Source organism: Lynx canadensis, chromosome B1 (assembly GCF_007474595.2).
Source record: "Lynx canadensis isolate LIC74 chromosome B1, mLynCan4.pri.v2, whole genome shotgun sequence".
Classification (NCBI taxonomy): domain Eukaryota; kingdom Metazoa; phylum Chordata; class Mammalia; order Carnivora; family Felidae; genus Lynx; species Lynx canadensis.
The window spans coordinates 133,753,861-133,871,508 of record NC_044306.2 but is presented as its reverse complement, the minus strand read 5'-3'; the positions used below and the strand labels follow the sequence as shown (position 1 = coordinate 133,871,508).

The 117,648-nt window shown below is 38.5% G+C and overlaps 2 protein-coding genes and 1 pseudogene across 6 annotated transcripts; 1 reads left to right on the top strand and 2 right to left on the bottom strand.

Annotated features, from left to right (window-relative positions):
- Window positions 1–3,703: 3,703 nt before the first annotated feature.
- Window positions 3,704–58,580, top strand: NUDT9 (nudix hydrolase 9). Of its 4 annotated transcripts, none has more exons than XM_030313474.1 (8): window positions 3,704–3,819; window positions 16,221–16,460; window positions 19,202–19,297; window positions 21,475–21,561; window positions 34,424–34,535; window positions 36,516–36,662; window positions 38,171–38,255; window positions 39,786–40,692. In XM_030313474.1, exons 2-8 carry the CDS (start codon window positions 16,264–16,266, stop codon window positions 39,962–39,964), a joined length of 903 nt encoding a protein of 300 aa, XP_030169334.1. In that variant the 5' UTR covers window positions 3,704–3,819; window positions 16,221–16,263; the 3' UTR covers window positions 39,965–40,692. The 4 variants fall into 4 exon arrangements, with proteins under 4 accessions (XP_030169334.1, XP_030169333.1, XP_030169331.1 ...); XM_030313473.1 differs by lacking the exons at window positions 3,704–3,819; window positions 39,786–40,692 and adding exons at window positions 4,048–4,438; window positions 58,254–58,580; XM_030313471.2 differs by lacking the exon at window positions 3,704–3,819 and adding an exon at window positions 4,048–4,438 and having other exon boundaries at window positions 39,786–41,743.
- On the bottom strand, window positions 43,420–43,543 carry LOC115513269 (annotated as a pseudogene).
- Window positions 53,721–104,075, bottom strand: SPARCL1 (SPARC like 1). 2 transcript variants are annotated; one of them, XM_030313469.1, is made up of 12 exons: window positions 103,661–103,852; window positions 88,324–88,378; window positions 73,294–73,358; window positions 69,092–69,268; window positions 67,704–68,708; window positions 66,330–66,402; window positions 65,283–65,401; window positions 64,455–64,575; window positions 62,654–62,790; window positions 60,588–60,736; window positions 59,822–59,970; window positions 53,721–54,163 (listed from the first exon to the last, which is right to left on the bottom strand). In XM_030313469.1, the coding sequence occupies exons 2-12, from the start codon at window positions 88,355–88,357 to the stop codon at window positions 54,135–54,137; spliced, it is 2,058 nt and encodes a 685-aa protein (XP_030169329.1). In that variant the 5' UTR covers window positions 88,358–88,378; window positions 103,661–103,852; the 3' UTR covers window positions 53,721–54,134. The 2 variants fall into 2 exon arrangements, with proteins under 2 accessions (XP_030169329.1, XP_030169328.1); XM_030313468.2 differs by lacking the exon at window positions 88,324–88,378 and having other exon boundaries at window positions 103,661–104,075.
- Window positions 104,076–117,648: the final 13,573 nt, after the last annotated feature.

The window sequence follows — 117,648 nt, the reverse complement described above, 5'->3', positions numbered from 1 at the left end:
ATTCCTTACCACAGACCATTAAGCCTTATATGATATGGCTCTTGTGTCAGGATTTTTACATAAAATAAACCCGACCATTGTAGCTTAGTCAATAGGGGCTTATTTTCCTTATTAACCCAGAACCACGCTATGCAGGACTGGTGCAACTACTTAAGGAAGTCATAAAAAACTCAGTCTCCTTCTTATACCCAATTCTGCCATCTATATGTGTGGCTTTTATCAATAGGATCTCAAGATGGCTGCTCCTTCTCTAGGAAATGTGCCCTCCCTTCAAGCAGGAATAAAGGAGGGAGGGGAAATTGTGAAGGGTTACTAGTTCCTGCTAAATCAGCCAGTCTCTTTTGCCCAGGAAAATAATGGCCTTCCTAGAAAACCCACACAGTAGGCTACCACATTCTTCTCATTGGCCAGGAAGGGTCCTGTGGCCCCTTTAGCTGCAGGGAGCACAGGGAGGTAAGTTTTTAACCGGACACATTTCTACATAGGACATGGAAGAAGGGAGAATGAATAAATGGGTACTGGGAAGCAGAGAGCTATGTCCAGCATACTGGCCCACCTCTCTGGCTTCACTGCAGATCACACTTTCCCCAGTTTACTACGATGCTTTAGCACATTGACCTTTCTGTTCCTTGATTATGGCCAAGCCCTTTCCTGCCTTAGAGATGTTGCACTTGCAGTCCTCTCTGCCTGGAATGCTCTCTACCCAGCTTTTCAGCGGCTGGCAGCTTCATGTCCTTAGGTGTCTCTCAAATGTGACCTCCTCAGAAAAGTCTTTGCTGACACACTTCTCCTGTAATATAGTTACTCCAGCCTCAATTATTATTTTACACAGTAAGTTATCTACTTCCTTCATAATATGCAATTCCTAGTTGGCTTAGTTATTTATAGTTGATTTATCTTCCCTAGAAAGTAAGTTTCATGAGAGCAGGACCTTGTTCATCTTGTTCCCAACTTTATTCCTGCCACCCAGGGCAGTGCTTGGTAAACAGTAATTAATCCATAAATATTTGTTATATAAAGAAATGGATAGAAAAGGGGGGAAACAGTTGGGATTTTTTTTTTTTTTTGAAGTTTTAAGCTTATTTGAGACAGAGAGAGAGAGAGAGAGAGAGAGAGAGAGAGAGGGAATGTGAGTGAGGGGCAGAGAGAGAGGGAGAGAGAATCCTAAGCAGATTCCACACTGTCAGCATGGAACCCAAAGAGGGGCTCGAACTGTAAGATTATCACCTGAGCCAAGATCAAGAGTCAGACACTTAACTGACTGAGCCCCCCAGGCGCCCCAACAGTTGGAATTAATAATCACTCTTATTTTTAGCATATGTAAAATTGATATCAGTAATTACATACACTGTTTTCCTATTTCAAAACATTCATTAGGTAGCTTAATTGGTAAAGCTTCTGACTCTTGATTTTGGCTCAGGTAGTGATCTCACAGTTGTGAGATCAAGCCCTGTGTTGGGCTCCACGCTGAGTGTGGAGTCTGCTTGGGATTCTCTCTCTCCCTCTCTCTCTCTCTCAAAATAAATATTTTAAAACATTCTTTATTGAGGATCTTTTGCCTGTCTAACTATTGTAAGAAGCCCTTAGAGTTGGTATGTGGTTACTACATTAAAAAAAAAAACAACAAAACCTTCACTTCTCTCTACTTAAGTTCTAATGATACCCATTTAATTTGGGATGTGGATAAATGGATGGTAATATAAAACAGTAAATATTCGAGATGGCATTTGGGTTCTACCCAAGAGTGGACTACAGGGCATGCTCACTACTCTAGCAGACTCTAGTACATGTCCCTGCAGGAAGGAACCCTAGAGACCCACTATCTGAGCTAATTATGGTACAGTCCTAGTACCAAGAAGTTGGTTTTGCTTGCATAGTTGTATAGTTCTTTAAGCTAAGTCTGCTCCAATCTCTCCTTAAGGAATGTAGAGGTAGAGGGGTGCCTGGGGGGCTCAGTCAAACAACTGACTCTTGATTTCAGCTGAGGTCATGATCTCAAGTTTTGTGAGATCAAGCCCTGCATCGGGCTCTGTGCTGGTAGTGTGGAGCCTGCTTGGGATTCTCTCTCTCCTGTCTCCCTGCCTCTCCCTAAAAAATAAATTAAAAAAAAAAAAAAAAAGTAATGTGGAGTTAGAAAACCAGAGCTTGAAGAACTTTCTATGAGAATTCCTTCCTGTCTCTTGTTCCTGGTCAGAGGTTTTGCAGCGCACTGCCTTCTCTTCTTCTTAATGACATTTCAGAGGGGCTGAATCTTTTATTTTTTTATTTATTTATTTTTTTAATTTTTTTTTTCTTTCAACGTTTATTTATTTTTGGGACAGAGAGAGACAGAGCATGAACGGGGGAGGGGCAGAGAGAGAGGGAGACACAGAATCGGAAACAGGCTCCAGCCTCTGAGCCATCAGCCCAGAGCCCGACGCGGGGCTCGAACTCACGGACCGCGAGATCGTGACCTGGCTGAAGTCGGACGTTTAACCGACTGCGCGCCACCCAGGCGCCCCGGGGCTGAATCTTTTAAACAGAGCCTGACTAATTACATTTCCAGTTTAAGCAGAGTTTAATGGCTGTCAATGACAAGAAGGGCAAAATTTATCCGACCAGAGGAAGGCATGTCCAGATATTTATTTTTAAAAAAGCAAACACACTTTAATAATAGTACTAGAACTGCCAAAAAATAAACAAACCTAGATACTAGTTAAAGCAATAAGGACACATTTTATTCAGTAATACTATTGCATGAATGAACTCAACTTCCCTGAAATAGAAGGCTGGAGGGTGCTAAGGGAAAGACACTGAGGGGTGTTAAGGGGCTGAGTTGATGATTCATGTGAGTAGGTCACCTGAGATGAAAGAAACTTCTATCTTTACCATAAAAGGCAGCAGTGCAAGTTGAAGAAAGATGCCCACTAAAGTTAGGCCCTTACCCTTTCACAGGCACTGGGAACTAACACAGAGTTATCTCCCTGAATGACTGCATTTGAATGACTGCAAAGTGAAGATTTCTCAGGTCCTTGAGGAAACAGTTCTGGCTGGTAGATTTATACATCACAAAGGTCAGGAAAAATATTCCTAACTCCAAGTCTAAAGAAACTGCTCTAAGAGAGGGGTGTAGGTTACTATTTGCCTATTGCAAGGTTTTTTCCTGGAACAGTCAATTCTCCTTAGCTTTTCCATGCAGGCATCTTAAGGGGGTCTCGGATTATCCTGCGGACAAAGCCTTAAACTGCTAGAAGCCATACTGGTTTCGCTGAGTCTCTTAGTGTAGAGGTTGTGATGGAGCTGTTACATGCCAAGAGTTATGCATTCTGTAGTCATCAGAATACTTGTAAAAGTTTGATTAATCTGGTTTTTCAGACAAAACTTTACAATGTGTGTCTATACCACACCATTGAGATTGTATGTTATGTACTTAAAAGTTGACTATTTGCCACATTAATAAAATAGTGAATATAAAAGATGAAAGCCAGATTACAAACTGTTTTAGACAATCTGAATTACCAATTTTCAGCCTGGCAGTTTAATTGTTGCCCCTTGTTTGTGCGGGGTGTTGCCTTGTATTCCTGCTCCAAGCTGCGTTCTTGGCTCACAGCTGGTTTACTCTTCCACAGGTTTGCTAAGGTCACATCCGGCAAAGCCTTGTCAAACTTAGCATTTGCAGTCAACAACTTGGTGAAAAAGGAAGAGAAAGCCTTAGGTGGAGTGCGAATCTCTTAACTACCTCCTTTTCGGGCAACCACTTATTCAGATACTAGGTCCCCGATGGTTCACTACAAGAGCTGCTTGTAACTCCTTCCAGCCGATTAAAAAAAACAAAAACAGGTAAACAACGTTCAATCCCTTTTTTTACTTTCTGCATTCCTCTCCCGCCCCCGTTCCAGCTCCCCATCTTCTTTTGTTTTCTCCTTTTTCTTGAGTTTTCCGGGTACATTTTCCCTCCGCCCAGCCCCAAGTACGCCTGCGCACACTGAGACGTCAAAGATCGCGAGCGCTGCGAGGTCGGCACTGTAGTTGCTTTACGGCGGGGTCGTAAAGTGCTGTTACGCACTTGGGACGCCACTGGGGTCCGCGTCGCTGCTACGCAGCGGCAGGCGCTGGGAGTGACCAAGTGCTCTGCTGGTTTGGTTGCCTGCGTCTCACTGTTGGAAGTGGGGGATTATTTGGGAAGGGCTCCTGGTTTTGTGTATTTTTGAGAAGAACGTAGATAGTCCTTTCCTGGAACGGGAGAGCGGCCCGGTCCTAGTGCCCGCTAATACTAGGGGCTGTGGAGCGGACGGAGGTTGTGGCCCTACCTAAGCGTGACCTCGCTCCGCGAAGCCGCCCGCGGGGCGCTGATGGCCGAACGCATTCTGGGAAAGACTTTAGCCACGGTGTCTCTCTCTGTGGCCTTGGCCTCTGTGACTGTCAAGTCCTCGGGCTGTTGCAGCATTCCGGCGTGCAGGTATTCCCCCTCCTAGTGCTGCTGGCTTCTCCTGAGCCCTTGCGTATGGGTGGGAACCAGCGTCCAGTGCTGCGGATTCCATAGGCTTTACTTGCGTCCAGGGTTTTTATAGTTGTATTTACGTTTTCAAAAAGGCTCCAAAATGTTTTATCTGCCTTTTGAGGAAAACTAGTGGTAGTGATATTTCTTGGTGTCTGATATTGAAACTTGCCATCCTGCCTAAGCCACCAACGTTATTGTTCTCCGAGAGTTTGGATGTGGTGGTGTCCCGTGTCACTTTTTTTTTCGGATTAGTACTTAAAATATTATTAAAATTAATACATGCATAAAGCTTAAAGAAGTGAACAGTAGAAATGGTGTAAAATGAAAAGTATAAGTTGTCATTCCTCCCTTCCACCTCTTATTTCAAATGTAGATATCTTTATCTACCTCTTTTTCTTGTTTTGCCAACTCGATAAATTTAGGGTTTTTTGTATCTCACACTGCCTCCTACGTTTTTTCTGTTTTTTTTTTCTTCTCTTAATTCATTCTTCAGTAAACACGGTGTCCTAGGTATTATATTAGGCACATAGTAATGAACGAGTTTTATGAGGCTGTCCCTCATTAAAAAAAGGAGTGGTTTTAAAAAAAAAAATTCCTGTTTGGCATGTCATGTTTCCTTTTGGCACAAAGAAATTCTCTTATATTCCCTCCCCGCCCCATTTTTGTCTTGTCCCTTTTTCTCTGGAACTCCTGTGATAGTTGTTGGACCTTCTGGATTGAATCTCTTCTCTTTTTCTCTCATTTTACATTCATCTTTTTGTACGATGTTCTTAGCGATTTTACTCAAATTTATCTTCCAGATTACTAATTCAGATTTAAGTCCTGTGCATTGTTAGTCATTTCTTCTATTGAATTGTAAATTTTGACAACCTTTTTTTTCCTGTAATTGCTCTTTTTAATAGCAGCCTTTTCTTATTTTATGGATATAAAAGTTCTTGAATCTATAAAAACAGTCATCAAAATAAAAAAAAAAGTATCTTCTGTTTCTTGAATTACCTGTTATAGGTCATGGTTCTGTTAATTTTCAGTACTTTTGCCTTCTGTTTTTTCTCAAATATCTGGTGGACACCGGTTTTTCACTTATATTTTGATTCATGTAGGTAATAGATATTATTTTCTCTAAACGGGATGATTGATAGAATATTGGTGTCATGTGCCAGGGCACGTAGACTGGAAGGTTTCAGTTGAAGGTGTGTGAGCAGGTAACAGGTGGACAGGCTGGGAATCCTCCTCTTTCCGATTTCTTCCAGACTAGCAAATTCTCTGCTGAGCATAGCTGCCTTAACTTTATTTCCTAGTGTGAACTGTAGTCCTATTAAGCCTAAATTGGTGCTATATTCTCTAACACCAATATTCACAGTAGAGGTCCTAATCTTTCATTTTAACTTTTGGCTTTATCCCAGGGGCAAACGTGACTGTTGCTAACTTGTTATTTGGGGAAGGAGGACTGATTTCCATGTTACTGTCCCGCTGCCCATGACATTTGGGCCCACTTATTTCAAGCCTAAAACCTCTCAGCCCTCCTTTTATAGGAATGGCATCTCTCATTCACCCTCTTGTTCATATTTTCAAATATAATTTGTTTTACTTTGGTTTTTGGTCAGTATGAGTCCATTTACTATCTATCTTCCTGAACAATTTCTTATTCACTGGTGGTATCCTATTCTCTCTCCTACCGTGGGTTTTGTTGCCTTTTATACATCTTTATCACTTTTCAGTAAGTTTTGGGGAGGGAAGGAATAAACATCTATGCTTTTTATAATGTAACATGGGTCAACCAAACTCCTATTAAAAAACATAAAATTAAAAAAAAATTACAAAATATTCTAGTTAAAGACAAAAAATCAAACTGTAAATTTTTTATAAGACTATTATTTACTTTTGAGAGACAGATAGAGGGGGGGAGTCCCAGGCATGCTCCATTCTATCATCATCAAGCCCCATGTGGGGCTCAATCCCATGAACTGTGAGAGCATGACCTGAGCTGAAATCAAGAGTCAGACACTCCACTCACCAAGCCACCCAAGTGCCCCCAAACTATATTCTTTGGAAGTGATGAATACTGTTTTTGATAGATGCTGCTAGAACAATGTAAAATTGTTTGGCAATTATTTTGCATTTTTATAATGCTGGGAACCCTAGGTGAACTGGGCTATATCTAAAACTAGTGACTAATTACTGACTTTCAAGAAAAAGCCAAAAGTGAAGCCAACAAGTACGTGTTCAGTGTTGGTATCTTATATTGCAAGGCATTCTGGAAGAGATGTAAGACATTTATCATTGAGAATTTTACCACTCTTAATTTGGGCAAATCCAGAAAGTCAGAATTTTGCAGTTGATTTTTGTGATTTGCCTCAACGGTTACAAATGTCTATTTTCTAGAAAAAAGTGATAGAACATAAAGATGTAGGGAGTGCTTTCAAATTTTCCAACAGCAGCTATCAGTGACATGTGGAGAACAGTGTGTATTTTATTCCTGTGAAGACTTACAAATGTGTAAGCTAAAAATGAAGTCAGGATACTGTAGCCTAATCTTAGGAGCCTGGAATTCAAAACCAACTTGTTTGGGATTGCATCCTGATTCTGCTATCAGTTGTGTGAGCTTGGTAAATTTATGTGGTCTTTCTGGGCCTTGGGGGTCTTATTTCTAGAATAAGGTTAATAGTATCTAACCTTAGAGTTGTGAGGACAAATGAGTATATATTATAGCACAAGAACAGTAACTTACACATAGCATGCACTATATACATTTAGTTACTATCATGGCTATTAGTATTATTGTAAATTTGCTTTATTTTAAAGCACCATATTGATGTTGTATTTCTTCAAGTTTGACCATTTTGGGAACTTTTTTTTGCTTTGTGAAATGAACTTTATAAGCTACTGAATTCTCACGTGCTTAGTCAGGTGTATTTCTTGCACCAATTCATTTGTATAATAAAAGAACCTAGGCTGTATATGTATATATTACATTTATTCTTGTTCTGTTTCCTTTTGGTGTATCATGTTTAAACTGTGGATATAGTAGCAGCTTAGCACTTCTCAATGTGGTAAGATAGAGTCTGAATTTTTACTGTTTTTTACAAGTTTTTAAAATTAAATTTGTTTTGGAAAAGTAAACAATTAGGCATGTAAGTTTCTCTTGTCAGAGTGGGTAGCAGATTTGTGCTTGCTGAACAGAGTCTCATACTTGGGAAAGAAATTTGGTACTTGGTTGGCATAGACTGGAACAAAATCAGTGTTTCCTGTTCAGCATCTCATCAGTACTCTTACTTTACCCCTGAACCATGAAAAGTAACTAATTTTATAACAATTCATTAGATACTAGGGCTCCATATGTAAAATTTTGCCTTTTTTTTTTTAAGTTTATTTATTTTGGGACTGAGAGAGAGAAAGAGCATGTGTGTGCACAGGGGAGGAGCAGAGAGAGAGGGAGAGAGAATCCTAAGCAGGCTACCCTCAGCATAGATCCCTGAGATCATGACCTGAGGCAAAATCAAGAGTCTGAAGCTCAACTGACTGTGCCACCCAAGCACCCCATATAAAATTTTGCTTTTTAAAACACACATACCTGAAATCTGTTTGCCACTTTTGGTAAATACATGTGTTCCGTATCTGTTCCCTTTTATTGAGTATGAGTTTAGGGTGGGTGAGGAAGATCTTATTTTGAGAGTTCATTGTTTGGATTTCCAACGCTGTGGCAACTTAGGCATGTACAGGTCATCATAATCTGAAAATAATGATTCTACCAATTTTGTTTTTTTAATTTTCTTTTTAAATGTTTTATTTATTTTTGAGACAGAAAGAGACAGAGCATGAGCAGGGGAGGGGCAGAGAGAGAGGGAGACACAGAATCCGAAGCAGGCTCCAGGCTCTGAGCTGTCAGCACAGAGCCCAACGCGGGGCTTGAACTCATGGACTGTGAGATCAGGACCTGAGCTGAAGTCGGATGCCTAACCAACTGAGCCACCCAGGGGCCCCATGATTCTACCACTTTTAATAAAATTAGTCACATGTCAAGTATTCTCCCCCCTCACACTCATGAATAGACTTTTACTGTTTAAGTTTTCCCTGATTGTTGGCTGTTTGACAGTACTTCACAGATGCAAGGTGAGCGTAAGATGAAATAGCAATTGTTTCAAAGTTTTTAAGTGGGATAAACGGAACAGTTGAATTACATATAAAGCTGTAGACAAACAATATGAAAGAAACCGTTTAGGAAGAAGAAAAGCTTGATAGTTTCTTAAAAAAACTAAATATACTCTTAGCATATGATCCAGCAGTTGCCCTCTTTGGATTTATTCAAATGTGTTGAAAAATTTAGATCCACACAAAAACTTGCATACTTACGTTTACAGCTGCTTCATAATTGCTGAAACTTGGAAACAACCAAGATGTTTTTCAGTAGGTGTGTGGATAAATAAACTGGTATACACAGACAATAGGATATTAGCTCTGAAAAGAAATGAGCTCTTAAGCCATGAAAAGATGTGGAGAAACCTTAGATGTACATTGCTAAGTGGAAGAAACCAATGTGAAAGGGCTACATACTGTGTGATTACAACTACATAAGGTCTTGGAAAAGGCAAACCACTGGAGACAGTAAAAATACCCTTGGCTCCCAGGGGTTGGACAGGTAGGGGTGAACTGGCAGAGCTCAGGATTTTTAGCACAGTGAAACTATTACACTATAATGGTGGATTCATGTCATTATACATTGTTCAAACTAGTAAATGTACTGAGAGAATGAAACCTAGTGTAAACTGTGGACTTTGGGTGATAATGTGTCATTGTAGGTGAATTGATTGAAACAAATCTACTCTTCAGTGGGGAATGTTGGTAGTGGGGGAGGCTGTGTGTGGGTGGGGGGTAGGTATAGGGGGTGGGGCTGAGGATATTTAGGTGTACTTTGGGCTCAATTTTGCTGTGAACCTAAAACTATTCTAAAAAAGTCTATTTAAAAAAGGGCAAGTAGGACCCCCTTGGCTACTTCTTCAATTTACACAGAGACAGGTAAATGGAAAATAAAACACCGCTCTTGTTAAAAAAGGTTGGCAGAGTCTGGGCGCCTGGGTGACTCAGTCCTTTAAACATCTGACTCTTGGTTTCGGCTTAGGTCATGATATCACGGTTTATGAATTTGAGCCCCACATTGGGCTCTGTGCTGCCTGTGCGGAGCCTGCTTGAGATTCTCTTTCTCTCTGTTCCGTCTTCTCTCTCTCTCTCTCTCTCAACAAATAAACTTAAAAAAAGTTGACAAAGTCAGTGAAAGGATAGTGTTTCCAACAAGAATGGTGTATCAAAAGATTGATTAAAGGAGGTCTTGGGGAAATTTTGATGAAGGCTTTTAATATTTTTGCCAGAATTATCCCTTATGATTTGACTGTGAAGGTAAAAGCAAAGGTTGCTATATTATGCAGTTACATAAGTTTCTTAATTTTTTTTTTGATTTTTTTGTTCTAAGGCTTAGTGTATAGATTTGGTTATAACTTATTGAACTATAATGTTGACATTTATTTTCATAATTTAAAATTTCATTTTAAAAGGTGAAGCTACATATTCAAACTCTTTTTCACTACAGTGAAAATTTGTTTGGTCTCTACTTAAGTGGCCCTCTGTTACTTTCATGTGAGGAAGGACTTCTTGCATCTATGGTTGGCGGGGCATTATGCCAAACAAGGGATATAATGTTTAGCTAAAACAGGTGTGCTCCTTGTTCTCCATTTGTTTACAGTCATGTGGCACCCTAACAAGTGTAAAATCACAATCGTAATTCAATGAAGAAAAAGAAAATAGAGCTCTGATAGCATGTAGCAGGGAGAACTTATTTCTCCTAGTAGTTAACGAGGAAGACTTGCTTGAGGAAGTGAACTTAGAAGTTCACTGAAGGAAGAATGTAGGTTAGTAAGGTAGAGGAGGAAGCTGTTGCTGGTCAGTGTTATGCCCAGAATTTGTGATCCCCAAAGACCACCAGGGAGCCGAGTCCGATGCAAAAGCAAAGAGCCTTTATTCGAGCTAGCTCGAGCTCAATCCCCTACCTGCACCGACGAGTCGGTGAGATACCAGGGAGAGAGAGCGAGTTTCAAAAGAACAAAGGTTTTATTGGGGCCTGGGGGCAGTTGGTGAGGTAATGGCTATGGCCTCAGCTGATTGGCTGGGGAAGGGTCCGAGTCCTGTTAGGCAGGTGAGGGGGGGTTACTCAAGGGGAGAAAGTGTGGTCAAGGTGAAGGACACAGAACAAGATGGAGTCGGCCGGCGTAGGCCCACCCTTTCAGTCAGGCCATATGGAGAGGGAATGTGGGCATTTTTAGGCACTGACAGGTCATTTGGCAAAAGCACAAAGGAGCGAGGTGGAGGGTGATAGGCAGTCCTTGTAGGTCAAGTTAAGAATTTAATTTTTGGGGGGGCACCTGGGTGGCTCAGTCAGTTAAGTATTCGACTTCGGCTCAGGTCATGATCTCACAGTTTGTGAGTTCAAGCCCCGCATCAGGCTCTGTGCTGTCAGTTTAGAACCTGCAGCTTGCTTCGGATTCTCCCTCTGTCTCTTCCCCTCCCCCACTCTCTCTCTGTCAAAAAATGAATAAATGTTAAAAAATTTTAAAAAAAGAATTTAATTTTTTAAATAATTTTTTTCTATGCAAATATAAATACATAAATTGACCTAAATGCATAAATGTGATCACTCGTACTTCCTTTTACTGGTATGTTTGGGTAGTTTTCTTTTTCTTTCTTTCTTTTGCTCACTTCCTTTTCTCCTCTCTTTTTCCTGTTGTTAAAAAGCAGAATTCAGCCAAGTAAATTGAGAGATCTAATAGACTTAATGATTTGTGAATTGCGCAGCATGGGGTCTAGCAAGTAGAGGGGAGTGGGGAGGTGTTAAAATGGAAGGTTTTTATAGAAAGGAAGTGGGGGCAAGAAGGTTATTAGCACAAGAAAAGGATTGTTCCAGCCTAGGTTGCTTTTCCTTAGGGGGTAGAGGAGGGGGTGTTACTTTGAGGATTACCTCGTCTACCTTTGGGAGACAGAGAGGGCCCAGGTGTCAGATTACCTCATTAGCTGATTAGACTGGTAAAGACTACATTTTTGGTGGAGGTTGAAGCTTTGATTAGATTAGGTATTAAGACTCAGTTTGAGGACTTGGCCTAAGTGACACCATTTTGGGCCAGTAGTTTTCTTTTTAACACTTTCTTATCCCTTCTTCCAAACCTCTTCCCTTTCAGAAAAAGGGTGAAGGGGAGAGCCACCCCCCTGTTTTCTTCCCTCCACCTTTTCCCTCCTTCCCTTCTTCCTCCCTCCCCTTTACTTGTCTTTCCTTCTTCTACCCACATTCACACCACATTCTCTAACCCATATTAAGAACTTGATGATATGGATCCTTTTATATTATTCCCATGCTCGTGAAACAAATAGTATAGACATTTGCAGTAGGCAAAATAATGGCTCCTAAAGATGTCCACATCGTAACCCCTGAGACCTGTGAATACTTTGCCTTATATAGCAGAGAAGACTTGACACATGATTAAAGTTAAGGACTTTGAGATGGAAAGGGTATCTTGGCTTTTCCATGTGGGCACAATCTGATCATGAGTTAAAAAAAAAATGGAAAAATGTTTCCAGCTGTGGTCAGGGAGGACTATACTGAAAAAGGATCAAAGAAAGATTTGTTGTGTGTTTTGAAGGAGGAGGGAGGGAACTGTGAGCCACAGAATAGGGGTGGTTTCTGGAAGCTGGGAAGGGCAAGCAAATGGATTTTTCTCTAGAGCCTCCAGAAAGGAATCCAGCCTTGACAACTTGTTGATTTAACATTGGGTGCCAAAATGATGCCGTTTTAAGTGTTGGGGTTCTGAGCGTATGGCCAAGAAAGAATTCTTGAGACTTCTTTGGTGCAAAAAGGTGATTTTATTAAAGCACAGGGACAGGATCTATGGGTGGGAAAAGCTGCCCCAGCATTGTGAGGAGAGACTGATTATACACTTGGGAGTTGGGGGAGGTAAAGTCAAGGGAAGTTCCCAAAGGGATTTTCAAATGCTCAAAAAGACTCAAAGGATACTGGAGGCCTAGATTGTCCTGCTGAGGTTATTTTTCCCTCTAGCAAAGCCTTAACATTAAGATGTAGGGAGTTCCTGGAGAAATGTTATACTCTGCCTGCCTGAAGTAGTTGTTGATAGGCTGCAGGTTATCAGGAAATTTAATTTTATCTGCCATTTCTTTCTGCCTTTGTTTCCCACATCATTGTGAGACCTGTGTCTGACTTATAACCTGTAGAACTGTAAGATAATAATTTTGCATTGTTTTCAGCTGCTGAGTTTGTGGGAGTCTGTTATGCAGCAATAGAAAACTAATAACATTATGTACATACTCTTAAATATGTACTTATTTTTTGTTACTGCTTTTTAAAAATGGGATCATATTATACATACTATTCTCCATCTTGCTTTTTCTTTTCAACAATACCTTGTGAAAATACTGACAAATTACTTTATGTCATTATTTTTAATAGCTACTTAATGTTTAATCCATGGTGTGGCTCTTCTAAACCATCCCCATATTATTACGCATTTCTTTTACTTCCCATTGAACACTGCTGAAATAAGCATCTTTTATATATATAACTGTTTCGTTGTTGTTGTTGTTTGTGGGATAGATTACCAGGAATGAAATTACTGGGTTGAAAGATATAAATATATTAATCGTTGCCAGATTGCTTCTGAGAAAGTCAGTAACAGTTCACATCTCTACCAGCAATATTTGGGAGGTGGTGTTAACCTTTTTGAAGGTTTGTCAGTCTAGTTGGTAAAAAGAATTTAATGTTACTTTAATTTTCATTTTTTTATTGCTAGTAATTATAAATCATCTTTTTAAAAAATAATCTTTTCATGTTTCTTGGCTCTTGGATCTGCTTTTCTGTAACTGTTTAGTCCTGTAATTTGCCCAATTTTCTATTCCAATTTAGCCTTTTCTTGCAATTTGTAACAATGCTGTATATTATAGATATTAATCCTTTGAATGTCATCTACATTACAGTCTATAGTTTGCCTTTCCCCTCTGTTGATTGAGTCATTAGGGCACAGCAGTTCTTAATTTTGATGTAGTCCAATTTATCTTTTTCTTTGTTGCCTGTGCTTTTGGTTATATCCAAGAAATTATTGCCAATATTAATGTCATGAAAGTTTCCCTGTATGTTTTCTTCTAAGAGTTTTATAGTTTTAGGTTTTATGTTTGGGTCTTTGAACATTTTGAATTAGTGTTTGCATGTGCTATAAAGTAAGGGACAATCTTCATTTGCAGGTGCATGTCTCATTTTCCCAGCACCATTTGTTGAAAAGACTGTCCTTTCCCGTTGAATAGTCTTGGTGCCCTTGTTGGATATCATTTGACCATATGTGTGAGGTTTTATGTGTGAGTTCTCTGTTCTATCCCACTGGTCTCTATGTCTGTCTTTATGCCTGTATGATACTGTTATCATTACTGTAGCTTTGCAGTAAGTTTTGAAATTAGGAAGTATGGCACCTCCATCTTTTTCTTTTTCAGGATTGTTTTGGCTATTTGGGGTCCCTTGTTCCTGATCTTAGAGAAAAAGCTTTCAGTCTTTCACCATCACTCCAAAAAGTTGTGGGCTTTTCATATATGGCCTTTATTATGTTGAAGTAGTTTTCTTCTAGTTTGTTAAATGTTTTTGTGAAAGGGTGTTGAATTAGGACAGACTTTCTGCATTACTTGGGATGATCATGTGTTTTTTTCCTTCATTCTGTTAATGTGTATTACATTGATTGGTTTTTGTATGTTTAAAGATGCTTGTATTCCAGGAATAAATCCCACTTAGTCATAGTGTATAATCCTTTGAATGTGCTATTGAATTCTGTTTGCTACTATTTTGTTGAAGATTTTTGCATTGATAGGCATCAAGGATATTGGTCTGTAGTTTTCTGATAGTCTCTTTGTCTAGCTTTGGTGTCACAGTAATAATGCTGGCCTCATAGAAAAAACTTGGGAAGTATTCCTTCCTCTTCACTTTTTTGGAAGAGTTTGAGTTTTAATTCTTTAAATGGTTCATAGAATTCACCAATGAAGCCATTGTCTTTCAAGCTTTTCTTTGTTGGAAATAAATAAGGTTTGGTATCACCTTTTAAAATTATTCATATAACCCTTTCAAGTTTCACCACTTGCCCACAATTTTTTTTTTTCTTTTTTGGTTCAAGAACCAATCCAAGATCACTGATTGCATTTAGTTTTTCTTTTTCATGTCTTTTTAGTCTGCATCTATCTGGAAGAGTTCCTCTGTCTTTCATGATGTTACCAGTTGAAAGAGTACAGACATTTACTCTGCAAGTTGTCCCTTGACCTGGATCTGTTCTATATTTCATGATTAGATTCTGGTCATATATTCTTGTGAGGAGTACCTCAGAAATGATCCCTGTGTACTTCTCAGTGTATGGTGTCAGGAGGCACAGGATGTTGACTTATTTTACCATCCTGTCACATTTTGTTTGTCTTAACCATTTGTCTCAAAGTATAGTGAGAGCAGGGGAAGGGAGCTGTCATCAGTTCACCATGTTCTCAGAATCCTTTTTCCACTTTAGATGTCATCACTTAGGGTCATTAGGGAATTTAGCCTTTATTTTAAGAATAATGAGAAGCCATTTAAGTTTTTAGGCAGGAGAAGACATGAAACATTTTTGTGTATGCTGTGAGGTAGAGGTTCAGTTTGTTTTTGTATATATTTTCTACTTACTTCAGCTCTGTGCCTTTTTTTCTTTTAATGTTTATTTATTTTTGAGAAAGAGAGCAAGCACAAGGAGGGGAGGGGCAGAGAGAGAGGGAGACACAGAATCTGAAGCAGGCTTCAGGCTCTGCACTGTCAGCCCAGAGCTGGACCTGGGGCTTGGACCCATGAACCATGAGATCACGACCTCAGCTGAAGTCAGAGGGTTAACCCACTGAGCCACCCAGGCACCCCTCAGTTCTGTGCCTCCTAATGTTACTTTAAATTTTATTCTGAAGTTTACAATTTGTATATTCATTATAGTCTGACTTCAAGTAATATTACATTACTTCATATACAATGTAAGAACCTGGCAACCTATATTTTCATTATCTTGTCCTTTGTGTCATCTTTGCCATATATTTTACACGTGTGTTAGACTGTAGACCATTTAAAAAAAATGTATTCCCTCACATCGACTTACAGTTTTCTTTTACATTTGTTTTTATGTAATTTTCACAACAAACTTCTCCAACTTTTGTGCTAACGAAAGTAAACCTGTTCCTTTTTCTCAGCTAAAAGAAATTCAGTGAGTAGATTCAACTAAGATCTAGCAATATTAAAAAAATTTTCATATTTGAAAATAATTTTCTCAGATGTTGGGCTTCTATACGTTGAAGTTCAAAAGTATGTTTTGGGGTCTTTGAATTAGGTTCTTTATTTTTTAATTTTAATTTTAAAAAATGTTTTAATGTTTATTTTTGAGAGAGACAGAGCATGAGTGGGGGAGGGGCAGAGAGCAAGGGAGACACAGAATAAGAAGCAGGATCCAGGCTCTGAGCTGTACGCACAAAATCCAACATGGGTGTGGACCCGTGAACCATGAGATTGTGACCTGAACCAAAGTTGGATGCTTAACTGACTGAGCCACCCAGGTGCCCCATAGGTTCTTTATTTTTTCTATTTTGGTATGTATGTAAAACATTTTTCTTTTGTTTTCTTTGTTTTTTGATTGTTTTTTTTTTTTTTTCTTTCCAGAAGCTCATTTTTATCCTGTGGGTTTCATCTTAACTCCAACATCATGTCTAGTTCTAATGGTGCCAAAGAGAATTCGCACAACAAGGCTCGAACATCTCCGTATCCTGGTTCAAAAGTCCAACGCAGCCAGGTTCCAAATGAGAAAGTAGGATGGTTTGTTGAGTGGCAAGACTATAATCCTGTGGAATACACTGCTGTCTCTGTCTTGGCAGGACCCAGGTGGGCCGATCCTCAGATCAGGTGAGCAAACTAGTCAGTGTTAGCTGGTAGCTGGGTGTAAGACGGAGAAGAGAATGATTGTATTTGTAAATTACCATTTTGATAGCTGAAAAATCATTTTCATCTAGTGCTTGACTTTGTTATAAAGCAGTTTCCAACATTTGGCTGGGATTCTTGCTAAAGCTAGACAGTCCATGTTTGCTTATTCTTTTGGGAGTTTTATGATCCTTCCAAAAAGGTAAATCTATTTTACTATGGAGATTTTTGTTTTATGAGGTGACAAGTAGTGGTATCTGTTTTCATTTGTTCTGTTTAGGTTATCAGTAGAACATCTCTTATTGTTATTTTCCACCATAGCTAGACTTGTATTTGAAGTAGTGAAAATATTTTTCAGAAATTTTTCAGATTACCAAGAACAGCATGATGATAAAATTGGAGTAATGTGATAAAATAGAAAAGGGATAAAGAAGAAAAAAACTCAAGCAAAAATCCTTTGACTGAATTCATAGAAGTACATTGATTCACATTTTCTATTTATGTTCTTTTTAATGAACACGTAGAGTGTTTAAATGTACTGAGTATGAACTAGGTACTGTACTAAACGTTTTATAAACATTATTTTATTCTTACAACTATTCTGGAAGATAGGGTTATTTGTGCTTTATAGAAAAACAAAACACACACAAATGGAAGCACACTAAGTTTGTCCTTTACATATTGTCACAGAGCTGCTAGTAGATGGTATAGTGTGGACTTGAACTCAGTCTGACTCCAGAATTCATGCTCTTAATCACTCTGCTAAGCTGCTACCCTAATTTTAGAACAGCTTTACAAATTTGATTCCATGGGAAAATTTATTATAAATGCCTCGAGGCATAATTTAGTCAAGTAAGTAAAAACTGTTGCAAGTTGGATAGATCCAGTATTAGTTCTAGGTTAAACTTTACTATGGACTTATTGCTGTGACTAGATTTTGACATACAGTTTCCCTATTTTGTTCAAAGATGTGTTTGTCATTTTGTGATACTACTTGGATTTTAATTAATCATGAAGCTAATCTGTAGAGAAATTTGTAGCTTTAATAAGTTGCATTTTCCCCATTTTGAGTATTTACATATTTGCACATACATTATACATATACATTATACACAAAATTGATGTTGGTAGGGGTGCTATATAGTGTAAATAGAGGAAGATTGCATACATTTTCTTATTTTTCATTCAGCTTAATTTTTTTTTTTAAAAAAAAAATTTTTTTTTTTCAACGTTTATTTTATTTTTGGGACAGAGAGAGACAGAGCATGAACGGGGGAGGGGCAGAGAGAGAGGGAGACACAGAATCGGAAACAGGCTCCAGGCTCTGAGCCATCAGCCCAGAGCCCGACGCGGGGCTCGAACTCATGCACCGCGAGATCGTGACCTGGCTGAAGTCGGATGCTTAACCGACTGCGCCACCCAGGCGCCCCACATTCAGCTTAATTTTTAAGAGTTGAATTTATATCACCATCTAAAATCAAGCTTTACTACCGATATTAATATTTCAATTATGATTATGTTCATGTTTTTTTTTTCCTCTGGTGAATTTCTAGAGTCCCAAGAGCATTGTAACCCTGGCTGTATAATTTCATGATTTTTACCATTTAATTATTTTTTATTTGTGTGTTAGATGGAAGATTGGTTAGAAGTTTTGAGAGAGTTTTTGGATCATTCAAATTGGAAATTATTTCCAAAATAGAGCAGAAATATTTCTATGTTCTCTTAACTGATATTAAAGCAAGGAAAAAAGTGAAACTTCTGTCAGAACCACCTATGAATTATGTAGTGCTATACAACTCTTTATTCACTATCAACACAGTTATATCAGTGATTTTGTAATGGTGAGGAAAGTAGTATATTTATGTCTACTTTGAAAATAAATATTTTTTAAAGTTTATTTTGAGAGAGAGTATGAGCAGGGGAGGGGCAGAGAGAGAGAGGGAGAGAGAGGATACTAAGCAGGCTCTGCACTGTCAGCACAGAGTCCGACATGGGGCTTGAACTCAGGAACTGTGAGATCATGACTTGAGCTGAGATCAAGAGTTGGATGCTTAACCAACTGAGCCACCCAGGTGCCCCAAAAATATTTTTATTGAGGTATGACAAATGAAATAAAATGCACACTTAAGTGTGCAGCTATAGCTCAGAACAACTTTTTATTTCTATAGCTGTAACTACCATCCAGATTAAAATTCAGAACATTTCTAACATATAACATTGATTATAATCTAGATCATAGTTATTATGAAGTTTTGGGGTAAATTCACGGTTTTGTGGATTTATTTGATGAAAATATTAACCAGTGTACATTTGAGGAAATTAAAATTACTTTGAGACCGTAAAAACATCAAGATATCACAGAGAATATTATTTCTGGAAACCACATAGGAAACATTAATTGCAATATTGTGCCCACAGACAATTCTTCCATGCTGATAAATGATGTAGACTTTTTTTGTACCGTGTGGGAGGAACTGTGGTTTCTCTGCCTAGTCCTTCCCAGAGGGATTATAATATGCATCCTTGTATTGTAAGGTGTTTTGGTTAACTTTTTTCTTTTTTTTCCAGAAACTGTTTTGAAGGACTAAATGGATTTGTAAATGAAAACTCTTAAAAATTTTAGTTTCAGGGATACTTTATTATAAATAACAGGCTGACTGGCGTTAGTAAGCTGTTGGTAGTATTGGGCCATTATTTCTTATTTTGCTTTGGTATTCTTATTACAGTGAAAGTAACTTCTTTCCCAAGTTTAATGAAAAGGATGGGCATGTTGAGAGAAAGAGCCAGAACGGTCTATATGAGATTGAAAATGGAAGACCCAGGTAGGTACTGGGGATGGATATCTTACAATAAATAGGTCTTCAAAAGGTAGAAAATGTAATTAACATTTATTGAGTGTTTGTGTGTGCCAGACAATGTACAAAAGAATTTATATATGTGATCTGATTAAATCATTACAATAACCCTGTGGGTGGATATTTTTAGTTCCATTTACAGATAAGGAGAGAGAATGTAAGCAATTTGCATATAGTAAGTGGCAGAGGCAGTATTTGAGTGCATTTTTTTGTAACTCCACTTTGAAGGTAGAAATAATTAGTTGAATAAATTAACAGAGGAAGGATTGAGAATTGTATGTTTATTAGTTCTTTATTAAATTTATTAAATTAGTGCCTTAAACTAAGAATTTACCCAAACATGTAAGAGTAAAAATAAAAATAACCCAGTAATTTAACATCAAGATTCTTTCTGTACTTTTAAAAATGATTTTTATACACAACTCCAACAATTTCCATTTTCCTTAAGACATTATAAAAGTTAGGAAAAAATGTAAAAATTAGCATGCCCCAAATAAAACAAAGAAGGATCAGATTCTGTAATCATGGTTTTTGTCTTGCAAAAATGTTGCAACTTGTATTCTTCCTTCCTCAAGGACAAGGCAATGATCTGGCTTCTCTCACCACAACCTGGTCCTTTAGTTTTGCTAACTCTTTCTTTGGTCATAATTTAACTTTTCTGTCTTTTTAAGTCAGACCTTCTTTGCATTTGACTTATTCCTTAGGTTCTTTTCTGGATAAAAAAATATATTAAAAGATATTTATCCATGAAAAAGGATAGGCAGCAAAGGCAAGACAGCATGTTGTTTTAGTCAAGAGTCTAATGGAAACAATTCTAGCTGCCTTAGTAAAAAGTGAACTTTAGGATTATGGGGTCATCTCAAGCAGTCCGAAGTGTAAATGCAGCTAACTTTAGGTAGAATTGAAAATCTGTCTCTGCTTTTCTTTCTATGTTGCCTTTATTTCTCTTTCACTGCAAACAACTTTCTCTGCTTCTCAGACTATAGGGTAGTCTGTGTGTCTTTTCCATAGTTTCTGATTTACCAGTTATAAGCTTGGTCATCTATAAAAATGAACTTTCACTCTTTAAATATTGGCTTTGATCATTTGTGTTCAGGGATGTATACTTATTTGGAATAAAACATAGTTGCTGGCCACCCTGCCCCTCCTCCTGTGAATTTGAAAAGTAAAATTATTGTCACCTGGGCAGGTGCCTTGTCTTAATTGAAAGTCTTGCTGATATATTTTTGGGTCTAGTACAGTATAAAAATTCATTCAACTTGAATAACAGTCACAAGGAAGACCAGAATAAAAACAGATGGCTGACAGGGAAAATTTTGGCTGTTTGTGTATTTACTTTCATATATTGGGAGGACAAAAGATATAATCTTAAAAAGGTAAGATTGTAGATTAGCGCATTTTACTGGGACATAATGAAAGTTGAACATTTAAGGAATATTCATTGGAAGAAAATTACTCAGGCCTGAGTGTTGCTATGTTCACCTGACAGACTTTTTAACATTGGGTTGTGCTAGTGGTTAAATAGTTGGCGTTTTTATAAAATTGTTTTCTTTAAAACTTGAATTTTGGTATATTTGAAATCTTGAAATATTGAATAATACTACCTCATTATATGCTACAAGATATATATTATTGGTAATAAACATCCAGAACCCACTGAGAAAACATTTTCTTTAAAAAGTAACAAAAATAATGGAAAGGGTTGTATGAGATGAGAGTAAGAAAAGGGGATGTTGAGAAGTGAAGAGAAACGTGGGTATCTTGAATGATAAATCATCATTGTTGTAGAGCTAGAGGATCATTAGGTGCAGACCATTCATCTGCCCTGTTGTAAGAGTCCAGTAAGGTGTTAGTTTGAATTTAGGAGTATACGTGAAAACTGAAACAAATTCTCTTATAGAACAACTTCAGAAATGAGATCTTCCTCCTGGATCAAGCCCAAAGCTTAAGACGTGCACAAAAGAAAAGTTAAATAACAGCATAAGGAAATGTGTGATTTTAGTGGCAGATATGTGATAGCGTTCCTGGATTTGGGAGGAGATACTATTTCCCTCTTACTGCACTTACTGCCTTCTTTTGGGCCATGTCAAGTTGGGTTTAAAAAGATGAACATATTCAATTGATTTTCTATATTCTTTTCCCAGAAATCCTGCAGGACGGACAGGACTGATTGGCCGGGGGCTTTTGGGGCGATGGGGCCCAAATCATGCTGCAGATCCCATCATAACCAGGTAAGAATGAAAAAAACCATTTCAATAGCAAAGAGCCAGGTGATTGGAGAAATATGGACTGTAACTATGTGTTTATACACACACACACACACACAAACGTATGTATGTATATGTACACATGTATAAATATATGCGTTTGTATACATATATGTACATGTGTATGTATATGCTCATAAGCGCAAACACTGGAAATGTATGTTAAAAAATTTTTTTTTAATGTTTTTATTTATTTTTGAGACAGAGAGAGACAGAGCATGAGCAGGGGAGGGGCAGAGAGAGAGGGAGACACAGAATCTGAAGCAGGCTCCAGGCTCTGAGCTGTCAGTACAGAGCCCGCTCTGGGGCTCGAACTCACAGACTGTGAGATCATGACCTGAGCTGAAGTCAGACGCTTAACTGACTGAGCCACCCAGGCGCCCCTTGAAATGTATATTTTAAAGGGTCTTGATGTGAAATCATACTGATGTGATATAAGTGTAAAGTTGTAGTTTTATATGAGTAGTTATCTGAACAAAGTTAATTCACATAGTGAATTTACTGAACATCTGTTTGTTCTCAAAATTGAGTAGGTGCTTTGGAGGACATAAAAAAAATAAAAGAATTCTACGTTTCAGCTCCCTATCACAGAAGAGCTATGGCTTCATTTGTAAGATGAAAAATATGAAATAAGAAAACGTGTCAAGGTACAATGGGTGAGACAGTCTGCTTTAAAAATTAGATTAGATGTGGGTTGTGATGACGGTAAACTGGAACACCGAAGAAAGGCATTATGAAGGAGGCAGACTTGAGCTGAACTTGAAGCTTGGATAGGGGGACAACAGGAGGCCTAAGAAAAAAAGCTTATAGTAGTATCTATTTGAGTTTTTTTTTTTTTAATATGAAATTTATTGTCAAATTGGTTTCCATTCAAAACCCAGTGCTCATCCCAAAAGGTGCCTTCCTCAATACCCATCCTCCCTCCCATCGCCAATCAAACCTCAGTTCTCAGTTTTTAAGAGTCTCTTATGCTTTGGCTCTCTTCCTCTCTAAACTCTTTTTTTTTTCCTTCCCCTCCCTCATGGACTTCTGTTAAGTTTCTTAGGATCCACATAAGAATGAAAACATATGGTTATCTTTCTCTGTATGACTTATTTCACTTGGCATAACACTCTCCAGTTCCATCTACGTTGCTACAAAAGGCCATATTTCATTCTTTCTCATTGTGTATATAAACCACAATTTCTTTATCCATTCATCAGTTGATGGACATTTAGGCTCTTTCCATAATTTGGCTATTGTTGAAAATGCTGCTATAAACATTGGGGTACAAGTGCCCCTATGCATCAGTACTCCTGTATCCCTTGGGTAAATTCCTAGCAGTGCTACTGCTGGGTCATAGGGTAGGTCTATTTTTAACTTTTTGAGGAACCTCCACACTGTTTTCCAGAGCAGCTGCACCAGTTTGCATTCCCACCAACAGTGCAAGAGGGTTCCCGTTTCTCCACATCCTCACCAGCATCTATAGTCTCCTGATTTGTTCATTTTGGCCACTCTGACTGGCGTGAGGTGATATCTGAGTGTGGTTTTGATTTGTATTTCCCTGATGAGGAGCGATGTTGACCATCTTTTCATGTGCCTGTTGGCCATCTGGATGTCTTCTTTAGAGAAGTGTGTATTCATGTTTTCTGCCCATTTCTTCACTGGATTATTTTTCGGGTGTGGAGTTTGGTGAGCTCTTTATAGATTTTGGATACTAGCCCTTTGTCCGATATGTCATTTACAAATACCTTTTCCCATTCCATTGGTTGCCTTTTAGTTTTATTGATTGCTTCCTTTGCTGTGCAGGAGCTTTTTATCTTGATGAGGTCCCAATAGTTCATTTTTGCTTTTAATTCCCTTGCCTTTGAGGATGTATCAAGTAAGAAATTGCTGCGGCTGAGGTCACAGAGGTTTTTTTCCTGCTTTCTCCTCCAGGGTTTTGATGGTTTCATGTCTCACATTCAGATCCTTTATCCATTTTGAGTTTGTTTTTGTGAATGGTGTAAGAAAGTGGTCTAGTTTCAGCCTTCTGCATGTTGCTGTCCAGTTCTCCCAGAACCATTTGTTAAAGAGACTTTTTTCCATTGGATATTCTTTCCTGCTTTGTCAAAGATTAGTTGGCCATACTCTTGTGGGTCTAGTTCTGGGATTTCTATTGTATTCCGTTGGTCTATGTGTCTGTTTTTGTGCCAATACCATGCTATCTTGATGATTACAACTTTGTAGTAGAGACTAAGGTCTGGGATTGTGATGCCTCCTGCTTTGGTCTTGTTCTTCAAAATTACTTTGGCTATTCGGGGCCTTTTGTGGTTCCATACAAATTTTAGGATTGCTTGTTCTAGTTTCTAGAAGAATGCTGGTGCAGTTTTGATTGGGATCGCATCAAATGTGCAGATAGCTTTGGGTAGTATTGACATTTTAACAATATTTATTCTTCCAATCCGTGAGCACAGAATGTTTTTCCATCTCTTTATATCTTCTTCAATATCCTTCATGAGCTTTCTATAGTTTTCAGCATACAGATCTTTTACATCTTTGGTTAGGTTTATTCCTAGGTATTTTATGCTTCTTGGTGCAATTGTGAATGGGATCAGTTTCTTTATTTGTCTTTCTGTTGCTTCATTATTAGTGTATAAGAATGCAACTGATTTCTGTACATTGATTTTGTATCCTGCGACGTTGCTGAATTCATGCATCAGTTCTAGCACACTTTAGGTGGAGTCTATTGGATTTTCCATGTATAATGTCATGTCATCTGCAAAAGTGAAAGCTTGACTTCATCTTTGCCAATTTTGATGCTTTTGATTTCCTTTTATTGTCTGATTGCTGATGCTAGAACTTCCAACACTATGTTAAACAACAGCGGTGAGAGCGGACATCCCTGTCGTGTTCCTTATCTCAGGGGGGAAAGCTCTCAGTTTTTCCCCATGGAGGAGGATATTAGCTGTGGTCTTTTCATAAATGGCTTTTATGATGGTTAAGTATGTTCCTTCTATCACGACTTTCTCGAGGGTTTTATTTAAGAAAGGATGCTGAATTTTGTCAAATGCTTTTTCTGCATCGATTGACAGGATCATATGGTTCTTATCTTTTCTTTTATTAATGTGATGTATCACATTGATTTGTGAATGTTGAACCAGCCCTGCAGCCCAGGAATGAATCCCACTTGATCATGGTGAATAATTCTTTTTATGTGCTGTTGAATTCGATTTGCTAGTATCTTACTGAGAATTTTTGCATCCGTATTCTTCAGGGATATTGGCCTGTAGTTCTCTTTTTTTGCTGGGTCTCTGTCTGGTTTAGGAATCAAATGAATGCTGGCTTCGTAGGATGAGTCTGGAAGTTTTCCTTCCCTTTCTATTTTTTGGAATAGCTTGAGAAGGATAGGTATTATCTCTGCTTTAAATGTCTGGTAGAATTCCTCTGGGAAGCCATCTGGTCCAGGACTCTTACTTTTGGGAGATTTTTGATAACTGATTAAATTTCTTCAGTGGTTATGGGTCTGTTCAAGCTTTCTATTTAATCCTGTTGGAATTTTGGAAGTGTGTGGGTGCTTAGGAATTTGTCCATTTCTTCCAGGTTGTCCAGTTTCTTGGCATATAATTTTTCATAATATGCCCTGATAATTGCTTGTATTTCTGAGGGATTGGTTGTCATAATTCCATTTTCATTCATGATTTTTTCTATTTGGGTCATCTCCTTTTTTGAGAAGCCTGGCTAGAGGTTCATCAATTTTGTTTATTTTTTTCAAAAAAATTCCTCTTGGTTTCATTGATCTGCTCTACAGATTTTTAGATTCTATATTGTTTATTTCTGCTCTGATCTTTATTATTTCTCTTCTTCTGCTGGGTTTGGGGTGTCTTTGCTGTTCTGCTTCTATTTCCTTTAGGTGTGCTGTTAGATTTTGTATTTTGGTTTTTTCTTATTTCTTGAGATAGGATTGCAATGTATTTTCCTCTCAGGACTGCCTTTGCTGCATCCCTTTGCGTTTGGATTGTTGTATTTTCATTTTCATTTGTTTCCATATATTTTTAAATTTCTTCTCTAATTGCCTGGTTGACCCATTCATTCTTTAGTAGGGTGTTCTTTAACCTCCATGCTTTTGGAGGTTTTACAGACTTTTTCCTGTGGTTGATTTCAAGCTTCATTGCATTGTGGTCCAAAAGTATGCATGGTATGATCTCAATTCTTGTATATTTATGAAGGGCTGTTTTGTGACCCAGTATGTGATCTATCTTGGAGAATGTTCCATGTGCACTCGAGAAGAAAGTATATTCTGTTGCTTTGGGATGCAGAGTTCTGAGTATATCTGTCAAGTCCATCTGATCCAATGTATCATTTAGGGCCCTTGTGTCTGTATTGATTCTGTGTCTAGGTGATCTATCCATCGTTGTAAGTGGAGTATTAAAGTCCCCTGCAATTACCACATTCTTGTCAATAAGGTTGCTTATGTTCGTCAGTAATTGTTTTATATACTTGGGGGCTCCTGTATTCGGTGCATAGACATTTATAATTGTTAGCTCTTCCTGATGGATAGACCCTGTAATTATTATATAATGGCCTTCTTCATCTCTTGTTACAGCCTTTAATTTAAAGTCTAGTTTGTCTGATATAAGTATGGCTACTCCAGCTTTCTTTTGACTTCAGTAGCATGATAGATAGTTCTCGATCCCCTCACTTTCAATCTGAAGGTGTCTTCAGGTCTAAAATGAGTCTCTTGTAGACAGCAAATAGATGGGTCTTGTTTTTTTTTTTATCCATTCTGATACCCTATGTCTTTTGGTTGGAGCATTTAGTCCATTGACATTCAGTGTTATTATAGAAAGATATGGGTTTATTGTCATTGTGATGTCTGTAGGTTTCATACTTGTAGTGATGTCTCTGGTACTTTGTCTCACAGGATCCCCCTTAGGATCTCTTGTAGGGCTGGTTTAGTGGTGATGAATTCCTTCAGTTTTTGTTTGTTTGGAAAACCTTTATCTCTCCTTCTATTTTGAATGACAGACTTGCTGGATAAAGGATTCTCGGCTGCATATTTTTTCTGTTCATCACATTGAAGATTTCCTGCCATTCCTTTCTGGCCTGCCAAGTTTCAGTAGATAGATCCGTCACTAGTCTTATTTGTCTCCCTTTATATGTTAAAGCATGTTTATCCCTAGCTGCTTTCAGAATTTTTTCTTTATCCTTGTATTTTGCCAGTTTGACTATGATATGTCGTGCAGAAGATCAATTCAAGTTACGTCTGAAGAGAGTTCTCTGTGCCTCTTGGATTTCAATGACTTTTTCCTTCCCCAGATCAGGGAAGTTCTCAGCTATGATTTCTTCAAGTACACCTTCAGCACCTTTCTCTCTTCCTCCTCTGGAATCCCAAATATCGTATATTATTGCGTTTCATAGCATCACTTAATTCTCTAATTCTACCCTCATACTCCTGTATTTTTTTATCTCTTTTTCTCAGCTTCCTCTTTTTCCATAATTTTATCTTCTAATTCATCTGTTCTCTCCTCTGCCTCTTCAGTCCACGCTGTGGTCGCCTCCATTTTATTTTGCAGCTCATTTATAGCATTTTTTAGCTCCTCCTGACTGTTCCTTAGTCCCTTGATCTCTGTGGCAATATTCTATGCTGTCCTCTATACTTTTTTCAAGCCCAGCGATTAATTTTATGACTATTATTCTAAATTCATGGTCCATTATATTGGTTAAATCATTTTTGATCAGTTCGTTAGTTGTTGCTACTTATTGGAGTTTGTTTTGATGAGAATTCTTCCGTTTCATCGTTTTGGATAGTCCCTGGGGTGGCGTGGAACTGCAGCACACTTCCCCTGTGCTGTCTGGAGTAACTTGTGTTGGTGGGCTCGGCCGCAGTCAGACCTGATGTCTGCCCCCAGGCCACTGCTGGGGCCACAGTCAGAGTGGTGTGTACCTTATCTTCTCCTCTCCCAGGGGCAGGACTCACTGTGGAGTGGTGTGGTCCTTGTCTGGGCTACTCACACACTGCCAGGCTTGTGGTGCTGCTTCGATGGGATCTGGTGTATTAGCCGGGGTGGATCCGCAAGGTGCACGGGGGCGGGAGGGGCAGACTCAGCTCGCTTTGCCTTCGGTGGTCCGCTTTGGGAGGGGCCCTGTGGCACCAGGAGGGAGGCAGACCCGTCAGAGGGATGGATCCACAGAAGCACAGCCTTGGGTGTTTGTGCGGTGCAAGCAAGTTCCGTTACGGGAACTGGTTCCCTTTGGGATTTTGGCTGCGGGATGAGAGAGGGAGATGGTGCTTTCCAGCGCCTTTGTTCCTTGGCAAGCTGAGCTCTGTCCTGCAGGGCTCAACAACCTTCCCTCCTGTAGTCCTCTAGCTCTCCTGCTGTCCGAGCAGTGCTGTTGACTTATGACATTCCAGATGTTAAGTCCCGCTGACTGTCAGAACACACTCCGTCCGGCCCATCTGCTTTTGCAAGCCAGACTCGGGGATTCTACCTTGCCACGCAGGCTGCCCCTCCGCCACCCCGCCTCCCTCCCGCCAGTCCAGGTTGTGCGCACCGCCTCTTCACCCTTCCTACCCTCTCCGTAGGCCTCTTGTCTATGCTTGGCTCCAGAGAATCCATTCTGCTAGTCTTCTGGCAGTTTTCTGGGTTATTTAGGCCGATGTGGGTGGAATCTAAGGGATCAGCAGGACGTGGTGAGCCTAGTGTCCTCCTATGCTGCCATCTTCCCCCTCAAAATCCTCCATTTGAGTATTGAGGGACAATGAAAGGATCAGGTGGTCAAAGCAGAAAATTTTGTAGAATAGTGGGTAATCAAACATGTAATTTTTATGCAGTTTTATTGTGGAGAATATTACAATAACAAAGTTTAGGAGTGTTAAGGGGAGCCCTTGAAGATTTCGGAATAGGGGACAGGCATTCTCTTCCTGAGGTAAATCTATCTGGTAAGCCACATCATATTCAGAAGGCCCCTTGGTAAGCATGAATCAGAATAAGGAAGGCAGGTGAATCTTAGGTTTAGATGGACTTGACCATCTCCATAGGAATCATCTTTTCAGCACGTCTGGAATATTCTGTCATCTCTGTCATCCTTTTATTTTTTGTATTTTTAGGATTTCTTCACTGACCAACTCCATCTTCACAAATAATTGTCACTTTGCTTTAAATAATGCAAATACCCTCAATATTTTTATTTTTTAATTTTCATATTTTGAGGGTCTTCCTTTCTTTCAGGAAACTTTTTCTCTGGTCTGAGATCCAGTAATGATTTCATAGGTTAACCCTAAGAAAACAGCTTAATTCCCTTATTTTCAAGTTACTGGAAGAGGCACCAGTATTTGTCCCATCTTATTCTCCTTGGCCTTTCAATTTCCCTGACAAAAGAGGTCTTTACCCCACAGCTCACTCCAATTTTCTCCTTCCTTCCTTTCTTGCTTCCTTCTGCCCAGCCATCTACCTATCTTATGTATAGATGCTTATGTATCTACCTACTAACCCACGTATCCATTTAAAATTCCTTTAGAGGGGCACCTCAGTGGTTCAGTTGGTTAAGTGTCCAGCTCGATTTCGGCTCAGGTCATGATCTCATGGTTTGTGAGAGACCCTGCTTGGGATTCTCTTTGTGTCTCTCTCTCTCTCTCTCTCTCTCTCTCTCTCTCTGCCCCTTCCCCCTGTGCATGCATGCTATTTCAAAATAAATAAATAAAATTACTTTAGAAACTTTATGGTTTAAATGAAATGGGAAGAGTTAATATACTTTTAATGAATGTAAGTAAAAAATATTAATGACAGTATCAGTTTTGTTTCCAACTTTGGTAAGGCTGGCTAAAATCAGGAAGGTGTGAAGCATTTGAAGTAGAAATGCCTTAGTAAGGGGACGAGAAGCAGAAAAGGGAAGCTAGACACTTGGAAGTTAGCCTTTCATTGGCTTATCTTTATCTCTGGTGGGCCAAATACATGGGAGTGTATGTGGTGATTGGGTTGCATTGTTTTGAAATAATAGACTTTTTGAGCTTAATGCGGCCATTATACAACAGCTTCAGCAATAGCTGAAGACTTTGAGAGGGTCCAAGGCTATGGAAAAGCCCACAGATGGCAGAGTCTAGCTTTCACCTGTACTGTTAGGTTGATGTTCTTTATTACCTCAGTAACGCATATATTGACCTATGAGTTGGTCTAAATGAGTGAGTGGCAGTGGAAATGGAAGGAAGAGAAGAATGTAAGATGTTAAAAAGGAAGCATCAATGAGGCTAAAGCACATTGTTAAAAAGTATTGCTCTCCTCTGCTAGGTGCTGTCATCAGTTTTTCCATTTGTTTCTCACACAACTCCTCAAAGTAGATATTAACATCTCTGTTTTATAGATCTGAAAATGAAGACTCACTGGGGTTAAGTGACTTGCCTAAATGTTTATGTCGATCTGAAATTTGAGTCCGTGGTATTTGGCTCCAGATATTATACTTTTTCTCTTTTATACCAGTTTTCCACTAATGAGTAATCATAAGAATCATCTAGGCACTTTAAAGATTCCATTCCCTTTTCTTTCATGTACTTCATGATTCAGAACAGCTGTGTATAGTGTAGTTTAACAAATGCTCCAGGGAAAGTGTTAAATGTTTCTGTTCTCAGGGACCTCTCCTAGAGATTCGGTGGGTACAACTATCTGATGTTCCTTTAGATCCTTTAAAGTGAAAATGAGGTGGGAAGTGTTGATACATTACTGTGAGTAAAGTCAGATCCATAGTTAGTGGTATTCTCATTTTCTTTCCAGTTTTGGTGAGACAGGAAGGTGTGGGCCATCAGAAGTGGGGAGGGAATATCAATAGTATTTAGAAATAATCTTTGGCATTTAACAAATGTTAATGAGGTTCATTAATTAAAATATACATTATTTCCATTATATCAAGGATTTTGTTTAAATTTGGTAATAATTTATTTGATGATAAGGTTTTGGAGTGATGGGGATTGGAGCTAATGGTCAAGAAAGAATTCTTGAGACTTCTTCAGTGCAAAAAGGTGATTTTATTAACACATGGGGTTAGGACCCGGGGGCAGAAATTGCTGCCTTGGGACCTCTGAGAAGAGACTGGTTATATACTTGGAAGTTTGGGGAGTAAAGTGGGGGGGGGGGGAGTTTCCAAAGGGATTTTCATATGCTGAAGAAGACTCACAGGATCCAGGAGGCCTAGCTGTTGTCAGCTAGGTCGTTTTCCCCTCTAGCAAAGAATTCACATTAAGACAGCAGGGAGTTCCTGGAGAAATGTTATACCCTACCTGCCTGAAGTATTTGTCAGTGGGCTGCAGGTTGTAAGGAAATTTAACTTTATCTGCCATTTCCTTCTGCCTTTGTTTCCCTCATCATTTGGTATTTACAATAAGGAACAAAAGAAGAAACTACTCTGCTTGGTAGTTCTTTTTTTTTTTTTTTTTTTTTTAAATTTTTTTTCAACGTTTTTTATTTATTTTTGGGACAGAGAGAGACAGAGCATGAACGGGGGAGGGGCAGAGAGAGAGGGAGACACAGAATCGGAAACAGGCTCCAGGCTCCGAGCCATCAGCCCAGAGCCTGACGCGGGGCTCGAACTCACGGACCGCGAGATCGTGACCTGGCTGAAGTCGGACGCTTAACCGACTGCGCCACCCAGGCGCCCTCTGCTTGGTAGTTCTTAAATGAGTGCAAAATGAGTGTAAAATCTGAGAAGGTAAACAGGTTATGTGACTGTTCATCATCAGTCTGGCCCTCTCTAGCCTGGCAGCGCCTCTCCCCCAGTCCTGCTTCTCCCTGTGCTGCAGCCTCAACTGGCGGCATGTCTGTCTTGGTTTTCCCAGCTTCTCTAATGTGATGTATATATAGTAGGTGCTGGTAAGTGTGTGAGTGTACAGAGCATCTTTCACCTTCTCACACCCTCCTCTTACCCAATTAGTGTAAACATTCTGTTTGTTTGATTTAAGTAGACAGTATGGTGATTAAGAGTGCAGATTCTGGAAGCAGATTGTCTGGGTTCATATTTTGGTTTATACCACTTAGCTCTGCAGTCTTGGACAAGTTTAATCTACTCTGTGCTTCATTTTCCACATTTGTAAAATAAAGATAATAATGCAACTACTTTATAGGGTTGTTTTGAGACTTAAATGGATAAATACATGAAAGACTTAACAGTATCAGGTACGTAATAAGTGCTATAGAAATGGGCCTTAAGAAGTAAAAGTACCACGTCTACCTTCATTCCTGTTCTCAATCTTGTACCTGGATCATGGTGATGAGGTTTTGGGGTGATGGTGGGGTTCAGAACTCATGGCCAAGAAAGAATTCTTGAAGACATCTTTGGTGCAAAAAGATGATTTTATTAAAGCACAGGGACAGGAACCGTGGGCAGAAAGAGCTGCACTGGGGTTGTGAGGAGTGACTGGTTACATACTGTGGAGTTGGGGGAGGTAAAGACAAAAGGGAGGCCTCCAGAGGGACTTCAGTGTGCTAAAGAGGACTCCTAAGATACCTGAGGCCTTGCTGTTGTCAAGCTAAGCTTGTTTTCCCTCTAGTAAGGCATCAACATTATGACTGCAGGGGATTCCTGGAGAAATGTTATACTCTGCATTTGCTTCACGTATTTGTCAGTGGGCTGCAGGTTATAAGGAAATTTAATTTTACCTGCCATTTCCTTCTTGCCTTTGTTCCCCACATCACTGTGGAGGGGAGGGTGATATTAGGGGCTCCAGGAAACTGAGTCTAGGTTTCAGAAGATTAGGATATTGATAAGATTGCCTTTTTCTTGTAATTTACTAAGGTATTTGTAAACTGATAGAGACTCCTGTCCTGCATGACGGTGATCTCTAACCATTTGTTTTCTTTCCTTTCTTTTGTTCTTGGGCATCTAGGAGTGCCTGAGGAATACCACACATATCCCACTTGGGGGGGGGGGCGGGGTATGCTAGCTTGTACTTTGCTCTCAGCTTGCCTTATGCTTCCTCATCAATGGTAACAGTCTTCTAGCCTCCAGTCTTGCTTTCTTCCCAACCAGCCTCCACACTTTTGTCAAAGTGAGTGAGCTTTCTAAATACAAATTGCTTATGGTTTTACCCTGCTTAAAAATATTCTTTGGCTCTCTAAGCAGATGAATTTGATGAATTCTTTGCCTACTCATCTGGCCTCATCATCCTTCTTTCCCTCTGTGGTGCCCATGGTGCCAGACCCCACCTATAGATTCAGTTTCTTGAACATATTATTTTATACCTTTGTTTCTTGCTCATGTCATACCTATGTCTGGCATCCTTAAAAACAGATGCTGTCTTCTTGTACTAATTATTCTTTCATTTCTATTAACTGTCCTCATCAAATTGTCACTCTCATAATTTATTCACTTACATGTCTAGCTCCACCCCTAGACTATGAGCTCTTTCAGGGCAGGAATTATGGGTTAGATATGGTAGTCAACCACTATATAAAGAAATTTGGAAACTTATTTATTTATTTATTTATTTATTTGCAGGAGGGGGGAGAACTATTTAAACTCATTTAATTTCATTGATTCTAATTCAAAGCAATGATTAGATCATAGGCTTTCTTTTTTGGTTTAGTACTAGAGGTTCAAAATCTTTTTCTTTGCCTAAGATAGTTTTAGAACAATTCTTAAAATTGGGTGTGGTGGGGGTAGAGAAGGGAAAGGGAGATGTATCAGCATCTCTGGGCAAGAGGCTATGGTTAGAAAAAGTGCATTCTTGGGGCGCCTGCCTGGCTCAGTTGGTAGAGCATGTGACTCTTGATCTCAGGGTTGTAAATTTGAGCCCCATGTTGGGTGTAGAGATTACTTAAAAATAAAACCTAAAAAAAATCTTTAAAAAAAAAAAGTTCGTTCTAAAATTAACATAACCATGATACTTTTTTTTTTTTTTTAAGAGAGCTTTAGTGGGGGAGAGGGACAGAGTGGGGGGGGGGGGGGGGAGAGAAAATGAATGAATGAATCCTAAGCAGGCTCCACACTGAGTGTGGAGCCTGATGCAGGGCTTGATCCCATGCCCTGGGATCACGACTTGAGCTGAAATCAAGAGTCAGATGCTCAAACAACTAAGTCCACCCATGTGCCCCACTTTGATACTTTTTTAAAAACTAAAGGATAGAGTGAGGTTTTTGTGTTTTTTTTGTTTTTGTTGTTTTTTAAGAAAGGGCATAAAGATTGAGAAGCACTACTGTTGAGACCAGCTGAACTTGTATTGTGTAATCTGCATTGTGTAATCTTTGTTTTGATAAGAGTGACCCATTAAAAGGAAATATTACCAGATCTCTTATATTAAAGTGATTCTTAAAAAGGATCCTTCGACTATGTTTTTAAGTTTTATGACCCATCCTCTAAATTCTGTTCTGCTTTTAAACTTTTTTTGACAATTCTTTAATAAAAACTACTTATATTCTGAATTTTTATTACAGAGAATATCTTTTTTGGAAAGTAGACATCTGACTTGGTTTGTAACAGTGCTCAATACAGAATATTTCTTTTTTTTTTTAATGTTTATTTTTCAGAGAGAGACACACACACACACACACACAGCGTGAGCGAGGGAGGGGCAGAGAGAGGGAGACACAGATCCAAAGCAGGCTTCAGGCTCTGAGCTGTCAGCACAGAGCCCAACGCGGGGCTCAAACTCACAAACTGTGAGATCATGACTTGAGCCGAAATCGGACGCTTAACCAACTGAGCCACCCAGGCACCCCAGGATATTTCTAATACAAAATAATTTTTTTGGTAAAACTAGCTGAGAGGTGAATTTATATATACTCTTGTTATAAAGAAAAATACATCGTTATAACTTTGTCTCAAGTTTGAGATAGATCCTTATTCTTCAAAATCCATTATGATTTTATATTACTATTTACAGGTGGAAAAGGGATAGAAGTGGAAATAAAATTACCCACCCTGTTTCTGGGAAAAACATCTTACAGTTTGTGGCAATAAAAAGGAAAGACTGTGGAGAATGGGCAATCCCAGGGGTAAGAATTAAAATTAAAGTTCTTTTTAGCTTCATTTACTGCAAGGTTATTGTATGTAGATCTTTATCCTCCATTTATTTTCCATTCCTTCACACTTCACTTAGTAATTCTTTTGTCATTTATCACTGCAGTGAAGTCTGTCAATAGCAAGTGTAGGATAATACATCAAGGCTGTTAGAATTTGAGTCTAATTATAAAGCCATTGGAAAAGAACATGGACTTTGGAGTTAGACCTAGGCTTGTACGTTGGCCTTCCCACTTTGAGCTGAGAATACAGAATTCAGACACTTACCTTAAATTTTTAAAATGTTTATTTTTTAAGTAGTCTCTCCACCCAGTTTGGGGCTCTAAATCACACCACTGAGATTAAGAGTTGCTCTACTGACTGAGACAGCCAGGTGCCCCAGAACTTTCTCTTTAAAATTTACATAATTATATCTACTTAATAGGATTAGTAGCGGTAGCATATAAAACACCTGGCATAAAGTAGATATTCATACATGTTGGGTCCCATCTCAGAACTCAACCCCTACTTCCAAGTCCAAGGTAAGACTGTTAGCATTGGTTTATTGAATTCGCATTAACTTTAGACATAAAAAAGATAATTCTTGTTACTTTTCCTTGTAGTTAAAAAAAAATTTTTTTAATGTGTATTTACTTTTGAGAGAGAGAGAGAGAGAGAGCGCAAGCTGGGGAGGGGCAGAGAGAGGGTGGGGACAGAGGATCTGAAGTGGAGGTAGAACTCACAAACTGTGAGATCATGATCTGAGCCAAAAGTCAGATGCTTAACCAACTGAGCCACCCAGGCACCCCTCCTTGTAGTTTTTAAAATTTCTGTAGTATCATCAGGAACAGTTGTACCTTTGTTGAGTTCATTTCAGTGGTAAATTTGAAGTGGCTTTTTGAAATGTGTATGTGTGCAACAGAGGGTTTTATATTTTATGCCATATTGTGAAATGAAGATAATTTGAAAAGAGGATGATTCTTATACTGCTATCTGCAAGAATGGTTGTTTTTTTCTTTGTAGGATAAAAATGGATTGGAAATAAAAATCCCAGGTGACTGTAATAAAAGCTTAGGTTAATTATTGTGAGCCAAATTGTCAAACTTCACCCATGCTTAGTGTAAAACACGGTAATGATTTCATCGTAGGATTTTATATTTTTGTCATCTGAAATTCTGATCAGTAAGGAAGTGGTTGTCCCTGATGTCATATTGAAAACCATTCATCTAATCAGTATATCTTGAGATCTGTTTTTTTGTCAGCTGATATATTAGACATTGAGAATATAACAGAGCAACATAAACATCCCTGTTTTCTTGGAGCTCACATTCCAGTGGGGGAAACAGATAATATAAAATATGTTATTGTATGTTTAAAGGTATAAATATTAAGGAAAAAACTAAAGCAAAGAAGGAGACTAGGAAATGTTTGAGAGTTTGCAATTTGAGATTAGAGTGGTTATAAAAGGTCTGAGAAGGTAACATTTAAGCAAAGATTTGAAGAAGGTGAATGAGCGATGCATGTGGGTATCTAGGGAAAAAAGCATGTTGGACACAAGCAATAGCAGGTACAAAGGCCTTAGGTGGGATTTGTTTGGCATGTCCTAGACACTGATTCAGGAGGTCAGTGTGGCTGGAATGGGATGAACAATGGGGAAATTTCGGCTTGCTATATTCCATCTTGCCTCCAGGCCTTCCTTCCTTAGCTTGAGTTTAGAAGATACCAGGAAAGGAGTCTTATTGTCTCAGTTTACTATTGGCTAACCTTGGACAAATTACTGCAAATACATGAGATACCCTGATTGGCTACTTCTACTAGAATCAAATGGTTTAGAGAAGAACATATCACAGGAGAATGGGAATCATGATTATGGCCAGGTAGAACAATGTGTCTACTGCATCACCCAGGAAATATTTGTTGAATGAATTAAAGCTTATTACTTTTTTTTTTTTTTTTTTAAATAATGTGGCTATTAGGGGATGGTGGACCCAGGAGAGAAGATTAGTGCTACACTGAAAAGAGAATTTGGTGAGGAAGCTCTCAACTCCTTACAGAAATCCAGTGCAGAAAAGAGAGAATTAGAGGAACAGTTGCACAAACTCTTCAGCCAGGAACATCTAGTGGTAAGAAATGGTGGTTCCCATGAAGGATTTTAGCCTCACGGGTTAGTGAAAATTCCTTAAAAGTTCACCTGGAAATCTGATAGGTAAAACCTGTATATTTGAAATACATATTCATAGAAACAAATTATAGATCTTCACTGTGAATAGATTTCTGCTTAAACTTTTATAGCCCAACTTTAGGTCAGTTACATTTATTAGAATACACTTTTTTCCTCTTAGTTTTTCTTTAGACTAGATGTGAGCCAACGTGACACTGAACACACCCATCCATCTGGAAACCTTTTAAAAAAACTTACATAAATTTAGCTCTTTTGAGAGTACGTTTACATTTTAAATTATGTTATTCAGAGTTTTCCTGGTTGATAACCATTTAAGTCTTATGTTTTGTCTACATACCCTTTGTGATTAAAAAAAAATCACCTTATAAAGTATATGTGTGCTGGTAATAAGGAAAAAGAGTTTCTTTTTTGCTGGCTTTTGTTTGAATTGCTTTGTTTTCTTTCTAGAATTAGGATTTCTTATTTATTTACGTTCAGTCTTTTGGGGTCATGTTTGTGTTAGATGGCTAGATCCAAATCTGTCCCTATATTAATAGCTTAAGTATTAGTCTTTACTAAATTTATTTATAGATCTTCTTTTTTAAACTAAAAAAATCTATCTTTGTATGTCTGAAACTATAATCACAGAAATTATATATATAAAATATACTTATATATAATTGCAGAAAAATACTTATAGAGCCTTTAAAAAAGTCATATGGCCCAAATAAGACTATTCTCAAATTATGAAATTAGAGTCTGAAGAGTTGAGGGTTTTGTGAATTTTAAAGCTGACCTTGAGAATACTTATCCTAGGAAATTTAAAACAAGCATGTGGAATGTTACATGAAAGTTTCTATGATACTTACATTTCACTTGTGAAAGGTGAAATAAGGAGTCACTTATTATCAAGGGGTTTTAAAATGGAGCTGAGAGGCCTTTAAGAAGGTGGGACTTCCTCACCAGGTGGAGCCCTGATCTTTTTAACTGGGCTAAACCGCAAATACTCCAAAGACTCTACACAAACACCTGCAACTTGCTACAAAAGGGACTTGCTTAGTGATAGCCTTAGCAACCAATTATATTCACTCAAGATTAGTTTTCTGCAGCAACGCCAGTCAAAATTCTTTGAAAACAACTTATACAAGCATTCTCTTTCCATCTTAAAAACCTCTCACTTTGCTCCCTAGTGGGACACTGGGTTGCTACCCACATCTCTGTACCCAGAATTGCAGTTCTCTGATCATAAATAAATGCTTAATTATTGCCTCCTGACAATTTTAGGTTGGCACTTTTTTCTTATCGTAGTAAAAAAAAACATGACATATAATTTACCATCTTAACTTTATAATGTACAGTTAATTATATGCACACTGCTTTGTAATAGGATATTTACATTTCCGATGTAGCAGGCATCTGCTCCACCCATTCGTTTGTACACTTTTTTTGTCTGCTTCCTTTTAAAAATAGATATATAAAGGATATGTCGATGATCCTCGAAACACTGATAATGCATGGATGGAGACAGAAGCTGTGAACTACCATGATGAAACAGGTAAACTTGTGTTTATTAAACTGACTTGATAAGAGGCACTCTGGTATTTGCGGAATGAATTCTCATCAAAGGGCAATTTCCTTTTCTTTCTTTCTTTTTTTTTTTAAGTTTATTTATTCTGAGAGAGAGCATGAACAAGCAGGAGAGGGACAGAGAGAGAGGGGGAGAGAGAATCCCAAGCAGGCTCTGTGCTGTCAGCAAACCATGAGATCATGACCAGAGCCAACACCAAGAGTCGGCTGCTTAACTGACTGAGCCACCCAGGTGCCTTTCTTCATTTATTTATTTATTTATTTATTTATTTATTTATTTTCAACGTTTATTTTTGGGACAGAGAGAGACAGAGCATGAACGGGCGAGGGGCAGAGAGAGAGGGAGACACAGAATCGGAAACAGGCTCCAGGCTCTGAGCCATCAGCCCAGAGCCTGACGCGGGGCTCGAACTCACGGACCGCGAGATCGTGACCTGGCTGAAGTCGGACGCTTAACCGACTGCGCCACCCAGGCGCCCCGCCTTTCTTCTTTTAGAAAGAGAGTGCAAGCAGGGGGAGAGACAGAGAGAGAGAGAGAGAGGGAGGGAGGGAGGGAGGGAGGGAGGGAGGGGGAGGGAGGGGATCTCAAGCAGGCTTCATGCTCAGCATGGAGCCCAATGACGGGCTCAGTCCTTTGACTCTGGGATCATGACCAGAACTGAAATCAAGAGTTGGCTCCTCGACTGAGCCTTCCAGGTGCCGCAGCATTTGCTTTTTTAAAAGCTCTTGATAAGCATTGCCAAATTGTCCTACAGAAATAATCACTGTTGGGAATGTAAATAGACTAAGAGCTTTATTTTTAATTTTTTTGATAATTATAAAGATTTTAATAAATATATTTATTTGTAAATATAAATATTTTCATTTATGATTTCTGGTTTGGTGTCATGGTTATTTATTTGGAGGGGGCGCGGGGGGAAGGGGCAGAGGGAGAGGGAGAAAGAGACTCCCAAGCAGGCTCCAAGTTATATGCCCAGAGCCTGATGCAGAGCTGGATCCCATGTTGTCTGTGCTATCAGTGAACCATGAGATCATGACCTGAGCTGAAACCAAGAGTCAGACACTTACCTGACTGAGCTGCTCAGGCACCCCCATGCTTATTTTAGAAAGGTCCACTTAAGAGTGTAAAATGAATTGCCAATAATTGTTTTTCTTTTTTTTACATTTAAATCTCCAATCCCTCTAGAACTTCTTTTGATGTAAGTTTCATACTCATTTAATATGAACTCTTTTTTTTTTTTTTTTTTAAAGCTAAAGCCAATATTCTTACTTTTTAAAGAGAAAAGCTTCCTTACTGGTGCCTCTACTTAAAATTTAGCAATGTGGTTAAAATTTGGGCATTTGGAAAATTTGGAAGCTTCTAGTTTTTAATTCCCTGGGGCACCTAATAATGATTTAAATTGTTTTCAGTAAGAATACTTGAAGCTACAGAGTTATGTTGAAAAGGACATAAATAAATGAATTACTTTCTCTTGGTGATGTTGTGCTTTGGCAATAGGTGAGATAATGGATAACCTTACCCTAGAAGCTGGAGATGATGCTGGAAAAGTGAAATGGGTGGACATCAGTGATCAACTCCAGCTTTATGCCAGTCACTCTCAATTCATCAAACTCGTGGCAGAGAAACGAGATGCACACTGGAGTGAGAACTCTGATGCTGAGTGTCGCGGGTTGTAGCCTCATCTCTGTGTCAGCCAAGTGCAGAAGAGCACGTGCTGAAAAGAAGGCGGTACCACAGAGCTCATAGGATAGATAAGGGGGGCAGGCACGGTCACTTGGAAATTATTTCATTCACTTTCAAAACTGCTTGCATTTAGAAGGTTTTAATCAGAATAAAATTAGTAAATATGATGAAATGCAACACATAATTTTCTGCTTTCCAGTCAGAAGAAATATAAACAACATATTTTTTATGTATTCTATTTAAGCATGGTTTAAACCAAATCGAAACAGCTGATGCTCTTTGAAGAACCATAACCTGAATAAAGATAAATTTAGGGTCAGCCATTACTTCTGCCTTCCATGTTAGTTCTTTCTTTTTTTCCTGTTGATCTAGGGTCTGAAGGATGTTTCTGGCATAAATATCAGGCTCCTTTAGGAGAACACTGCCAGTGTCTAACCTGTCTTTAAATTATTTGCTTTATGTGATCTTGTTGAAGCTGATTTAAAAAATGAAAACCTTGTTTTGACTTCAGAATTACCAGTTTATTGAGGAAATTTCAGTTTATTGAGGAAATTGATCTTGTTAATAAAGATCAGTATCAATGAACAGCTCGTGTTCTCATTTTTTAAAAACTCTGAATTTAAAAATATGTCCTGGAAATTAGTAATTTAAATTGATGTATTTATTTCACTCTACTGTAACTGTATGTATCATAAATAAAGCAAAAATACATGTTCAGGGGCACCTGGGTGGCTCAGTTGGTTGTGTCCAACTCTTAATTTTGGCTCAGGTCATGATCCCAGGGTTGTGAGATCGAGCCCCATGTTGGGCTCCACACTCACCATGGAGCCTGCTTGGGATATTCATATTCTCTCTCTCTCTCTCTCTCTTCCTCTGCCTCTCTCCTCCACCCATGCTTTCTCTAAGAAGTAAAATAAAAATAGATGTTCAGAAAGGATTGAAATGAGAGAGGGAAGCCTTTGAGAGTTAAACATATTATTTGTTAGGAAGGGAATAAGGATTGGAATAGGTTTTTGAGAGGCCCACCATTAACATTATAATTCCCAGATAAAGGAAAGAGTTGTTGATGTTCTAGATACTTAGGGAAGAAGAATGAAAATAATACTTGTCTTAGTGGGCATGTGTATCACATCCTGGCTAAGATATTTATTGAGAAAATCCCATGCTATTTACTCCTGTCAACCTTGAGTAGGGACCATCATAATTCCGTCTTCATTCTAGTTGGGTTACAGATGGGGCATCTGAAGAAAAGGAGGTGTAAGGGATAGAGACATGGTGGTTTCCTTTTCTTCACATATTTGAAAAAGGTATTAGGCTTATTCTGTAGCTTGAGAACAGAACTTGGGCTAATGTAAATCAAAAGTCCCCTCAACCCCTGCTAAATTTAGTGTCAAAGCTACTTTTACTTTGGTGGTAAACCTGAACTAAACTGACAGGAAGCTTTTTCCTCATTAGTGCGACTTAAGGTTTGCTGAGAAACATTAGAATGTTTGATTTCCAGATGCTGTTTCAGACCCCTCTGGAAGAGTTACAAGGTTTAAGCATGGTATTAATTTTCTAAAATCCATAAAATCCTGGTCCCTGGTATGTAATAAGGGACTTGTGCTTGACCAGGATGACCCGCTCACTAGCTGAGGGGTAGGATGGCCTTCTCCCAGAATCAGAGTTGGATTCTACTTTTACTGTTTGGCAGGAAGAGACTGCTTTTTCCTGGCACTGAATAGAATTTTTAAAGCTGCTTACAAAAGCTCTTGAGAAAGTTTGAGCAATTCCCTGAAGGTCAACATTTACTTACATCTAATAGTGTTGAAACATTTAAATTGACATTAGAAAAGATAGTAGGTAATATTTTATTTAAAGAATGATTAAAGCACATGGTCTATTGATAATGAATTCTTCATGGCATTTTAGAGTTTTCTCTGGAACATTTCTAAAGTATGCAAAATTATAAAATAGAAGTAATCTTCTGATAAGTGTTATAAATATCCAGCATCATCTATAATAAGAAAAACCATATTAAAATTTTAGTTGAAGACCTTTCTGGAGGAATATTTGCTCCTATATCACTAGGTGATATTGATGCCATATTTGCTTTTCTTATATTTTAGGTATAAGGAAGAATACTCTGAATACTTTTTATCTAAAAATATTTTACTATTTAGTAAAATAGTAATAACAGATACCATTTACTGAGTATCTACATTATATCATGCAATCCTCACAACAATCCTATGAAGTTAGGTGGTATTAGTTCCATTTCACAGGTGAAAATGATCCTTCTAAAGATTTTCCCAAGGTTATTCAGTAAGGGACGGAGCTGGGATTTGAATCCTGGTCTGCCAGGTTCCGAAACTTACTCTGTATTGTCTACTAAGGTCATGAAGCTTTGATGATTTGTTGTGTTAAGTCTGCAGTTTGGAAGATTATATATTATTTAAGCAGTATTCACGTTAACAGTAACACACTTAATGGTTTATGACTTGACTTTAAGGTCACAGCTGATTTAACTAGCATCACTGTAACTGTTTGCATAATTTGAACCCAAAGAGAATTTACTTGATAATATCTGAACCTAAGGATATGTGGTGGCAATTTGGTGTTTGTCTTGCCAGCATTTCAGACTCAAATGGAAGCATATGCTAAACTTGTATAGTAAGAACATAACAATCTAAAACCTGAATATTTGGCACTTGAAAATTCCAACCACTTTTAGAAGCTAAATGCTATATTTTCTTACAGTATAAGAAACGGTGGTTGGTATTATTTTCTAACATATTTGTGAGGTTTTAATAAACTGATTTAAAAATACATCATTTGAAGGAAGCATTTATAATTTAAGTAGGCTAATTACTGCTTTCATCAGTATACCTTTCATCATGCTATTAATTTATCAATATGGATGTGACCTGAGACTATTAAACTCCTAAGATAAAAAAAAAATTAAATATATAGTAGTACTTGGAAGATATTTCGAGATTTTACTAACCTTAGTATATAACTTCTGACATAGGAGGGAGAGAATTATCTCTGCCAAAATAAACAATACAGATTACAGTTATTATATGAAGGTATTCTTGCCATAATTTCTTCTTTGCTTCCACTCACATCTCCCATCTTATGGTCATTTTATTGCTGATGGGTTAGTATTCATACAATCATGTGTATTGGCAGATAGAAAATAACATGATCCTGTTACATCTTAAATGGTGATAAATTGAATCCTCAACTGGGTTTTTCTGCAACAAAGCACTTCGCTTCTCCCACTTGGCCTTTGATGGCCTGATAAGAGCATTTGATGTGGTAAGAAATACTAAGTAAGCATTTGGGGGCAATGAAATGTATAAGGAGGAAAACGGGTGAAATCCAATTTCTTTCTCAAAATTGGGACTCAGAATATTTTGACTCATTAGCTTCTCTCAAGGTAGATTAACATTAATTTATATACAATAATTTTGATTGACATTAATTCAGATATTTAAAAAAGGAATATATCTTTTGTATGTATTTTCAATTAGCAATAATCGTGCCTTGGATAAACTTCATTGGCTATGATATACCCACTGCACAAAGCTTATCTTTTGTATATATTTTAAAGTGAGAACAAACTTGGATGAGAATCAAAGAAGTCTCAAGATTTGTAGCCTCTCCATCCAGCAAGCTGATGCTTTGGTGTTAAGGAGATGTTTTGCCTTTGCCTTGAAATGAGGCCATTTCTAGATTTGGTAGTTTCACAGCAGACTTTTCTCACTGCTTACTATGAATTGTCCATAAAACAAAAACAAGCTTGAGGAAAAATTTACTGTTTGAAATTTCTTAACATTGCATATACTTCGTAGGCTGAAATTTTGTCAAATACCATGGCATTATGAAAATACCTTTTTAGACCTGCAGAAATTCTGATCTAAATTGTTTAGAGTTTATAACTCAGGAGCTCTAATTTGGGTAAGTCAGTTGGGTTTGATTCTGCCATATATTTTTATAGTTGAGGAGAGTTATTCTTACCTTTCCTGATATTAAATGTCACTTGTTTTTATCAATATAATCATAGAAATAAAGTCTTACCCCAAAGAAGCCCTAAAAGATAAAAAAAAAAAAAGACATTACCCTCAGTCCATTAAATAGGTTTATACTTTATAATAACTTAAAAATTAATATGAGGGGCGCCTGGGTGGCTCAGTTGGTTAAGCATCACTTCTGCTCAGATCATGATCTCGTGGTTTGTGAGTCTGAGCCCCGCATCCGGCTCTGTGCTGACAGCTCAGAGCCTGGAACCTGCTTCAGATTCTGTGTCTCCCCTCTCTCTGCCCCTCCAGTGCTCATGCTTTGTCTCTCTGTGTCTCTCAATAATAAATAAACATTAAAATTAATATGAACTTACCTCAAGTTCGTTCAGAATAGAAGTGATTAACTGAAAGAAGAAAAATCGATCAATGCTAGTGCTGTTAATGGGTTTATTTTTTAACATATTTGTAACTTAGCACACATATAAGCTAGAAGATTTTCTATATGAAAATTTGTTTTTATTGAAAAATGAATTCCATTTTATTTAGAGGTTTATTTACATGATATAAGATTTTAAAATGAATGTGCAATATCTAGATTTAAATTCCCTTAATTCACAGAAATATCTTATTGTAATTGTATTTACTGTATCTAAAGAATAAAAACTTGAACAGTTAAGAAACTCACCGTGTACATATCCATGCAAGTGCTAGGTTTCTTGAAGTATGAAAATTCCCTATGTGAATGATACTTGACCCAAAATTTTAGGACAACTATAAATACTTGGCTTCAAGAGTTTGTTTACACAAGCGGTGTCACTTGTCACTGGAAAAGTATTGCTTTGTAGCTTCCACGGGTCCTTCTGTCGTAACAGACTGGCAGCTTGCTCAAGGAATTGACCAGTGAAAGAAAGTGAATCCCTTCGTATTTGTAGAGCTGTCCATCCCGGTGTGTATGCAAGAATATGTAAGTCAAACACTGTCCCAATGTTTGCTTAGGCAAGAACAATACCTGAGGTGGTGTTTGTTTCTTTTTTTTTTTTTTTTTTTTTTTTTTTTTTTTTTTTTTTTTTTCAACGTTTATTTATTTTTGGGACAGAGAGAGACAGAGCATGAACGGGCGAGGGGCAGAGAGAGAGGGAGACACAGAATCGGAAACAGGCTCCAGGCTCTGAGCCATCAGCCCAGAGCCCGATGCGGGGCTCGAACTCACGGACCGCGAGATCGTGACCTGGCTGAAGTCGGACGCTTAACCGACTGCGCCACCCAGGCGCCCCGGTGTTTGTTTCTTAAGGGTGACTCTTCCTGCTTTCTGACTTAACTAGGATTCCTGGGAGAATCCTGGGCTATGAAGGTATGGCAGTTCTAGAAGTTATTCTGTCAGAATTCTTTCCAGGATATAGGTTGTGGCCAAGAGTACTTCTAAAAATTTTCCAAAAAAGAAAGTATAAATAGGTATTAAGTGTCCAGATCTGGTAATGTGAATGAGTATCTGAGGAGTATATTTGCACTGGAAGAGACCTGGGAGGTAAACCGATACCTTTACCCAGGGTCACACAGCTAATTTAATTGTAAAAGAGATTTAAATCAAGAGAGAAATTAGAATCTAAGAGAGGTTTGAATCTAGGCTTTCCAACCACAGGCCAGTGCTCTTTCTGCAGGTTTTGATATAAAGGTGAACTTGCCAATTTTGTAATCGTTAATGATTAATCATTGAAGGCAGTTTCCTAAAACATTTTTCGTTAGAAATATGCTAGAATTTTTATTGTCTCCATTTGGAAATGGACTATAACATTGCTTAAACAGAGTGGATTATGGGAAGAGCACTAGCACTTGAACTCAAGAGACTTAGGTTCTTATTGATTAGACTCAGAAGCTTGTTTGGTCTCAAGTTTCTGGGACACTTAAATATTCCTCAAGATGGTTGGCTTTAAATAGTCTCAAATCCTGAAAAATTTTATCTCCGGCACACAAATGATTTAGGCCTGAGTTTCTGACATTTTTACAAAATACTGCCATGTCCCTGATTCTAAGATACCACCAATTGTAAAATGTACCATTTTAAGTGATAGTATTTTAAAGAAAAAAGAAATCTTAGAATAAATGTATCTGTTGTGAGATGTGTCTTGATTTCAGAAAATGTTTAAGTATGAAAAGTATGTTTTTAGATAAGGAAATGGAATTTTTCAGTGTTATCTTTTGTAACTCCACTCAAGTATTTCTCCTCTGTTTTCATGAACTAATATTCTGAATAACTTACTGTATCAATAAAGGGCCTTATTAAAAAATTGAATTGTGTGCCTTTCATCCAAAAAAAAAAAAAAAAGCAGCATTATCTATTGGAACTTAGCTTTGATAATCTTTAATGTATAATGTGTTTATGCTAATGCTTCATTAGTGAAGAAATAAGTCTTTTTCATTTCTCCAAAAGGAATTTATTCTGTAAGTCCTAAGTCTTTTGACTCTTCACTTTCACCCTCATCAGTGATGGAAAAGGTTGTTTTGTCAATTTATAGTTTGTATGAATTGAATAATGAATGTAGAACTGTTTGTTTGTAGAATGTAGAAATGAACTGAGATTGTTTTTTGACTTTGAATTTAACAGCTGTGATTTATTTTGTTTCGAAATGAATTAGACTAATAAAGACAGAAATTTTTATGATGAGCTGGCCTATCTTATAAAGGGAGTTGAATGTAATATGTTTATGAACTTTATAGATTAACAGGACAGATATATTTACCGTTATAAGATCATTAAGTGTTAGGACCTAGAATAAAGGAAACGTAGTTAAATAATCAGGGAGTTGTAATTCAGCATTTTAACTATCTTTTCTATGTTATACATTTAATATTACCTTGATTAATGAACACATGCTTTTTAGAATTCTTAGATTTCTAAAATTATGGCATTAAGATTCATATTCACTAATATAGTACCCATCCTCCCTTCAAACCTATATTTCTGGAAGCATATAGTGCACATTTTCTTTTGTGGTCTCCAAACATAGCAGGGACTTCTCGGAAAGATCATTAAACTTAGGCTCACTGGGTTGGAGCAAAGACTATATTTTAGGATCACTTCCTTATGAAAGAAATACTTTAATAATGTCATTCCCTATCATTGTAATAGTATCATTTAAAAATTTAGTAACAGTATGCTATAATATATACAACATAATTTTTGGTTTGTGACTAAGTCAATCTCGTCATGTAATTGTCCCTCCATTCAGCAAAATCCTGTAAAAAATGAAATCCTTTTATAACACGACCATAACCTTAAATCTAGTTCAAAGGATTCTAGGACAGATTCCATTTCAATAAGAATGTATTTTTCTCTCATTAATGGCAGATGTAAGCATAAGGTTTTAGAGGTAAAATGGGCTTTATAAATAATTCACTGTTTTATACTTTCTTAAAGGAAACTTTAAGTATAATTACCTGATTTGGATAATAAGGAAAAGGAAGAGGAATCGGAATCTACAAAAAAAAAAAAAAAAAAAAAAAAAAAAAAAAAAAAAAAGGAAAACAAGTGAAGTGTGAATAAAACAATTTTGTTTTAGCTTTTTTCCTAATTTACTTACCCTTCCATCCATCCATCCAGTATTTATTGCCAGCATATATATATATATGCTCTCAACGAGCCCACCTTCTACTTGGTGAAGCTTAGATTCTAATGGATTTTAAATCTTTTTCTTTTCTCTCTCAAGAGATATGCTTCTTTTGCTTCATTAGTCAAATCTAAAGCCAAAAGGAATCTGTTTGATGTGTTTGATAATTCTTGCAAATTCACCACCAGTTTGTCTACAGTAGTTGATTCTTTGCTTGCTTTTTAATACTACTCTGCCATCTGGTGGAAGGAAGAGTTTCCACTTCAAATGCTAGGGATTCTTTACTGCCACACAGATTTACATAAGATGTTAACAGAGACTCTTATATTCTAATTATAAACCAAAACTTCAGAATTTTTCATTAATTAAAAAAAATATTTCTGGATTTCAGTCAAAACAACAACAACAGCAGCAACACCACCACTACCACAAAAGGGAAACAATGCCCCCGTCCCTTGACTAAAACCAAAATGACTAGCAATTAATGATAAATGCAAGTAGTCAGAAATTTAGTGGCTAGGATTCAAGTAGGATACGTGAAAACATTAAAGGGAAAGACTTCCACTGAGGACCTCAACTTTAGTGACAAATTTCCAAAAGCCTACTTAAAGTTGAGAAACAGTTTGAAATTAAATACAAGCAAAAGGAAGGTGCTTATTACATTTAGATATAACACTATGCAAAATCATGTTTATTTTAAAAATAGGTGGTAGACAAGAAGTTAAGCCAGATGCTATTTTAAAATGTGTGTGAATTTTTCACAGCATCATTGCTTAAATACTGTCCAAATTTAACATGTCTCCAATCTGTGTTGCAACCTCATTGTACTGATCATTCTTCTCCCAAACTGCCATGTCCTCAGGTCCCTCAGATACATTTGCTGTTCTCTCTGCCTGCAGTGCGCCCCCCCGCCCACCCCTCATGATCTGGCTCAGATAATGTCTCCTCTGTGAATGAAGTCTTTGACCCACAGCCTAAGCCAACTTTGTATTTGCACCTAGAAGTACTTATCAAAATACATTTTTACATTTATGAATTTTTTCTCATCAGATTGTGAACTTATCTCATAATTTTTGTATTTCTAGCACTCACTATAGACCCTATCATGCAGTAGACACTCAGTAAATATCAATTGAATGCTATCTGTCTGTACAAATGTTAAGTATTACATATAAAGTGAAGGAAATTCTATTTGTATATTTAGCACTGTTCTGGGCTTTATTAAAAGATGGCCAAGAATCCAGACATTAGGAAAGATTGGAGAGGATCCAGCAGAAAGAGCAAAATAATTATACTGTTTGACCTGTGGGAGAAAGCTGAAAAAACAAAAACTTTTTAGAAAAAAGTAAGTAGCAAGATGATTTAGAAAAAGAACAGGTATTATAGAAAGAGTTTAGTATGTCCTTCATGAAGTGCAACTAGGCTCATCACAGTCAAAGGAAATTCAGTATAAACACCTTTTTGATGGCAAGTATAGAAGGACATTGAAAGAAGTCACCAAAAATTTTGGGGAAAATTTGCTAGCTCCTTGTCACACTCCACCGCAGGCTATGCGGGGAGAGGGTGTGAACAGCTCGTGCCTGGCAACATGTGAAAGCCCCAAATTTTAAATTTAATAACTATCATTTAATGACTGGTTTTTTAATGTTTGTTTGTTTGTTTGTTTGCAGTTTGAGAGTCCCCAAACCCATGTTTACCAAGGGCAGTTGTGGAAGTGGGGGAAACAGGATCTGAGGAAAAAATGATGGTCCTTGTGGCGGGTAAAAACCAAATCTCTGAAAAAAAGAGACATGATGCCAGTCATTTCAGACAACTGTAAACTTTTAAAATGATGAACATGTCATTTGAAAAAAACAACTAGAAGTTTACCTGTCCACTGGAACTTCCTCCAGATGGTTCAAGCTTGTAAAACAGCACCGGCAACAAGGTAAAGCAACATATGGCAAGACATTATTTATTACAAAGAGATTTGATGAGAATAGGTAACAAGCCACTATTGAGCGTTACGCTGGTCAGTGGTGTACCTTCACTTCTGAAATGAAAAGCAGTTGTGTATCCAATGGGGAAAGGTTGAATTAATTTTGTCCAGTGATTTAGAAGGTGTACTTTTGGCTTTTAAACGTATTTCCAAATGATGTTTTTATTTACATTTCTTAAGAGTAATTACATGTTGCATGCCTCTTTATCTTCGAATCAACAATGATCTCAATTTCATTCTCAGCATTTAGAAGTTCTAAGTGAAGAGCATGTAGAAATGTAAATTTAAATTTGGAATCCCCAGGGGCGCCTGGGTGGCGCAGTCGGTTAAGCGTCCGACTTCAGCCAGGTCACGATCTCGCGGTCTGTGAGTTCGAGCCCCGCGTCGGGCTCTGGGCTGATGGCTCAGAGCCTGGAGCCTGTTTCCGATTCTGTGTCTCCCTCTCTCTCTGCCCCTCGCCCGTTCATGCTCTGTCTCTCTCTGTCCCAAAAATAAATAAACGTTGAAAAAAAAAAATAAATTTGGAATCCCCAAACACAAAGTTTGAAAGCTCCCTCACTTTGAAAGCTCCTTTGTCAAAAAATGTGCAGGAAAGAGGATTTCTTGTCTACTTGGTGCCCTCCGTATTCAGACTGTAATCGACACAGATCACACTCAGAGATCTCATTTGTATAGATGTGGAAGGCACGGCTATAGTCAGCATGAGATGGTTTGGGGTAAAGGCATTATAATGAAACCCAATTTAAACTACATAACTAAGACCCAGGTCACCGTGGAATTTGAGTTCTAGCTTCCTAAATTTATTTGAGAACTTCCTATTTTCCAGTTAGGACTCTTATGTGCTTTAGAAACATTTTTATTATCTTTGCACTACTCTGAGGTAGTTCTTATGACTCATTTTACAGACTGGGAAGTCATGGGTTAGTTAGTTCCTTGCTCCAGGTCACGTGGTTTACAGATGCTATGTGGAACTGAGATTTGTGCTGAGAAGACCACTGGGCTGAGGAACAGTGAAAAATTCCTGATTCTATAACTTCCTTGGACTCTACCTTTCTCTTTTGTGAAAGGAAAAGATACAGGATATGCCTCCTAGCCCAGAAATGCTATCTCTAGAATGGAAATGGAGTGGAAAATGGAGGCGATGTACTCACAGGGATGGGCAGAGCAGCGGCAGTGCTCAAAAGGCCAGCCAAGAGGAGAACTTTCATTCTGAAGGAAGAGTCTGGAATTAAAGAGTTAGAAGATTTTTAGTTTTTTCTAAGTCCCATTCCTGTTGTAAATAGGCTGCTTAGTTAGAGGTATTGCAATAGTGGTCAGGCTAAATTATGCCTCAATTCAGGTTTTGTAAGCCTAGAACAGAGCTTTAAAAAACTTTGGATGCCTTTAGACAAGACATGCATTCTCTGGCTCATAACATTGCATACACTTCATACACTTCCTTATAATCTCATAGTTCAACATACTTGTTTGGCCCCTGAAGTTATTTGAATTTGCAGTCTCTACCCACCAATCTCCACCACCACTGTTGCATCATGCTTAGTATTGGGGACATACCACCAGTGGCTCAAATGAGATTTTTTTTTTATAATATACACATAAATCCACCTTAAGCTTCTACCCCCATGAGACTTACTAGACCTTTACATAGCCTGGATGCTGTTACTGACAATTATAATTTCTCAAGGAGAAAATGATACGGAAAAAATCTTGTAAGGCAAATGGGTTGGTAGAGAATAGCACAATATGAGTGGATTCAATAAAACAAGTAAATCAGTGTGGTCTTTACTGGCCAGTAGATTCTGAAAGCAAACATTTTTATGGTCTTAAATCACATTTAATTCAAATTAACTTACCGTATGAATTTCAAACCCAACCACTGTACTCTGGAATTAAATTTTGAAAGAAAAATCAAACCCATCATATTCTCATTAAGATTTGTCCCCAGCATCGGAAACAAGGTATATCTCTTTATAAAAGTCACTAATATAAAAGTCAACTAATTTAGATGTATTTTAAACTCAACTATGACTTACCTTCATGCTATTTTACTTTGCCTGAATTTGGGCAACTTACCTCCCTTTTCCTTCTTTTTCACGTTTCTCCTTTATGTTTTTCTTCCTTTTGGATCCAAACCCTTGAATTTTTTTGTGTGATAAGTGGGCCTATTAGAAATCATTAAATTACCCAACACAAGAATATTTTAACAGTCTTCTACTTAGTGCAATAGAATCAGTCCAAATTATATTGTATGTCTTTGTAATTACCTTTGCTTCAAATGGCCCTCGGAGCAATGAATTCAAGGAACAGTGTGATCTTCTAGAACTGTATGCCCATCTAGTATTTAAGCCATATTACTAATACCTTTATGGTCATGGGCAATATGAGTCACAAGGTTTAAGGTAAACTGAATAACTGGTTGCAGACTAAGAACTCCAACTCCTCAGGTGTCTCACACAGAGAGAGGCTTAAAGACTGATTACTGAGAAAATAACTTCATCTCCTCAGTTGGGATCAGAGCAACATCTTTATCACAAATAATCCACAATTAAAATTTGTGGCTACCAAGAATATTACAGTGTTTCTACAATATATCATCTAGGGCAGCTATACACAAGGGAGACTTAATGGACAGAAAAATTAAAGGTTCTAGAACTTTCTATTTTAAATACCATTTATTATTTCAAAATGAACTTTCAAAGAAAACATTTTAAATAAACAGGTAGTGTCTTTAGAATTAAAATCATTTTGGGGCACCTGGATGGCTTAGTCAGTTAAATGTCTAACTTTAGTTCAGGTCATGATCTCACAGTTCCTGAGTTTGAGCCTTGCCATTGGGCTCTGCACTGATAGTGTGGAGCCTGCTTTAGATTCTTCGTCTCCCTCTTTCTCGGCTCTTCCCCTGCTTGTTTGCTCTCTCTCAAAAATAAATATTAAAAAAATAATTAAAATCACTTTTCACTATTCTAAAATGTTTAAAAATGGCAACTTAGGTCTAATCACCTCCAAATATAATTTCACCATTCCTGACAAATTCACAAATTTACAATTGTTATTGGTTAAGACCTCATGACATTTCTTTGCAGCTACACATAAGAACGTTTTGAATTTTGGAATAAGTTCTAAAAGTATTTCCCTAGTTGGAAAAATTATAAATACTTATATTTTGATTAATCAAACTGAACTTAATTATTTTGAAATGACATGGTGTGATATGGTCTAAGAACAAGTGACTCAGAGCTAAGAAAAGACATAAATAAAATTTTGAGGTTAATCAGAGAAAATTTTTCTGATAAAAAGCATACTCTTCCATAAGTTCCTTCAGATGAAATTCCTTGAGGTACCTTGTCTCAGTGACTATCAAGGCTCTTAACAACAACAACAGCAACACATTTTTGATTATTTGAAAAAATAACAAAAGGCAATTGCATTGATACCTTTCATTTCAGATAGGAAAATATGTTAAAAAATTTAAAAAATAAAACATAAATAAATAAAAAATAATTTATTTCCTTATAGATATTGTAAGTAGAATATAGAAGTTGACAGTTTCTTTTACTGCCTTGTTTCAGACCTTAGGAAAAACTCTATTATGGTATCTTTTAGTATTTTTGTAATCTAGCCCGTACTGTATTAATAGTTACCAAAAAAGAGCCCTAATGAAAACACAAAGTTTCTCTTATGACACAATTTCTTGCTATAAAATTGCAGTAGTAATATTTATCTCTGACTACACTGAACATTAAGACACTTCAGAGCTTTCTGTCTGTGTTGTCTTTACCCTTATTTTGAGTATATGAGACACGCAAAAAATTTGCAGGACCTCCACTTCCCCTAACACACACGGACAGCTGCACAAGAGCTAGAACCAGATGTACCAAGCAGTGCATAATCATCCACATTTTAAACTGAATTTGGTAAAGAGCACTTGGATTTATTTTTTTCTGTTTGAAGTTACATTATGACAAAGGACATTAATAAGCATCCACCATTTAATAACTGAATATTTGTTTCCCACAGGAAACATCTCTCCCAACCATACTCCTGCCTTTTTTTTTTTTTTTTTTAAGTAGTAGGGTCTAGGGAAGCACAATTATAATTTGAAGTGTGAGCCTTGAGTTGGTCTTTCACATATAGCTGTTTAAATAAATGACTGGAAATAAACTTGAGTAAGCATTTGGATTTTTATTAGGATATTAAGATACTGAAAGTAATGCACATTAATGACAAAAGAGCATTATTCCACTTTCTTGAAGTGTACATGATATTATGAACAAAACGAATGTAGTATTTTCTTCAAGTTTCATAATTAGGAAGTATCTCACAAACAGATGTAGAGAGTGTTCACAAACAGCATACAGGATTTTGCATATGTAGACTTTATTTTAAAGTTTAATTCCAAAGTTAATGTTAAATGCTTAGTGCATACACTGTCAGCAAGCCATTACTCTTATTGTCATCTCACACATGCAAAAGTTTTGCTAAATATAAATCTACAAGTATCATGGATGCATATATTTTCAGGAGTGGTCAGGACAGAGAAGGATGCTGGAATGTTAGAATTCTTTCAAATCTTAATTCAAAACAGGAGATTTTCATCTATGTCTTCTGTAAAAAACAAAAACAAAACAAAACACATTTTTAGAAAACAGCCAGAGTTGTAATATAAACAAACAATGATAGAACTGGGGGATTAGAGAAACTATCTAATAAGACTTATAGGATAGTTCTCAAACCTGATAGGGCATCAGTGCCACCTGTGAAGCTTTTATTTATTTATTTATTTTAAAGTTTACTTATTTATTTTGAGAGAGAGAGAGAGAAAGGGAGGGAGGGAGGGAGGGAGGGACATAGGGAGGGGCAGAGAGAGAGGGAGAGAGAGAGAGAGAGAGAGAGAATCCCAAGCAGGTTTTGCACTGTCAGCACGGAGCCCAACATGGGGCTAGAACCCATGAACTGCGAGATCAGGACCTGAGCCAAAACCAAGAGTCAGACGCTTAACCAAATGAGCCACCCAGGCACCCCATCTGTGAAACTTTTAAAAAGATACCATATGGCTTCACTTATATGTGGAATCTAAAAAACAAAAAGAACAAACAAAAAGCAGAAACTGATGGCTGCCAGAGGGGAGGGCATGGGGAGATGGGCAAAATGGGTGCAGTGGGAGGTACAGGCCTCCAGTTATGGAATAAGACACAAGCATAAAAGGCAGAGCATAGAGAACATAGTCAGTGGTATTATAATAGCATTTTATGGTGACAGACAGTAGCTATACTTGTGGTGATTACAACGTAACGTATAGACTTGTTGAATCACTATACTGTACACCTAAAATTAATGTAACATTGTGGGTCAACTATACTTCAAGTAAAAAAAGATATACTCTCAGGCCTTACCCCTGGCCTCCTGAATCAGAATCTCCAGGGGTGGGCCAATGGCATGTATACATCTAGAAACTCCACTGGTAGTTCTAAATGTAGGGTTGAGAAGCACCAATAGAGACCTAGCCAAGAAATGCCAAGTATACTAACCTATAAAGGTTGCTAAGATATAACAGAAATAAATAGAAGTATAGGGTCAGTTAAATCGAGTTTCCAACCAAGTAATTGTAAAAGAACTTGTTGCCACACCTATGGACAAGAGAACATCCTTTAGGGGACATGAGATCACTCTTACCGGTATGGCCCACCCTCACTCAAGCATTGTTGAACAAATAGTTAAACAGATTAACTTGAAGCATACGAATAACTACACTGTCTGGGACACCAGGTAATTTTCCTGCTCAGTGTAAGTCTTACACAAGAGTAGGAAAGATTATGAACTTTGGTATATTTCCTTTGAACACTGGCTTCATTTGTAAAATGAATATTTTAGTCTCATTATTTATAAATTTACTTACTGTTGTGCTCACACTTTTTGCCTTCTTTTCATTGTTTGGATAAGAGATGTCCTTCCTTGACTTTAGGCTAATCCTCTGCCTATGCCCAGGATCTCTTCTGGCCTCAGAAATTCTCCCCCTAATTTTACTCTTTTGTTTTTCTTTCTTCTTCTTTTTTTAATTAAAAAATTTTTAAAAATTAGGCTCTGCAACATAGGGCTTGAACTCACAACTCTGAGATAAAGAGTGGCGTGCTCTACTAAGCCAACCAGACAGCCATGTTTTTCTCATATCCTCTATCTTTCCTTTTTTACTGGACCCTTCCCATGAACATGCAAATATGCTGCATAGCCAGCCTTGAGTGCATGGCACTATGGGGACCATCAGTAAACACTTGTTGAATGAATGAATGAATGAATGAGTGCTCAAGCTTATTTTATTCCCAGAAATGCTTCCCTCAACTTTAAACCCCTTTTTAGTTCTTTCCTGTCTTCAAGCAGCCACTCTTTACCCTTTCTCATCTATTGTTTCTCAACCTATGGAATCTGGCCTCCATCTCTACTGTTCCATCAAAGTTGCTCTTACTAAGGCCACCCAGGATGCCCTTATTTCTATGTAAAAGGAGCGTTCTTAGTTTTTTATCTTACTTGACGTCTCAGCAGTATTTGGCACTGTGATCTCTTCTTCCTCTTCAAATACCTCTTTTGAAATGGCACAATCCTGTTTTCTTCCTTCCTTTCAGGAGACTTCTCATTCTCCTTCATGAACTCCTTCTTTCTCCTCTATCCATTATTCTTGGTTCCTTGGTGTTCACCCCTAGACCTTTTCCCACATGGCTCAACACATTTTTGTGGGGGAATTAATTCCCTTCCATAGCGTTAATTACTTTCCGTATGCTTGTAATCCTCAACTATGTACTTACATTCCAAAATGTTGCCTTGAAAAGCTGACCCATCTGTTCATGTATCTACTGTTCATTGTCTCCCAAGTACTTAAAAGTTCACATCATAAATGGAAGTTATCATCTTCCCAAAATCGGCTTCTGTGCTTGTGTTTTCTGTCTCCGTTCCTCTGTCTCTTTGCCTGGCCTGAGCCCAGAACCTGGGTGTCATATTTCCCTTTGTCTCTATCTCTCAACTGTCTGTTCCCTACCCCCACATATTTCCTAGCAAATACTTATTATTTCTATATTATATACACCTTGAATATGCTTATATTCTTGAATATATCATGTTTATATTTTTAAATATTATCTTGAGTGTGTTTCTTTTTCTTTTTCCCCACTGTAACTGCTCTAGTTCAAGTTCTAATCAACTATGCCTGGATTTACCACAGGCAAATCAGCCAGTTCTCTGGCTTCTCCACCATGTAACCAAAAGAATCTTTCTTAAGTACAAATCCAGTGAAACCACTCCCTTGTTTAAAACACTTTGGTGATCCTCCAGTACTTTTAGGATAATGTCTTTAACTGGCTCAGTAGGACCTGCATGATCTGACTCGTTTGCCTATGAGTCTCAGTTGGAGGGTTTTTCTCAAGATTAATGTGGAATGGTATGTCATGAATACCAAATAAATATTACTCCTCTACCTTTCAATTAAACACCACTTTTACACAGAAGGAAAATGAGACTTGCTGAGGTTAAGTGGTATGCCCTGACTCACATAGCTAACTCATGACAGAGCTGGATATTCGAGCACACCTAGCCCAGATAAAAGGCAGTTAAAATTCAGAATGGCCGTGGCTAAAATTTATCTTGTCCTTTCATGGATTTCCCAGCCACGAGGGAAGGAAGGGCACGCTTACAAATAGAGATTTTGTTGTGTTTTGTTTTCCCTAGCTACAGCCCAAAGCAGTAACTTGTTTGCTTGTTCTGACTGAATATTAAATATCTGCTTTCTTGGTTTACTATGTGATAATTCTTTCCCTCCTTCAAAATAATGTAATCATGGCCAAACCACAGTGAACAAACAAGATCATTAGGAGCTTTTGGAGTCGCTGAACTTCAAGCCCTTCCTGCTCCTCCCAGACAACCACCCAGCACAGAGCCTGAGTGAGCCTACATGCTGAAGAGCTGCCAGAAGTTTCAGAGGAACAGTGAAGCACAACTGGTTTCCTTAAATAAATGGACTCTGTTCAAACTTGATCACTCTGTTAAAATCAAGTGCCATATAAAAGGGCACACACTGGGGCGCCTGGGTGGCTCAGTCGGTTAAGCGTCTGACTTGGGCTCACGTCATGATCTCACGGTTTGTGAGTTCGAGCCCCAGATCGGGCTGTGTGCTGACAGCTCAGCGCCTGAAGCCTGCTTCGGATTCCGTGTCTCCCTCTCTCTTTACCCCTTGCCTGCTCACACTCTGTCTCTGTCTCTCTCTCTCAAAAATAAACATTAAAAAAAATTTATAAAGGGCACAATATATCCTGTCCCAGCTACGTTTCCCCCTTTTGATAATGGTGGGGTGGAGGGAGTGGGGCAGCTGTACTTGGGTACACTTTGTATTTTTAACATGGGAATTAGGAAAGTAGTTTTAGCCATTTTGGGGAATATATTTGAATTTATAAGTACTGTACTTATGGAATAGACGTTAGAAGGGAAATTGGTATTATTTATATGGGTCGGGGTCTTAACAGCTTATTAATTTCCTATTAATGCTAATAGGGTATAAATAATATGTCACAGCTTCTAAGACCTCTTCTCACACTATAGCAGGAGTTGGTCTGTGTGACCAAATGAATATGGCAGAAGTATGTCACTTCTGAGATTAGGTTACAAAAGACATTATAACTTCAGTCTTGGGTTCTCGCTCTCTTTTCTCTCACAGATGCCAAGCTGTGAGCAGTCCTATGGAGAGGACCACATGGTGAGGAAATGGAGTCTTCCAACAGTAGCCATGTGGGCGAGTTCAGAGGAGATCCTAAGATAGAACTGTCCAGATAAACAACTCCTAGATTCCTGATCCTTGGAAACTGTGAACTTGTAAGCTTCTAAGCTTTAGGGTAATTTGTTATGCAGTGATAGGCGACCAATATACAGTACTTGGTGGTTACAAAAATATACATTCTTTACTCCTTACAGTTGTGCTTATTTCACAGAATAATATTGTAGAGGCAAAGAGCTAACCCTTTCTGCTTACCTATTTATCAATAAGTACTCAATACTCTCAGCTTTCTTTATAATTTCAAGGCATTCTACATATCATGAAGAATATATATATATATATACACACACACATATAATATATATAAGAATATATATTACATATATAAGAATATATATAATAAATATATTCATTTTTAAATGTTTGTTTAATTTTGAAAGAGAGAGAGTGTGAGTGGGGTAGGGGCAGAGAGAGAGAGGGGGACACAGAATCCAAAGGAGGTTCCAGGCTTTGAGCTGTCAGCAGAGTCAGATGCAGGGCTCAAACCCATGAACCATGAGATCATGACCTGAGCTAAAGTCGGACACGTAACCCACTGAGACACCCAGATGCCCCATGAAGAATATTTTTAAAGTGAATGTCCTACAAGTTGACTCCTTTTAAGACATTCTGGCCTTTGATGAACTTACTTTTCATGATTGGTTGGCTGTACATTCATCCTACTTGTATGTTGTGAACATAACATATAAAACCTCTGCTTTAGAGGTTGTTTACTGTTGATTTACATTGTGCAAGCAGTTTTGAGTGCTCATTTTTTGAGAATCTTTCAAATCTTGATTATTAAAAACATGCTTGCTAATAAAAATCAGCTTTAACTTAGGAAAACAAAAGGAAGTATGTTAAGACATAGACTGGCAAAACAAATATCTAAATTTAAGTTCCTCCATCACAGGGAGAAAGAAAGAACCCTCTGATTATTATTATTCTTGCCACTGAAGATGCAGTAATAGATTGAAGGCATAATATCTGGACACAACTTGTGATATGAGGCCCAATCTTTAGTGAGTTGGTAACGAATTCTAAGATTTTTCTGACATCTCCCACTGGCAGAATCAGACTTATTGTTTTACTCTTCACATATGATTTTTTAAAGTTTGGACCAATAGTCAGGTTAAGAAATGACATAAAATCCCTCCTTCTTCAGAAGGGTAGCACAGCTCTCTGGATTGACATCATTTTCTCAGGCTTAGCCAACTGCTAAGAACTCAATGTTGCGATCCCCTAAGTATTCCCACTTTTACTCTCTGAAAAAAAGAGTATCATCAAGGGAAGTATGAAGTAACCTTGCAATGACAGCATGTGCCCTGAGGAAGTCCCACCTGGGATGCTGCCACCTTGCTGTCCCTAGGTGTCAATCTGAGCACACAGCAGGACCTCTCCAGGAGGGCTGCAGGCCTTGGTGCTCTCCTGGAGAAGAGGATACCCCTTTCCCTGACTGATGATGAGTTTACCTTCTTTAATTCCAAAGCAGTGGCCCCACTCCTTCAGGGTGATGTGCTTATCTTTGTTGGGATCACACTCCTCAAAGAAGCGAGTTATGCAGTGTTCCATGGGCACCAGAGATGCTCGCAAAGGAGCAAGCTCAGAATGTGTTAAGACTCTGCAATAAAATAAATGGTGGTATATTAATTGCCAGTTTGTATATGAAAGTTAACTCTTAGGATAACCAAGGCATTTTTCTTCCACAAGATTGCTAGGAATGCCAAATAAATAGTACACTCATGAAAAGGCGCAAAATTATGGGTAAGATACACAGCACTTGAGATGTCACAAAGTTTCTTTCCTCACTGGGAAGTACTCTCCTGCCAACTTAAATTTATAGGGATGTGCCTCACCCCCCACCAACAATCATGTTTGTACAGCCTGACTCTTACCCACTGACCATTACCCAATTGTACATATCCAGATGTAAGCACTTGACCTAAGCTGGGCCAATCAGAACATCTTGGGAATTCAGGATTAAGAATGAGAAGGAATTTAAGGAGTCTCTGCTACAGGCTGGGTCCTAATATCTAAACTTGGGAAACATGGTGTGGCCATATTGTGCTATCTTCAAAGCAGTTTTGTGTTTAGACACCTAACCACATTTGTTTGGCATGTCAGTGTTCTAAAACAGAGGTGGAAACTTCCTAGATTTGTTTAGAAGTATCTTTGTATAGATAATTAGACATTCTATCAGGGAGATGACCTAGTAATGTGAAGGTTAAGAGTTTTTACCTGTCCATAGGATGTTGGTCAAGTTCACCAAACTGCCAGTGCACAGGATACACATACATGTGGTAGTTTTTCTTAAAGTCCCGTAAGAGAAGGTCAATGGAATGGTCCCCAGCCAACAGCCTCTTTTCATCCAGGTAAATCTTCTTGACCTGGGATTAGGAAGGGAGAAGATCATCAGAGAATCAGACAAATGTAATGTAATTATCACTGGTAAACTTTACTTGAAGAGTAACAGTGACATGACAGAGGAAAACAAGCCCAGGCCATCATGAGACCGAATGAAATCCTTTCTAGTCAACACTATACAGACTTTCTTATTTCTACATAGAATAAGAGCCAACGTTAAAAAATACAACCTGTGGTTTTTAGAAGATATTTAAGTATTTTTGATCTTTCTTTTAACCGAGTACTGTTCATCACATTCCTTAAAATTATGAGAAGGTTTTAATGAAAAGGCCTGAAATGACCTAGGCAAAATTGTTGGTTAGTGAAAAGTCCCAATCACCACATTGGCATACTCTTAATTCTCTAAGTATTTCTGTCCAGTGTCTGATCAGAATCAGCTGTGGTGTGACACCATTTGGTCAGCCCCATTAAAATTTCCCTGTTTTGCATCTAATGCTCTCAAGACTTTCACTATGATGTATTAAAAAGAGAGGATAGAAATTATTTCTGGGCAATGCATATAAAACTCTCAGCTTATGATGTTACTCATGAACTAATTGGAAGCATTTAGAACAGAACTACCCATGGTCACATCCACCAACTTCTCTCCTTGTTATCATGAATGAACTTCCTGTGCTCTGAATATAAGCCCAACCCTTCACTGGTGCTCAGAAGCCTACCCCTTTCCATCTCCTCAAAACCACCCTATGGCAGTTGGGTACCTCTTCTATTCCTTATTAGTTTTTACCATCTTTACTGGGGTCCTACCAGAAGCACACAAACATCCTCTACTATCTCCCACTGGTAGATGGGATTCTTGAACTCACATTCCTGTCTGGCTGCCACCCATTTCACTTTTCCTCTTTCTAGCAAAATGCCTTGAATATATTGTCTATACTTGGTGCTTCCACATCCTTCCTCCTATTCTCTTTTGAACCCTGTCACTCAAGCTTTTCTTCTCTCCAATCTGCAGAAACAGCTTCTGTCAATGTTAACTCTGTGACCACCACATGCCAAATCAGTGCTCAACTCATTCCTCATTTTACAACCTGTAAGCAGCATTTGACACAGTTAATGCACACCTTCCTTCTTGTTTAATTTTTTCTTCATAGCATGTTTCATTCCACCTGACATACCTTATATATTTGCATATTTATTTACATGTTTATATATTTGCACGTATGCTCATATTTGCAATATGTCTATAAACACACATGTGCGTGCGCGCGCGCACACACACACACACACACACACACACACTTATTTGTTCAGAGTCTGTCTCTTTTCCTAGGATGTTAGCTCATGAAGGCAGAGATTTTTCTTTGGTTCATTGCTGTATCCCCATCATGTAAATCAATTCCAGATACACAGGATGCACTCAATAGCTATTTGATGAGTGCATTTTCCCTGAGAACTTCTGGAATGAATATTCTGCACTTTTAAATCTTAATATATTACTGACATTGCAAATAAGGGATTTCTCTTATATCATAAATCTGTCTGGTCTATGAGGGCAAAAAGATGTATTAAAAATCTTTTAAATTTATTTAAATTTATTATTAGATTTAAATAATATGTTTGGGCCTGAATATATAAATGCTGAATGGAGGTTCCCTTTGCTCAACCAGGATTTGCTCTGGGGTATGAGGTGAAGAGTCCTTGCTCAGGCCACTGCCCTTTGGACAGGAATGGGGTGGTTTGGCCATGTCTCAAGCCTTGTGGCATGAATGGTGACCACTACTGTTCTGTTACTGCATGTGAACTTAGCAGGTGTGGCGAACCAAGTGGGCTCTTGCTGATATGCAGGGGGAGGTAGGCCCCCTTCTCCCCTCCACACACATACCCTTTTTCCTTAGGCTCTGTACATAGACACTTGGGTAGTTGACCTGTGGATAACTTACTTTATTTCTCTGCTTCTCATTTAGATATCCACCGTGTTCAGGGTTTGGCTCATAAAGCTGCATGAGAATATTCTTGAGCCAGTCTCTCATCCTTAGGGGAAACTGAGTCACTTCAAAGTCTGTACAAATAGGAATAGCTGTTCCAAGCAGAAAGAAAATAGATTTTAATCTTTGGATCTTACTCCTATCTTATGGCACGTCCTCATAACAGAAAGCTTAATAACATCTGGTGACTGACGGTACGCTCACTGTCCCATTGTCACAGCAATGGGTCCTTACACCTGGCGGCAAAACAGAACTGCCTGTGGTGTTTTCAAAACATACCAGATGCCAGCTTCCATTCAAAGACATTCTGATTTGATTGGTCTGGGGTAGAATGTGGGCATCAGGATGATTTAAAAGTTCCAAAAATAATTTTTTATTATTATTATTATTTTTTCTTTAAAAAAATTTTTTTTAATGTTTATTTATTTTTGAGAGAGAGAGAGAGACAGAGCATGAACAGGGGAGGGGCAGAGAGAGAGGGAGACACAGAATCTGAAACAGGCTCCAGGCTCTGAGCAGTCAGCACAGAGCCCGACGCGGGGCTCGAACTCACGGACCGTGAGATCATGACCTGAGCCAAGGTCGGACGCTTAACCGACCAAGCCACCCAGGCGCCCCCCAAAAATAATTTTGATATGCAGGTGGGTCTGAGAACCACTGCTCTAGAATCAGAAAGTTGAAATTTATAGGTGGAGGGTAGAGGCTGCAAGAACTATTTATCAGGAGAAAAGAGAAAAAAGTGGAAATTAGATTATCCTGTGGTAACAATGTTAAATCTCAGTGACTTAAAAGAACAAAAACTTTTAATTTTTTTTTAGTTTTACTGAAATGTAATATACATACAACACTGTTTAAGATGTACAGCATAATAACTTGACATCCATATGTTGTGCAATGACCACCTCACTATCACCTCACTAGCTACAAAATTTTTTTCCTTGTGATGAGAACTTTTAGGATCTACTCTTTTAGCGACTTTCAGATATACTATACAGCAGTGTTAATTACAGTCACTGTGTTGTACATTCAAGGCCAATACAAGTTGACAGGAGGGCTCTGTATACAGGACCACACATATGCTAGCTCTTAAATGCAGCTGCCCAGAACTCACATGGATGATTTTTGTTGAAATTTCACTGGACAAATCAACTCATATGGCCACATCTAACATCAAGAGGGCTGAGAAATTTAATACTCTTGTGTGTCAGGAAAGACAGGAGAACTGGAAATATTAGTAAGCACTGCTAATGTGGAGAATCACTTAGTGATAAGGAGATCCAAACACAATTGAGAGTATCTGGGGGGAAGAAGAGCATTAAAAAAAAAAAAACTTCTAGAAGAATATATTGTCATAAAACTTCTTGGCGGAGACTTAACGTACATTGGAAAAAGGACAAGTAATTTAGCAAAATTCCAATGATTCATTTCAATTATTAAGTGGTAACATTATCATAGTAATTCTGAACCCTGGCTGCACCTTAGAATTGTCTAGGTTACTTTAAAAACAAATGAAAAAGCAATGTTAAAGCCCCAACCCCGTCCAATTAAATCAGTCTCTTTTAGTTAAGGCTGGGGAATTATTCTTTTTATTTTTTTTAAGTCTCTCTAGAAGATTTTAATGAGTATCCTAGGTTCAGAACTACATTAGCCTTTTTCCATTTGCATGTGGGAGTATGTACATAGATTATTCAGATATGCATAGATTCACCCCAAATCCTCTCAGCAATGGTGGTTGGCAAGAGTGGCAGAATCTTACATTTGCAGGCTCCAAAATAATCCAGTTGTAGCTGGTGCCCTTTTTTGGTTCCCTCCAGTTTACATTTAGTAGCAAACAGATGACAGGAGCTGGCATAGGTCTGATTGTCAGTGCCACAAACCTAGGAAAGACAAGCATGAGAAAAAGCTCATGTTTCTTTAAAACTTTTTTTTGAAAAAAAATTTTAATGTTTATTTTTGAGAGAGAGAGAGAGACAGAGCATGAGCAGGGGAGGGGCAGAGAGAGAGGGAGACACAGAATTTGAAGCAGGCTCCAGGCTCTGAGCTGTCAGCATAGAGCCTGACACGGGGCTCGAACCCACGAGCCTTGAGATCATGACCTGAGCCGAAGTAGGATGCTTAACTGACTGAGCCACCCAGGTGCCCCTTGAGCTCATGTTTCTGAATGTACACTAGGAAAATACTCTGCTTCTTAAAGCTCATAGGCAGACTGATCAGTTGTGCTGAGCCAGGTAAGTGAAGTTATTAAAATCATAACTGCCTATTTGCTTAAAAAAATCAACTAAATTATACCAATGGTGATGACAATCTAGCTCTTGATAAGTTCAGTAGAATGCAAACTGCAGACTTTTCAAGGATACAGTGAGTTTTAAAATGAGTTCTGAAGATATCAATGCCATTATTACCTTTTCAAGGTACAGTTGAAATTCCTTATTTTTGCTGGCATTTGTTCCTATTCAGTATTATTTCAAGTATTAGATGATAACTTGGACATTTTTTTTTTGACAAACATTTCAATTGCAAGCCACTTTCATCCAAATCACTAACTACTTGGGGCCCCTTAGAGACTATTTTGTAGAATACTTACTTGGTCAAGGAGTTTTGTAGGAGGACAAGTCACTGAATCTTGGCAAACACAGTGGGGTTTTCCCTGTTGGTCAGCTTTACAGATGTGTCCTCTTTTACACTGGAAGTTCATGCAAGAATCTGACAGGAAAGATTGAACAGGAAGCATGAGCAAAGCTAAAATGAGTATGTAACCTCAAATTTATCTAGACATGAGCTCCATTTTCACTAATTAAAGAAAATTTGGGAAAATATTAGAAACCATTCTAATGGACATCTTAATGTTCAGATGGGACCCTCTGACATCAAACTGTGTTACACAATAGTCTAGATTTTCTGGGCAGTTTGAATTGGGAATATAAAAAGAACAAACAGCTCTTCTTGGCCTGCCTACAATGGTCACAGTCTGAAGTCTATAATTTAAGTTTGTGCGGGTAGGTCAGAAGTTAATAAGTCATGAAAATTTTGTGTTGAAATTTAAAATCTTTGTGATTGGGGTATGCCATTGGGAATTAGGTCTCAATTAAATACAGGATCTAAATTCACTAGTAAGTTATGGATTTGAGAAAAAATAAAGTAGGAGCACCTGGGTGGCTCAGTCGATTGGGTGTCCGACTTTGACTCAGGTCATGATCTCGCAGTTTGTGAGTTCAAGCCCCACAATGGGCTTGCTGCTGTCAGCACAGAGCCCACTTTAGATCCTCTGTCCCTCTCTCTCCCTGCCCACCACCCCCCCATCTCATGCTTTCTCTCTCAAAAATAAATATGACGTCAAAGAGAAAAAATAAAGTAGAATGAATTCTTCTCAGAAGCATAGGATTTAGGAAAGAAGAATTCTAGCTTTCATACTATTACAAGACTTCCAGTTTGTAAACACATTTGCCCATAGTTGTGTATAAAATGTATGCTAGAGAATGTCAACAGTTTATGAGAACATTTCTGTGGGGAGGATGTAAGAGAGGAAAAATTCTGAGAAGCAGTGACAAATAAATGATGGAATGGGGATAGCCTAATGCGGCCATTTCATTTCTTCCTTGATACAGTCATGAGCAGCTTAGCCTGGACTCACCAGTACCATGTACCATTCTGTTGTCTTCATATGAACTTTCACCTTCATTTGGTAGGCTCTCTGTTTTCTTGGCCTTTATAACAACAAGAGCAGAAGCTGAAGTTTATTTACAGGAAAGCCATTACATAATTTATATTTCCAGTGTGTGTACCTTCACAAAGCTTTTCATACCCAAATCATTTCAGATCTCAAAATGATACCAGCCATAACTGTGGAAATAGACAGTAACCCTTTGAGAATAGGAGCCATTTGTTTCGTCCTCAACTGGATTCAGTGCTGTATCTCTGGGGATTATTCAATAAAAGTTGGAACTAACATCAGGAGCAAAGCTGGGACCTCCCCTTTGGATTTTGGAATGGTAGAAATGTAGTATTATCATGTGATTCTATAGTTAAGACACAATTACATCAGTAACCTCTATGGAGCTGTTAATAAAGGTTTCTTACCAGGTTTCTAAAGTGTAATAAAACTCCTACCTTAAAATGGCAGGAGAGTTCTCAGTAATCAAGGTCACTATTGACCTTGGCCACCAAAAGCTGTGTCAAGTCCTCCTAGTGAGTGGCTGCTGGCGTTTTGCCTGAAAGCTCCAAATGATTAAGCAACCAATGACAATATGCTTCTTCCCTACTCCCACTCTGTTGCAGTTTCCTGATTATCATTTTGGTGTGTATTTACTTAAAATTGGAGCTGAAGTCTTTATTCTTTATCTTTATAGCTAAATCAACAAACATTCCTGGATTTCTTATTACATTAGAGACATTTTGCTAGACCTTGGTGATCTAACCTGAATATTACATGGCATCTACTCTTAAGACATTAGAGCAGTAGTTGTTAGTGTTTCCCATCCCTCATATCTGTCAGAATTTGCCATTTTAGTTAGCTCCAGGCACTTTCAACTGCCTGTATCTGCATCTCTGTGCCTGGAAAACCATGACATCTATTTGGCCTGCTCAAAGGACAGACTGAAAGTGCTGGGGAATTAACACCTCTCTTAGCAATTCTCAGTCTGTACAAATGCCCCAGCTCCCTCATTCTCCAAATGGGGTAATTCAGAGGAATGTGCTTTACATGGCTTTAATGATATACCTTTGATTAGCTTCCTTTCCTTCCTGATATCATGTCCCATTCCTCTTTGTTCCCTGAACTTCTCAAATAAACTACTTAAATCCAGGCTCTGCTTCTAGGGGAACCCAAATAAAATAGGCACTTTCAGCCTGGTGATGGAGAGCAGAGGAAAATAAATAATTTTAATACATTTTAGTAATGTACTGGTAGAGATAGGCACGGGAGACTGAGAGCACAGAGAAAGGTCATGGCTATTTCTTTATAAAGCTAAGTGCTCTATCAGACAAGCATCAATGTAAAGAATCTCACCCCTTGGTATTCTCCAGGTTCACTGGCATCTACATTCCCATTTTCACGTGCTCTTTCTTTTTCTCTTTCTCTTTCCTCTTCATATTTGAGGTGATAGAAAATGGACTGAGATCTTTCAGCCTCCATGAAGGCCTCACTTGGGATGAATTCGTAGTCATCAGTTGCATCGTGTCTGGGATCATCATCACCATCATCATTAGCCCCATGATTTCTGGGCATGGTGTTACCATCACCAGTAGGCTCCACGAGCAAAGCCTCAGAAACAGTCTTTTTATCCATCTCCTCATGGTTGCTGGTAACTTCAGGTTTTTCTTCTTGGCTCTGCCATTCAGCATCTTGGCTGTGCTTAGTAATTTTTGATGCACTTTCTTCTTCCATTTCTGCATTGGAACTGTCCTCTTCTTGTTCTTGGTTACCCTGCTCAAATTCAGCTTTCTGCATTTTGCTTACTTCAGTTGGTTCACTGGACTTTCCCAAAACATCATCAGATTTGGTACTATTTTCATCCTCCTTGCTATTAGAATGCTCCTTGGGAAATTCTCTCTCCCTTTCTTCATTATTGTTGTGGGTACTGACTTCACCTGGCTCTTCTTCCCCTTCCTCTTCTCCATTGGGGATATTTGGATCCTGCTCTTGGTTTCCTTGATCATTTACATCTTGGCTATGTTTGTTGCTCCTGTTCAACTGAGAATGTAATTCATTCATTGGTTGTTCTTGTTTTTTTTCTGTTTTTGTGATGCTTTCTTGTTGGTTAATATCTACAATGGAACTAATATTAGGAGCAAGGAAATCAATGTTCTCTGGGCGTTTTTTCTTTTGAGGCTCATTCGTATCTTCTTTTAGGTCCAATGTACCTTCAGATGGTATGTACTCCACATTCTCACTTAAGTCACTTTCACTCTCCTCTTCATCCTGTAACCCGAGCTCTTGGCTATAACTCTGGTCCTGATCTGCTGACTGGTCCTGGCTTTCCTCCTTTGGCTTTAGTACTGAAGATTTTTCAGCCTTACAAGAAAAAAAGTTTACTCTTGAAACAATTGGTAATGGAATATCTACATCATATTTTAATTCATAAGCTAACCTTTAGTGTTCATTATTTTTTTCACATAATATCAGGTAAACTCATATACAATGTTCCTCACACTTTATAGTTGCAAGTTTATAACCTGAATTTGAATTCTGTGGTATGAAATTATATAGCACCTTGGCCAAAGGCATAAAACTCACTAATTTTCACAGTCCTTTTGATAATTGGAGATCACTGATACGATAATCATCTTTTAAAAATTAAGCTGAGGTGAGAATGAGGTAATATCCTTAACTATGCTTTGAAATTGAGACCTTTGGAAAAATTTTAAATTATAATCGCATAACCATGTTACTTTTACCTTATGGTCGGGATGGTCTTCTACAGGCACTGCAATTTCCTTTTCATTTTCTGCATCTTCAACCCTTAACATGGGGATTGCAGTGTTGTTAGGTGTTACTAACACTTCAGCCTGTTGGATGGAACTCAAGGAATCAGCAGTTGGTTTTGGATGATTAGACAGGAACCTTGCATTTGTCTGAAAAAAAGTAGAAATTGGCTCATGTTATTCACGTCTAGATGCTGATGTCTAAAATTTCTAGCTACTCCTTTATCGTCATCATTCTTAGTAGCACTATGGTTCATACATCACATCAATTAAAAAATACTCTCTAGAATTTTTAAGAATACAAGCAAATGGCTAGATTATAATCTTAGGTGAAAACAGACTCCCAAACATATTTAAGAAAAAGTTATGTATGCAGAGACTGGGTGAAAATAGAGCAAAGATTATTTCAATAATTGTCACCTTTGAGGTTTGGAATTATTTTCTGTGCTTTTCAAACTTAAAAAACATTCATACTCTATAATTTTAAGAACTGTTGTTAGCAGAAAGTCAAAGTCAAATTAAATTTACCAAAGATATAACTCTGTACATTTTCTTTTTAAATTTTTATTTAAATTCTAGTTAGTTAACATACAGTGCAACATTCATTTCAGGAGAATCTGGTGATTCATCACTTATGTACAACACCCATTGCTCATCATAAGTGCCCTCCTTAATACCCATCACCCATCTAGCCCATCCCACACCCACCTGCCTCTAGCAATTCTCAGTTTTTTCTCTATAGTTAGGAGTCTCTTATGGTTTTTCTTTCTTTTTTTTTCTCTTCCCATACGTTCATCTGTTTTGTTTCTTAAATTCCACATGAGTGAAATCATAGGGTATTTGTCTTTCTCTGACTGATTTATTTCACTTAGCATAATACACCGTAGCTCCATGCATGTTGTTGCAAATGCCAAGATTTTATTTTTTTTTGATGGCCGAGTAATATTCCATTGTATATATAAACCACATCTTCTTTATCCATTTATCAGTCTATGGACATTTGAGCTCTTTCCATAGTTTGGCTATTGTTGATAATGTTGCTATAAACATTGGGGTGCATGTGTCCCTTCGAATCAGTCTTTTTGTATCTTTTGGGTAAATACCTAGTAGTGCAGTTACTGGATCATAGGGTAGTTCTATTTTTAAATTTTTGAGGAACCTCCATATAATTTTCCATAGTGGTTGCATCAGTTTGCATTCCTACCAATAGTGCAAGAGGGTTCCCCTTTCTACACATCCTTGCCAATACCTGTTGTTTCTTGTGCTGTTAATTTTAGCCATTCTGACAGATGTGAGATGGTATCTTATCATAGTTTTGATTTGTATTTCCCTGTGATGAGTGATATTGAGCATATTTTCATATGTCTGTTAGTCATCTGGATGTCTTGTTTGGACAGATGTCTATTCATGTTTTCTGCCCATTTCTTAACCGGATTATTTGTTTTTTGGGTGTTGAGTTTGAGAAGTTCTTTAACATTGTACATTTTCCTAAGTTAAATTTTTAAAAAAAAATTTTTTTTTTCAACGTTTATTTATTTTTGGGACAGAGAGAGACAGAGCATGAACGGGGGAGGGGCAGAGAGAGAGGGAGACACAGAATCGGAAACAGGCTCCAGGCTCTGAGCCATCAGCCCAGAGCCTGACGCGGGGCTCGAACTCCCGGACTGCGAGATCGTGACCTGGCTGAAGTTGGACGCTTAACCGACTGCGCCACCCAGGCGCCCCTCTTAAGTTAAATTTTAAGTATTCACTGATAAATAGCAGAAAAGATTTAAACCTTATTAAATATTTATTTTCTTAACACTAGCAGCCTTATATTCATCAAGAAATCTTATGATAAATAATTTAACATAGAACTAATTCAAAAACTGTGTGAAATAGTACACTAAGTCTAGTTAGGAAGAACAGCAATGGAGTATTATTTCAACTAGAAGCATGGCTCTATTTCTAGCAAGACTGAAGGCATACATGAAGAACTGGCAGTGATACATGATGGAGAAGTTTAACAACTGACCTAGAGATTAAAGATCTTCCTTCAAGTCTTGACTCTATCAGCTATCTATCTGTCATTTGACGAATTGTGAATCCTACCCTATCATCTGTCAAGGTGAAGTGAGCAGAAATATCAAGATAAGTTTATGTATATTAGTCGTTTGTAAATTATAAAGTAACCAAGTGAAAACTGACTATTGCTAGAAGTAATATCCTACAGTGGTAATACTATGAACTGTCCAATACTGTAAGCAGGTATTCACTACAAATCTTTCTTACAGAGATGCTAAGGATACTCATGTCAGGCAGATCGAGGTATAAGTACAAAACCAGATTTTATTTGCATTGACTTGTCTTTACTCTATTAGCACATTCTGTTGTACCAACTGTATAATATAAGGAAAGACATGGAGTTCAGGGTTCATTTTAGATGTGGTTTGCTCTCTTGCTTATCACCTTTTCAACTAAAAGGAGTAATAACATTTGAAAAAGTTTCCAAAGAAGCCATTTGTAAGGGAGAAAGGATAAAGAATGGTGGCCAGTTTGGCAGGTTTCCAGCAAGGGCATTATGGAAGGCAAGGGATGGAGGAGATTTTCGGCTTATTAGTAGAGAACTGCTCCCCCCTGCACCCTTCCTCCTCTGCTCTCCCTCTCCAAGCTGAAAGAAATGCAGAAGGACAGCAGCTTATCTTCTTTCAGAAATTTTCTGCAATCAAACTCTGTTTTATTATTATTCCCACATCTATAACACCATACCCTCTGGAAATGTGTGGAATCCCTGAACCACACAGAATCCACTTACTTCTGTACAATTCAGTCAATCTGGGAAAATGACACAAGATTTGTAAGAGGTAAACCCTATGGGAAGATATTTAGCTTTTCAGTGTTTGACTGGATCTACATAACAAATTGTCCCCAAAAGAAAACCTTTAAAATGTGTCTATATGTAGATGTGTTATTCAAACATTTGGTTCAAAAGCATTTTTGATGCCTGTTTATATACTGGGCAACAGCTGCAAGGGAAAACACATTTTTAGGAGAAAACAGTGGGTCTGTGGGAGCTTCTTTCTGTGCTGAACATAATTTATCCCACTTTTGTAATTGCAGAGGACATGTATAATTTCAGCTGGAATAGCTCCAGCTACTAAAGCACAATTCCTAGGAGTGGTCATAAATTCTGTTTTCTAAGAAATGCTTGGTCTGGGTGGCATGATGCTGGTCTTTGCGGACACATCTGTCAACCAAATGTTAGCCACCAGCTATCCAAAAAACAAGGACAAAATCTTAGACATAGTAGAGACGGAGGAAGAGAAGGGATGAGAAAAATTACTTTGTCTATTTAAAGGAGATTGATTCCTCCATTTGGCAAAAAAGAAAAAAAAATGGCATAAATCCTTTAGCTTGATTATGGATGATATGGATCATTTGGGAGACATCTACATGATCATCCAAGCCATTAAAAACAACATTAAAACAACAACAATAATAACTTTCAGGTTATTTTAAGGCTGCTGACATGGTCTCAAATGATTCTGATTTGTGTGTGTCTGATTTACTGCTGTGTGAATGGTGGTGCCAGGATATCTGATCGTGAAGAAAAGAATGTTCTAGTTCTGTCTATTATCAGCATGTTTGCTTGGAAAGTACCCCCTCCCCAACCACCCCCAAGGACGAGTTAGGAGCCAATATATGATTATCATACCATTTCCTGGCCCTAACCCACTGGTTCTTGTTTTATTACAGACTCAGAATTGATCAGCCAGTATATATTTGATCTTGAAGAAAATGCTGCTAAAGAGTATGGGTGTGCATTCCCAAGACTTCTCATACTAATTTCTTAGGTTTCTCATACTAAGTGATAAACTTCCAAAGGAAAATTTATTTCTTCCCATTCTCTTTGGCATTTGGGTCCTGGAAGATCCCCTTTCTAATAAATTATAATCAACATTTTCAGATTTATATTTATTGTATCTTGTAGAATCTGGTAGTTCTGAAGGAAATATTCTTTCAGAAAGTATTTTATATCAATATTTTGAGTCATTCATTCTCTGCTTGGGAAAAAATAATATTAAAACAAAAAAGAGAATTTCAAACCACTATATAAACACATTTTCTTTTAAATGGAGGATTTCTAAATTAAATGTAGGAAGGAGAGATGTAATAACAGAAAAAAGGGTATTTACCGGTATTGCAGTTGCAGTTCCCAAAATGTATAGGAGAAAAACTACAGTCTTCATGCTTTCTAGGCCTGTGAACGAAGAAGATAATTAGCAGTGGTGGGTAAAAGTTTCCTTGTGAAAAATTAAAAGATAATCTTCTTAGCAAATAATGAGCTTGATACTGACCTTTGTATTTAAACTCGATTACTGTCTTTACAGTAATGCCTTTACAGACATGTGAACTAACATGTCTGGAAAGACGGATTTAATGACAGTTTTTATCCAGTTGTGTCTGTGAGAATGACTCCTTGATTTTTTGGCCCAGCTGTGTTTGGGCAGCACCTATCTCTGTTTTTGACTGTGTTTCCATGAATAAAGATGCTATGCAGATTTAAGTCTTAAGATTTGTGAGTGTTCACAGTAAAGATAAAATTGACAAAGTGAAGTAATATAGTTTGTCAGGTTGGGATAAAATAGCCTGCCTCTTTGGTGGTGGAGAAACCCATACATTCAATGCAGAGTTTTAGGAATGAGACATTGTACTGCCTAAAGTGGTCATCAATGTTCAGCTAATTTATAAGTCTCACATTGCAATCTGTGGGTTGGTGGTGGCCTACAGATGGGTTTGGTTTGGCAGGCACTGTGTATTTTATTTTATTTTATTTTAATTTAATTTAATTTTATTTTATTTTATTTAATTTTAATTATTATTTTAAGTTTATTTATTTTGAGAGAGAGAGCGAGTGAGTGAGTGAGCGAGCAGGAGGGGAGCGGCAGAGAGAGATGAAGACAGAGAATTCCAAGCAGGCTCCATGCTGTCAGCACAGAGCCCGACATGGGGCTCAAACTCACGAACCGTTAGATCATGACCTGAGCCAAAACCAACAGTTGGACACTTAACTGACTGAGCCACTGAAGTGTCCCAAAGCATTGTGTATTTTAAACTAGCATTTTAAAATTCAGAGGTTTCATGCAAAAACTCAGATTTGCAGTTTCTCTTGAACCAGTGGGCCTTTTAGCAACAAAAGGTCTTCATGGCAAAGCCGGCTGGTTCTGAGTAGAGACTGTCCTTTGTAAGGGATGCTGGCATTTGTACCTGGTCTGTTTCACTTGTTATTTGCCTCGAATTTGAGTTTCGTTTGTTCCAAATGAACTTTTTCAGTTTAGAGATGAGGCAAGCAAGGCTCAAAGAGGCTAAGTAAATTGGCCTCCAGGGGAATTTTCTTAAAAGGAGTGAGCTGTATACATTTCTCTGCAGAGTATCTCTAAGCCTAGTAGTCCAACTCCCACTGGTATTAGGAACAGAGTTTTTAGTCTTTAAAAGAGATTCTCTGGATCGCCTAGAAATAGATGTCTCTTTTTAAGTTATTTTTTGCAATCATAGTTTTATACATAAATGTATAAATCTATAGAGCTTTAAAAAATATTTTAAGGTTTATAAAGAAAGTGAGTTCTCCTACTGAAATAGAAATATGTGTATATTTCTAAACAAATACTTAAATGGATATTTAAAATAAATATATATTTAAAAATACATTAATGTCAAACATTCTGTGATTTAATACTGTAACAGCTATCACTTCACACACACACACACACACACACACACACACACACACAAATGGTCCCTTCCTAAAATAATTACATCACAATTGCTATTTAAATCACTATTTAACATTTATGACAATGTGCATACTCTTCATAGCTGAGTCAACTAGTAATTTCCTGTGTTGAATCATACTTACATTTATTTCTTGAACAATATTGTGTTTTGTCTGGCCCTAGAAATTGCCTCCTCTTTTAATGTACTTTTCCAGGTACATTTATTCTTCCCAAATTGTCCAACAAAATTTAAAAGTTCATTTTAATATGCTAACAACAACGACTACCACAACAGAACAACAACAACAAACCCATAGGGGATCCCCAAGCCCCATTTTCCTCACAGACATGTCCCTCCCAGGTGTTGGCTCTCTTGCTCCATTTGACAGAAGCCCCCCTCCCCCCCCTCCCCAAGCAGCTACCCTGCTTTCCTCCTGGGATCTCTAGTTACCACCACCCTGGGGATCCCCCTTGCTCTTTTCTTGTGTTTGAGTTCTTGCTTCCTGGATCCCATATATTTTTCTATCTTGGTGTTCTCCCTCATTTTTATGGAGCACATACTCTAGAAGCTTCCTGAGAAACAGTATATAGGAGACAAAAGTTTTGAGACTCTGCATAGCAAGAAAACATGAGTATTTCATCCTTCACTTGATAGTTTGACCGGATATAGAATTTTAGATTAGAAAAATTATTTTAACGTTTATTTATTTTTGAGAGAGATAGACAGAGAGTGAGAGCAGGGTAGAGGCAGAGAGAGGGGGGGGGGGGAACAGAGTTTCCAAAGCAGTCTCTGCTGCTGAGAACAGAGAGCTTCATGAGCAACTTCAACTCATAAACCATGAGACCATGACCTGAGCCAATGCTTAACTAACTGAGCCACCAAGCTGCTTCTAGATCAATTTTTTTTTTCTCAGAATTTCAAAACATGATCCATTTTCTTTAGTTTCTGGTGTTGCCAGTAAGAGCACCAGTGTTGGTTTTTCCCATTTTTTAAAAATGAGAACTGTTTTTTTTTCTTTCTGTAAGCTTTTAAGTTTTTGTCCCAAGTTTTAATATTTCTCTCTAGTATTTTAAAATATTACCAAAAAAACACACCAAAAAACCCCAAAAAATAAAATATTACAATATCTGCCTTAATTTGAATCCTTTTAAATTTACTTTAGGCACTCATTAGTCTCTTTGAATTTGGAAATTCAACTGTTCTGAGAGATTTTAATATGTAATTCTTTGATAATTTTTGTCCCTCTAGTTTTTTGTATTTTCTTTCTGGAATTCATAATAGTTAAATGTCGACTTTTGGGATTGGTTTTCTAATTTACTTACAGTTTTTGTTCTTTTTTTCCATGGTTATATTATTTTTGGAAACTTCCTTAATCTTTTTTTTTTCCTTAATCTTTTTTAAAAAAATTTAAACGTTTATTTATTTTTGAGACACAGAGAGAGAGACACAGCATGAGCAGGGGAGGGGCAGAGAGAGAGGGAGACACAGAATCTGAAGCAGGCTCCAGGCTCTGAGCTGTTAGCACAGAGCCCGATGCGGGACTGTGAGATCACGACCTGAGCTGAAGTGGGCTGCTTAATCGACTGAGCCACTCAGGCGCTCTGGAAACTTCCTTAATTTTATCTTTCATCTCTACTATTGGTTTTTTAAACATTTTTTAAACATATTAAAAACATTTCAAACATTTTTAAACTTTCAATTTCTGATTTCCTGATGTTCCCCTCTTTAATATTATCCTCTTCTGTTTTCATTAGTGTGATATATACTCTTATCTTTTTGAGGATATTAATTAAATATTTTAAAATTTTCCTTTGAGTCCTGCATTTTCTGTTTCCATATTATCCCAGTTTTTCTTGTATATTTTGGTCTTTGATTTTTATGTTAAAAGCTTTTCTCGAATGTCCAATGTCTTTGGTTGTATGGTAATATTTAGTAGCAAGTCACTACACAGCCAGTTAGACATTTCATGGGCAGGGCTTGACACCTTGGAGAGCTACCTTGGAGGGGCTGAGATAGGAACCTAACATTTTTGATGTGGTGCCCTCAATGTCATTGTCAGATTTTTGTTCTTGGAGAGATTTTTTTTTCTAGAGAAGATCTCCATACCTCCAACCCCAGGGAGTGGGTAAAAGCCTGGTTGCTACATTCTGTGAGGTGTAGGAGTGAAGGGACTGGAGGTCTCTCAGTGCAATATACTGACTCTCACTCCCCAGATTTCTGTATGGCACCATATCCTCCCCCATCCCCACCGCCTGTCCCTGTGGTGCCTATCTAGAGCCCAGGACCAGAGAATAACCTTCCCTTTTCGTTAAGGTTGAAATGGGGAGTCCTCTGGCAGTAGACACAGAAGGAAAGATCTGACATCTGTTTATCTGACAGGCTTTCCATCAGTCCTCCTGGTTTCAACCTCTCCCCTTACCTCAACTTTCAAATGACCTGGTACTTCCAATTCTTGAAACTTTTCTGGGTTTTGCAGTGTGAACTGTCTTCTTTGTCTATGGTACCCTTCTCTGAAAATCCTTAGATTTAAGCTTTCCCTATTCTTCCAACTGCTTGCTACCTTCTAAAAATTTGCTGGAATCTTTTATCTTGTCACCTCCTCTTTTTTCTTTGTTATTGTGAGTTTATATTATTATTTCTCTTTTTCTATCATTATACTGGAATTTTAGCAGGGAGTGGCAATATGTTTCATTACCCCATTTCAGTTTTTTAAATCTTTATTTTTGAGAGAGAGAGAGAGAGAGAGAGAGAGAGATAGCAAGTGGAGGAGGGGCAGAGAGAAGAGGGAGATGCAGAATCTGAAGCAAGCTCCAGGCTCTGAGCTGTCAGCACAGAACCTGACGCAGGGCTCAAATGCATGAACCACAAGATCATGACCTGAGCCGAAGTCAGATGCTTAACCAGCTGAGCCACCCAGCACCCCTTCATTACCCCATTTAACCAACAGATTATTTCCATTTCTTCATCAGATTTATATCCCCATTACTACCACTACTACTGTTATTACTGCTGCTGCTGCTGCTGCTTCGAGGACACATAGGAATTACTATGGGTCTGTGTTCTAACTTCGCTAACAAATAAAGATTTTATTGAAGAAAAGGAGCCTACAGGTAATAGCACAGACTTCCTTATCATGTTAGAAAAAATAAAAACACTCTTTCACCTATCCTCCTATTCAAACCCCCGAGGGTGGGCTGCCCAGACTAGGGAACAGTGTGTTGGAAGAACGGAGATTAAGTCTTGGGGGAAAAACTCAAATCACATATAACCTTATAACACCTTAAAAAAACTAATCAATTCCATGTTTAATGAAAGTAACATGTACTCAGCTTGGAGACTTAAATTTAATTCCTCTAATGGATCCCTCTGAAAATGACTGTACATAATGTCAGAAACTCAGAATACTGACAGTGGCATGTGTGTTCCATTTATATCTTGAAATAAACATTTAGAACTAGTAATGATGTGTAACAAATACTGGAAGTTTATATTATCAAAGTGCCTTGTGTTTATCAAACAGATTTACAAATGAGATATTATCTTATTTGACCTTTGCAACAACCCCATGAAGTGGGAGATGAAGAACAGGACTAGAAAGGCTATGACAGGATAGGCTGGAAGTTGGAAAGATGTTAAGAAGGGAATCGGGCTCAAACTGAGCTTTCCTGGCTCCAGCTCTGGTGCTTTTGTAGCAATTTTGCAAATAAAGACCTCTACTTTACCTCTTACACACAGATGTAGGGAAGGAGGAAAAACAAAAAAAACAAAAAAACTTCTGAACAGTACTGGGAAAAATTTGGAATTCACTTTGAGTTTTTAAACAAAGCATTCCAAAATGTTAAGGTTTAAGATTTTGCATACTTAGTAAATACATTTTTTTGTGTTGAGGAAAAAAAGTCTTATCATAGAAAGTTGGTTGGGTTATTTGATATCAAAAGTCCCTTTCAATGCTTTTTTAGTTGAAACAAGGCAAAAACATAGAAATTCAATTTCCTTTGAATGAAGAACATGTTTAAATAAAAATATATAGCAACTCCCTCTACCCCACATTCTAACACTTCAGGGATATTGAAAAACACCTTGGAATCAAAAAAAGCATGTAACTGTCAGGAGAGCTGAATTCTGGCTCCAACACTGTTCTTAACTGGCTAAGAGGCCTTGGATAGCTTACCCTTTCTTAGATACAATTTCCTTAAGTGATGAACAATGAAGCAGATGACCTTGATGATCCTTTAGCTTTAGTATTTTATAATTCTAAAATTGAAGATAATTCTATGAATTTCATGAACCATAAACTGCTGCTTTTTTCTGTAAACTACTAAATCCACTGAAAATATATTCATGATTTTATTGTATCAAAATTAAATATATTATATTATGGTATTTACTGCTTTGAACATATAAGTGGTATCTATTTCCTATCTTTATTACTGATGATAATTTAAAATATTTTATTCTCTCAGTGAATGCTAATGTAAAAAGTCATTGAAAAATGCAGTTTCCTTCCTCCATATTCAGAATTTAGCATTCATTCATTTTATCAGATTTATGAAACTAAATCGTTTATATTTTATTAAAAAAATTTAAAAAAATTTTTTAAGGTTTATTCATTTTTTAGAGACAGAGACAGAGCATGAGTTGGGGAGGGGTAGAGAGAGAGGGAGACACAGAATCCAAAGCAAGGCTCCAGGCTCTGAGCTGTCAGCACAGAGCCTGATGCGGGCCTCAAACCCACTTGTGAGATCATGACCTGAGCTGAAGTCGGACGCTCAAACAACTGAGCCACCCAGGTGCCCCTATTTAAAAAAATTTTTTAATGTTTATTTATTTTTGAGAGAGAGAGAGAGAGACTGGGAGAGGGTAAGAGAGAGAGGGAGACACAGAATCTGAAGCAGGCTCCAGGTTCTGAGCTGTCAGCACAGAGCACGATGTGGGGCTCGGACCCATGAAACGTGAGATCATTATCTGAGCTGGAGTCAAAAGCTTAACTGACTGAACCACCCAGGCGCCCCTATAATCATTTATATTTTAGATCAGCCTATACTGTTTAATAGAATAGTTTTGGAAAACTGTAAAAATATAAAAGAGTACAGTTTAAAAAAATAGTACATTTAGTGCAGGGATTCTTTATCTTGGCACTGTAAACATTTTGGGTGGGTAATTCTTTGTGGTATGTAGGATGTTTACAGTATCCGTAACTTCTACCCACTAGATATCATAGCAAGTCCCCTCTTCTACCCACTAGATATCATAGCAAGTCCCCTACCTGCCACCAGCTATGACAACCAAAAATGTCTCCAGATATTGCCAAGTATCTCCTGACGATAAAATTGCCCTGAGAACTACTAGTTTAGTAGAAGGGGAATGGTGCTTTGGTGCTTTGCCGACTATGTGATCTTTGGCAAATTACTTAAGCCTCTAAGCCTCAAATTCCCCATCTAGAAAGGGGATAATGTCTGTGATGGTTAATTTTATGTGACAACTTGACTGGGCTGCAGGATGTCCAGATATGCCGTTAAACATTATTCCTGGGTATGCCTGTGAGGTTGTTTCCAGGAGATATTGGCATGTCTATAGTATATCTATAGCATATCTATAGCAGATCTATAGCATAGATCTATAACATATCTATGCTAATACGGCATACGCTATCTAATTCAGTTTTGTGAAGATTAGAAGAAATAATAGTTGTAAAACTGCCTGATACCCAGGACACTCAATACATTTTTATTATTTTTTCTCTCTTCTTTCATAAAAGTCAAATTGTGATTCTTTTTATTTTTGAAGGAAATAAATTGTTTATTAAACCAAGAACCATAAAATACCCAGGAGTAGACCTAACCAAAGATGTGAAAGATCTGTATGCTGAAAACTATAGAAAGCTGATGAAGAAAATTGAAGAAGGTACAAAGAAATGGAAAAACATTCCATGCTCAAAGATTGGAAGAATAAATATTGTTAAAATGCCAATACTACCCAAAGCAATCTACACATTCAAATTGTGAATCTTGAATAAACAACTCAGAGCCTCAGAAAATAATATAAGTTTTGCTGTGAGGTCAGAATATTTTTCCAGTGGAATATTTAAAGTCTCTTTTGCCTACACATTTACCAAAGTTCCTTTTAACTTCAGTTTTTCCTACATTCATCACAAATGACAATGAAATTAGGCTAAGAGACTGTTACCACATTTTCTTATAAATAAAGAGTAAGCAAGAATCATCAAAAGTGTTGTGGGTTTCAAGACTAATTTCCTTTGATTTTAGTTTTTATAGCAATATGTATAGTTAAATTTGAGAAAACATTGCCCTTTAACTTGATCATAGGATCTCATAAATTCCCTTCACTTTCTTGAATCTAATGCAGCTGAATGAATCAAGAAGAAACACATGTCCAGTTGGCCATAATGTGCATCACTCATTCACTCTTTTATCCATTAAGTGCTTACTAGACATTGCCTAAGCACAAGGCCACATAGTTGTTGTTTTTTTTAATGTTTATTTATTTTTGAGAGAGAGAGAGAGAGAGAGAGAGAGAGAGAGAGAGCAAGCAGGGGAAGGGCAGAGAGAGAGGGAGACAGAATCCCAAGCAGGCTCCATACCATCAGCACAGTGCCTGATGCAGGGCTTGAACCCACGAACCATGAGATCATGACCTGAGCCCAAACCAAGAGTTGGATGCTTAACCGACAGAGCCAACCAGGCACCTCTGTTTTTTTTTTTTTTTTTATGTTCATTTTTGAGAGACAGAGAGAGATAGAGATTGAGCGGGAGAGGGGCAGAGAGAGAAAAAGAGAGAGAGAGAGAGAGACAGAATCTGAAGCAGAATCCAGGCTCTGAGCTGTCAGCACAGAGCCTGCCGCAGGGCTTGAACCCACAAACCATGAAATCATGACCGGAGCCGAAGTTGGATGCTCAACAGCATGAGCCACCCAGGTGCCCCTACAAGGCTACAAAGTTTCTGTTTGAAGAGTTAAAAAGGAGGAAATCAAGGAAATCAATGATTTAGTATAGTGTGATGTCTACCTAATGCAACAGAAACAGAGATAAGAAGCATTTAAAATTAGATAGTTAATATTACTAACATTTACTAAGTCTTAGGTGCTAAGTTATAGACACTGCTCTGAGGGCTTTGCACATAATACCTCTTTAATCTTCACAATGATCTTATGAAATAGCATTTTGTTTTCATCATTTTACTAGTAAGGAAAATAAGGTTAAATAACATGTTCATGGTTACACAAGTGGCAGAGCCATATTTGAGACCTGGCTGTTTAGTTTTATGTCTGTGTTCTTAACTACTATGCTAATTTGCTCTTCTATAGAAAAAGCTTTCAGAGAAAGTAATTCTTGACCTGATATTTGGAAAACCAATCAGTGGTAGTTTGCTGTCTGAAAGATGGAAAGAACCCGGAGAGTCGAAACAGTATAGATGAAGGTCCAGGGACATGATAGCAAACATTTGAGTCACTAGGGTGTTAATAGGGGAAGTAGAAGGAGATAAGGCTTAGAAACAAGGCAAATCTTTGTGCTTTAAACAAGGAATTCCAATTAAAAAGCTATGAAGTCTCAATGGATGACTGTAAGCTGGGGAGTGGTATAATCAGGTTTGTATGTTAAAGAGGGAGACAGACCAATGTGGAGACAGACCAGTACAAAGACTTACTAAAATGAAATTGCAATATCACAGTGAGAAGTGGACAGACCTTTAAATTTTGGCTGTGGTCTTGGAAATGGAGAAGGGATAGATCCAGCTTGTACTGTCTTGTGAGAGCCAACTGTTAAATTTCTAGGAGTACTGGGAACTATTAAACAAAGCCACCACTAAAAATTACATTATATACACTTAATTATATTAAAAACAAAGGAAATAAATATTCAAAACTCATCACTTCATACTCATTTTACTACATTTTGCTGTTACTTACTCTCAAGGTTATTTATGCCTGTTATATCTGTAGGTGAAAATATTTTATAATGTGTGCTACCATGCATCTCTTCCCAGTTCTGTTCAGTGATGTCATGTCTGACATCAGTAGCTTGAAAACAGCCATGGTGGGATGATTATAACATGAAAATCATCAAATGCCACCCAACAATCTCTCTATCCCCACCCCATCCTGCCCAAAGCTGGTTATTAAACATTTACCACTGGAGACTTCTGAGAACTATTTAAAGGCAGAACAGATAAGCATTAATGACCAATTGGACACTGTGGGAAGAAGAGAAGGAAAAGTCTTGGGTTATCACATTTATAATTTGGGCAGCTGGGTAAATTTATCACCAAGCTAAGGGATTATAAGAGAAGGATCTGGTTTTATTTTTGTTTTTTAACTTTTTAATGTTTATTTATTTATTTATTTATTTTTTTTTTTTTAATTTTTTTTTCAACGTTTATTTATTTTTGGACAGAGAGAGACAGAGCATGAATGGGGGAGGGGCAGAGAGAGAGGGAGACACAGAATCGGAAACAGGCTCCAGGCTCTGAGCCATCAGCCCAGAGCCCGACGCGGGGCTCGAACTCACGGACTGCGAGATCGTGACCTGGCTGAAGTCGGACGCTTAACCGACTGCGCCACCCAGGCGCCCCTAATGTTTATTTATTTTTGAGAGAGAGAGAGAGAGAGAGAGCGAGCGAGCATGAGTAGGGGAGGGGCAGAGAGAGAGGGAGACACAGAATCCAAAGAAGGCTTCAGGCTCTGAGCTGTCAGCACAGAGCCCAACATGGGACTTGAACGTACAGACTGGGAGATCATGACCTGAGCTGAAGTCAGAGGCTTAACTGACTGAGCCACCCAGGTGCCCTGGGGAGGAGAAGGATCTGGTTTTAGAAGAAAGATGATGAATTAGTTTCAGACTTATTGCATTTGAGTAGAGACATACTTGGATAAATAGGTGTGGAGGTAAGCATAGAGCTTGGGGCTAAAGTACAGTTTTGGATGCTATTACTATCAGAAACCATACAGTGAGTAGAGCAGAGGGCAGGAGCCACAACCCTGGTGAGTAAAGACCATTAGGTAACATTAGAGGATTAGAAAAGGTAAAGGTACAAAGGATGAGGGAAAGGAGAGTCCCATAAGAAAAAGAAAGTATTAAATGTCATAGAGAGGTCAAAGTAAACAAGGCCAGTGAATTATCCATTGCCTTTGCAAATACAGAAGTTATTGGAGAGTGGAGGGAGAGTAAGTTTGGTGCAATAGTGTTGGTATAGGCCAGTCTGCAGTGACTGGAGACTGTATAGACAGTGATGTGATGAAGACAATGAATGTAGATTACTTGTTTAAGATGGTTGGCTGTGAAAGGAAGGTAAGATAGTAGCTAAGGGGGGACATGTGGTCACAGGAAATTTTTATTTGTATTTAAATGTGGTCATTAAAGCATTTTCTATGCTGAGGGGAAAGCATAAGTAACGAATGAGAAGAAAAACGGAGAAAGGAGGTTTGCTAAACAATGATAACCCCAGTGAACCACAACTTCTGGGCTTTATGCCCTGTGACTTTGGCCTTGGTCTTGTGACTTGTTTCAGCCAATGGAACATTAGCAAACATGATGCCAGCAGAGGTTTAGTAAGTACTGGCATATTGGGATTTGTCTTTCTATGGAAGTCATTTACCATGCTGTAAGACAGTTTGGGCTAGAGACAAGTTTGGACCACTGCATGATAAGTGGCCACATAGAACCCTGGAAAATGACAGACTATCTGGGATGGTTTGGCCCCAGCTGAGCTCCCAGCTTGCTGGAGACATGTGAATGACTCCAGACAAAAATCACCAGAAGAACCACCAGGGTGAGCCCAGTTCAGATTGCAGAATCATGTACAAATAAGGGGATTGTTTTAAGTCATTTAGTTTTGGGTTGGATTATTACGCATTAATTGATAACTGAAATGGAGAAAACAGAGAAGCTGCCCAAGTCACTGTGAAGACAATATTGCACAGTGATTAAAGACACAGGCTCTGACACAGGCCTTCTGGGCTCACTACTTAATTTGCATAATCTTGGTTAAATTTTTTAGTTTTGGGGCGCCTGGGTGGCTCGGTCAGTTGAGCATCCAACTTCAGCTCAGGTCATGATTTCAAGCCCCACATCGGGCTTGCTGCTGTCAGCCTGTCAGTGCAGAGCCCACTTTGGATCCTCTGTCCCCCCTCTCTTTTTGCCCCTCTCCTGCTTGCGCACACATGTGCGTGTGTTCTCTCTCGAAAAATAAATAAAACATTAAAAAAATTTAGCTTTTTTGAGTCTCAGTTCTTCATCTGTACAATGATGAAGTGAGATGACAGAATCTCAGGAAGCCTTTGATAAATATTTGCTGGTCTAATATTAAAGCACAGGTGGAAGGTTTAATTTTGAAGAGAAGAGGGATTCTTTGTTCTTTCAGACAGAAGGGAGGAAGGCTTAACTATAAGGATATATTGAGGCAAGGCCCCAGGAATTCATGAAGTTGGACTTAGCTATACCTTTTTTACATTTATATAACATTTCACAGTGATAAAGTACTTTCTTTATACTCTCTTCATTTGATCCAATAAAGAAAGGAAGTAGACAACATTTAACTATAAAGAACCAGAAGCTTAAAGAATCTGAATTACTTTGCTAAATGCAAGGCTTAAGAGGTGAGCAAGGACATTTGCAATGACACGGGTGGAGCTAGAGTGTATCATGCTAAGCAAAATAAGTCGGAGAAAGAGAAATACCATATGATTTCATTTATGTGGAATTTAAGAAACATGAACATGGGATAAGGGGGCAAAATAGAAGGAAGCAAACCACAAGAGACTCTTAATTATACAGAACTGAGGGTTGATGGGGGGAGGTGGGTAGGGACTGGGCTAAATGGGTGATGGGTACTAAGGGGGGCACATATGAGCACTGGGGTGTTGTATGTAAGTGATTAATCACTAAATTCTACCCCTGACACCAAATTTACCATATATGTTAACTAATTAGAATTTAAATAAAACTTCATAAAAAAAAGAGGTGAACAATTAGAATGCACTGCTTTGGACTCTGAATTCAAGATTCTCAAATGGCTGCGGAACTGGCTGCAGACAAGAAATCAGAGATTCGGGCATTGCGCCCTGGCTCTGCCAAGTACTAAATACTACTTTTGAGCAAATTACTTAATCTCTCCAAACTTCATGTATAGAATGAAAATAACAATTCCCTGCAATGTCAAAGAGAGCCATCGAGGGGCACCTGGGTGGCTCAGTCGGTTAAGCATCTGACTCTTGATTTTGGCTCAGGTCACAATGCCACGGTTTATGAGTTCAAGCTCCGTGTCGGACAGCATGAAGTCTGCTTGAAATTCTCTCTCTCTCTCTCTCTCTCTCTCTCTCTCTCTCTAATAAACAAACAACTTAAAAAAATGGGAATCATTGAGGTGGAGAAGCTGTTTGCAAACTCTGAAGTAACAGGCACATGTAAGTAATTATTATTTCCATTGCCCTGCCTTGTGCATCTCATCAATATTATTATAGTCATTTATGTCTTCTATTAAGTATAACATAAAGGAAATGAATCTTCAGTGTTCCTTTGCTTTTTCCCTCCATTGTTCCCTGTCTTCTTCTCCTTGGTGATCTCAAACTGCCCAGGAGACCTAGTTCCAAACATGTTTATGTTTAGTTCACGTGTTAAAAACAAAAACAAACCTGTCCTATATAACACATATTTAAATTCTAGTTTTCTACATGCTTCTAATCCATACTTAGGAGAAAAGGATATTCCTGAACTAATGTCTTCCTAGCCTCAGGTAAGAGGTATTTTCACATTGGCTTTAGCCCATAGGAGGCTACCACAGTGCTGAAAATCTTGGCATAGCTGTGGGAAGACGTAATAAGACTTGGAGTGAGTATAGAGTTTGTCACATGACCTCTGTCAGCCAACTGTGCAGGTTTTTTGACCATCAACTCAACATCTCCTATGTGATCCCTGATTATTGACTGTGTCCAGGATGGAACTATTTTTTAAGGGTCTCATGTTTATTTCCATCCTGAAAAAACAAAATATGAAGACAGAATATAGCTGTGTCATTTAGAATGACCAAAGTGGGAAATCACCCTGAATTTTCACTTTTTTGTTTTGTTTTGTTTTGTTTTTTTTTTGTTTTTTTTTTTTTTTAATTTTTTTTTCAATGTTTATTTATTTTTGGGACAGAGAGAGACAGAGCATGAACGGGGGAGGGGCAGAGAGAGAGGGAGACACAGAATCGGAAACAGGCTCCAGGCTCTGAGCCATCAGCCCAGAGCCCGACGCGGGGCTCGAACTCACAGACTGAGAGATCGTGACCTGGCTGAAGTCGGACGCTTAACCGACTGCGCCACCCAGGCGCCCCTTGTTTTGTTTTAAAGTAGGCTTCACATCCAGCGTGGAGCCCAATGTGGGGCTTGAACTCACTACCTGAGATCAACAGCACTCAACAGACTGAGCTACCCAGGCACCATTCAAATTTTCACTTACAAAGCAGATAACAGTGTTATCTTCTAAAGACTGGACCTCGTGGAACAATCTAGTATCCAGAATGTAGAAGGCCTCGAGTTCTTGTGCTGTGTCCTATGTTGTCCTTCAGACCAGTCTCTGGGCATTTTTGTCTCACTGAGCTAATTGTATTTGCCACACACTGATCAAAATAATTTCACAGCCTTTAGCTTATTTTAAGAACTGAACAAATGTGCTGATTTGTATAAATAAGACAGAATAGAGAACTTTCCTGGAAAATGAGAGATATTTTGAAAATAACTGTCACACTGAAGACTACAGGGAGGCTTAATTAGCTGATGCTTGCAAAGTACTTTGAAAATGAAATTCATGATGTCCTTGCTAAGTATGATGAATACCATTTAATCTTGGATAAGTAAAAAGTCACATATTTTGAGGCATTCAAATTTGGTGTGCACTGTCTACAAAATGCAGAATGTCCTTTTTGTGGAAAGAACAAATAAAACTCTTGGTGAAAAATGAAGAAATGAGACAAATTTTTGAATACAAAGTTATTAGTCTTGAAGACTTAAATATGGAGTGTTGATGTGAAATTAGATCGTTATTTAGCCCAACTGAATGAGTCTATCCAGAGACATTGGCATGGCTGAAAGAACACTGGTATAGAATTGGAATCTAAGTTCCAGACCTGAACTGCATCTGCCAGCCAAGAGACTTTTTTTATTTTTATTTTTTTAATGTTTTTATTTATTTTTGAGATACAGAGAGACAGAGCATGAGCAGGGGAGGGGCAGAGAGAGAGGGAGACACAGAATCCAAAGCAGGCTCCACGCTCTGAGCTGTCAGCACAGAGCTTGATGTGGAGCTCAAACTCACGGACTGTGAGATCATGACCTGAGCCGAAGTTGGACGCTTAAATGACTGAGCCACCCAGGCGCCCCACCAAGAGACTTTTTGTCAAGTCACTGGTTTCTTCATCTACAAAGTAGGAAAAATTATAGTACCTTTCCTATTTACCTTCTAGGGTTGTTTTGAGACCCAATGTGACCATATAGTCATTTGATGATTTCACCTGTAAAAAATGAAATGAAGGGTATCATTTCTTTACAACATTCATGAGGGAAAAATGGCTTAATAACTCCAATAATTAATGCTTCACTGAGACTTTAACTCATCCCTTTAGAGTTCTTAAGTGTTTTCTTTCTTTCCTTTGTACCACTGTTTCTTTTCATGGGTCTGAAGAGGTTAGAGATGAGAGGTGATAAGGAACTTTGAGGCGAGCCTTTTTCCTCTGTTAGGAGCAGAGTGTCTCATTACCAAACTTTCAGGAGAACCTCATTTGGAATTTTAAAAGATGATAGCTAGACTGCATTTTATAGGAATGGCCTTTCTGGGGAAATGTAGGATTTGACATTTCATATGCCTGAAGTTCTTCTACTGGCCAGCCCATGCAGCATGGAAACAAACAGCCAGATGAAAGAAACATTTAGCACGGCAGAAACAGGTCTCCCCATTAAGAACCAAACATCCATGAATGTCAACAGCTTACATGGGTAGCTGTTTTAAGACCATTTCTACCATTTCTTATTTAATACACATAAACATTACAGTACAGTGAAGATGACTGTAAATTCTTTGCTGTTCCTCCTGTAAAGAGGTGGAATTTAATTCTCTTCCTCTTAAATCTGGACTGACTTTAGTTACTTGACCATATGATTGAGGCAGAAGTGATGTCTGAGGACTCTGGAGTTTGGCTCATAAGAAGCTTTGGCATTTTGACCTAGATCTCTGGGATATTTGTTTTGGGAGGCCTGATCTTCTTTGTAGGAAACTCGATCCACCGAAGACACTGTTCAATGGTGCCTGCAGATTACAGCTTTCCATCTGTCTTTGCAAAGGCATAGCATATGTGAGCACAGCCACCTTGGACCCTCCAGAGTAGCTCATTTGCTATTTCAGTACCTTCAAGTGACCTGCCCAAACTCCACACCCACACAAGCTTGAGACATTATGAAATGGTTATTGTTTTAAGTCACTAAGTGTGCAAGCAGCAATACATAATCGGAATATTAAATATCTTGAGTGAAATAGCACTCAGGTATAGTCAGTAGGAGTAGCATCACTTATCTTCACCCAAATATAGTTTTATTGAAAAAGTAGGCTTTGGGGCATCTGGGTGGCTCGATTGGTTAAGCATCCAACTTCAACTCAGGCCATAATCTCGAGGTTCATGAGTTTGAGCCCTGCCATCGTGCTCTGTGCTAATAGCTCAGAGCCTGGAGCCTACTTCAGATTCTGCGTCCCCCCTCTCTCTGCCCATCCCCTGCTCGCTCTCTCAAAAATAAACATTAAAAAAAAAGAAAAAGATTTTTATCATTGACTATTATATATAATAATATACTAGCTTTTATTTTTTGAGATTTTACTATATGCCAGGTACTACACTAAACGTTTCATCTATGAATCATCCGTGTATTCCTACCTATTGCCTCACCTCTACCTCAAGGCATATCCATTCAGTGAGAGCTTCCTGAGCTCTGGACCACTGTGACCAGTCATGGATGAGGAGTCATGGAAGATGGAATTATTTTTCAGGGACATTCTCAAAGATTTCTCTCTCTCTCCAGCTCAGGAGAAATGAGTACATTCTCCCTCTTCTATAATGTGTAATTGAAAGATTACTTTAATTATTATCTAGAGGATCTCACAGGCTTATCTTAGTCAAGGCTGTGCAATAGCCATGTTTCCACACCTCTTCATCATTCCTCTCAGATCTCCTCATCTGATTGTACCACTCATCACTCACTAATCTCACTGGGTCTCATTTCATAACTCTGTATAGGATGGAGCCATGGAGGCTGTGCTCTTTTCTTTTCCTCAGGCATTTGCCAGCCCTTCTGAAAGTTTCCACTGTTGCCTATGTTAAAAATGATTCCAACAGGCTAAGAGAGCATGAAGATCTGAGCAAACATGGTGTCTTTTTTTTTTTTAAGATTTTATTTTTAGGTAATCTCTACACTCACATGTGGGGCTCAAACTCAACAACCCCAAGATCAAGAGTCACACACTCCACTGACTTCATGCCATTGTAAACATGGTATCTTGAAATCAGTTACAGGTTTTTACTGACCTATAAACAAGGTCAAGTCTTTTTTATTTTTTTGAGAGACAGAGAGTGTGTGCAGGGAAGGGGCAGAGGGAGAGAGAATCTTAAGCAGGCTCCTTGCCCAGCGTGGAGACCAACATGGAGCTTGAGCTGAAATCAAGAGCTGGGTGCTTAACTGACTGCACCCAGGCGCCCCAAGTTCAAGTCTTCTGACTTTAGTAAATCTCAGGCTATGATTCCTCTGGTTCCTATCATATCATATAGATGATATATATAACTGAAGCTGAATCAAGTATAGTAAAAATGCTTTGCTTTTGGAGCTGTTTGAGAATGGTGTAGTGGGAGAAATTATTTTGGCCATATTTATTTTTCTTTGCTCAGATAATATTATGATAAATGTCTTTTTATTTCTTCTTTCTCTGTGCATGTAGGGTTTTCTCATACTTATTTTTTTCCTGCCCTCATCTTTTTGTATATCATTTGGGGTAATAGATACTTGAGTGTGGCCAGAGGTGGATATACTACGAAGCTAAGAAGCTTAAGCTTTAGAGCTCCTCACTTGAATGGGCTCCTTACAAAGTCCTACACTTAATTTTGATTTTTCTATTTGGAAAAAGAAGTCCCCACACATACAGCAAACTTTTGGTTCACAAATTCTGAATCTACTCCTGAGTATGACTTACCTGAAGGCTTGGGGCATTTGTCATATTGCAGACTTAATAATATCCGAATGGTTTGCTTCATGTTGTTAATGGCATGACAATTCACCTTTTGAAGCCTAGCCCATGATGTGATCAGACATATTATTCCTATTCTTTTTCTGCCTTTAGTTCTTTTCTCTACCCGTCCCCCCTCCTCCCAGTTTATTTTATTCCCTACGTCCCTGGAATTATTTTCCCCTGAATGCCAGGTTCTTAACTTTCTGCTCTGACTATTCTTATTTGAATTTCCCTTATTAGTTAAACTCTACCAGCATAATATAAAACCTCTTTGGATTCAATGGAAAATGTCTCCCTTTTGTTAATAGAGTAAGTTGGTTGTTAAGCTCTGCTAGTTGGGAGAGGAATTTCAAGTGCTTTCAGCTTTGTGAATGTACCAAGAACTATTCACTGGGGTAGTTCTCTTCCAGGATTAAGAAAAACAGTAAATCATACCTAAGAGCAGTTCCAAGTAGCCTCATTCTCATGGTGTTGGGATCTGCTGGGGAACAATGGTGGGCTTTGATGAGTAGTTCTTGTGTGAACCACTAATGAAAGCACTCACTCCAAGTAGAAGTCCCTCCAGGATTCAGCACATGGTTGAAGCTTCTCATGTGCTTTGGCGAGGTCCAACACATTAAACAGGGAGAACAATTGCTTGCCCCAGTGGTGCAATGTTATTCATTACCTGTCTTCTCTGAAAGAAGCAGATACAATAACCCTAATGAATTTTATGGTTGAGATTTGAGGAATTATTTGAAAATAGGGTGAAAAACCAAAGCATATTTAGGCCTTCAGAGAGGAAGCTCCAAAAGATTCATTTAAGCAAGGAGAGGACACAGCTGGTCTACAGCTGTTTTCTACCTCTCCCACACTGGGAAAAGATTCTTTCCCCCCAGAATCTAGAAACCTTCCATTTGTTCCTCCAGATGCACACCATATCCACTCTCCACTCTTCTCCACCCTGAGCTATCCCAGGGCCTGTGAATTGCATCATCAGGTTCTCTTGCCTGATGGTTTCTGTTGGGTACAGCCAGTGGAGTGCACTGCAGGAGAAATTTGGGCGAAGGAGGAGAGCAAAATCAAGGTATACATTTTCTCAGTGCCCTCTCTGTGACTATGTCCCTCTCCTGAAGGTCATAGCCCCTCTCACCTCTCAGTGATCCTCTCCATGCAGCATTTTCTGTCTGGGTTCAGAAAATGCTCCCTCCCATGGTATGAACAAATTTAGTTCTTATCAGTCTGTTCTTAGAACCCCTTGCAGGTTCTCTATACCCTGCCCACACCTTGATAAATAATCCCATTATACATTTTCTCAAGTCCCCAAATTCAATTTTTTTGGCCTGGATCTGTCATTTCCTTCCTGAAGCCTTGACCACACAACACTTGATTCAAAATTTAGGATTCATGGGTTTGGATATTTTCAGATCCTTTGCCAACAAAGCTGCCTCCTGCTCCCCAGTGCTGCCCTGTTTCAAGTCTGTCCAACAGTTGCTGTGGGGATCCACTTGGAACTTTTGTTGGTATGAAGATTATTCGATGCTAAGGGCATTTGAGATTAAACAGATGCAGAAAGAAACCTTCTTGGAGCTTCCTTTATCTGACCAAAAGCAGAAACTTCTGAGAAATGAGACATTGCCATGAATTCCCTCTTGAGGGCAGATTGTACTCCCAGGAGAGAGACCAAGAGTAAACCTACCACAAATTCCTCTCCAGGAGAGTTTTGTGGCCACTTATACTTGTATAAACAAACATTTTCACAAAGTTTCTTATCTCCAGTTTGTTCTAAAAACCCTTGTCTTTGCTAAAAAATCTTTTGTCCTTCTCACAGATGCTGTTTCTTCCCCTACTCCTTCCTTTCCCCTTTGAAGTTAGCTATCTATATAAACCTTAAACTTGACCTGCTTAAGGAGCCAGCTACTTTTGTTGGCTTCTGTGTGCATATGAATGAACTTTTTTCTCCTGTTAATCTGTCTTTTGTCAGTTTAATTTGCAGACCCCAAATACTGAATATAAGAGGGTGAGGAAAAGCTTTTTCCTCCTCTACATTGCTTAGATGGGGCACATTTTTCTTTTTCTTTATGTTTATTATTGTTAATTTTTGAAGTAAGCTTCATGTCCAGTAGGCTTCAATCCAGTCAGCTTCATGCCCAGTGTGGACACTTAACCAACTGAATCACCCAGGAATCACCATGTTTTTCTCTTTAAATGTAGCATAGCAGTCCTCATCTTTGGAGAGAACCCAAAGCTACAAGGTATTCAAATGTGATCAGCACTCAATAAAGATGATTTTGCTGATAAAATCACAAATTTTGAAGGGTGAATCAAGGAGTTTTAGAAACAAATATGGACAACTAGGTCTGGGAGTACCTATGGTTTTTTCACTTTATAGTCCTCTCCCATTTTTCTTGTCATGCAATCTCTAGAATGTTGACACCAGGATTAATCTGAAACCTTAGAAAGTAAGTTAGTCCCTCTGCTCTTTTCCCCTCCATTATGCAGTCTTTTCTATGCCAAAGGATATCCAACTCATTAGTTCAGTCTGACTAAACATTTTAAACACTGTTCTAAAACCATTGTTTTTGGGTGGTTAGTCCTGGAACATGTAGAAATTTGCCTAATCAAGAGTAGTCTAATTAGCCAAGTTGAAACAAAGTTGTATTTTGGATGAATAATACTGTACAAGGGAATCTGTTGTTAATTCTTTTTGGACAATGACTATTTTTGGTTTCATGACACTAAAAATGTACACACCACATTCAATAACTAGGCTACAGATCTTTAGAGCTATTAGCCCTATTATCATGATGCTGTGAAGTGTGAGGTGAGTCAGCCACCTCCAGCCATGACTATAACCTCAAACCTTACTGTGGCCACCATCCAAACACAGAGGATTTGAGAAAAATAAAACAAAGAACCAAACATATAGTAAACATAGGCTAGATTTTTGTCCGTTACCTTGTGGGAAAGAAAAGAAGTCAATCATATCCAGAACTCAGACTATAGTAACCTTGTATGTTTCTACCCAGAGTATTTTTCAAATTATAAGAAAACATTTGCTTTTGAAATCAATCACTTTAAATTGTTTTCAGATTACAAGGGAACATCAATCAGTTGATTTTATCAGTGAGCTAATGCTGTACTCCTTCCCTGCCCCCATACCTAAGAAGCTACTAAAATGCAAGATCACTGGGAGTACCAAGGTTGAAACCAAAAGCGTTCTTAGTTTAAAACAAAAGCCTGTAGTATGTTCCTTTACCTATATTTTAGGAAATTACTGAAAAGTTTTCCTGGAAAGAGCTTAACTTGCACTCCACTGTGAGGTCCTTGAAGGCTACTATTATGTGCTAAAATTGGGGATCAAGAAAGAAAAAGAGAGGGAAAGAAGACACTTGGGGTTCAGCATTTGTGTTTTGATTCTTCTGAATTCCAACAGAATGATGCATTGATTTAGAGTTAGCTCAAAGTTGTTTGGTCCTCAATAAAAGGTTGAGAAAACCCTGTGAACTAATGGCTTGAGAGTTAAAAATGATTCAGTGGGCTAAGACAGCATGAAGATCTGAGTAAACATGTGTCTTAAAACCAGTTAGAGGTTTTCACTGACCTACAATTACACATATATGTGTATTATATACACATACACATATATATATACATATATATAGAGAGAGAGCGAGCGAGCGAGAGAGAGAGGGAATAGATGATTAGGTAACTGAGGTTGAATCAAGTATAGTAAAAATGTTTTGCTTTCAGAGGTATTTGAGAATCTTTAAATGGTGGATTTTATACTTCTTTATGTACTTATATTAACTTTATGGGTGTAGCACTTTATCTGAAACTAGGGTGAACTTTATCCTGTTAAAAAAACCCACTACTCCATACATATCTGATTAAAAACCTATTAGATAACTGGATGCTCCTTCTAAATTGCCCATGTTTTTGGATAAGCTGAAAACCTGGATTTTATACATATTCTGTGACTATAGTGATTGTGTAGACTGATAGATATTCGAATGTGGTTAAATTTTATTGTTTCAGCAATTATAGACTTATGCCAGGTACTTGTAAAATAGTATTTTCACAAATGACTATTTTGAGAACTGTCTCTGTTTATCTCATTCAGGCTTCAGGAATTTGGGTGACACTTCTGTAAGCAGCGCTGCAGTTTCTCATTATCCTCAAGTGAACAGGTGGCTGACACGGTGGCATAGGAGGTCAAAGATGTCAGGAACAGATTATAGGAGGATATTAGATTAAATAATTCACTACTTTTTTGTTGTTGTTCATTTAACATATTCCAAATTCAATAAAAAAAAGTCATCTTGCTGATGATGAGGGACCATAAGGCAAGCAGAGGGCAAAGCACAAGCTAGCACCAATTCCAACCCCCTCCCCCCCCCAGGGTGGGATGTATGCTACATTCTTCAGGCACTCCTGGCTGCCCAAGGACAAAGGAAAGGGAAAGAATACCAATGGTTAACTGATAGAGGTCACAATCATGCAGGACAGGAGTCTCTATCAGTTTACAAATATCTTAGTGAATTGTAAGAAAAAGGCAATCTTATCAATAGCTTAACTTCCAGAAACCTATAGACTCAGTTTCCTGGAGCCCTTAATATCACCCTCCCCTCTATAGTGACTCGGGGAGCAAAAACAAGAAGGAAATGGCAGGTAAAATGAAATTTCCTCATAACCTGCAGCCCACTGACAAATACTTGAGGCAAATACAGAGTATAACATTTCTCCAGGAACCCCCTACCATCTTAATGATAATGCTTTGCTAGAGGGAAAACAACCGCAGCTTGACAATAGCAAGGCCTCAGGTATCTTAGGAGTTCTCTTTAGCATATCAAAGTCCCTCTGGAGGCCTCCCTTTTGCCTTTACCTCTCACAACTCCACAGTATATAACCAGTCACTCCTCACAACCCCAGTGCAGCTCTTTCTGCCCATGGGTCCTGTCCCTGTGCTTTAATAAAATCACCTTTTTGTACCAAAGATGTCTCAAGAATTCTTTCTTGGCCATTGGCTCTGAACTCTCATCACTCCAAAACCCCATCACTGAATCAAAAATATGTGTCTGGAGAGAGGCTCAAAATTTGCTTTGGTCAACTAATGGATGCTTGAGAAAATCCCCAGAAACTCCAGCATCAGATATGAAAATATTTTTCCTTCTTATGAGAATGGGAGTAGTAATAGATTATGACCACTGTTCCTACTCCAGCAAGTGAAGGTCACTGCAACCTTTCTGCATAGTTGCCTAAGAGAAAGCAGAACACAGTCATACCCGCTGCTTGAAGCCCCTTTATTTGGCTTCCTTTTGTATCAAAAGGATTGGCTTTCACCATGGGAGAGGTTGTAATTGGATTTTACCATGAAAGGAGGTTGTAATTAGATTTCTCAGCAGGTCTACAAGCTCCCTCCCTGGAAAAACAAGGAAAAGGGGCTGGTTATCCTTTCCTCTAGCTGGGAAGGTAGCCCAGCTAAGCTTGAAGGGATTAATGAAAGGCACAGGCAAAGTAGGCCATGTGTGTATCATCCAACCCCATACGATGGAGCGAAGACCTCTCTGCCCTCTAAGACCAGTGTTTGGTCCTTTAGATTGAGGGTGGAAAGCAGTGCATGCGATAGGTAAATATTGCTTGGACACTGCATTTGGTGTGGAACATTTCTAAAAGGAACCCTCTGACACTCGGTCTATCTTTTGATGTCCTGCGATTTCTATCTCCCAGAGAAAGGAAGGGCACCTAAAGTCTGGCACTCCCGAGAATATCATCCTCCATCTAGATTTAAGAGTAAACTTACACAAACTTACCAGAATATATTTTGGGTACTCTGATTCGTTTTGAGTTCTTACCTGTAATTGGTTGCATTTCAGTTTCTAGGGTATTTTCTAGAAGTTTAAATTAGAGTAAGATTGGGTCAGAGTAGATTTTTGTATTTGATTTCTTTTTAGTTTCTAAAGTTTTTTAGAACACTAAATAAATTTATTACTTTAAAGCACTAATTTAAATTTAAACTTAAAAAGATAAGTCTTCTTTTCGAAGTTCTGCTTCATCTTGCTGCTTAAATCTACCTACTGTAACCATTTTTCTCCACCTGGCACTTCTCGTGTCACTACCTCTTCTTTTTATATCCCTTCTCTTTTCTTTTCTCTTAAGCATTAACAAGCTCTCTGACCAATGAACTAGTGTAAACAGCTATCCATTCCTCTAAAAGGAGGAACAGGCTTGGAGTCTATTCTTTTCTAGCTCTTCTATTGGTTATGTAAATGACTCCTTGGAAATGTTAGTGCTGGGAGTTATTGTTTGAAGTCTTTTTAACTGAACTTCCCTCTTGTTGCCTGGAGTTACCCAGGCAGCTGAACTGCCCCCTTTCTCCCTAGATGTTGGCTTCTTCTTAGGCAGTCCCAGCCAAACTTACAAGTCTTCCTCCTTCCCTTCTAGGCCAAGGAAACTAAACAAACGTTGCTTCAACACTTTTGGTTTTCAAGGCAGATTATGATTACTTGATCTGTTCATCTTACCTTGTCTAAAGTCCAACAAACTGAGAAAGACACACCATATATCCTAGAAAAAGGAGAGGTTTGCATTGACCATTTTCCCTATTTTTCTTCTTACTATTGGCATATCATTTCTTAGAGTATGCACATCCATGCTTCTAAATAAGGCTAGGTATATCTTCTGTTGGATTCATTTATATCAGAGGAAGCCTGTAGGCTGCTATTTTTAGTAATTATTTTAACTGTGGAAAAATTTCCTTTCAGGGAAATGTAGTAAACAAAATGATTATCATGGTTATTTCATAATCAATCACAAACAGATCATTTTCCTTCACCCTGTCTTTACATAATAGTCAAAGCTTTTGTTATTAGAGAGCAAACCCTTTAGTCACATTTTGGCTAACATATACATATTGTTACCCGATCCAGAGTTAACACTGATGCTTCAGGGCTTTTAAAGTATTAATGAGTCTCTTAGGAGAGCTCTGTAGCTTGACATTAAAGTCATCTGAAGGATTAAAAAAGATGTTCTTCTATTTTGAGTTCTCTGCTGAGTCACCATCTGACATCAAGGTGACCCAGCCCGGTGAATGATAAAGATTTTCTGGAGCTTTGACCTTCAACTCACCGTCATCCTTCCTAACCAAACCTACTACAATCATGTGGGGCCGAGTGAGGGATAAACACGGTTTATGTCAGTTGGGGCACTGAGTCCAACCTGGTTTTGACAAGAGTTCAACATGAATCAAGCAGATAATAAAAATGCTTAGTGATCAGGGAAGAGGGTATTGTGGAGAGTTGCTTAGGATTTGCATCTCCCATCACTCTGCTCTTTGCTCTCAGAGGAGCTGGCCTTCTCTGTATTCCTCAAATAGACCATGATCTCACTTGCTGCAGGGTCTTTGCACAAGGTGTCACACTGTTAGAATTCTCTTGCCAGCACCCACTTGCCCCAATCACCACCCACACACACACACACACACACACACACACAAGCATACACAAGCACACACAGAGACACCACAGAGTAACATCTATTTAGCCTTCAGATCAAAACAGCCATCAGTGACCTTCGGCAGAGGTCAGGCTCCTTAAACATACTTTCTTAGAACAAAGGTGCTTTACCCTCTTAACACTTATTTCAGCAGGTGATTATATACAATACAAATTCAAATATACTGTGACTTTTTCATCCCCCAAATTATGCTATAAAAAAGAGGGATGTGCTTTATATTTTAGTGCTTCCGAGATCTCTCACATTAAAGACCACTGTCTCAATGACTTCATTTTGAACAACAAAGTACTGTTTCAGGAAAACAGCTTGAAATGATCTCAAGCAATGCTTATTTTTGTCATGCTTAAGATGGTCATCTTGACAATAAAAAAGGAGGTAAAGATATTTAAAGCAGATTTAGTAATTATTCGTGAGGTATGACTTCATTATTGCAAGTGTTAAAATCGCAGTTTTAGAAAACCACACTTTACAAACTCAAGTGTTTTCAAATAAGCCTTGAAAGAGGGCTGGAAAAAACAAAGAAGTAATAAATAGAATGAGAATTTATGCTTAGGGATCCAATTTGCAGCATCCACAGATTTTTAAGAAGTGTGTTATAAACAACTTGCGGAGGACTGATGATGCATTAGTCTGTACTAGATAATTACAGAGTGGATTCAGTGAGTAGATCTTAGGTATCCTCTAAGTACATATTACAATTTACTACCCGTTTGTGCATTTAGGTTGGCCAAGGACTTTGGCTGAGAATCTTTTCATTAGAAAAATAAAGATGGCTTTGTATTCAAGGTCACCTTATGTTTGGGCATAAGCACTTTTTATTAATGTGATGATTTACTTAATGACAGTCTCCCTAACTACACAGTAAGTGCCACTAGAGCACAGCCCTCTCTATATTCACTCCTGCAGCATCTCTGGCATTTCTCATGGTATAGAACATTGAAATGCATGAGTCGTTCAAGACATAAGATTATTTATTGACATAATTGCATGGTCTGGAAAACACTGGAGAGACTAAAACACTAAGATGCTTTAATGCAAAGCATCTTAATAAAAGATGTTTTAATAACCTTTTACTCTGTTAATCAAGATGAGAATTTTCTTTATAAATGTAAAAACCCTTATTTATTTTTCTTTAGAAATTCAATGGTTCACATTTATACAATGATAATTCTGACGCCTATATTCATTACAGTTTACTTATTGGGAAATTCCAAGTTCAAAACAGCTAGCTCTGGGGCACGTGGGTGGCTCAGTCAGTTGAGTGTCTGACTCTGATTTCAGCTAAGGGTCTTGGGATCAAGCCCTGCACTGGGCTCCATGCTGAGCGGGAAGCAGAGCCTGCACTCTCTCTCCCCACTCTCTGCCCCTCTACTCTGCCCAAGCTCTCTCTTAAAAAAAAAAAGCTATTTCCATCAAAGTTGGACACAGCGATGACAAGTATTAAAAGACTATTAAAAGTATTACAAAGTATGAAAAGAACTACTACTTATTGAGCACTTACACACATCATTTCAGTTAATCTGACAATGAATTAGCTGTTACCCCCATTTAACAAATAAGGGATATAGGGGCCTGGCAAGCCTAACAGCTAACCTTGACCACTGGTCACATACTGTAATGAGAGCCTTACACTATCTCATTCAATCTCCACAACAATTTCATGACTATTCTTATCTCTGTTTGCAGATGAGAAGACACAGGCAAAGAGTGTGTAAGGTAAAACACTAGAGAGTGCCCGGATGCAAGTCCTGGTAGATGCCCCAGAATCCCCCTGGATAACCACTGTACTGTGGTGCATTGCGAAGATGGGAGGAGCCGGCAGGAACTCGGAAAATGGATTTATTCTGGGCTGTGCAGTATGTGCTTTGAAGTGAGGTTATTTCTATCTCTCTTCCTTTGCCTTCCCAGTAGTTCTCCCCCCGCACTCCAGAGTAAACTGGTCACTGTTTTAGTAGCTTTCTTGTTCATTTTCTTAACACCTATTCATCGAATCTCTAAAGAAAACATTTAGCTACTCCAACTGGTGTACATAGTTGGTTGCATAATAGGAAGGAAACAAGCCAAGACTGGAGACTTCATTTCTAAAGAAGGATTTTAGAGCAGACTAAGAGTTATTTCACAGAGTGGGTCATGAAACTCAGTCTCTCTATACCCTTTCATCGCTATGACGACAGGCTGCTCCTGCTACATGTAGCCAGAAAAAGCAGCTGACATTTCAATGCTAGGAGCACAGGGGGAGAGGTTTACAAAAACAAAAAACAAAACCCAAACCCTTTCGTTTGAATTTCAGTTAGAAAGGAAAAAATACCCCTGGAGCAAGTCAAAACCCCTATTCTTGCCTTTAGAAAAGATAAGAAAGGAGAAATGTTGGGGGCCTTCTCCCCTGTCCAACTAGGCCAATAAAACAGAATCAACTGCAAAGCAGCATTTCATCTCACTCTCTTAATGGCAATCTGAAACAGAAAACTCCCTTTGGTTTCATTTGACTTGGTCCTTAAGAAGAAACTAATTGATGAAGCAGTAAAGACTCACAGTAATAAATACTTCATGTTGAGCACCCCACCCCCCCCCCCCAGGGGAATAGAGTAGATTCAGATTTATTTTTCCATTCCTTTGGATAAAAAAAAAAAAGACAATTCAAAGAATATTTCCTTCTCAATCCCCAATTCTGTTATCAGAAAAATCATTTCAAGTGTATAACTGAATACTTTCTCACGCTGTGCCACTCTGCCAGGTGCTACACTTGGTATTTTAAAAACATCTCATTTAACTCCTACAACAACTGCACTTATGGGTATTATTATCACTGCTTGCTTAATAGATGGGTAAACTAAGAAACCTTGAGGGAAAACCGAGAGTAAATTCCTTTTTACAGAGTTCTAGTTGGGACACCTAGGTAGGGTGGTGTTTTCATTATTAGCTATGATTAACTGATTGCTTCATATGCACCAGGCATAGGGGTTTTCTTGACTTAATTATCATAACAAATCTCTGAAATGGCAAATAATTTTATGATCCTCATTTCCACAGATGAGGGGACTGAGGCTCAAAGACTCATTTGTCCAAAGTCACAGATCCTGGTAAAGCCCAGGTATAAGCCACGTCTGTGTGTTTCCAGAATTCATGATCTTACTTTATTACACCATCTCCTACAATTATTAGAGACAGCACATTCTGTCCCCCAGAGTTCTGTGTACCTTTTGATGCCCAACACAAAAACCAGGCCCAGGTGGTATTACCAGTGCAAGCTCAGCCTTTGGCAGAAGATGCCCTGTGGGCCTTGTGTGAACCAGACCCCAGCTTAGCTGGGCATCTCTTGGGCAGCCAGGTCTACTGGGGAAGTTCTCCTGGATTTGTGGGGCCCCTTTCCCCTTCACTGAAGGCTGTTCCAGAAGGACATGTAAAGGAAAAGGGCACCTGAAGTCTTTTAACAGCAGTTGTTTATGTTTTTCTTGGTGGAAAAAGCATAAACAAATGTTTGTATACTGTTATTAAATGGAATAAAAATAATAGTCAAGAGAAAATGAAATGAATAGTGTTCTGGAGTTGTCTAGAGACATCACTGTTCATTTCATTCTTGTCATCACTATTTATTTTTATGTAGTTGATAAGTGAAGTTGCACATGAGAAAGTACTGGGGATTGAACCCCAAAAGACCTGGAGAAGAAACCTCAGGAATTGCTAAATAGGTGCACAGAAATTCCATAAAAGGAAAAAGGCAAGATTCATGAATAACATGTACGCATTCTTTTTAAAAATTTGGGAAGTAGCATTAGTTGATTGGATGGTAAGTAGATGAAACAGACTGATTGCTCTTCTTTGCTAGATCTGGTTGAATGAATAGAAATATAAACTTAAATCTTTCCTAAGAGGGGTGTCCTTTTTTTAAACAGTCATGGTTAACAATAGTCACTACCACCAAAGTTTAGATGAATAAGCTCTGAACTCAAAAAAAGTTGGTATCCAAGAGAGAGGGGAGAATTTATTAAAAAGATTTTTGCTGAGTTGGATCGAGTGAACATTTCTATTCAGTGCAGTCAGGCAGTGGGCCAGAGGAAAGCTCAGACACAATGCCAAGGTGACATATTTAACCTCTTTGCAGATTAAAGGCAGTGCAAAAGAGACAGTCTTTCCTCAGTACCGCTTGGTTATAGTATCAACAGCACCCATCTACAGTTGAAAGGATGGTTTTCTCCTGCAGGGGGACCTCTAATACCTAGGAGGAATGAGTGAGCATGACATACATTATTGTTTTATTCTAGTAGAGCCAGAATGATAATACCGTATGATATAGGATTTGCCATAATCTCCTCAGCTCTCTGGTTTCCCTACCTCCTTCCCTCCCCAAGTAGGACATCATCAGGAATTAGAGAAATTTTATGTGTGTGCACCTTAAAAAACAATGGAGGGAGACAAGAGACAGCTAGTCATAAAAGTATAAAAGGGAATTAGGAAAGGAATAATAGTCATAATAACTAAAAAACAATAAAAGAAGATTATAGTAGTGCAGCAATTTTCCTGCCTTTTGGAAAAGCAAAATGTTCCATGTCTATATTGCTGGTAGGTACACACTGGGACAGTGGTGGTGATGAAATAATTTCAGATAATTTAAACATGGAAAACATACATGTTACTTTGATTTGAAAGTTCTTTTTTAAACTACTTCCCTTATGATTTACTTAATATACTCAGTAAAATATTTCTATAAAACACACTTCCAGATTCAGACTTCACCAAGATCTGAATGCTAATCTGGCCAACAACAGTTCTACATTTGTGTTCTTGGTCTTCATTAAAACCATCATTTATTACTACTAACTATATAATCTTGAAGAAGAAAAGGAAACATGAATACAAGAGTTAAAACTTCTTACTAAGTAGCTTTTCTGTAAATCACACAAAAGTTTTTTTTTTTTTTTTTTTTTGTAAATAAATGGCTTTGTCCTAGGAAAAAAATATTAGACATCTTCATTGGATCATGCAGTGTAGTATAACAAATGCCATTAGATGATACAGTAAACGTATTAAAATTTACCTTCAGGTAGGTGGCTGGACCCAGAGCCTCGATACAAAATTGCAGTTGAATCCTCTCTTTGCACACAGCCAAGAAATAAAAGTTTGACAAATACCCAATACACTTTAAAAAATCTCTTCCCTCATTAGCTCTGCTTCTCTGCCCAGACACACATTCGAGTCTGTTGGAGTTGAAATTCTGCTGCTCTGTCAACTAGTCAGGGTCTGAGGTGACAGACAAATGTGGAGGTTGGCACTGGGGGTATTTCAGGCTGTCATCGTTTTTGTTGCAGATTCCTGCAGTTCTCCGGCAGGCTGGCCTCTCCGAGGGCGCGAGGAGCTTTCCAGGCAGTGCAAGCCAACAGGGAAAGAGCTCATTCTGCCAGAGAGACTATGGGGTTAACAGTCCTCCCCTCAAGCTCTTGTTCTCAGAAGCTAATAACTTGGCCAGAAGAGAAGCACGTGGCTCTTCATGCTTTTTTTTTTTCCCCCTTTTTCAAACAACTCTAAAAGCAAGCAGGATCCCTTTTTTTGGGGATTTTTTATTTTAAGACTTTGAAAAGAAACTCTACTGTTGTTTCTTAAAGGAAATTGAGGGGGGGTTAAGGAAGGGGAGAAGAATAATTGCAGCAGATGCATTTTTAAATTTTTTAATTGGAAACTGTCTCACGAATATACTCTCGATTTTAATCATAGCAGGGTACTTCAGATACTTCAAACTTTCTTTAAATGACCTTCAGGGATTTATGTATATATGAAGCATCACTCATTCATATTATAGATCACTTGTATGCTGATTCAGAAACCTTTGCGGTTCACAGACTATTATTCTCCCCACACAACTCCCTACTAACCACCCCCTCCCCCCATATAATGACTGATCTGTTAAGAAACTTTCTCATGAAATAGACTCGCGTTATGCATTTATTTTTGACTTGACATTCTGGTTGTTTGTGTCTAATCTGTTCTACTGCTACTCTCACATTTATTGTACATTTATTATGTGTCAGACAGTGTGCTAACAGTTTGTTATGTGCATTATTTCAGTTGAGTCTCACACGTTTATATGAGGTGAGTATGCTCCCATTTGAGGGCGGTGTAGTATTAAGTGGCAAAGTCTGCATGTTTTGAGGCCACACAGCTTGAGTTTACATCCTGGCTTCACCACTTCCCAACTATATGACCTGGGACAAATTATGTAACCTCTTAAAGCTTCAGTATCCTTATCTATAAGATGGGGGATACAAATATGGGGATGAGAATAATATCTATCTCAGGCAGTTGTTCTGAGTTTTAGGTAAATACAAATGCACAGAACACCTCCTGTCACCCAGCAGATGCTCAAATGTTAACTATTGTGGTTTATAGGAGGAAACCTAGGCTTAGTAGCTGAGTGATTTTTCCAGAGTCTCCAGCTCGTAAAGGTAAAGAGTGGGATTCCAACCCAGCTACCTTGGCCAACTGCTATGCTTGTGTTACTCAAACTACAGGCTATAATACCTCCTTCTGAGTGAGTTGTGAGTTCCTTGAGGGTAGAGATGTGCTCCTTCTTCCTGGAACAGTGCTTTGCAGACTGTCAATGCTCCATTAACTTCAAATGAATGGTTATAATTTAATTTAGATTTTCTACATTTATGCCAAAGTCAGGCCAAAAGCAAAACAATGACAACAAAACTAAACAAACACCCCACCTACAGTTGTAGGCAAATATGTCCTCAGACAACTGTCTCTAGCCATTTTAGGAACATTTGCCCTATTTATTTGTCAGAACACCACAAAAGAAAGGTAACAATAATTATCTCTGTTTTGCAGTTGGGGAAATTTGGAAGCAGAGGAAACTGGGCAATTTGCCTAGGAACCGAAAACAAGTCACCGCGCAGCTGGGAAGTGTCTCACGACTCTACCATCAGGATTACTTGTTCCTAACGGCCTTTGCAGGCACAGGATGAAATGACGTGATGTCCTTTTGCCTCAGACAATGGGATGTTTTTCCTTAGCCAAGGTCTAGGGTGTAAGCAGTCTCCTCAGAGGCAGGATCAAAGGAGTGGTCTGTGTTCAACTTTGTTTCTCTGCCTCTGTGCACATCTGGGTCTGAGAAGTGGAGGAGACAGAGGCACCATTTTTCCAACAGTTCCCGAGGGCCATGGGGATGAGGTACTATTGCAGGGTATGTAGGATAAGCATTTCTGAAGATTTTCCCTGGTTTGGCTATGGAAATTTTCTCTGGAACTCAAATATTGACTTCTTATTCTAACCACATTCCCTATTTATTTGAGATAGCTTTATGAGATTGATTTCAGGTAATTACATCAATTCACTGAGAATGTAGGGAAAGTTTGAGCTAGAGGACAATGGAAAAAAATGTGCTCAACAAAAATACTTTTTTCTAATACTAAAATTGATATTTTACATTTCTATGAAACGATCGAAGTGAAATTTCTTAAGGAATCTATATGAACATAAAAATAATTTGCTTAATGCAAACTAGATCTCTTAAATGAAAATATGCGATTTATCTCTTAAGTGTAAATATATAGCTACAGAGTTCATTTGTAGGTGGCAAATCTTGAGAATTTTGACTGTGTTTCTTATAACCAGATAACAGAGTATTATTTTTTTTAATAAAAAAAACTTTGAATTTACAATGTCTTTTAAGTATGGCTTTATTTTAGGAATGTTCATGGGCAGATATCCAAACTCTTATTGTTTCTAAGGCTGTCATTTCTAAAATAGTTTACAGTGCATGAAGCTGAAGACAATAAACCTATAATATCCACCTAACAGATGGAGCTGTAGATCAGATTTAGAAACTCACCCAGCATCTTGGGGTACTTGGGTGGCTCAGTCCATTAAGCATCCGAGTCTTGATTTCGGCTCACATCATGGTCTCGGAGTTTGTGAGTTCGGGCTCTGTGCTGACAGTGTGGAGCCTGCTTGGGATTCTCTGTCTCCCTCTCTCTCTGCCCCACCCCCCTCAAACAAAACAAAACAAAACAAAACAAAACAAAACAAAACAAAACAAAAGCCAGAGAAACTTACCCAGTGCCTAAATGTGATTGGAGAACTTTGACAAATAAAGAGCATATCAATTACTACATATGAACTGATCCATATAATATCAGCATTGGTCAAAAGGGTCTCACAAAAGCCAATGTCAAAGTTTTTTTTTTTTTTTTTTAACTAAGTGCTAAGTGCTAAGATTCCTTTTGAGAATCTGACAAAAGCTGTGGGCAAGCTCCTAAAATACATTTATGAATTACCCCCCCCCCCCCCCCCCCAGGGGTTCCATGAACTTAAGAACCTCTGATTTAGGTAAACAGAGAACACATTAATCAATCCTTAAGCACTGAATAAGCTTTTTTGGTTTCTGGGTGATGTGAGAGAAATACAGTTCCTGACTATTAGCAGTCTAAGACACAGGACATGCATTCATTGTCAGAAAGGAGCATGATTCCTGTGGAGTAGTGGAGAGCTCCACGTAGGAAGTGAGTATGGATGAAGGTAGGAAGTGCAGTGAAAGCAGAGTTTCAATAATTATTTTGTCCAGGACCTGGCCTGTAGGACTTTCCCCCTTCCACGTATTAATTTGCTAAGGCTATCGTAACAAAATGGCACAGACTGGGTGGCTTACTTGCCTAACAAAAATTTATTTTCTCACAGTTCTGGAGGCTGCAAGTCCAGGATCAAGGTGCTCACTGGGGTGGTTTCTTCTGAGGCTTCTCTCTTTGGCTTATCGATGGCTATCTTCTCATTGGTGTCCTCACATGGATTTTTCTTTATGCTCACACAATCCTGGTGACTCTTCCTTTTTTTAAAAGGACATCAAGGGGGCGCCTGGGTGGCTCAATTGGTTAAGTGTCCGACTTCAGCTCAGGTCATGATCTCACGGTCTGTGGGTTTGAGGCCTGCGTAGGGCTCTTTGCTGGCCTTCAGAGCCTGGAGCCTGCTTCCAATTCTGTCTCCCTCTCTCTCTGCCCCTTTTCTGCTTGCTCTCTGTCTCTCTCTCTCTGTCTCTCTCAAATAATAAACATTAAACAAATTAAAAAAAAAAAAAGGACACCAGGGGCTCCTGGGTGGCTCAGTTGGTTAAGGACTCTTGATTTTGGCTCAGGTCATGGTCTCACGATTCATGGGATTGAGCCCCATATCAGGCTCCACATTGACAGCTTGGGATTCTCTCTCTCCCTCTCTCTCTGCAACCCCCTCTCCCAAATAAATAAATAATATTTAAAAGGATACCAGTCATATTAGATTAGAGCTCCATCTTTAAAACCTCATTTACCTGAATTACCTCTTTAAAGGCTCTATCTCCAAATTCAATCACATTAGGGATTAGGGCTTCAACATGTAAATTTTGGGGAAGACACAATTCAGTCCATTAACACCCCGTTATCTTTCATACCTTTATATTTAATTCCCTAAGGTTTTACTTCTGGGACCCATACTCATTTCTCAGTTCTGTCTTAGCTACTGACTTCTTGTGACATTCCCCTACCTCCCAGCACTACCATCATATCCTGGCCCTGAACAATTTCGGATCTCTCAGCTGTCTTGGTCATCAACCTATTGGGTCAATTTCTGACCATGGGTTTTTGCAGGACGTTAGCCATCCTTTCCCAGCCTGGCTCTTCTATGGGCTTAGTCATACTCTCTATCTGGCCTTCAGCAGAGGCGTGACTTACGGAAACAATAAGCAAGAGAATAGCAAAATATGCATAGTATTTTGCTAAATATAATGCAGTTAATGTGATTAACTGCTATTTTTCTCATAATAACTTTCAAAGCAAAAGGAATAAAAATAAAAGGAGAAAGACTGGCTAGGGTGCGGTGAATTTTATGTCAGTCTAAGCAGTTTGGCTTTTATTCATTAGGTAAAAGGGAGCTCTGGAAGATTTGACCCATTTAAGGTTAGGAAGAAGAGGATGGAACAAACATAACATACTGTATCTAGCAGGCACTTGACTGGCTTAGTTGGTGGAGCATGCGACTGTTGATCTTGAGTTGTGAGTTCGAGCCCCATGTTGTTTGTAGAGATTACCTAAAAATGAAATCTTAAAAAAAAAATAGTATCTATCAGGATAGGTTGAGCCACAATAACAAATATCCCCAAAACATCAGGGACTTGCAACAAAGGTTTATTTTTCATTCATGCTACATGTTTACCGTAGGTCTATTGGAATTGCGTTATACATTGCCTTCATTCTGGGATCCAGGCTGATCAATCAGTTCCCTTTGACGAAGAAAAAGAAATATGGCAAACTACGCTTAGTTTTAAAGCTTTTGCCTGAGTGTGATACATATCACTTCTGACTACATCTCATTGACCAAAGCAGGTCATGTGGCCACACCTGAGCTTAACAGCGTGGGGAAGTATATTCTTCCTACAGAGAAGAGGAACTATAGTCAAGAAAACCAGAACGTAGATTTTAATCAGAATGGAAAAATAGGATAGCCCACTGAAAAAAGTATTAGGAGAAAGGAAGAAAAGAAAATAAAGGGGCAGAAGTGAAGTTAGAAAAAAAGGGGAGAGGATAAAAAGGGCAAGGGAGGAAGAAGAGAGGGGAAAATAAGAGGCAGCTCTACAGAAGACACAAATAAATAACCAAGAAAACTGAGACAACAGAAATAAAAGGGGTTAGATTAGGTTAGAGAAATACCAATCAGATGGTTCTATGAAGTTTTAAGAGTTATATATTAGTTTTCTAGCTCTGTCATAACAAATTACCACAGATTGGGTGGCTTTAAATAGCAGAACTTTATTTTCTCAAAGTTCTCGAGATAAAAGTCTGAAATCAAGGTGTCAACAGGCATATGCTCCTTAAGATGGCTTTAAGGAAGAGTCCTTCCTTGCCTCTTCCTAGCTTCTAATGGCTCCCAGAAATCCTTGGCATACGTTGGTTTGTAGCAGCATTTTATCAATCTCTGCAGCCATCCTCACATGACTTTGGTCCCTGAGTGTCTCCTCTTAATCTCTGTGTGTCCTATTTTCTTTCTTTCTTTACTTTTTTAAATGTTTATTTATTTTTTAGAGTGAGAGAGAGGGGCAGGAGGAGAGGGGCAGAGAGAGAGAAGAGGCACAGAATCTCAAGCAGGCTCCAGGCTCTGAGCTGTTAGCACAGAGCCCGACGTGGGGCTCAAACTCATGAACTGCGAGCTTATGACCTGAGCTGGAGTTAGACGCTCAAACGACTGAGCCACCCAGGTGCCCCTGTCCTATTTTAAGTATACCAGTCATTGGATCTAAGGTCAGTTCAAATCCAGTATGACTTCATCTTAACTTAATTACATCTGCAAAGACCCTATTTCCAGGGGTGCCTGGGGGGCTCAGTCAGTTAAGAGTCTGACTTTGGCTCAGGTCATGATCTTGTGGTCTGTGAGTTCAAGCCCTGCATCAGGCTCTGTGCTGACAGCTCAGGGTGTGGAGCCTGCTTCAGATTCTGTGTCTCCCTCTCACTCTCTGCCCCTCACCCACTCACACTCTGTCTCTCAAAAATGAATAAATGTTAAAAAAAAATTAAGGGGCGCCTGGGTGGCTCAGTCAGTTGAGCGTCCGACTTCGGCTCAGGTCATGATCTCACGGTTTCTGAGTTCAAGCCCCATGACGGGCTCTGTGCTGACAGCTCAGAACCTGGAGCCTGCTTCAGATTCTTGTGTCCCCCTCTCTCTCTGCCCCTAACTCACTTGCCTCTGCCTCTCTCCCAAAAATAAATAAACATAAAAGAATTTTAATAAAAAAAATAAAGACGCTATTTCCAAATAATGCCCCATTCACAGGAGCCAGATGTTGAGACTCAAACGTATTTTTTTGGAGGGAACACAATTCAAGCCACTACCAGGTGGGTTGCAGATGTGACTCTAAACTGGGTGACCAAAGGAAGGAGGAAAATATGATTAGCGGTAAAATTCATAATGTAAAATAATTTCAGAAAGAATATATGAGACATTATGTAAAGCAGAAAATGGTGCCCTAACAGCATCTGCATGCTTTTGCAATATCACATTTCATTTTATTACTTCCTACAACATCCCTGGGTGGACAGGTAATAGAAAATGGCTGAAGTCCGATTAAGTAAAATAAATTCTATGAGACAAGTAACAAATGATCTGTGATTGTTTGGTTTTTATTCTTCCCTGCTGACATTAACAAACCTGCAAAAACACATGTAACTCCTATTTGTGATTAAATTCTAATCTCTGTACTGTAGGTTCAGTTTGAACTTAGTTTCATGCACTACTGAAAAATCTGGACATGTACTGAGGGATGAATGGGGTGGGCCCTTTAGGAGGAGCCAAGGATTTTTTGGGAAAGACTCATTCTAAGGGAATAGGAAGGTAGGCAGACAAGATTAGCTCAATTATATAGCCAGGGGAGTGGTGGAATACAAGAAGATACTGGGGGTTTGGTTCTAGACCACTGCAATAAAGCAAATATTACAGAGTAAAGCAAGTCAAATACTTTTTTTTTGTTTCCCAGTGCACATAAAAGTTATATTTACCCTATGCTATAGTCTATTAAGTATGTGATAACATGCCTTAAAAAATTCATATACATTAATTAAAAAATACTTTATGGCTAAAAAATGCTAACCATCACCTGAGCTTTTGGTGAGTTGTAATCTTTTTGCTGGTAGAGGGTCTTGTCTCAATGTTGATGGCTGCTGACTGATTAGGGTGGTCATTGCTGAGAGCTGGGGTGGCTGTGACAATTTCTTAAAATAAGACAATGATGAAGTTTGCTGTGATTAATTCCTCCTTTGATGAACAATTTTTCTGTAGCATGTGATGCTGTTTGATAACATTTTACCCACAGTAGAGATTCTTTCAAAACTGGAATCAATTCTCTGAACGCTGACACTGATTTATCAACTAGGATTATGTAATATCCTAAATCCTTTGTTGTCATTTTAATAATCTTCACAGTAGATTCTTTTTTAAAAATTTTTTTAAGGGTTATTCATTTTCCAGAGACAGAGACAGAAAGTGAGGGGGAGAGGGGCAGAGAGAGACAGAGACACAGAATCTGAAGCAGGCTCCAGGCTCTGAGCTGTTAGCACAGAGCCCTACGCAGGGCTCAAATTCATGAGCTGTGAGTGAGATAATGACCTGAGCTGAAGTCGGATGCTTAACTGACTAAGCCACCCAGGTGCCCCAGTAATCTTCACAGTAGATTCTATCTCAAGAAAACACTTGTGGGGCACCTGGGTGGCTCAGCTGGTTAAGCGCCCAACTTCAGCTCAGGTCATGATCTCATGGTTTGTGAGTTTGAATCCCACCTCGGGCTCTCTGTTAGCACAGAGCTGGCTTCAGATTCTCTGTCCTCCTCTCTTTCCGCCTCTCCATCGCTTGTGCTCTCTCTCAAATAAACATTAAAAAAAAAAATAAAAAAATAAACCACTTGCTGTGCTCATCTATAAGAAGCAACTCCTTGTTCATTAAAGATTTACCTTGAGAGTGCAGCGGTTCAAAAAAAAAGGTTTGTGAAAATAAGAAAAAATTTATGAGAATTACCAAAATGTGACACAGAGACAGAAAGTTGTTGGAAAAATGTTGCTGATGTGATAAATGGTAGCTTTGACTTGTGGTCAAGCATGGTACAATGTATAGACTTGTGGAATCACTATGATGTACACGTGAAACTAATGTAACATTGTGTGTCAATTATACTTCAATTAAAAAAATGGTGCTGACAGACTTGCTCAATACAGGGTTGCCACAACCCTTCAATTTGTAAAAAAAATGCAGTATCTGCAAAGTGCAATAAAGTGAAGTGCAATAAAATAAGGTAGGCCTGTATTTTATTTCCCTTAGTTTGTGTGTGTGTGAGTGTGTGTGTCTTCAATGTTCTATTTTCTATTTATTTATTTATTTATTTATTTAATTAAATTTATATCCAAATTAGTTAGCATATAGTGCAACAATGATTTCAGGAGTAGATTCCTTAGTGCCCCTTACCCATTTAGCCCACCCCCTTTCCCATAACCCCTCCAGTAACCCTCAGTTCTCCATATTTGTGAGTCTCTTCTGTTTTGTCCCCCCTCCCTGTTTTTATATTATTTTTGTTTCCCTTCTCTTATGTTCATCTGTTTTGTCTCTTAAAGTCCTCATATGAGTGAAGTCATATGATTTTTGTCTTTCTCTCACTGACTAATTTCACTTAGCATAATACCCTCCAGTTCCATCCACGTAGTTGCAAATGGCAAGGTTTCATTCTTTTTGATTGCCGAGTAATACTGTATTGTATATATATGCCACATTTGCTTTATCCATTCATCCATCGATGGACATTTGGGCTCTTTCCATACTTTGGCTATTGTTGATAGTGCTGCTATAAACACGGGGGTGCATGTGTCCCTTCGAAACAGCACACTTGTATCCCTTGGATAAATGCCTAGTAGTGCAATTGCTGGGTCACAGGGTAATTCTATTTTTAGTTTTTTTGAGGAACCTTCATACTGTTTTCCAGAGTGGCTGCACCAGCTTGCATTCCCACCAACAATGCAAAAGAGATCTCTTTCTCCGCATCCTCACCAACATCTGTTGTTGCCTGAGTTGTTAATGTTAGCCATTCTGACAGGTGTAAGGTGGTATCCCATTGTGGTTTTGATTTGTATTTCCCTGATGATGAGTGATGTTGAGCATTTTTTCATGTGTCGGTTGGCCATCTGGACGTCTTCTTTGGACAAGTGTCTATTCATGTCTTTTGCCCATTTCTTCACTGGATTATTTGTTTTTTTGGTGTTGAGTTTGATAAGTTCTTTGTAGATTTTGGATACTAACCGTTTATCTGATATGTCATTTACAAATATGTTCTCCCATTCCATTGGTGGCCTTTTAGTTTTGCTGATTGTTTCCTTCGCTGTGCAGAAGCTTTTTATTTTGATGAGGTCCCAGTAATTCATTTGAATTCATTCAAATTCCCCAGAGGGATTTTGCCTCTGGAGATGTGTTGAGTAAGAAGTTGCTGTGGGCAAGATCAAAGAGGTTTTTGCCTGCTTTCTCCTCACCCAGCTTTCAATGAATGCAAGTGCATCCTGGAAAGAGGGTGAGGCTCTGGGTTTAAATGGAACAAGCCATTTAATCAAATCTCTTGAAAATCCAGGGCATAAGCAGCTTTGCTTTCATACCCATGTGACTCAGTGCAATGCAAGCCCAGTAGGCTTCAGTGTATGGATGACTCCAGAGCACACAGAGTTACTTTGGCATCTCAGTGGCACCAGCCACAATAGTACACAGTGTAGACCCTCAGGGGGATGGTGGTAGTGATGCTGACTTGCGGTGACAGTGCTCAGCAGAGGCAGAGTCCTGATAAGGTCGGTGCTGTTCATCAATGATAGTGATGCCCTTTAGAGGTTGTGGTGTCTGGAAAACATAGTGGAACCCAATGGGGGTAGAGGACATGGCTGGTGAGAGGTGGCTCAATCATGGGCCTCAGAGCAGGGCTTCTGATCTCATACAGCTTTCCAGGCAGTGACTAACCCCCGAGGAGCCATGGCAAGAGATTATGGAAATGGGAGACATTATGTGATTAACTGGGAATCTAGGAACAGATGAGAAATCTGGGAGATAATGATTGAGCATAACTTAGTGATGAAGAGCTGAGTTTAAAAAGTAAAGTTGAAAGTCAAAGAAGTAAAGCTGCAGTGGCTTGAGAAAGGAAACAGGAGATTTCTTCTGAAATTGTTTCAGATTATTCTCAGGTTAATAAAAATCTATACCTGTTTTTATGTGGCCCAGTTCATGATATTCTTGCACCTGTTTAGCAGATTTTCATTTAGTGGTTATGAGTTCTGTCTTTTTGTATTCTTGAAGTCCTTCATCATAATAACAAGAAATATTTTTTCTTTACTCTTTCCTCCCTCCCTTCCTTCCCTCCTCTCTTCCTTTCTTCCCCGTTCCTTCCTTCCTTTTCCTTCTTCCCTTCTCCTTCCTTCCTTCCTTCCTTCCTTCCTTCCTTCCTTCCTTCCTTCCCTCCCTCCCTCCCTCCCTCCCTCCCTCCCTCTGAGAAGTTGTTAATCAACATTGAAAGATTCCAAAAGAACCTAGTCTAATGGTACTTGGCTAAGAATATGGAATGTCAAATGCATTATCAAGGTGCAAGACACATATATCTGAGTTCCAGCCCAAAGAGTTACATTTAGGTACATATATCCATAGCTTTGATTCAGAATTGGTAAATTCTAAAATGCCTGCTGTCTTCTCGTACCTCCAATCTTTTGTGCCCACTTCCTCATCAGGTGCTAGATTATCAAAGGACATCAGAAAGACTTGATAGGATCTTGCTAATCACTGATGCCATTGAATACTACTAGAAATAAATTCGACTACCTCTCAATCTAGATGACACCAATCAAGCCCTCAGAGGATTGAACACATGTTCAAAATCCTTCTTCTCTCTGGAGGAAGTAGTAGAGAATTGATGAGTCAGACCTGAATTCAAGCCCTCGCTCTGATGCTTCCTACTTGTGTGACCTTGGACAAGTTACTTAGCCTCTCTGTGTTTCCATGTCCTCTTTCATCTTTCAAATGAGGATGATAATAATGCCTACTTCACAGGGTAATTTCAAGGAAAAGAGATGATGTTTACATAGTGCTTCGTCTAATGCATGACTGGACTAGGGCTCAGTAAATAATAATAATAATAATAATAATAAAAAGATAATGATGATGATGATTAAGGCCACCAATAAGAAAGCCAAACACTGCTAGAGATTGTCATGGAGCCTCCTACAAAAAGAATTAGAATGCCTCCTCTTTTCACATGAACTGCTAATATCCTCTGTGAGGGATGAAACACATCCTTTTAGTCAAGCTCTGCAAACACAGCAGCTGCTCACATCAATCCCTGGAGTCCTGTGCTGTTGTCTTTTCTCAGACAGAACACTCATTGAGTTCGGGGGAATTTGGGCTGGCCATGCACGAGCAACATGAGCTAGGTTAGCCGCACTCTCACTCTGGCCTCACACTGGGAGAGACACAGAGCCCAGGCTATCGAAGCACCTGGTGTTCAGATCTCTTGTCTAAGTTGAGGGGCAGCTGGATGTCTTCATGCTTCTGTGCATTTGACTTGCAGGATGTGTCTTGTTCACCAACACTGAAGTTTGCACTCAGGCCTTCTCATGGGTGAGGTCACTTTGCTGGTATTAGCCCAAAACCACCCTCTTCCAAATCTGTCTGATGTTTTTTTGGCTGCAGTGGTAAGTTCCCAGAGCAAGATGGTTTAGACTAAGAAGTACGGCTTGTGTAATGAAGTAAGTGATCCTATTCTGGAAATTTGTTCTGGTGGTTGTGTTTTCTTCATGGTTTTGAGCAAGGACATCTGTATTTTTGTCAATATTTTGGCTATGAAAAGTACTGGGTTTGTTACAGAGCTTTCGTGTGGTCTGTACACATGAGCATTGGTGATGCTGTGACTGAGGCTCAATCTCTCACAAATGATAAGCAAGCAGATTAGAAATGGTTAGAGTCTACACTGGCATTAACTGGTTGGCAATTCAGATGGAGACAAAACAAATGATTTGTTCAATGTCCATTCTCTCTAGTATTTCTCAAATATTCTTTTCAATATCACTCTCCCAAGGGGTCCTTTGACCTTTTTTCCTGTGTCCCCTCTCCATGCAATTGTAATACCACAGATATTCTGTATATCCGGTTATGTACTATACCCATAGCTATGTTTTATATATTAAAAAAAGGATGCTTTTGTCCCTCTAATGAGCCAATTTTGCCCCCTTGACTAATGAGCCTCACTAACTGACTGAAACACATCTCATGCTTAAAAGTACAGTTTACTGTGGTGTAATCAATTGACTATCAGAACTTATGGTTGGAGAAACTGAGTCATTCCTATTTTTCTGTTGAACTCTATATAGTATTTATAACAGAATTCATTACTCTAAAAACTTTTATGGAGGAACACACACAGAATAACTTTGGAGACATTATAGTTGACTTTCTGAGGAAATCTAGTCAAAATTTTCATAATTATAATTTTTTTCCATCCAATTCAGCACTTCTCATATTGTATGTTAATAGTTGGTGAGATTGAGAAAAAATAGCAGGGGAAAGATCTCTTGCAAATGTCCTTCTTCTTATCCTGTGATCATATTCCTGATGAAAGTTCTGGTCTCCTCACATCCAACTGTTGTCTCCCTCTGGACAATGCAAATTTCATTGCCACAAATGCAATTGCCCTCATGGATCAGGAAAGTCACATATACTAAGAAAGAAGGTCAGAAGTAGGAAAACCACACACCCCAGACAATGATGACTGGCACCTGACACCAGGCCTTTGTGTTAGGAAGACAAGAAGGAGTCCTTGGGACTTGGGAGCTGGAAAATATTTGGTCCACGGAAAGATGGTAGTTGTTACTCAACTCCTGTAGTCTTACTGTCATGGGGAAATGACAGTCTGCTGTTGCCATATCATTTTAGCATTTTAAAAAGAAGCCAGAAATCTGAAACTTTCTGTGATTATTAAATATTGCTCAACACTTTTTAAGCCAAATAAAACAGGTCTATGAGCTGGATTGAGCCACAGAACACTAATTTTTGACCTCAGTTCCAGATACTTCCTCCCTTACCAATCCAATCCATCTTGAAGAGAATTTTAAAAATTTAATCATCTCAAAGTATAATTCACATCACATCCCTCTCCTACTTAAAAGCTCTCAATAACTTCTCACTGCCCACCAAGTCAATTCTAAACTCACGAGCCAGTTGTTTAAAGCCAACTGCCATGTTATACATTATCTTGCCATTTACTTAACTGAACACCAACATTTTCTTTTCTACCTCTATGCTTTTCCTTACGTGGTTTCCTCTGCTGGAAATTTCCATGCTTAAACCCTACCAATGCTTAAAGGTCCAACTTAGATGCTTCCTTTCCAAGAAGATTTCTCTGCTATTTCTGATAGAAGTTATTCTTTATCAGGGTGCCTGGGTGGCTCAGTAGGTTAAGCATCTGACTTCTGTTCAGGTCATGATCTCATGGCTCACGGGTTCCAACCCCGC

Coding starts and splice junctions, on each gene's coding strand:
- NUDT9 (XM_030313471.2), top strand. CDS start 4,332: ATGGCCGAACGCATTCTGGGAAAGACTTTAGCCACGGTGTCTCTCTCT. Junction 4,439..16,220: donor TGCAGCATTCCGGCGTGCAG/GTATTCCCCCTC, acceptor TTTTCTTTCCAG/AAGCTCATTTTTATCCTGTG. Junction 16,461..19,201: donor TGGGCCGATCCTCAGATCAG/GTGAGCAAACTA, acceptor TTCTTATTACAG/TGAAAGTAACTTCTTTCCCA.
- SPARCL1 (XM_030313469.1), bottom strand. CDS start 88,357: ATGGTCACATTGGGTCTCAAAACAACCCTAGAAG. Junction 73,359..88,323: donor TCTCAAAACAACCCTAGAAG/GTAAATAGGAAA, acceptor CTTCGTTCACAG/GCCTAGAAAGCATGAAGACT. Junction 60,737..62,653: donor ATGAGAAGCAGAGAAATAAA/GTAAGTTATCCA, acceptor TCCTAATCCCAG/GTCAAGAAGATTTACCTGGA.